At 43.4% G+C, this 144,179-nt stretch overlaps 1 protein-coding gene across 5 annotated transcripts; it reads left to right on the top strand.

Moving 5' to 3' along the window:
* Positions 1–56,003: 56,003 nt before the first annotated feature.
* Positions 56,004–134,787, top strand: FGFR3 (fibroblast growth factor receptor 3). Of its 5 annotated transcripts, none has more exons than XM_050947543.1 (18): positions 56,004–56,090; positions 57,163–57,420; positions 88,042–88,305; positions 96,116–96,169; positions 105,423–105,592; positions 110,695–110,818; positions 111,268–111,458; positions 117,795–117,939; positions 120,581–120,762; positions 121,715–121,860; positions 121,963–122,084; positions 123,567–123,677; positions 124,714–124,904; positions 126,213–126,335; positions 127,536–127,606; positions 129,073–129,210; positions 131,232–131,337; positions 131,642–134,787. In XM_050947543.1, exons 2-18 carry the CDS (start codon positions 57,240–57,242, stop codon positions 131,804–131,806), a joined length of 2,484 nt encoding a protein of 827 aa, XP_050803500.1. In that variant the 5' UTR covers positions 56,004–56,090; positions 57,163–57,239; the 3' UTR covers positions 131,807–134,787. The 5 variants fall into 5 exon arrangements, with proteins under 5 accessions (XP_050803500.1, XP_050803499.1, XP_050803498.1 ...); XM_050947542.1 differs by having other exon boundaries at positions 121,712–121,860; XM_050947541.1 differs by lacking the exon at positions 117,795–117,939 and adding an exon at positions 116,535–116,685.
* The last annotated feature ends 9,392 nt before the right edge of the window (positions 134,788–144,179 follow it).

The raw sequence follows: 144,179 nt of genomic DNA, 5'->3' as shown, positions 1-144,179 counted from the left end.
CCCCAATGAAGGTCAGGTAGGTAGAGTTGACACAGTTGCTGTCCTTTGAGGTAGTCTGATGATGGGTGAAGCTCTGGATTATAATCAAGTGGTGGCGGCTGAAGGGATGCAGTGAATCAGTGCATCACCCTGGCAACTCTTTGTCCAAAGCCAGTTCCACCCTCTATGGGGATTTCACTGGCTGCCTTGGCAATGGGCAGGTTGCAGTTTTTTTCCACTGCTAAGCCTACATCCTCCTCCCAAGCAGATTTCCCACTGCCAGGACTCTGCACCACAGGATCCAGTAGAAACTTGGCCAACTGTAGGCTGCATCCAAGCTGGATTGCTGCAGCTCAGGACTGTAGGCACAGGTAGCTTTAGGTCACCTTCATACCCCTCCAACCACAGGGCTACCTGGCTAATGTGAAACAGCCCAGCCTTAGGGCTGATGTGTTTTGTGCCATTTGCCAACAGCCTTCAAGGTTGACATTACAGCAACTGGGAATCGCAGGGGCAGAGGGACATCCCAGGTACATACCATATGCTAGGAGCCAGAAGAAGTAATGTAGGTGCCTTTGGTAGTTTTCCTAAGCAGGAGTTATCCTCCATTGGCCGAATCCACCAGGTTTACAGACACTTTGCCGGGACCCAATGCAGCCACAGTGTGGTGGAGAAGCTGGTCCTAAATTTCTAAAATGCTGCTGAAAGTGAGAAGCACTGTATTAGTGAAAGAGCCGCAAGTGACTTGTGTGGATGAATTTCTATAGAGAGTTTGCTCTTAATGTGTATGTCGTGTATTTTACCTCCCTTTCTGGGTGTATGTTACTGAACATGTCCCACTCTGTTGGCCTTCCCTAGCATCCCTTGAGAATCTCACTGTTCAGACATAGTGTGCTAATGGCACCACACTAAGGAGTTAATGCACTTTTCCCATGAGTGCAACGCCAAAGACGTGGAATATTTACTTTAATACAGTGCGCAAAACAATGCCACTTAGTCTTTCCCAACATATCAAGAAGTCCTTGCACAGCAACCTCTTTCTTCTTCAGTTCAAAGTGCTTTGGCACTTCAGCTGGAAAATCCTTTAAATCTACATTATATATGCCTTATTTAATCTTTTCGGGAGCACTGACAGCCAGTGCATGAAAAAGAGATTTTAGGCTGAAAGGAAAGCTCCTTAGTTCTGATCACTTCTTGGGGCAAAGTTGCAAATAAAATTAGAAACTAATGTGCAAAAAAAGAAAAAGTCACTTTTATGTGTCATTTTCTTATACCAAAATGGTTTTGGCTGACCAATTGCCAGCTGGATTAGAGAGGGGTTTAAGCCACAGAATTCAGATCCCAACCTGTAGTTTGAACACTCCAAAGTTGGGTGGTGTTTGGATGTGGGTTTGCCATTATAGATATCAAGGCCAGTTTCAAAGTTTGTAGGCAGGTTCGGGTGTGGATTTTGAGAATTCATGGGGTGATTGTCTCTCTAGGATGAGCCATTGGATTGTAAGCATTTTATACATAAAATGTTTGTAAAAGAGTAACTTGAGCCAAATTCATCCTTGGCATAACTGCATTAACATCAGTGGAACTAGATCCAAGAGCAGATAAACCCTTTGTGTTTTGCACAGAGCAAATATCAGGAGAGAAATGCAACAGGGAACTCATTTGTATAGAACTTGGATATAGTTTGCTGTCATGAAACTGCATTGATTACAGCTGCCCCTTGCAATTCAGTTGGTTCTAAGTTTTATCCTTAACTTACCAGTCAGACCAAATTCATTCCGAGGTTCACCAAGATTAATGAATCTTTCGAGGGCCAGTTAAGCAAACCTTGCTGATTTATGGCTTTGTAGCCAAAGCCTGGACAATTTGCCGTTCTGTATGGTTTCAGTGAAAACTAGGCAATACATGGCAGGTTCAACTGATTTTTTTCCTTCAGATTGAAACATGGGAGCGGGTGCAAAGCTCCATGGATGAGCACTAAGGAGAACATTTGCAAGGGACCCCTGTGAAGTGAAACACCTGAGCTTTGCACCGCACAAGCTTCTTTAGAAATATGATGAAAATCCCAAATCATTTCAATACACCAAAATGAGCAAATTGCAATTCTGACTGCTAATCAGACCCAGTCCTGCGGGGAGCTGAAACAGCACTGGAGAGTCTGTGCAGCCTCAGCTCCCACTGAAGCTGAGTGCATGCAGCAGTGTGCAGGATCATGCCCATTGTGAAGCTGTTCTATGACATCAATGATTTCACCATGGTCTGTATCCTGACATCCTTACTCGAGCAAAGTTTCCTTTGGACTAAATCCTGAATTAGATTTGACTCGGCTTTTACCGCTGGTAATCTATCCAAGTAGGAATCTTGGGATTTCACCCATTGATTTCAATGGCAGTTTATTTCATTAGGAGTTTTGCTCAAGTGCATGCTGAGAAAGAACTTCAAAACTTAACCTTAGAAGAGGTATCAAGTATCAGAGGGTAGCCGTGTTAGTCTGGATCTGTAAAAGCAGCAAAGAATCCTGTGGCACCTTATAGACTAACAGACGTTTTGGAGCATGAGCTTTCGTGGATGAATACCCACTTCCTGCCTCTGAGGAAGTGGGTATTCATCCACGAAAGCTCATGCTCCAAAACGTCTGTTAGTCTATAAGGTGCCACAGGATTCTTTGCTGCTTTTAGAAGAGGTAGTCGCTGTAATTCATGAACTAACAAAGCTGTGCAATGCTGATTAGACTGGAGTGCATCACAGTCTCATACTATTTATTTATTGGACAGCTTGACAAATGCTGATCATGATTTCCCCCTTCACAATCAAATGCCAAAATATAAAGGCATTTTCGCTTATTTGTCTACAGTGCTTGCATAGCAGACTAGTCCAAAAGCCCATTTGATGTTGTACAACCACTAGTCATATTACATTTTTTTTTTTGTCTTTAGAGAAAAAGGATGGTCTTGTGGCTAAGACACTGGCCTACATCTCATTCAGTTCTTGGCTCACCCACAGACTTCCTGGGTGACCTTGGGCAAGTTATTTAACCTCTCTGGGTATCAGTTCCCCATCTGTAAAATGGGGATAATACTTCCTGTCTGTTGTCTATTTAAACTGTAAGCTCTTGGGGGCAGAGACTGTCCCCCTGTATGCATATGTAACCCATGCTGTCCTGGTGTGGTGCTCCATCCCTCTCTGGTGGCACCTAGACTATCTAGAGATTAATGAATCTGCTCCAGCCTTCATTAAAATCCATGTGGCTTTTAACTCATGTAGTAGAGGTTCATACACTAGGTTTCAGAGGTCTCAGGATCAATCCCGCCCACTGACGACTGGGGTCTGTCAGCGTTACACATACATCTACTATGGGACCTGTTCTGAGTAGGTGAACTTGTGTGCTATTGTAATACAGATAACAATAATATTTTATAGGAAGCAACTTTCCCTGTGCTTTAACTAAAGGTCTGTTGAGTCTTCCCATTCCACAAGACTGGCAAACTACCAATGCATATAGTACCTCCTAAGTGAAGGAAGCAATATTCATTTTGAATCCTTTTTTTAAGAAAAAGCTTGTTGACAAATTGCTCTTTATCTGTACCACAAAGTTAATCAACACGTACAAGGTACGTGCAGAGTAATTCTAATTCTGCTATGCTGAAGACTGTGGCTATTAGTGGGGCACGCATTTTAATGTATTTCAGTAGTGCTTCATCCTGCTCCAAATGTCCCAGATAAGACACTCAACATCTAATTACTGGGAGGAAGGAATGGGGAAGAATTTAATGTGTTTCCAATATAATATGGTAATTTGTACTGTAACACCACGCAAGTTACAACATGTGGTTGATACCTGAGCAGAAGTTGGAGAGCAAATATCCACTCTGAATAGGCACAGACACCTGTGTACTAGAATTTCTATTTCCTACTAAAACAATTGAGCTAGAGTCTGACTCTGGGCACAGCCCTGAGCAAAGGCTGCTCTGTAGGCAGCTCCACCTTGGGAGTAGACCCAGGACAGATTGTGTCTGAGGCCATGTCTACACTAGCATTTATGCCAGCAAAACTTATGTAGTGGAGGGGTGCGAAAAAACACACCCCTTAGTGACATAAGTTTCACCAGCATAAGTGGAAGTGTGCACAGAACTATGTCAGTGGAGAGCTCTCTCCCAGTGGCATAAAGTGACTACATGAGTGATCTTACAGTGGCACAACTGCATTGGTACTAGTGCAGACATGGCCTTAGATATACACCTCTAAGTCACAGTTCCTCCCCTGCTTCCTCGGGGGGGGGAGCGGGGGAGTAATTGACTGCATGTCATTACTAGCAGCAAATTACTACCCAGACTGCACTAGGTTGACTGTGCTGCTCAGTGGGGAGTGGAGCCATGTCTCTGCCCATTCCTCACCTCACCCACCATGACCCACCTGCTCCAGAAAGGGAGTAAGCACATGAGTGGTCCCAGTTAGTACTGCATGTCTGGACCCAAAGTCTGGGTAGCCAGCATAGGGGTGTAAGAGGGAATTCTTTTTACTGTGTCTGAGTGTCAATCTAAACCTTAATAATAATAATAATAATAAGACTTTGTACTCTTCTATAGTACCTTCTATCCGAGGTTCTCAGAGCATGATACAACCATTAATAACCTAGCTAGTGCAAAAGGGCCACAGGGCAACAGTGAACCCAACTCAGAAGTTCTCTCTGTCTTAAGTACTTATTGCTGTAGCATCTGAATATCTCACAGTCCTTAATGTATTTTTCCTTTCCATAGATGGGAGAAGAAGTGACTTGCCCAAGGTCAAACAGTCAATCTGGGGAGGGAAGGAACCGAGCCTGGATCACCTGGGTTACATGTGAGCACTCGTAGAGTATCTTTCCCTCTAAGTCGGAAGAAATTTTGGATGAACACTCAAGTTTTATGGTGTTTGTCCAACTTGGGCCTGATTCTCCTATTACTTAAACCAGCTTTTCAGTTGTACAATTCTACTGATGTCTGAAGCTACTCCTGATTTGTACCAGTGTATGCAAGATGAGTCAACTGAAACAGGTGTAAACGATGAGTAACACTACAGAAATAATTGGAGCAGTACCCATGTCACTAGGCCTGGTTCTAGCACTGTAGCTCCAGTTACTTCAGTGGAATGACTCTCCTTTCCACTTTACATAGAGGTAAATCAGGAATCTCTGAACATGTTCGGTTAGATCCTCAGTCAATGTAAACTGGAGTAGTTCTGTTGGGGAGTCATGGCAACTCATCCAACCTGAGCATAGGGCCCTTTGAGGTTCAGCTACCACTGCTTGATCTCCATGCCTCCTGATTGCCTTTATTAAGGGTCTTTTCTGTGCCATATTAGAGGACGAAATCCCTTTAGGAGATAAATTGTTCCCTCTTGTTTCTGCTGTAGGCAGAGTAGTGTCTTTGTTGCCACTGTGCAAAGTAAACATTTTTTTTCTGTAGCTGAAAGCCCAGGGCCATTTGGGCAGGGCTTCCTCAGCTCCGTCTTGCTGAGGCATTTGCTTGAATGCTAGGAATTTAATTTGCCTCAGAGTTACACCCCATAAATGACTTTCAGTTAAATGTTTGAGCTCTTAGAGGTACAGTTTTTTTTAAAGACCCAACACCATTTAAAAAAAAACCTTTTAAAACAGCAAACAACTCAAAAGGCTGTGCACTTGGAATACAGTTTTTCAGTTCACTTTTATGATCATACCTGAATCTCTTGGTAAATCTAAGCAGGTGTACCCCACCTAGAATAGTGTTCTCCCCCATAACAAATGCCACAGCAAGCATTCGTGCCCTATGTTTATCAGAGAGAGAGGTTCCCAGACTCTGTGCTCCCACAGTGATTAGATTGTACTGTTGAACCAGTGGTGTTTGGACAGCTATGCCTTTAAATCATCAGAGACAGAAGACAAGCTCCAAGAGGAGAGTTAGCTATTCAGGCTGCATGGCGCTGATAAGAACAAGAGTATGGTTGATAAACCTGGAGAGACTGCATTCATGTCGCCATGAATTTCAAAATAGGATGACACTGAGGGTTCTTTCAATATTCTGGTCTTTGTCCCACTGGTGGAAATCCAGGCGTGCCAGTGGAGCTACCCCAGAATTACATTGTGGTAAATGGGATCAGAGTTGGAAACTTCATCTCTTTCGTTTAACCTCACTTGATCCCCACCACATACCCAAAGGTCAGTTTGAATTTAACTACAAGCTGGTTTCATTGCAATAAGGTTTAAACAATGTTTTGAGGCCATAATCAGTTCAAAGTCTGTAAGAAAGTTCCGACACAAGGGGTAACCAGAGGGTCTGCCTATTGGTGAAATAAAATGCAGCCTGCCAGGTCCTGCAGAATGGCCTGTGGCCACTCACCTCAAATACAGAAGGACAGACCACACCAAGTACAGCTGTCCGTATTCAACTGGATCAAAGCGGTCTTCACTCAGCTAAAAGTGCCTTTCTGGGACATGTAGTCTTTTGGGGCTGAAAGCAGTTGCAGTCTGTTCCATCAGATGAGTTAAAATCAGCCCTCAAGCTCCTGGCGAATTGTCAACGCAGCCCTTCATTGGATAAAGTTTGTAAACCCCACTTCTGGCACATTAATCTACTGTGTGCACATGTAAAGGTTTCCTAGGGTGTATTCCCAGGATCCGAGGATGAAGCATCTCCACTGATCTATGATGGAAGGATACTGAATTTGTACACGCTCTCCAGAAACAGTCTTCCTGTGTTCATCATGCAATGCAGCCTTGGGCCCATAATACAGACCTAGGATACAATGCATTGAGAAATGGACTCACTTGAGGCTGGGAGCTATGATCTTAATAGAATGGCTCCCTGGAGATGAGAAGAACAGTGTCTGGTTTTCCAGACTGAAATGAAAACTCACAGCCACCAGCCGTGCCTTTACGGCAGCAGAGAGCTGTTGACCCCTTGCTCTGGGGGTGTGTTTTTTCCCTTCTCTCCTTGACCTCCCAGTCTCTTGTGAAACGGCTCCTTTCCAGTTCACGCTGCCCAACCCTTATTTTCATTTAATCTGCATAAGACCCAATTTTCCATTACCTTGGGTCCCTGCATTGTCATTTGCACCAGCACAAACTGAGGAGTTGAAATGCTGCCATTCTGATTCAGCAGCATTTTACACTCCTTATGCACTGGGGGAACAGATGACACAAGGTGCAGGGCAATAGAGAATCAAGCCCTTACCCAGGATGGTGAAAATTACACCTCCCAAGTGCTTTGCCAACATGAGTCATGACCTCGCTGATCCTCTCAATTCTCCGGTAGGGCAGGTAATTATTATTAATTCCATTTAACAGAAAGGAAAACTGAGGCTGGGAGAAGAGAGAAGAGAAGTTACCTAAAATCACAAAGTACAACAGGGTTGGGATGCCTGACTCTGACTCAAATCCAATCCACTAGACAAAATTGCCTCTCAATGTACTGCACAATACTAGAGCATACTGTAGTGTCCCTACAGTGTTTATGGACTATTGCTAGAAAACAATATTGTATTTTTATAAGGGAAAAGAGTGCAGTTAATACACTGGCTAATTAAGAAAAACACCTTTTTAATATCTGTCTTTGTGACTCATCGTTGGAGAGCTGGCTGTTGCTGCTGGAGTGAAATTCTTTGCTGATTAGTCTTTAAGGGTTTCCCAGATAATTAAATAATGATTTCTCTCACCATTCATTCCAAGTGACATGAGAGCCTGGCAGAGCCAGCTAGCATGGAAACCTGGTATGTTTTCCCAAGCTGAATAGGAGCTCAGCTATCCCTTCCTTGGCTAATCCAGTGCTTAAGACCAAGCCGCAGACTCTCCGTACCAAGAAGTAAGCTGTGTCACCATTCACAGTGCTCCAGGGGTTAGTCAGGGTTTGCCAAATCCGATCTGAAAAACTCAAATGAATGAGGACAGGTTTTCAGATAAAGAAATATTGAAGTGAGGGTGAGGTGGGCCTGTGCAGAAAAATAAGGACTTTGGCCTTGAGCCTCTGAAAAAAATCAACCCTTTCCTGAGCTTTGTAAAGGCACAATTACATTTAAAATAAATCTGCATGCTTCTGTGCTTTCTGGTTTTGTCCAGGGCTGGTCCTATGCTGCCCCCGGTGCCTGGGAGGAGTTCACTGTGAGCATCTACAAAACTAACTTATTAGCTTCCTTCAAATCCCCCCCTCAAAACCGTCCTTTTTGCGATGCTTACAAAAAACATTTCATAGTGGTTTGGCAGAGACCACTGTCTATCATGCTGTCTGTCATGCTGACTAACATTGTCTCATTGTTTCTTTACATCACCAAAAGTAAGAGTAAAAGCAGGCCCTTACCGAAGCAGCATGGTCTAGTAGGACAGGTAGCCATGGGCAAGGAATCTAAACCCGAATGTTCAAACTTGGGTTCCTAAGTTAGAAACCATCATATCTATTAAATACTATAAGTAGCTTGGTTTTTCAGGGAGGCTACGTACACGCCATTACTGAAGTCAATGAGAGCAGCACATCGCTCAGTATTTCTGAAAAATCAGGCCATAACTTACATCCATATTTAGTCTCCTGAATAATCTGCGTGCCTGACTTTGGCACCCATCTTTGAAATGTTTGACCTTCACATCTTCTGTGCCTCAGTTTCCCAATAGGTAAAATGGAGATGATGATGAGCTACTGCTCAGAAGGGTTTTATGAGGTTTAATTAGGTAGGGCCACAAACATTACACAAGAATTACAACTGCCCCCCAAGTTTGGCATTCTTATATCCATTTAACCAAGGCATTCTTACATCCATTTAACAGAGAGGTGAAGTGAGTTACCCTAGGATAAGGCAAGTCGGTGGCAGAACGAGAAATAAAAGCCAGGAGTTCTGACCCTCCTTCCCCGGCTCTAAACACTAAACTAAATTTGTTCAAAATATGAGGCAATGTGGTGGGGGTGGGGTAGGAAGCTAGTTGATAGAAGGACGATTTGGCTCAGACCCCTCTCCTAATCTTCAGACCATGGAAGCAATGTGCTTTTCAAAACATTCCCTGAAAGGGGGTGGGGGAGAAGACATGTTTCTCCTATACAAAAACTGCATTCAGTAGCTTTTAGAAGGATGGCACTCAGCCTGACAAAAGCCAGGAAATTCAAAGCAAAGGGTAACACTCTGTCTTTAACTTACATTTTTATGCCTTTTATTCCTTTTTTCTCAACGGTGCAAATTGAGGACAGGGGGTCAAATCAATCCCTTGTGGAACTTCACTGAAGTCAATGAAGTTCCACCAGGAATGATTATGGCTCAGCATAACAGGCTTAAGATCAACATTTCTGGGCAGTTTTGAAGCCGAAGCCAGACCTTTCACTTTCTGAGCGCAGATTTCCTCCTTAGCCTTCATTCGTCGTGAGGGATGAGATGTTAACTTTAACAAACTGCGTCTCCTCAGTGTGTCGGGGTGGAATAATCTTCCCATAAGGATATTTACTAGAGTGCCTCACAATTCCTTCCTTCTGGAGAAGGGTTTGAGAGAAATGGAGGTGCTGGGAGATAGGAATCGAAAGGAGAGCCTTCATGAATTGATAACATTCCCTTTGATCTGAGAGGAATGAAATAAGACAGAACCTTTTCAGATAACCTGGGAAGAGAGAGCAAGCCAGAGCCCACAGGCTGTTTCAACAGGGGCATGGAGAAAGAGGGACCTTCAGTTAAACATAAATGCTGAGAAACACTCAGACTGAGGGTGCCCAGCCAGGAGATTTCTTACCTACTGACCTTTTTAGTCAGACAAGGTATTTTTTTCCATCTGTTGAAAACACAAATGCCTCCATTACAGTAACATTGAGGCTTTGACTGAAGTCTCAAAAACATCAGGAAGAAATTCAAAGCTAAGACTCAAACACTGCTCATAATTCACCATGCACAAAAGAACCCCAACCTGTTTACACGCTTTCTAAGAACCCTCTGAATTAGCTTGGAGCACATTTAAGAACCAGTTCAGTCTGAGCCAATTTATTGCTAATATAGAGTTGAAATAGCTCGACTAGTCCTGCTAGCCCACTACCGTGCCCTAGTGGCCTTTTGACATTTCCTAGAATCGATTGCTTCTGACATCTGTGCCAGGAGCTGTGGTATAGGTATCCAGAGTGAACTGCAATTGAAACGGTTTAGAACAGCACTGATGCGAGCATGAAACAAAAGCGTGAGGGTTCTAGCCAGCTGGGACACTCTGAATAGTATTTAAACCAGTTCTGTCCAAAGAATTCAACTGCAAACAATTTAGTGTAGATGCAGCCATTGTGCCTGTTGCAGTACGTATGTATTGTAACATTATTGTTCTGAGCTGTTTGAATTCAGGTTACACAGGAGGAAGATTAGAAAATGGTGACATATTAGGGCCCAGCCAATCCATTCTGATCTTACTTATACCAGTTGTAGACTGTACATTTAATTCAATGGAGTCACTCCTGACTGACACAGGTGTAAGTAACAGCAGTCAGTGGGGTAAGTAGCTTCAGCATATTCTCTTTTGTTTTTAAGCCAGATCTACACTATAGACTTTTGTTGGCAGAGCTGTGTCAGTTAGCGGTGTGAACCCTCATTGACATAGCTGTGCCAGCAAAAACCCCTAGTGTAGGTGCATTTCTACTGGCAAAACTCATTTTAGCTACTATAGTTTGTGTTACTTTGGGGGTGGGTGGGGGACAAACAGTGGCAGGAAGCGTGCAGTTTGGCAGGTATAACCGGTGTCCATACTAGGAGCACTTTGTTGCCAAAACAAACTGGTATAGCAATACAGGCAAAGCCTTCCACGTGTAGACCAGGCTGGCCTGAGCAAAGAAGGGTATGTTTCAGCAAAAAGAACTAGCAAATGAAATAAGCCTTTCTTTTAGGAGAAACTTCATTTAAAGGAATTGCATTGGTTTTCCAAAGAGGGCGTAAGGGTAAAAATTACTGTAGGTCAAATTGTGGGCTTCCCAAACCTGACTGTCTCTTTAAGTACATCAGGGAATGTCTTCAGGACTAGCAGCAAAGCAGCCAGCTTTTCAACAGTTAGTTCACCAAACACTGTTCTGGCATCATGACTGTCATTAGGCATGATCCATGGTGCCGTCTGCTATTAAGAGTGAATCTCCACTAATCTCATCTGGTAACGTTTATAAAGTAATGAAGCTCCTGCTGTCATGGGAACAATATTGTCTTCAGCCTGTTTTTAGTTTTTAACCACTGGAAATAATTATGGGCAAATCTCTTTGCATTAATAAAAGGAAAGACGGTGAGATGCAAGAAATAATTAACAGAGAGAACATACATTAATAACTTTTGATTTAAAGCCAGAATCATCCATGCTGTATGCTCTACATGTGTCAGATCATGCAGCTACAGCACCCATAAAGGACACAAAAGCAAAAGAGATCTCACACATCAAAATAATGTTGCCCTCAGTGCCATAAAAGTGTGGTGTCAAAAAGCCTAAAGATTTTACACTTAGTGTCAGTGCTTTATAGTCATTAGCCTAATTACCTTGGTGGTTTTACCACCTTTACACCACTAATTGGCCTAAAAGCCAAACAGAGACATCATTACTTTACACAAGCAAGCAATTATTGGGCTATAAATGCACCCAGGGTTTGTGTTCTCTTGGTGTGTAGGCAGTATTCCCAATGCTCTCTCACCACTTGCTGTCTGTGACAATAACATGGATTACAAATGCACTTGACTTTAGCTTTGCTTACAAAGAGGTTTCAAAGCTGCTGATTTGTTAGAGAAAATGGACATTAGTTACCTCCCGTAAACAGATTAAGAAAAATGGCATAAATCCAGGTTCATTTGATGTGCTGGTTTCTTAGTACCAGTGTAGCTTGGCTTGATTTTTGGAAGGGCTTGTGCTCCCTGGTGTATTTGCTTTCCTAGAAAGTGACAGTGTGCTGTATGTACCCAAAATGACATGTTTATAAGAAGCCTATAAGAAACATTTTTTTCCCAAGCAATTTGGTCTCCTCACAGGAAATATTAGCAACAATTAAGAGTCCTGCACTTAAGGACGGAAGAAACCCATGCACTGCTACAGACTAGGGACTGAATGGCTATAGGCAGCAGTTCTGCAGAGAGGGACCTAGGGGTTACAGTGGACGTGAAGCTGGATATGAGTTAACAGTGTGCCCTTGTTGCCAAGAAGGCTAACAGCATTTTGGGCTGTATAATAAGGGCATTGCCAGCAGATCAAGGAAGGTGAACATTCCCCCCTATTCAACACTGGTGAGGCCTCATCTGGAGTACTGTGTCCAGTTTTGGGCCCCATGCTACAAGAAGGATATGAAAAAATTGGAAAGAGTCCAGCGGAGGGCAACAAAAATGATTAGGAGCACATGACTTATGAGGAGAGGCTGAGGGAACTGGGATTGTTTAGTCTGCAGAAGAGAAAAATGAGGGGGGATTTGATAGCTGCTTTCAACTACCTGAAAGGGGGTTCCAAAGAGGATGGAGCTAGACTGTTCTTAGTGGTACCTGATGACAGAACAAGGAGTAATGGTCTCAAGCTGCAGTGGGGGAGGTTTAGGTTGGATATTAGGAAAAACTTTTTCTCTAGAAGGGTGGCGAAGCACTGGAATAGGTTACCTAGGGTGGTGGTGGAATCTCCTTACTTAGAGATTTTTAAGGTCAGGCTTGACAAAGCCTTGCTGGGTTGATTTAGTTGGGGATTGGTCCTGATTTGAGCAGGTCCCTTCCAACCCTGATATTTTATGATTCTATGAACTGCAAACAATTCTTATTTCCCTGAGTCCTGTGAAATAGATTCATAGTCTCCAAGTCTGCAAGAGACATTGTGATAATCTAATCTGATCTCCACTATAACACAGGCCATAGAATTTCCCCAAAATAATTCTGAGAGAATATATTTTAGAAAAACATCCAATCTTAGTTTAAAAATACAAGATACAAAAATACATCTGGTTCATCCCAAAGAGCAGTTTCTTCCAACATTGTACCTACCTACACTTTCACGCTAGCTATTTCGGCTGCAACTGTGCTGGTTTCAGGGCGGGCAGAGGGATAGCACAGTGAGCTACTAAGACTCAGATGGCAGAGGGCAGCCAGGAAGGGATGGTTCCGGTGCTTCCTACCTGCTCTCTGCCCCAATCCCAGGCACCATGGCAGCTGCTCCACCTTCCCCATGCATGTATACGTTTACATGGGGGCATTAGCCCCCACTAACCCTGTTCCACTACCACACATGTTTATAAACAAACACAAGTGATGTAGTTTGTTGCTTCTTGCACATCCATAAAGGTCAACTCTGTGATCCTTTTTCTTAGGCAGGATGGAACTTACAGAGATAAGTGCTCTCTATATGGGAAATTAGAGCTGACCCGAGAATGACAGTTCTATTTCACAGCAACTTCTGAGGTTTTGAAATGTATTTTCATTCCACTTTCAAAGTACATGGGATACGGGAGACCCAGACAAAGCAGGGACTTGAACCTAGGTCGCCCACAGGCCACACTCAGTCTCTTGTTCTCTTTCTGACCCAGAGAAACTTTTTCAATTATGTGTTAATTCAAATCAAAATATCTCCACAAAACATTTCTGTTTCAGTGGAACAGAGTATTTTGACAAAATTTCATTTGGGCAAAAATGTTCCAACCAGCTTTACCTGAAATCAGTAACTTAACAGGTACTAGAGGGGACTGAGGTAAGGACATCTCAGTCTTTTGCTCTCTGTTATTCTTATAATTATGCTTTCCTCTTTAAGATGCAGAAAAATATGTGAAAAGGTGGAGAGTGGAGGAGATAGAGGTCCCAGGCATAAATATTTGAATCTCCTGATGTTTGAGAATCTTCAGATCTGGGGCTTTGGTGTAAGCCTCATTCTGCTCTATGCTGGGGCTAAATAAATCCAAGAAATCTGAAACTACATACTCGTGTGGTATCCATCCATATTGCATCTGGTTTACTAAAGGCACAAAAGTGTGTGTGTATGCATTCACATGCATTTTGGAGATGTGTGAAATAAAAAATGTGAGCTCCTTCAAAATATTTGCAGACTAACTAAATTAGCATTATTATTATTTAATACTTATATTGCAGTCATGCCCAGCGTCCCCAGTCAGGCCTGGGAACTCATTGTGCTAGGGACTGTATAAACGCATACAAGGATGTGGTGCCTGCCCAACCAAGCTTGCAATCTAAGACATATTTTGGATGAGACATAAGACTAAGGTACCAGCCACTAGTGGTCATTGAGGAACTCACAGCAATTTTTTATAAGCATAGGAGATGGTGGGTGTTTATAAAGAGAAGGTTTATCCTGGACAAACCAGGGGATTATATTATACCCACTTAAAATTCATCACATAACTTCCATTAGACATGGTATTTTTCAATCCCAGTGCTAAACTGATGCATGGTATTATTGTGAGCCATTAGATAATTTGTGCTTTTCACTAGAGTTAGGGTATCTTAGTGATGAGTGAAGCAATCACTCTAAGCCACTATAACTCTTTTCTACCTCACATGATTATGAGTTCTGAGGCTTAATTATTCAATGGGAGTTTGAGTAAAATTAGCTTTGAAATCCTTGTTATCCATGTAGTGCCATTGATTTTCAGCAAACTCCCCATTGGTTTCATTTGAGGAATCCTAATTCACTTAAAAATTAATGGCACAATATGATCCATTATTATTCTCTTACATATGAAATCAAAGTCAAATATTCAGCACTTAGTAAATGGTTTCTGCAGTGTAACTCTGGATACTTTACTACTGTTTACTTTATTTAGATCCTTGTCTGTGCAGTTTCCAGAGTTAGCCAAGTACTTTTTAAAAAAAGTTTTGCAAATCCATTTAATATGTTCCTTAAAAAAGAATCAGAATTATTTTTAAAAACATTTTGTAAAGTACATCTGTAATATGCAACAGGATTGCCCCACCCCTAGGAAAGAGAAACTGCAAATCACTCTCTGAACAGTATCTTTTTAAAATAGCACTGAGAAAATAAAGTCAATTTCCAAGTCTAAGGAGAATTTACATGGGTTTTGGCATCAAAGGTTGATATGAGCATATCAGCCAGAGACTGTCAAGATATCTAAGAACCCGTGTATTAGTAGCACGATAACATTGTGTGGTTTACAGCTGTGGCAACAGCTGCATATTTTCGAAATTAACCTAGGCTAGGATTTATATAAACTATCCTTGATAAGATCTGACCAGAGTCCCTCTTTGAAAATGTGCTAAGATCATGTTCAGCTACAGTGGGTTTCCCTTTTACAACATCTCATATTCCAGAACACAGAATGAAATAAATCAAAATGAAAGTGACAGCAAAATATGCCTCTTGTGTGGTATTAGAAGGCTATATTTTATTGGCTGATGATTATTTTAAGAAATGGCACAAAAAACCGAAAACTTTAGCAAAGAAGGTAGAACAATAAAGATGTCAGGCAACTACTTGGGAGAGGGCTGGTATGTCTTGTCATGCTTGGACATGAACAGGAAAAAAAATGTCTTTATTACCCAGAATGGTAACCTTGAAGTGCAATGGCCGCCTGATCCTATAACTTTCCATTAGAAGAGGGCGCCCGCAATCCTACTGAGGCACAATAAGTAGATTATGAGACTCCTTTTGTTTTGCTAAGCAGCAGCTTTTCTTCACAGAGTATCACAAAGGTGTGTCCAGGCCTCCTGAATGGAGCCGCTGTGACTGATATGTCGATTTGTTCTGTAGAGCTGAAGAGAAGAATTGAAGAAGACAGCACTAATGTTCACTAGAGCAGTAGGGGGCGGGTGCCAGAGCAGCCTAAATTAGACTCATCAGTATTGAGGCTCTGCCCATTGTGTCCCGAGCTATAAAGCTGTCAGAGGCTAGCACATTTGAATGTTCTCCCATTCCTACAACTGGCACTTTCTCTGCTCTCAGCAGAGAACTAAGCCCCAAGGTCTTTTGTTTTCATGAGAAGCCAATTGCATCTAAATTTATACGGTCTTTTAAAGCTCGTGTATGAAAAATAATTTTGATTTGAAATTTAAAGTGGGATTTTTTTAATTACTAAAGAATCAAATAGTGAATTTTAATGTTCCTCCTCGAGGCTATTTTCTTTATACACAGACAGGAAGTCAGTCAAGGGACACAGCATAACAGTTATGGGGCTGTGGCCTCTTCGCCTGGCATATTCATTCACATCTACATACCTTATGAAAAGGGAATGTCATTAAAAATTAGAGCAGGGCTTAGAACCAGAATCAAGTACCCCGATGTTGAGGGAATGTTCAGATTGGTTCAGGCCCGTCACTGTTATAAATAGGCTTCAAATCAGCCTTCCTGCAGCCAGTCTAGTGCCACTGCCAGACAAACGGATGAATGCTGATAAAGTATTAGTGACAGGAGAACTACCTACAAGTCCAGGCAGAGGCTTTCAAAGCTGTCCAATGGATTGGGATACCCATTTCTCATTAATTTTTAATGACCACTGGGTATCTGTAGCCTTGAAACAGCTTTGAAGATCTCAGACATACAGTTCTGGGTCAGATAAGCACCTGAAAGCTTGCAGACTCTTCTGAAAATAATAAGCCTACACAACAGAGGTGTCAATTTCACAAGAGCACCCTATGGTGTGAGATGGCTGCTCCTTCCGGCTTCTGGCTGGGCCTCTCTCATGTTGCTTTGGCACTGCTGTGAACCTGGCAGCACAAAAATGAAAAACAAAGGAGTAACTGTACTTTTTTGACCCTCTGAAAAGCTCCACTTTGAGTTGGATTTGAGCTCCAGCTGCAGCTTCAGTTCTGGGGCTCTTGGTCCCGCTAGGTTTGTCTATCTCTTGTAGGTAGGCAAGGTAGAATCTGTTAGTAGTATCTCCCTGGTGTGCAGCTAACCACACTTATTCATGACTTTGCAACCTCCACTTTAGAGATCTCTGGGGTTAGCCACACTTTGGGCCCAGCCAGAAGCTTCACCTGGTGGACAAGGAAGTAATCTATTTGGTGAACATATACTAGTGCTCCACTATTTGCACTGGCTTCTTATTCACTTTAGGGTATAGTTCTGGGTGTTGCTATTGACCTTTACTGCTTTGGTCCTACCTCTCAGGCTCTGGCTTCGAGGCCGTCAGTCCTGGTGGTCAGAGCTGTAGTCAAGAACAGGTACAAGGGTCAAAGTCAGCTGCAGAGTCAGGACTTGGAAGAGGGCAGTACTGAAACTGAGGTATGGGGATGAGATCACAGTCCATGGACAAGCCAAATCAAGATCATAGCTGGAGTCCAGATGCAGGCCAAAGGTCAAAGCTGGATGGCAGTCAGTCCCAGGGTCAGGAGGCAAGTTCAGGGATGAAGAACAGTTAGAGTAGCATCTGGGAAAGGCTGAAGTGGGTTGGAACAAGACATGGACAAGAACAAGAACTGGATCAATCGAAATCTAGGGAGTCTGTAACACCCTGAGGCAGCAGGTGGGTCCCTGGCCAAATAGTTCTGTTGTACAAACTAAAATGGTGCTGCCCTTGTGGGGTCAGTGAAATACCTGTGGCTGGGGGTCATCTGACCCAGGCCCTGCCCTGGAATAGGTGCTGCAGTAGCTTGCCTGAGTGATGAGTCACTTCAGGCCTTACTGGAGGGGTGAAATATGGTATCTGAGTAAGCAGCCCTGATCTGGCTGCAGGTTTGTCTCTCACTGCCTCTCAGAGAAACTGTCTCTCTGACTATGCGCCAGTGCATCAGTTGAGGACAGCCAGTAAACTCTTAATTTAGGCAGTAAAGTACTTGAACACATGCCGAAGTCCTGTTGACGCCAATGGATGGATGCAACATATGTGTTCAAGTGCTTTGCTGAATAGGGGTGGGATTACTCACATGCATAAATGCTTTGCTGACTCTGTGTGTTACTGTCTAGGGGGTTTCATTGCCAATGTTTGATTGTCTAGTGGACCCTGGGCTCTGGAATTCTCTTATCCTGTTGGTCCAATAGAGGTAGTTTTCTAATCCTCAAGCCCTGCTGGGGCAAACCCTCTCTGTTTAGCTGGGCTAACAAGAGGAGAAGAGGAATATAAGACTTGTGGTTGTTACAACAGAATCTCTGGTACTATTGTTATTATTTATGTATATTACGATAGCACCCAGGAGGCCCAGTTACAGAGCACGACCCCATTGTGCTGGGCACTGTAAACATACAGAACAAAAAGGTGGTCCCTGTCCAAAAGGTCTCACAATCTAATTCTGTGTTAGTTTGGTATTGTCTTTACCTGCACACAAAGATGCAGCAACAGGAGTGGTTTTAAATCATTACAAAAGTTCTTCCATGTGCCTCTTCAGAAGGTGAAAAACCCATTTCACTGAAATGAGAGACTTTCCAGAAGGTTTTCTTCTTGCTCTCCAAAATCCTAGTCTCCCTTGTTTTTATTTTCCCCCTTCTCTTTCCAGCACTGCTCTCGCCTTTGCTCTAGGCCCTCTCCAGCAGGATGTGGAGAGCAGGTAGCTGCCTTCTGAAAGGGCAGCAATGAGTAACACTGTTTGCAGTCAGTGAGCAGCCTGTATGTCTTGGTAAACACCCCTTAGAACCTCAGCATTTGGACAACAATCTTTCTAAAATGTCTTTGCCTGATATTTTCCAAGGGTTCTAACAAAAAAGGTTGCAGGCTATTTCTGAGACCCGGTGTACACTAGGAAATTAGGCGGTGTAAATCCATTGCTCAGGGATATGAAAAGTTCACACCCCTGAGTGATGCTGTTAAACTGACCTAATCCCTGGTATAGATAGCGCTAGGTCGACAGGAGAATCCTAGCCACCGCCTCTCAGGGAGGTGGATTATCTATGCCAGCAGGAGAAGTCCTCCTGTCGGTGTAGGTAGTATCTTCATTGAAGCTCAACAGTACGCAGCTACCATTCAGGATTTGATTGAAGGAGCCTAGGTTATTAGGTCTGTCTGCACTTTACTCTTCCTTCTTTTCAAAACTCTTCTGAAAACCTGATTGCCCTCAGAAAAAGCATCACTGACTGTGATGTAGTTCTGAGCTTCACTGTAGTGTTACCTAAACTGTACAATAGGTTCAAAGAGTGCGTACGAAGCAAGGTATTGAGCCCCACCTGAGCAAATTAGGTCAGTGGGAGATACCCATGCACAGTGCCTTGTGAGATGAAGCCCTTTGTTCCTGGAAGTGACTTCAATGGAGACATATTCAGGCCTTCTGCATATTTATAGTTTCTAACCTTCTTCTGTAATGGTGGGCCTGATCCTGCAGTCCTCACTTGGATGACACCCCAGCTGAAGCCAGGATCCAAGGCCACACAATCGAGCCCTGTATTAGCTCTATGGAGCATATGGGGACGTATTTTGCTGAAAGATGCTATCTAAAATAAAACATGCTTATCCATTCATTTGTATTCACTTTCTTGGTAGTTAATTGGTGGAGGGCGGAAAAGTTTGGCTGTTAGAAAACAAACCCAAATCCCTATTGGTAGCAAGGAAAACCAGATCTAAAATAAGGCATAAAACTTGTCAATGAACAAGCTTTGCTATTTAATTCAATGGGAGCAGGCTAAAAATTGTGAAGTCCTGCTCCCAGAACACTGAATGCAGCCTTTATAAACGAAACTAAATTTAAAAATTGAGACATTTCGTTGTTTTATTTCTTTCCTTTTTACACTGGGGGTGGGGGTGGTTAATAGTGATCGTATTTCCTTCTTTTTCTGATATTTTTCTGTAAACAATAATTGGTTCCTTTGTGCCTGCATTCACACATTGGCAGTTGCATGCAGTGTTTTCTTAGAGGCGAAAAGAAAAAGAGAGTGATTTGTTTCAATGGGTTATTGTTGAGTGAATGCAAATGTCTGCTACCACTGGAGCAAATAGGAGCGGGGGATTAGGAGAGAGGAGTTGGTTGAGTGGCATAGGCCATCTGTCCTGGTCCTGAGAAAAGAGGATTCTCATTTGCAGTGTATGTTAATTAGTAAGCTGATTGGCTCAGCTGTCACCTCTGTAGAGTGAAAGCGCCCAGGCACAATTAAATGCATGTCCTTATATGTTTATCAAAGCACATGTTTTAGGCGGCACTGTTTGAGTTGTAATTTTGTCATCTTAGGTGCTGGGATGGTTCTTTGCTATTGTGCCTACAAAAATATTAAAGAATAAATAAATAAATAAAAGGAAAGGCCTTAATTAAGATGTGATCTGGACTGTTTGCTCAAGCGTCTCTGGCAATTGCAGGCTGCATTCTTTAATGCACTTGAAATTACTCATTTGCATTAATAGGCATTAGCTGAATTTATTTCCATGCAAATGTATTCCCTTGATGTTTCTGCACAAAGTGCTGGGCATGGAAATATCTGTATGGCAAGCTTGGGCTCCTACAGCGTCTCCATTCAAACAAAATGTCAATATCTACCCCTAAAAGGGCACTGTTAGTTAAAATAAAGCACTGGCTGGGTTTTGGTTTGTTTGTTTACTTTTCCCCTACCGTAACACATGCAAAACAACATCCCAGGAATGTTCCTCTGAGAGAAGGCAGCAAAGGAAGCTGTCTGCCTAGAAGCCCCAGGAAGCTATTTCCCATGGTGTCATTTTTTGGTGTATTTGTTTGCTCTGTTTCAGTCCTTGTGCATGCACAGTGCCCCCATCTCACACACACCCTTCTCTGTGGGTACATAGGGTCCTGTCTGCAGGTCCTCCTGCACAGGCCCTCCAGCACATCTGTATAGCAGCAGCTCACTGGGGTCTAAGCAGACAGGAGGTGGGGCAGATCTGGGCTGATGGAACCACCTCTGTCAGAGCCCCCAGCCATTGACCTTCGCGCAGAGGAGTGAAAGGGCTGCAAATCCAAACAGCCATGGAGTGCTTCTGCTGCTGCTCCATAGCCTAGAGTGGAGGAGTCCTCCCTACTGCCTCTTCAGAGAACACATAACACCCTGCTCAACTAGCTGGGATGGGTGCTGGGAAGAGGCATTGTCATGCAACGCCCACACTCAATGAGACCGGACTGGGCACGAGGCCGTGTCCAGAATTCCACTGCAGTATTTGAAAGAGGAAAGTCACAGGAATGAACACAGACTGTCCTTCCCAGTCCATCTTGTACTTTTGTGTCAGACTCCCAGAATATAAGAAAGGGAAAGAGAAATACTTGCCTACACAGCAGGAAAGATGGTATACAACCTGTGTATGTGAACACATGATGCCCTGTGAGCTAGGGAGGGGAAACACAGAGCACTTCAGGGATCACTTCACTGTCAAAATAAGGTTCCAAAACAAGAGCAAATAAAGTTAAGATACTGGGCCGTGATAACCAGAGGCGTTCCCGGGTTTCAGCAGCCGGAAGGGAGAGGACATAGTCTTCCCCTTGAATAGCTCTTCCTGGCTACGATAGAGAACACTTCCTGGACTCTGCATCCTCTCCTGGCAGCTGCTCCAGTCTGAGAGGCAGGAAGTTTCACATCTGGTCTCCTGCTTGCAGGGCCAGCTCCAGGGTTTTTGCCGCCCCAAGCAGCAAAAAGAAAAAAAAAAAGCCACGATCGCGATCTGCAGCTCTACCTCTGCTGCTTCAGTCTTCGGCGGCAATTCGGCAGCTGGTCCTTCGCTCCAAGAGGGAGTGAGGGACCCACTGCCGAATTGCCGCCGAAGACCCAGAAGTGCCGTGCCTCACTGTTGGCCGCCCCCGGCAGCTGCTTGCTGGGCTGGTGCCTGTAGCCCGCCCTGCCTGCTTGCTCCTAGTCATGTATCCTGCAACTGCAGCTTCCAATTTCAGAGTGCCCAAGGGCCACAACAGCTGTCCCGGGAGATGCGTACGCACCCCAAACCTGAGTGTCCTGGTCCCCTTTCCCACCAAATACCTTGTCACTTAAGGGAAAGTGCATTGAGCTGGGAGCCAGGAAGCCGCAATTCATGGGCTGACTGTATAATATTATGGCTATTTCCAGCCAATTGTATTGTTTTAAAACTAAAATATGATTTTAATACACAAACATATTAATATACATACAATACTGTATATGCTCATAAATACCTATCCATGTTATGTACAGTTTTCCAAATCATGCAGGATGTTATGGGGCAAAATGTACCAAATAAGTGTAAAATCTTCTATAAATTAGTAAAGCTAAAGGCTTTGCTAATCCTTTGGAGAGTTTATATCATATGTCACTAATTGAGAGCTCAGTGCAGAGCTAGTAAAAGAACAGCGTATGGTATTTGGGGCTAAATGGGGCTTATCTGGGGCACAGACCATCAACAGTATTCAAGCTTGGAGATGGAGCCCCTCTGTCTGATTAGCACACTGTACACAGGTCTGCTTCTAGGGCACTAGGGGCAGGCAATCAAGGTGGTCACCCTAGTTGGCAACTTCCAGTGGGTGCTGTACTATTGTACCACTTGGCTATTTTTTTTTCCTCAGCCCCTCAGGGGTGAGTGCCAAAAATGTTTTCTGTCCTGGCTGGCAAAAAGCCTAGGCCACACCTGATTGCATGATCTATTAACACTTGTCCAGAATCCATGAATTCGTAAATCATTAGAAAAAGGGACAGTGCTACTTTTGAGAATGACTTGGGTGTCACCTGCACTGTGGCGATAATTAACAAATCAAAAAAAAGTTAGGTCATTATTACTAATTGCACAATTACTTGATCTACCTCTGGCACTAACACAACACTAACACTGCCTTGTGTAGCCATTTACATGGTGCAAAGTGAGTGCGAATCGATACTATGAATGTCAATGGAGAATTTTGATTTACACTCACTTTATCCAAGTGTTAATGACTCCACAAGGCAGTGAAGAATCAAATCCCTCTATTTTGGCTGCACAACAATATCACAAAGAACAGCAACATCATTTTCCCAATACTTTCTCACCCTGCTATCTCTGAGAGACCATTCCAAAGAGTGAGACTGTCAAGTGGACACACACACATATACGGTCTTTTTCCTCAGAAACATTTGTTGGGTCATCTAAAGTATTCACCCCTCTTGGCTCCTATCTTACACAGCAGCTTCCAGTTCATTTGTCTGCAAATTGGGGATTCATAGTCACTTGCCTCCTTAGAGCATCCATAATTTGCCTTTGGGAAACATTGAAACAAAGCGGAACAGTTGCAAAAAATAAAAATAAAAGAGAGAGAAAAAACTCTCAAGTGCCTTGTTGAGAATCAAAGAGTTAAACTATCAAGGGAAGCTCATTTCATAGAAAATCTAGTGGAATTATTTTGAAAGCAAATTGCTGAGGTATTCCAAGAATGTTGATATCCAAAACTGTCATAATAGTTGACCCTCAGATACATAAATATTCATCCTATGGGCATAGTCATTGCAATAATATTAAATGTGAAAAGAAAAAGAAAACACTTGTTGTCTTTTGGAAAGAGGGGAGTGGTGTTTTACAGCAGGTATTCTCAGCAGAACATGCAGCACAGGGAAAGATTTAGAAAAAAGCTTCAAGTACTTCTAGTGAGGAGCCTTTCATCTCCAGCTCTGTAACCATTTAAAGATGAAAGTCCTAAAGTTTCACTGGGAGTGATGAAAAACATTCCCCGGGGCCTTGCTTAAAAGTTTTGCTGTGCTTAAGAGTTTCTCCTCATACCTAAATTTTAGGCAAAGAGCCAGATCTTGGCGGAGAGGCTCATCTGCACAGGTTAGGGTGTGTGCAAAAGTGGCTTAAAGCTCACATTTATACCACCCTGAACCTGATCCCCCTGCACCAAGTTAGAGCTGTAAATGGCCCCAAGAAACAAATCTGCTAAGGGTATGGCTAACTTGCAGCTGTACAGCGCTGGGAGTTACAGCTGTCTTTGTACAGCTGTGTAGGGAAAGCGCTGCAGTGTGGCCACACTGACAGCTACCTGTGCTGCAGTGTGGCCACATTTGCAGCATTTGCAGCGCTGTTGGGAGTGGCTGAACAGGCATTCTGGGATACCTCCGAATACTTCTGGAGGCCAATTACAGAGCTTTTGGTGGCCACACTGGCGGAGCAGCGCTGCATCACCAGCGCTGCAATCGTTATACCCCAGGCAGAGCAGGAGTACAGCCAGCGCTGCAGCCAGGGAGATACAGCGCTGTATGTGCCTTGCAAGTGTGGATGGTGAGTAAGTTGCAGCGCTGTAAACCCACCACCAGCACTGCAACTCTCCAGTGTAGCCAAGCCTGCGTGTCCCTGCTCTTCCAGCAGAGGGGAAGAGGCATAAGAGTCTCTAGGCTGTCTCTACACCATCACTCACATGGCCCTGCTCCTGCAATGAGCTGTATTCAGGTAAATCCCTTTGGAATCACTGCAGGATCAGAATGAGGTACTGTACATTACTGAGGGAATTATCTCCTTTGACTGTGGGGATCTGACAATTTTGCTATATGTGACAGAGAAGATCATTTTCAGTAACCAAAAGTCTGAGATTTGACCTTTGACCCTTTTGGCAGGGTGAACTCCTTTCACACTGGATGGGGAAGAGTTGACTCCTCACTGTGGGTAGAAGAAGCCATGCCCCCATGTCCCTACTGGGCATGCTCCAGGTGTAGCACCAGTATAACTGGGCTGACTGACGGAGAAGAAGGACACTCCTTGCCAGCTCCTGCCACTGGATCCGTGGACCGGGGAAGCCAGAGGCGCTGAGATCCAAGCATCAGGGTGTAGCCGTGTTAGTCTGTATCCACAAAAACAACAAGGAGTCCGGTGGCACCTTAGTCTTTAAGGTGCCACCAGAGATCCAAGCAGACATCCAGCTACCTGTGGACATCCCAGGGAGGCCTGAGCTACAGCGGATTACACCGGCCGAGGAACCCAGAGACCTCGAAGACACACAGACGGCCACCAACAGTATCACAGTAGGAAGTAGTCCCTGGGGGGGGGGGGGGGAACTAGCCATTGTCCCGATGATGGTCAGTGTGTTGTAGATAGATCCCCACTGACCCAGTGGCAGACACACTCGCCACTCACAGGGGCTGGGACCTGGTGGAGCAGGGAAGGCCCGGGTCCCCTTACCCTGGCCGTCACCCACCCCTTCTGGATGGTGGCCCACGTGCTCCAGTTGGCCCCTAGGCCATACAGCTCCACCCCAGAGGACAACCGTATTAACTCTGGCTGCTAGGCCATACTGCCCCGCTCAATAGGACAACTCTATTGACTCTGGCCACTAGGCCATACAGCCCTGCCCCCATAGGGCAATTATGTTGACTTTGGCTGCTAGGCCTTGCTGCCTTGTAAACCCAGGGAATCTCTACTGACTCTGGCCGCTAGGCCTTGCTGCCTGGCAAACCCAGGGTATTGCTATTGACTCTGGCCACTAGGCCTTACTGCCCTGCAGAGAAGGATTACCCCACTGGCGTAGGTTATGTGATACTACCACCTGACCCTGATGCCAATTTGAGACACATAGGCATTGAGCAATTGAGGCACTCAGAATCAGTGGCTACTTTGGCAAATGTTGGCTATTAAACTATGCAGTGGATTCTCACGAATAACAATTCTGTTCTCTGAAACCAGGATCAGTCAGTGTATGCTTCACAAACAGGGTAAAAAAGGAAGAAATTCATAGGATAATTTATTCAAAATGAATAATTCAGCCAGCAGTAGTGACTACTCCACAGATTGGGTCAAAAGTTGAGTGCTTGAATAAATGAATTCCCCTTTCACAAAAATAAAAAGCAGAAATTTCAATATTTATCATTTGCAGATACATAAATATCCCAGAACAACATTTTATAATGAAGGAGAACGTTCAAATTCTATTGATAAGAGGCATTAGAAAAGCAAATAATATCTGACTGGAGCATGTTTATGTATGAAAAGTGACTTTTCAAACAAACTGTCAACAGTGGGCTACGTTATAAGCCCATTAGGAAATAGAAATTCTGTAAATAACTTTCCTACCCCAGCAATTATTGAGCCTGGTGCCAGCAAATAAGCATCGTCTTGAAACACAAACTAAGCTGTTGTGAGTTCTGAGATACATGGTGAAAGCACAGATTCAAAGGTTAGTGATCCACAGCTGAGACCAGGGGAAGAGTCATTGAACTGGACAGAAAAGTGAAAGCTTTCAAAGACGTCTCAGTATCGCAAGCGTAGAGGAGTCATATCAGTATATGGATTTGGTATAAAATGTGTTCTAAAGTGAAGGCTTCTGAAGGCACTGGAGTGGGAGACTGGAGTCTTCTTTTCATCCAGATACAGCCCAGGCAGTGCTTCTGTAAGAGTCTGTCTCTCTGGGTATGTCTATTTCTCAGGGATCGATATATCGCATCTCATCTAGACGCGATATATCGATCCCCGAAAGCGCTCCCGTCGACTCCGGAACTCCACCAGTGCAAGCAGCGGTAGCGGAGTCGACTGGGGGAGCCGCAGACATTGATCCCGTGCTGTGAGGACAATAGGTAAATCGATCTAAGATACTTCGACTTCAGCTACTCTATTCACATAGCTGAAGTTGAGTATCTTAGATCGATCCCCACCCCCACCCCGTAGTGTAGACCAGCCCTCTAGCTTGGGTTTTATTAGACCTGGTAGAAAAATGGTAATAGAGGGAGGGGAAAATCACAGTTGGGGGGGGATTTTTTTGTGTGTTTTTGGAATTTAAAATATTCCAACCAGCTTTCATTTTTTTATATTGCACTCATGAGACCTGTGAGGTATTTGAGCAACTATCCCCACCAGCAGCCCTGCTTACAGAGACTGTAAAGTCTTTGGGGCAGGCACCATCGTTTGTTCAGTGTTCGTACAGCTCTGTCACAATGGGGTCCTGTTCCATCACTGGGGCTCCTAGGTGCTACTGCAATACAATCAATCAATCAATAATAGCCCTATGAACATGCCCCTTCCCTATTCTAAATGGACTACCACTAGGGCTGGGAAGGAAATGTGTCTCCATGACCGTTCCATCCTTAGCTAGTAAGCTGAGGCTGCACCAACAAAGCTGCCTATTAAGGCTAGTTATGCTGTGAGCTGCTTGTTTGGAAGGAACTGATGTGAGACCACCAAATCATCTCTCACTGCCCACCAAAGCACTGCCTGACAGCAGTGACTTTTGGTCACTACTGACCTGGTGCTAAATGAAAGCAGTAATTGAGCAGTCTGTATAGCCCACTGCACATGCTCTGGGCCATCCAGCTTCAATCAGGCTATGATTCATGTTTAACAAACCTACATTTTCAGTAGGATAAACTACCGAACTTGGAATAAGCAGAAATACCTAGGCAACCTTTTCATATTGTTTATATCACAGCCCCAGCTGAGACCAGGGCCAAACACATAGAAAGAAAGAGAGCTCTCTGCCCTGAAGATCTTATAGCTTGAACAGACAATGGGTGAGTGAAGGGAACTATCATAACCATTTTACACATGGGGAAATGAAACACAGGGAGACGTCTTCACTGCAGAGTTAATTCAGGCTCCATCCTCGGTGTTGCCTCTAACTCCCCTCCTAGCCACACCCCAAACTCTCTCAGCCAAGTTTAGCATTGCTTTAAAGCTGGGCCTGCTGTGGGTATAGGATGGACTAACCACTCAATCATTCATGGTCCTCCAATGTCCTCCAACAATTCCTCTCCTTGTGCCCAGAAGGACAGACAACTTCTCCTACAGTTCATTGGGAAAGATTCATAAAGTGGCTCAGCTTACTGCAGCACAAAGACCAGTTCTGGGTTTACAATGGTGCCATGGAGCTGGGCCCATGCTCAGAAGGGGCCCCAGCCTGTTCCGCTTGTGCCCCAAGACTCCTCCAGCCTGATGGCTTCCCATCATCCATCACTTGCTCCTCTCGGCCTGCCCACCAGCTGGCCAAGGGCTCCTCTCCACCCCCTGGCTCCACCCATCAGCTCCTCTCTGCCCCCTGGCCAGACCCCAGTGCACCTCTGGCTCCAGGGAGTCTCTGCTTCCCACCACCTATGGGGCCCCGCCGCCCACCTGTCTCCCTGGAGCTGAGCCACCTGGGACTGGTGCAGAAGCCTGGCCAGTCTCAGTCAGGTTTTTGGGGCTGGGGGGAGGAACAGTGGTGGGAGGGCTTGGCTGGGCCTCTTAAGCAAGTGAGACCTGAGGGAGCCCAGCCGGGGCTGGCCCTGGTCTGGCTGATCGCACCACTTCTGAGGGGCTGGAGCAATTACCTGCCCCGGGACAAGTCCTGGCTGTGCTGCTGGCTCCGCCTGGCAGACACAGACACCTCCCAGTAGGGCCAGTGAGTGTGGCCAGGAGGCAAGGCGTGGGGGAGTGGCTCTCTGAAGGGTCTGGACGGGTGCTGGGCTGTGAGGGGGTGGGGAAGATGTGTGTATTGGGGCACTAGGGAGTGGGGGTTCTGTGGGAGATGCTGGGCAGTTGGGACGCTGGGTAGGGGTAGTGTTGTGCAGGGTGCTGTGCATTTGTGAAGGAGGCCTGGGGGGCAATGGGCATAGCGGGTCCAGAAGGGTTCTTGCCATAGGGAGTTGTGGGGGGGGTGTTTGGGTTTGTGTTGGGCGGGGGGGCTGTGTGGCACAGCATGAGCCCGCTCCCGAGGGGAAGGAGCATGCTGGCAGCACAAGGCTGGGCAGGCTAGTGTGCATCTGGCAACTGCCGGTTCATAAATAGTGCCCTTGCACTGGGCTGGGCAGAGCGGGGCCACCCCTTCTAGGTCATGCCCCATTGCCTCTGGCTGGCCCCTCGCTCTGGGGACTGATCTCTCTGCTCCATAGGTGCCAACTCCATGGGTGCTCATCCCCTGCTCCACCTCCTCCTCCCACCCCTGAGCATGTCGTCTCCGCACTCCTCCACCTACCTCCCAGCACTTCCCGCCCAGCCTCCACCAAACAGCTGTTAGCACAGGCGTTAGCAAGCCCCGGGAAGGGGGAGGAGCGGGAACGTGGTATGTTTAGGGAAGAAGGAAGGGAAGAGGCAGCACCGGGACAGGGATTTCAGGAAGGAGTTGGGATGATGGCGGGGCAGGGGTGGTTCCTCGTGAAACGGGGGCAGAACGGAAGTTGAGTACCCATGGGAAACAGGGGAAGTCGGCCCCTATGCTCCGTGCCATGCACCATTGCCTCCATGGGAGCCCACAAATATGTTTGGAGCCAGGCCCACGAAAGGTTAATCCAGCCTTTTGTGGACAAAGATCCATGAGATATGCTCTCTGAAGTCTCTGAGGGCGTGCAGCACTAATGAGGAAAAGCAGCTCAGGGTGGCTACTCAGACCTGTACTAGGCTAACCAGGGTGTGGATCATATCCTAAGTACCCTGGCCAAGGTTACATCGGAAATCTATGGAAAGCCAAGAATTGAATTCCAATCTTCAGAGTTCTTGTCCACTTTCTATAGTCACAGATCTATTCTCCTAGATTGCCATCCCTTAGAAAAACAAGAAGGGTTCTTGTTTGGTTGTTTTTTTGCTAAAACAGTTTTTCTGATTGGCAATAATAATAAAGTATTGTGGACATAAGAGAGGCTAATGCTGGCCTTTCCTTGGGGAATTGATACAGGGGAAAAAGTGTGGTCTAATAACTATAGCAAGTGACTAGAGAGTCAGCGGGACTCTGATATAAGCAATTTAAAAAAGTGTTTGCTGTAAAAAAGTTTCCTTTCAGTTTTATAGCTTAACCCCCCAATAGGAGAAAGATTCCTAACTTCCAGCAAACAAGAATGCCTGATTTTAATGGGAATCAGCACCAAAATGAAGGGCTTGGTTTGTGAAATATATAATATAATCCCTCACCTATTAAAGACCTGTTTCTCCATTGCCCTGGTGCAAAGTGAGTGTAATATGCTACCAAAACAGAATTCACTACTCACTTATGTGAGTGCTAGTAATATACCCCCACTTGACACAGGTGTGTATGACTACTCAAGACTTAAGGCAAGGCAGAATTAAAGAGGCAGGATAGTCCTGCAGTTGAACAGTAGCCTAGGACTTGGGAAACCCAAGTTCTGATCCCTGTTATAAACCTCCTGTGTGACCGTCAGCAAGTCTCTATGTTTCAGTCCCCCATCTGTAAAATGAGGTGAATTGGATTTCCCTGCCTCACAAGAGCATTTTGAGAACAAATTAATTAAAGATTCTAAGGTGTTCAGATGCTATGGTAATAGAAGTCATATAAGTACTTAACACAGGCCTTATATATATTTTTTAAGTGCATGAGTTGTACATGACATTAGAGATGAACAGTAAAAACTTGGCAGCAAGTAAGGTGTGGCTCTGAACTGTCTGAGGTAATCTTAAACTGTTTGACTACTGCTGAATGCTTCAGTTACCATATCGCCTAATATTCCACAGATTGTCAAGGGGATGTTGCAGCTGCATAGTAGGATGTGAAATGCCAGCAATAAAAGGGTTATCTGGCCCTCTGGCCATTCCTACATGTTTTATATAGTGTAGCAATCTACTGAAATGTTTACTTTAAAAAAAAAAAAAAGGTACCTTTGGCTATGGCTACACTATGCATCTTTTAGCGACACAACTGTGCCGTCTGCTACAGCCATGCCACTAAAAGTTGTGCAGTGTAGTTGCTGTTTGTCTGCAGGAGAGAGCTCTCCCACCAACAAAAAACTTCCATCCCTCAGGAGCAGCAGCGGCTTTGTCACAGCCATCAGCTCCATTCTCCCCTCAGCTTCAAGGAGCCATTGTGTTGAATCATTTTGTTGCTTTGTTCAAAAGAAAATTCATATTTTCTGTTCTTTTATTTTTTTCCTGTTAATATTTTGGGTAAAAATAGCATGAGGGGCAGTAGAAGAGGAAGCAGGGAGATCAAGATCTGCTGAATGAGATGTCTGTTGGAAGGGAACATGGCAGCAAAAGGTATCCCTGAAGTAGCTACGTTAATTCATCTCGACTCTAGAACCTTGTGTTCATTCCTTTTAGGGGAGATGGATTCTACTCTCATTAATAGTGGGTGGCCACACAAAGGTCAATGGAGTTGCACCGGTGCAGCCCAGGTGGCAATAAGAGGAGAACTGGACCCAAGGAGTTGGGGCAGCTGTGCCCATGGGGCAATACCTGTTTGGAGAGGCAGTGACTTCGGTCCCCACAATGAGCCAGGTTTCCGCGAGTCATTTTAAACCAGCCTTAGTTAAGATATTGTTGAGCACACCCACTGTGCTGAGTTCTGCAGGCTGCTGGTCTCGCCTGTGAAGTGCTGGGTGTCCTCGGGTCTCATGGAGGTCAGCAGGGCTAAGGGTGCTCAGCACCTTGCGGGATTGAATCCATAGACATTTTGATACAATGGTACTTGATACAATGTTGTCTTAAGCAATTTTTAACCTTTCTTGGATCACTGGTTTCCAAGGCAGCTGCCCTGCCCTACATGTGGAACAGCTACCATTAACCACGTTTCAGAACAGATGTGGACAAACTGGATAAAGTCCAGAGAAGAACAGCAAAAATGAGTAAAGGTCTAGAAAACATGACCTATTAGGGAAGATTGAAAAAAATTGGCTTGTTTAGTCTGGAGAAGAGAAGACTTAGAGGGGACATGATAACAGTTTTCAAGTACTTAAGAGGTTGTTACAAGGAGGAGGGAGAAAAATTATTCTCCTTAACCTCTGAGGATAGTACAAGAAGCAATGGATTTAAATTGCAGCAAGGGTGGTTTAGGTTGGACATTAGGGAAAAACTTTCTAACTGTCAGGGTGGTTAAGTACTGGAATAAATTGCCCAGGGAGGTTGTGGAATCTCCATCATTGGGGATTTTTGAGAGCAGATTAGAAAAACACCTGTCAGGGATGGTCTCTAGATAATACTTAGTCCTGCCATGAGTGCAGGAATCTGGACTAGATGACCTCTTGAGGTCCCTTCCAGTCCTATAGTTCTATGGTCCATGCTAATGCCAGAACCGAGACAACATCCACTGTTTAAACAATGTTTTAGTGCTTCTCTCTAGAACATTCACTGTTCTTTGTGATGTGGTAGCACCCAAATGTGCACTGGGTGCTTCACAGAACCTGTGGAGAGACCCATCCCTGCTTTAGGGCTGGGGCCTGCACAGAGGGAAGGTGGGTAGTGCATCCCTTATTTATGGGCTCATGGTTTCTGGATCCAGTGCTCAAAGACTGAAAGTTGATGTAACTGGGTACCTGTGGATTCCTTTGGCATAAAGAGGGTACCTTGGTGGTGCTGACCAGTGTAGCTGCTCTGTGTTGTCCCCCTCCACTCCAGCCTGTCCCCCAGCATTGAGGCCACGTTGGGGAGGTGGCTGAGGGAAAGAGAGTGTGGCCTGGGGGGGTGTTGCAGCTGGGACCAACTTAGAATCACTCTGAGGCTGCTCCATGTTGTGCCAGGGGACAAACCAGTCCCAACCAAGCCCAGGATCAGAGGATATAAAGGTGGTATAAAGCCACCTGTGCATCTCATCCATCTCAGCTGCACCAGACACATCACAAGCACAGTCAAGCAGCTGGCCTCAAGGATCCCTCAGCAGATTCAATAAAGAAATGCAGAGAAACTGAAGAGACAAATATTATAGATTAAAGAGAACGACTATGTCTCCTGTAGGTAAGGTACTTGATGCAATGTAGGTATTACAGTGTGGGTCTGAAGGGAGGTCAGTCATGGCTGTGTTATCAGCTTAATGGGCTATCATCTTTGATAGCCAATATGAAAGGAATTGGTCTCTGACTGATGTCTTTCTGTAAGGTGTCCACATCATACAAACCATCACAACTAGCACCTTTTGTTGTCAGGCTCAGAAGAGAGAGGCAAAGGACTCAATGGTCATGGAAACTAGCCTGCTTGCTCTAACAAACCTATCACAAGGCATCAGCAAGGACCTGCAGCAGAAGCCCCACCACATGAGGAGTGGCCCAGGTGTATCTGCCACTAGATGGAGACATGGTTACAGATACTTGGCCAGCAAGGTACATCACCTCAAGATGTAGTCCTTCCTGCTGGGGGTTGAGGCACAGAGACCGTGTGAAGAAGTTTGCGCTGCTGCTTGCCTGTTTTGTAGACATCACTTTCCAAGGTGGGGTGAGTCAAATACTTTTTATGAGCATAAAAATCATTTCTTTTAAAAGAAAGGAGGAATAATGTACAGTCAGTGGATACGCTCACAGCAGTTCATTCCAGTCTGTGAGTGAAAGAGAAATGTGTCCATGACCATATCAATTTTGTCCCTTATCCTCCCTCTGCCAGAACCATGCTTCTTGCACTGCAGCTAATGCTGAGCTGCAAATAAGTCCTCCCGGGTCAGTTTCTGTTGTTTGCATGGAGGAAATGTATGTGGTGCCAGGTCGCTGCCTGGCTGCAAATAAAGGAGGAGTCCATACAGCAGCGGTCTTCTGCTGAAGGTGGGTAAATGGATGGGCCTGCTTGTGTACACAGATGACCCAGATTTTTGCAAGCAGCCAGCAAAATGTGACAGGCAAATATATCCAAACCAAAATAACTACAGCCAAGGGAGCGACTATGCCTAAGGAATTGTTCAGTGATACCAGCTAACTAATGATCTCACGGAGAGCATCATCCTTCTTACTGGAGCATCATCTGTTATTGCACTACTTACTTTAAGCTAATAAGAAACCTCCTTTCCCAGCTGAACTTGTGTGGGCCCAAAAATGCTGAGTGGGTAGATAGGAAGAACAGTACAGTACTCAACAGTAATATAGGAGGGAGAGGCCTGTTGAGGTTGGATGGGGAATTGCTGGTGAAACATGGAGACAAAATGTTTCTTGTTTCTTAATTATCTGCTGGGAGCCTGACGAGGGCTGTAGATATAGGGTGTCTATAGGTGGCCTTTGCAGCCTGCTCTGAAGGGAGGTAATTGGTTCACTTGTGCCCTTTGCATAAACACCTTAGGGTGGCTAAGGGGATTGAACAATGCTGCCTTGAGCTGCTTCGGCAGAGGGAAGGTTGGCGTGAGGATTTAATCCTTTGATTACTGGCGTGATAGACAAGACAAGGCTCAGTAGTGCAGCTCTAGCCACTAGCCCACACACACACTGCACCACCACAAGAACGGAAATCCTCATGACCGTGTTTTAATTATTTCCCCTTCTTGTGTGTGCCCAAGAATTAAACACATGGCAGAAAACATGCCTGTCAAGCCATGTATAAGACACAGGACAAGAGAATAAACCTGCATGGAAGTCCAAGGTGTTGGACTAGAACCCACCGCTTTGTTTCCTTGAAGTACCTGGGTGACTTTTGGATACATGTTTATCCTCCGTATGCAAATCTATAAGACCTTCTCAGCTGCGGCTCATTACAAAGGCACAGCCCATTTCTGCATGGAAACTGTAGCAAAAAATAAAATAGATCTCTGGATGTAAAACTTCTGACATCTTGAATTCATAAACTGAGCGACAGCATTCTTGTGCAGAGTCTGAGGGTGGCCTTTTCGGATCTACCCTCTTTCATACCAGATGAGTCTAACCTCAGCGTCAGGATGACTCCAGCAAGTATCATTATGCTAAAATGAAGAAAAGAACATAACTCAAGTCTTCACTATAAATTGCATAAATGAGGGAGGGGGCAGAGGGGAGCTAAGCCTGCTGCCATCAATCCCGGCTTAAGAAATGTCCATTGACTTTGTGAAGGGCTCCTCATTTCTTGGTCTATGAGGAAGTCTCCAGAGATGGTAATTCTGTGCTAGAGTCAGAGAGCTTTGCTCACAGAGAGATTTCCCAGTGAGTGAAATGCAAAACACAACACTTAAAATACATTATAGAAATAGAAGAATAAACCAACAAACCACCCTGTTCCACCTACTGTATTACCAGACCACCTCCATTTTGCACAGCACACCCAGAGCCTCTCTTGTCAAGAGCAAGCACTAAAGTCAGGCACAGTCTGAGTGGGCTGTCTTTTAGAATAGGGCTAGGGGGCACAGAGTCCCTAGTCCTCCAAGATACATACATCGCCTTCTCAAGAATGCAGTGGCAAAAAGTTCTTGTGCTCCTTCCAACCCCCCAAAGAGGGAGCATCTCCTTTTCTCTTCCATTTTAACTCAGCAGAAGGATAAGAACGGTCCTCTGCTTAAACAGCAGGTTGCCCTATATAGCAGATTTCCGTGGATATTCTGAATGCAGAACAACAAGGATTGTGTAAATGAATGCTTATCACCTTCATACAGAGTCACGTGAAAGAAAGAGATATGGTAAGAATGTCTGATTAAGCAGTTGTCAGAGAGGTGGCCATGTGGTTAAGGCACTGGGAGATTTCAGAGTTATTCCTTCCTCCGCTACAGACTTCCTGTGTGACCTTGGGCAAGGCATTTAATCTCTCTGTGCTTCTGAAAAATGGGGCTGACACTTAACCATGAATCCATCAATGTTGGTGGAGGTGTTCAAATACTGCGGAGGTGGTGCCACCTAAGCCATAGCAAGTAAGGACAATTTGCAGGAGTCACCTGAGAGAGTGCTTAAAGAAAAAGTGAATTTATCTAATATGCTCAGTGTGACAGTCCCTCATTATCATGTGGAGGGAAACTGCCCTGCTTTGATATAATCCTAAACAATGTGTACTCTCACAATAGGAGCAGTTTCCCTTCTTAGAGCTTATTTTGAAACTCCTCCAGACTACCCCAAATCATGCTTTTCAGCCAAGGCATCACCATTTCCCAGCAGCATTCAGTGTCCTCCCTAATGTGACCCAGTTTGGGTTCAGTAACAGTATGCACTTCCAGCTGGATAGTTCAGCTATCTCAAGCTGTGCTAGCACTTTTATTTCACTATAGTTTTTTAAACGATCGGTAAATAGAAGTGCAGGCAGCACAAGTCATTTTCTCACCTGAGCAGTAAGAGGGAAGGCACCAGCTGCATAAGATAAAAACACACAGAGCTATGGTTTGTGGGTTCCATCTACTGTCACCAGAGGGGTAACCATTTATTCTTAGTCTGTTCATCCCTTTGCTCCACCTTTCCTCATACAGTTTAGCTCTTCGCCTCATTCAAGGAGTAAATCATTCCACTTTTTTCAATTCTCTTATTCTTGTGAACTGCATTTTTATACTGGGTAGTTTGTTGCAAGCATAGGACTGAAATAATGGTTTATTGGCTGCAGCAATTGTCACTAGGTATTTGCCTTTATTTAACTTAAGTAAATTAGGACATTTTCCTAATACCATATGAACAGAGATTTTTATGGGGTGGGGGAGGGTGTATCTCCTTGAAATTAACTTTCTGACCTAAAGCCAGAAGTGTTTCAATCTGAAACAATCCCAGCAGTTATCAAGGGGCTTCCCCACTCCGTGGCATTCTCTTCATCATTTTGTACGGTGAGATTGTAATTTTCAATCTGTATTTTCTTCCAGAATAGAATTTATACTTGTCATAGCAACAGTCATCAGCACAGCTGTGCATTCCTCAGGAAAGATACGTTAGTTTGTTTTCTTTCCTTCCTAGCAAATTTATCTTGCTATCTTTTAGAAAAGAACGACTACTTTTAAACAGTTTTACTCAGAGAAAAGCTACAGCCATATTAGGATGCTGTTTTGTATGCCTCTATAGGCAAAGTTTCACACGTGGTTTTATCAGACATGGTTTTGCACAGGGGTTCTCAAATGGGAGGATGTGACCCCCCCCTCAAGAGGTCGCAAGGTTATTACATGAGGGGGAGGGTCATGAGCTGTCAGACTCCACCCCGAACCCCGCTTTGCTTCCAGCATTTATAATGGTGTTAAATATGTAAAAAAGTGTTTTTAATTTATTGGGGGGGGGGTCGCACACAGAGGCTTGCTGTGTGAAAGGGGTCGCCATTACAAAAGTTTGAGAACCACTGGTTTAGCACATGTGGCCTTATTGCAGAGCGGCAGTGTGCGTAAACTGTAATACAATTTTCAACAAGAAGATGGTAGCTGTCGTTCAAATGGGGTCAGGACTTGGGTTTCCAAGAAGCTCAAAGCCCAATATACTAGTAAACCTTAGGTAAGGTACAGAGTTCAGTATCATGTGCCACACTGGTAACTTTGTGGAAACCCAGAGGCTGTATCTAACCTCCATAAAATGGAGTCAATGGCAGATGGCACAATCTCCCATGAGGAGCTGGGGTCCTTGGATGCTGCTTGGCCCCAAAAGCCATCTTCCACTTGGATCAGATTGGGCAGTGCTTGTTGGGACTTACAGTTTCCATGGGCTGTGCTTCTGTACTGAAACAGAAGACAGCTGTGGTCCACACTATGGGTCACCTTTAGCCCACAGGTTGAATTCTGGCCACCCAGATTAGATGGAAAATTTACAAAGCTGGAGGCTTGGGGTCCTCAGAGAAATAATAATAAATATTGTTAGAAATTCTGGCAGCTCTAAAGGTGAATTTCTTTGTTGTGGTGCCTCACGCTGGCACAGCGGCTGACGAAAACTCTGTGCTCCCTCAGTAAAGGACCACCAACCAAGAAAACATATTGAACTATGAATGAAATTATTTTTCAGCTGTCTTAATTATACAATTGAGGCCTTCCATAGCTGTGAGGGTGAGCCTCGCCACCTGATATCCAATCTTCTTGATAAAAAAGATTGACACTTTTACAACAGTGAAATTGAAAAAAGCAATGTCTTGGGACCAGACTCAATAGACTTGCTCATGTTAATTAGCACCTTGCTCTGGAATTATTCCCATTAAAGTCAACAGAGCTTTTTGTGGAAGAAGGTGCTATTCAATTAAAGTTAAGGTGACACAACTGGGCCCTTAGTACTTACTTGGGTGTACCGTCACTTTGGCTTAAAACAGTGGTCCCCCAACTGCGGGGTGTGCTCCCTATAGGGGTGCAGGGGAGCGTTCATCAAACAATACTTAAGAGGGGGAAAAATTATGGGACTTAACGTAGAGGATGTGCAAAACACAGCCCAGCGTAGATAGGGATGGCAGAGCCTTGTTTGTGCCCTAAGTGAGGTCCGATGGCACAGGAAAAATTCAGATTGCTAAAGTCCTGCAAATAGGTAACTGGAGTCTCCAAAGGATTAAATGAAAGAATATGTCACTTTTCAACTTGGTTTAAAGAGGCCAACCTATTTGAATTTCTTATTCATGAAGCCACTACCATATCTCAAAACATTCAAAACGAAATGACTGATGTTCAATCTACTTTTTGAAAAAGGGCAGTTTGAAAGTGTCTTCACTAGATGCTAATTTCCTAACGATTCAGAAAGTTGAAGTCTAGGCTGTGAGAAACGAATGGAATGCAGTGGCCACTCTTTCCAGCTTGCCAAGTGCCTTAGGCCCCACCCTGGATTTCAGTGGGGCTCTCCAAAGGGTTCAGGGGTCTGCCCATGAGTTCAGGGCAGGACTGGAGCCTTCAGTCATTAAGACATATATCCCTGGTATGCATGATATTCCCGAAAGCTGGGGTGCTTTTCAGAGTGAGGACTATCTTTACTCTCACATTCTTGATCTTATGTGAATTACAAATACTGTATTTGTGCAGCCTGACTGGCTGCCTCAGGGAGTATTTGTGCAATTAGAAAGACTGTCAGATATGCAGATGTCTGTTATCTGCAAAGATATCACCTGCAGAAAAATACTGAGCCTGGAATCTCAAGCCTTTGCATTATGGAAGAGATCGCGTGCCCCAAGTATGCATTGTTTTCACTATACGTGTGCATTTTGTACTTTGCAAGTTCTGTCTTTGATAGAAGCATTATCGAAATGTTGCCAGTTTAAATTCCATAGAACAGATCCTCAGCCGGGGAAAGTCAGTGTAGTTCCACTGAGGTCAATGAAGCTATACTGAAATATGCCAGCTGAGAATCTGGCCCTGTCTTTTATGCAGTTCAAGTACTGGTGATAAATGAAGGTCATTTAAAATGCCATTATCAGTTTTACTGGAAGCAGGCTGATTGCGAAAAGAGAATTTGCAATGCTGACAAATTCTAGTAGAATACAACAGTAACTGAAACCAGCAGGCCAAATCCTCCCCTTACTTAAAAATCCTGTGCAACCCCAGTGAAGTTATATGAGGGAAGTATAGACTGATAGAATTTGACCCACAGTCACTGCTTTTATGGTGCATGAGAATGATTCATGTTCACAAAGTATAAAGAGATCCAGCTTTCTATATGTATATTAGCTATATGGTTTGCCAGATTCCTGGACAGAGTACATATGTTTCCCATACTGGAGGACAAGGACATTGCATTAGGACAGCGTCTCATTTGTGTTGTTTTGTCATCATGTTGTAATGACTCTGGAAACAGTACTCATCTTCCTCTTAAAATCTTCTGTGCCATGTTAAACAGTGGCCACATTCCATCCATCACAGAGGTGGCTGCATTGTAGTGATGGGTGGAAATTATTTCCTGTAAAGAAAATGTAAGTATAGATTAGTTTCCTCTCTACTGTCTGCCTCTGCCGATCCCACCCCCACTGTCTTTGTACCCTTCCCTTCTTCCAAAGATACCAGACCCTGCTCTCTCCCACAGCCCATGACTTCTCAAATCCTCTGATCTGAAATTAAAAAGAAAGTTGGTACATGCCACACTAAGTTGCGGCAGAGATCTAAAATCATTGTTAAGGCGAAAAGATGATAAATGAGAACTGAAAATTAACTTAACAGTTGGAGGTGGACCATGGTCCAGCATCACCCATCCAGCATTTTAAAGTTTCTGCCTGAATACATGGACACTTAGATGAGATAGAGGTCCCGTTTATAATGTAGACTTAGACTCGACAGAGCCTTGTTCTTAGGATTTTGGCCTCCTGGGGAACTGAAATTATAATACAGAACACGGAAAACACACTCAAAATAACACTGGAGCCACCTACCTACTCTGAAAATCTCAGCCAGGTTTTCTTGGCTTTCTTAACCAGATCCCAGATTCCCTTATTCAAAGGTGATCTTGAGACACTTCAATATTACCACCTTACAATTTTACACCCTCTATTGCTAGTGCGGTTAAATAAAAGATGCATAAAACAGAGTAGATAACACCTCCTGGAATCAAATTATTTTTTCCAGCTTATGTGACATTTTATGGCCTGGATTTTTAGTTGGTAGCCAGTGCCTCTTGTCTAGTATCAGACAGTTCCAAAAGAGTGTGTGGGTCACATTCTGAATATACAGTACATACAGAGAGAGCCTGGGACATTTTTGAGACAGGTAGGGAGACAGCTATGGAATAAAAGAACTAGTATCAATACAAATGACTATTGTACACAATAATAATACTTTATAATATTTTTCATCTCCAATGATGCATACAGCATCTTTGCCATATTAACAGTGAAAGTTCCAAGCCTTTTTGAGTTTTTTCCCCAATATGATTCTGTTCTGGCTTTTGAATATATTTCTCCATAAAAATTTCACTGACTCAGTTCAATTTGGTTCATGGATCTTTTAAAGTTTTCCAACATCATCAAACATAAAATAAACATTCATGATGTGAAAGGCTGCTTGATTTTTCAGGTTTTCCCTGTCCATTCACAGGAAGAAGCATGTATTTACCATTTCTGTGCGTGCCTACTGTGAGGGCTAGGCTGCAAACAGAATGACACTCACTCTTACTAAGTATCAACAATTTCTCAAGCTTTACTGGTTGTCTGTCAGAAGCTGAACGCCTCATTGGACAGAATATCTCACATAGATGTTGCAAACAAACTAGGCAGCAATTTCTCAAGAAAAAAAAAATCCTTCTTTTGTAGATAGATGTGCAGTATGGTAATGCTATGATATTCTGAACTGATTTACATGCTTCTAGCTCCACATTGATTTGAGAGCTGGTCGACATGCCAGGGAGCAGGAAGAAAACAAGGAAAAGAAAAGACCGTAATGAGCAAAGAATTTGAAAGATAAATTATTATTGTTGCCCTTTTTGGCCAAGCAGTGGCCAAAATTTGGGGCCTTGCAGTGTGGTCTCCATTTGGATGAGAAATTGGTGACATGGAGCCAGGATATGTTCTTAGTGTAATGTGTTTATTTACACCGTGGGCACACGTCCTATTTCCCTCCACAGTGGTAGGAACAAAACAACACACGACACAGCTCTCTTTGTACAGAAGCCTCAGACCAGCTACTGCTGACGTCTCTAAAGAGCAAGGTCTCTTGCTTCTTTCTCTCCAGAGACCCACACAGACTCACAGCAAAAGGCAGAATCCTCTCTGCTAACTGCTGACACAATAATTTTGTCCCAACCTTCAGCCTCTGGGTTTGAAATGCAGGAAATCCTGTTAGCTCCACATTCCCCTCTCAGTTGACTGGTCTTGCCAGGTGGATCCAGACATCGGCACTGTCCTTTGTCTGCAGCTGTCTTTCCTATGCAATGGAGCTTCACACACCCACTTTAATGAAGCCTTTAATGAAGTTCTTCTTCACACAGTGCACAGTCAACTTGTGGAACTCCTTACCTGAGGAGGTTGTGAAGGCTGGGACTATAACATTGTTTAAAAGGGAACTGGATAAATTCATGGTGGCTAAGTCCATAAATGGCTATTAGCCAGGAAGGGTAAAGAATGGTGTTCCTAGCCTCTGTTCATCAGAGGATGGAGATGGATGGCAGGAGAGAGATCACTTGACCATTTCCTGTTAGCTTCACTCCCTCTGGAGCATCTGGCATTGGCCACTGTCGGTAGACAGATACTGGGCTAGATGGACCTTTGGTCTGACCCGGTACAGCCGTTCTTATGTTCTTTGCTTCGGAGACCCCTAAAAGCGGGTCATTAACACCTCTTTCATAATATTATTATTTGTATATGTAGAATCTAGAGTATCCAACTGAGCTCATAGCCTCATTGTGCTAGGTCTTGTACAAACATGTAGCAAGAGCCATTTGATGCCTAGAAGAACTTACAGTCTAAAAACAGGTTTCAGAGTTGTAGCCATGTTAGTCTGTATCAGTAAAAAGAACAAGGAGACCTTGTGGCACCTTAGAGACTGCATCCAGTGAAGTGGGTTTTAGCCCACGAAAGCTTATGCCTAAATAAATTTGTTAATCTAAAAACAGACAAAGAATCAGAGAGATACAAAGAGGGAAAGTGAATTGTACAGGTCTGCAGTCAGTGGCATATCAGGGAACAGAACTTAGGTCTAATTCACAGACCAGTGATCCACCCAAGTGAAAGTTACATCTGCCCATGGCCAGCATTTAAGGCACCTTTAAGATTTCCAAGGTGACTAGTACTGGTTGGGGCTGACATTTTCAAAAGGTCTTACCAGATTTACCCAGTGTACTGGCCTGAAATTAAAAGAAAAAAAGGAGGTGGAAAGGAATGTTAGCTCATCTAGCAAATGCAAGGTTTATTCCCAACAATATATATTTCCCAATGCTTTTGCCAGGTCCATTGTAAATGACTTAACAATGGGGCTTCCTTCCCCCAGAGTCTAATAGAGCTCACCCTTGGCACGGTTCAAGAAATGGCTTCTGTGTAGAGTCTCTCCCTCCAGAGGCCCGCACAGACTCACAGCAAGCTGCAGACTCCCTGCTAACTGCCTGAAAAATAATTTTATACTAGTCTTCAGCTTTTGGAAATGCCAACAACCCTGTTAGCTCCACACTTTCCTGTGGGCTGTGTGGTCTTAACCAGGTCCCTCTGTCCTTTACTATCATCCTTGGAGACAAAGCAAACTCTTATCTGTGAAGAGCAGCAACCCCAAAGCTTTGGATCCTGAGAGCTGGATCACGTAACATTTCTCATTCTGAAAGGATAATCAACAAGAGGGAATCCCTTTCCTTGGGAATACTCCCAGTCTTAGAGTATGTCTACAATGCAATTAAAAACCCCAGGCTGGCCCATGCCAGCTGACTCAGGCTTGTGGGGCTTGGGTCAAGGGGCGGTTTAATTGCAGTGTAGACATTCAGGCTCGGGCTGGAACCTTGGCCCTAGGACCCTGCAAAGTAGGAGGATCCCAGAGCTCAGGCTGCAGCCTGAACCTGAATATCTACACTGCAATTAAACACCCATTAGCCTGTGCCCTGGGAGCCCAAGTCAGAGTCAGCTGGGTGTCTAACTGCAGTGTAGACATACCTGTAGAGTCCAGCTGTTATGAGAAGTTTTCTAGGCATTTTGCCTGTTTTAAGAACAAAAAATGTCCATTTTTCAAAAAGGTTGTGGTTCGGAACACATCAGAGCTACATGGACAACTGCCCTTTCCCACCGTCATCTTTCATTTCACAGCCACTTGCAAGTCTGTTTACTCATTGCATACTGTGCTATAACTTGAGCAATAAATTGCATTCATAGGAAAGATGTTAGAGTATCTAAATATGTCTTGGAATGTATGGAAATACCTGTCAAAACACGACTCTCATATCATTGTTAATTCTACTAACATCCTAACATTTCCCTTGTTGATTAACTGGCTCTGCGTAACGCCTTACCTGCCTCCGATCCAATTTCTTATGTAACTACAGCTTTCAGCGCCACAAATATTTTTTCTCTTAATGATGAATGAAATGATTTATGCCACAATTACTATGTAGAGGCCTTTCAGTGCTGCACCAAGCCAAACATCCAGGACCACAGATTGCTTTTTTTGTTTCATTTGATCTGGACATACAATATGCTTCATCGACAGAATTACATAGAAGCCACTTCTGCAAATGTTCAGGAGCATCGAAGAATTAATATACCCTGGTATGACAGTCCTGTATTCGGTGTCATGATGAGAGCAGAGGACTGAGAGCCAGTTAACCTCTCTGTGCCTCAGACTAAGCACGTGTAAAGTATGGGTAATACCTATCTGACAGAATTGTGATGGAACATTCTTCATTTCTGTTTGTGAAGTACTTGGAGACCATCATCAGAGAAGTGCTTGATAACTGCAAAATTGCTAGAAACAAACATGGGATCTGTAAAGCCCTCACTTTTTGTTTCATAATACAGAGCCAAAAAAAATCCCTTCATGATAATTTGATTTAAAAAATGGCTTGTGTATTTAATATACTAATGTGTCTAGGATTCATGGTAGAATCCACATGCCTATTTTCACAGCAGTATATTCCAAGCAGGGTTTATACTGTGCTTCTAGTCAAAATTAAACTGCCACAAGAATTGCCAAGGAGATACACATACAAATCAGCCACTAGACGAAGCAGGGACAGAATCAGACACTGTACTGTATCGACTCTGTCTTGTGGGAATACACTATCAGTATTAAAGTGGCATTAAGAATGACTGATTTGTCCCAGCGTTCAAGTCCTATCATAAAGTAAGACAAAGTGCCACTGAGGAGAAAAGCTCTGCTGGAAGCAGTAGAAATAACATCCTCATCTTGAGTAAAATTCTTCAGTCATTAATAGATTAAAGATCTCAAATAGTTATTAATTATTGTTTTAATTAAATGGCCAGTGTAAGAACTTTAATAATAACTAATATGCTTCCCCCTCCCAATCAACCCACACTGTGGAGGGAAGCAGTTCCCCTGAAAATCCACAGTAAGGTGATTCCAAGGGAGAAACGGGTTAAGCAGAGTGTTCCCCTTGTAATTTACATAGCGATCTTCCCTTTCTTAGCAAAATATCTGAATATCCAAGGAGCTTGTGGATACAGTAAACAGGGTGAAAGGTTGGAGCAGAAGCCAATGAGCAGTTGCACTAAGCAGCATGACCACAGAAGAGCTGCCGGTAAGTTAAGGCTGCACAAACTGCCACTGTATGTGCTGTGACTGCCACACACAGTCACCAAATAGGTGTCAGTCAGCACTAATGGCAGCACAGCCACTACCCCTTCAATGCTGCCCGGGTAGGGTTGGGAGATGGGAGCCTGGATCTCCATAACTCCCCAGTCTGCCACTGATGATCTGGATAATCCTGCCACTATCAGTTCTCCGCTAGTTCTGTGGATTGGGGCAGAAAATGCTTAGACTCCACCCACTTTTATACTAGCAAGGAGCATATGTGGGATACTGAGGATGACTTACTGATGAAGATTTCAAACTGTGTCGACAGAGTCTGTGCATGGCCTCAAACCTCATCCAAGCGAGGTCCACCTCTCCAATACATCAGAAGGCTGCTTGAATCAATGCCTGAACTGGTCCACAAAGCCGCTACCCTCTCCTCATTTAAATCCCCACTGAAGACCCACTTCTTCTGCGTCACCTACATACAGGAAGTGAGGTGGATGAGTGGTCTGCTTGCTTTCTCCCCACTTACTGTGCAAAAAAGGGGTCCAATTCTGGGAGGGGCGGTGACGGTGGATCTGGAGCTAGAGATCGTTGGGGAGGAAAAGAGTTTGAGAGGAAAAGGGAGGGCTCAATTGCTGAGTTTATCTTAGAGCAACAAACAGCCAACTAATCAACTGTGGACCTATAACCTACCTGATCAATTTGCTTGCATGTTGCATCCCTTTCCCTCTCCTTTAGCTAGCTTTTCAGACTGCATGCTCTTTGGGGCAGAGACTGCACCTCCCCCTGTATTTGAAAAAATGCCTAGGGCATTTAGGGCTCTACCTCTGCTGTCATGGTATAATTCCCCACTCTGAACCTTAGCGTCCAAAATATGGGGTACCAGCATGAATTCCTCTAAGCTCAATTACCAGCTTAGAACCTGTAGCGCTGCCACCAACCAGGAATTCCAGTGCATGGTACACTCTGGTCCCCCCAAAACCTTGCCCAGGGACCCCCAAGACCCAGACCCTCTGGGTCTTAACACAAGGAAAGTAAACCCTTTCCCTCACCATTGCCTCTCCCAGGCTTCCCTCCCTGGGTTACCCTGAAAGATCACTGTGATTCAAACTCCTTGAATCTTAAAACAGAGAGGAAAATGCACCTTCCCCTCTCCTTCTCTCTTCCCCTCCCAGATTCTCTCTGAGAGAGACAGTAATCCTAACACAGAGACAAATTAGCCTCTCTCTCCCCCTTCCCTCCTTTCTCTCCACCAATTTCTTGGTGAATCCAGACCCAGTCCCCTGGGGTCTCACACCAGAATAAAAAAAAAATCAGATTCTTAATCAAGAAACTTTTAATTAAAGAGCGAAAAACAGTAAAAATTATCTTTGTAAATTTAAGATGGAATATGTTACAGGGTCTTTCAGCTATAGACACTGGGAATACCCTCCCAGCCTAAGTATTCAAGTACAAATTAAAATCCTTTCAGCAAAATATAAATTTGAACTCCTTCCAGCCAAATACACATTTGAACTCCTTCCAACCAAATACACATTTGCAAATAAAGAAAACAAACATAAGCCTAACTCGCTTTATCTACCTAGTTCTCACTATTCTGAACTTATAAGAGCCTGTATCGGAGAGATTGGAGAGAAACAGGACCGGCGCTAGGAGTTTGAGCACCCTAGGCGGATGGCAATTTCGCCGCCCCGCGTGCTGGTCCCGCAGTGGTGCCTGTGGAGGGTCTGGTGCTCCGTGGCTCCGGTGGAGCTGCCGCAGTTGTGCCTGCGGGAGGTCCACCGGAGCCACGGAGCACCGGACCCTCCGCAGGCACCACTGCAGCCCCCTCCGGCAAAACGGCGCCCACCATTTATTCTGGTGCACTAGGCGATTGCCTAGGCTGCCTAAATGGTAGCGCCGGCCCTGGAGAGAAACCTGGTTGCACGTCTGGTCCCTCTGAGCCCCCAGAGTGAACAACAACCAAAAACTAACAGCACACACAAAAACTTCCCTCCCTCAAGATTTGAAAGTATCCTGTCCCCTGATTGGTCCTCTGGTCAGGTGACAGCCAGGCTCACTGGACTTGTTAACCCTTTCCAGGCAAAAGAGACATGAAGTACTTCTGTTCTATTAACCCTTACTTATCTGTTTATGATATCTGCATTCATAATTAATGATAATTAGATGCAGCTTTGTAGTCTTGCATCTGGGACTGCACTTCCATGCTCATGAGCAGGGCAGCAGCAATCTCCTCTGAATTGTGGTTTAGATCTCCTTTACATCAGGCAACAGTGCAAATCTGGAGGCACTCCTGACTTCGGTGGAATTATCTAAGTGTGGCCACTGGGCTCCCAGCAAATGGACAACATTGACCTTGGTTTAGGAAAGTTCAGCAGGTCCTACTACAATGCTGCATTACTCTCACAGTGATAGGTGTACATAAATAGTCTGCCATTTCAAAAAAATATCCCTTGCCCCCAAGAAGTAATTCTGTCTCTATGGCTATCCAAGGGAAATGTGGTGATCAAGGCTCATTTGAAATGAATATACACTGTGCGTGGTGTATATTTGAAAGGTCTATCTGGCAGAAGTTGTATCTTTACCTTCTTATTCCCCAAGCCTAGAAGAAGGAGATAATTTTCTTCTAAGGGATTGTTTCATTCCCAGGCCTCTGGTAGCAGAAACTGGTAGGATCTGTGCTGGAGGTGGAAAGTATCCTACAGCCATGCTCTCTAAGGGTCCAGAGCCAGCCAATGGCAGTGGAGGAGGTGACATGGCCAGCATCCACAGGAGATATGTTGAAGTAGGATTACCTCAGAATCCAGTTCCAAATCTTTGTTTTTCAAACCCTCCAGAGGTTTTTTCCAGCCTTGTGTCTCTCTTCTTCTCCTCCCCATTTCCTCCAATCACCCAGCACTCCCCTTCTCTCTGCCCTTTCATACTGTCTCACTGCTGCAAGAGCCACCTCCCATGCAGCTGCTGCAGAAGAGCCTTCCTGTGTCTCTCCAGCTCACTAACCCCTTATCCTTCTACAAAGCTCATCTCAAAACTAGGGCTGTCAAACAACTAAAAAAATTAATCATGATTAATTGTGCTGTTAAACAATAATAGAATACCATTTATTTAAATATATTGGGGCCTTTTCTACATTTTCAAATATATTAATTTCAGTTACAACACAGAATGCAAAATGTACAGTGCTCACTTTATATTTATTTTTATTACAAATATTTGCACAGTAAAAAACAAAATAAATAGTATTTTTCAATTCACCTAAGACAAGTACTGTAATGCAATCTTTTTATCATGAAAGTTGAACTTAGAAATATAGAATTATGTACAAAAAAGCTGCATTCAAAAATAAAGCAATGTAAAACTTTAGCGCCTACAAGTCCACTCAGTCCTACTTCTTGTTCAGCCAATTGCTCAGAAAAACAAGTTTGTTTACATTTACAGGAGATAATGCTGCTCGCTTCTTGTTTACGTCAGCTGAAAGTGAGAACAGGCATTCACATGGCACTGTTGTAGCCAAAGTCACAAGATTTTTAAGTGCCAGATGTGCTAAAGATTCATATGCCCCTTCATGCTTCAACTACCATTCCAGAGGACATGCATCCATGCCGATGATGGGTTCTGCTCAATAATGACCAAAAGCAGTGCAGACCGATGCATGCTCATTTTCATCATTGGCATCAGATGCCACCAGCAGAAGATTGATTTTCTTTTTTGGTGGTTTAGGTTCTATACTTTCTGCATCTGAGTATTGCTCTTTAAGACTTCTGAAAGCATGCTCTACACCTCGTCTCTCTCAGATTTTGGAAGGCACTTCAGATACTTAAACCTTGGGTTGAGTGCAGTAACTAACTTTAGAAAGCTCAGATTGGTACCTTCTTTGTGTTTTGTGAAATCTGTAGTGAAAGCATTCTGAAAATGAACATGTGCTGTGTCATCATCCGAGACTGCTATAACATGAAATATATGGCAGAATGCAGGTAAAACAGAGCAGAAGACATACAATTCTCCCACAAGGAGTTCAGTCACAAATTTAATTAATGTGTTATTTTTTTTAACGAGCGTCATCAGCATGGAAGCATGTCCTCTGGAATGGTGGTCGAAGCATGAAGAGGCATAGGAATGTTTAGCATATCTGGTAAATACCTTGCCAGGCAAATGCCTGTTCTCACTTTCAGGTAAAAAAGAAGTGGGCAGCATTGTCTCCAGTAAACAAACTTGTTTGTCTTAGAGATTGACTGAACAAGAAGTAGGACTGAGTGGATTTGTAGACTCTAAGTTTTACATTGTTTTGTTTTTGAGTGCAGTTATGTAACAAAAAAATCGACATTTGTTAAGTTGCATTCTCGCAATAAAGAGATTGCACTACAATACTTGTATGAGGTGAACTCAAAAATACTATGTCTTTTGTTTATCATTTTTACAGTGCAAATATTTGTAACCAAAATAATAATATAGAGTGAGCACTGAACTCTTTGCATTCTGTGTTGTAACTGAAATCAATATATTTGAAAATGTAGAAAAACATCCAAAGTATTTTATAAATTTGAGTTGGTATTTTATTGCTTAACAGTGTGATTAAAATTGTGATTAATTTTTTTGAGTTAATCACTTAAGTTAACTGCAATTAATGGAGAGCCCTACTCAAAACTCCCTTATTTAGGCTTCTGACTTTCCCTCTGTTCATCTGCCCTTATTTATTACACAGTTTGGGCTGTGTGAAATAACTTTTATAAGACAAAGTTGCATTCTCACAACCTTTCAAAGTTCCATGCTTTTCATTTGCAAGCACAGAGGAAATCTTAGCACAGTGGTTTAGCCTTATGTGATGTTTACCCTGACAATCATTTGGGCTCTTACTCTTAATAAGTATCTGCTTGGAATCTCAGTCTTTCAAACTGATGAATTCAATAAAAAATGGTTTAGCCATTTTCACATCCATAATTGATACAAATGGATGCTGACATGATCTGTGGCAAACTTACTCCAGTATGCATTTCTATTATGCTAATTCTCTCCAACACGTCAATTCTAAAAGTTAGGAAACCTTGACCTCTTCTCAAAAGGCTGATGAAGATCTGATTTTTGAACCAATATTTTAGCCCAGGCTGATATTTAGCTAATGACTTTTTATCACCCTGGAGAAATAACTTGTTACTGTATTATATAGGTATGGTATTCAGTGCATCCAAGCCTTCCAGTTATGACAAGATTTATTTTGGCCAAATTCATTGTATATACATAACCGGATGTGATACTGAGGTTTATGTAGCTGTGCCTCTGTATAATCCTGAAGCACCTGCTTCAATGCATTAAAATTTTCATTAATAGTTAACCTGTTTCAATGTTTTGCTCATCCTCCATATTGATTCACACTTGTTTTCTGTATAATAAGGAGACTAAAAATGAAAATGTGATGATCCACTGAATAGGCTATTATATGACAGATATTATATGATAGGATACTAACCACTGTGCTACCTGGACACATTTTACAAGGCTTAAGTTAGGTCCATAAACATTCCAGGTAAGAAGAACAAATCACCATATTCCTCTGCTGTCCACAGCTTTTCATCTGACTATCCAACTAAGAACCCAGGAATTAATAGTTTAATTGATTAAAAAGACCTGAGCAGACAGGCATCTTGCATCTTTCTCTTTATGTGACCAGGTTCATACTTAAGCATATTTCTGCAGAGAGTAATTCTAGACCTGTGGGCCCATCACTGAGAAAGCCCTGCCTCTGCCCGCCATGAGCATCATCCTGGGGCATCAGGTTCAAAGGACAGGTCTTGCAGTGATTCCGAAATAGTAAAGCAGTCCCTAAGGTAACATGGGCCTAGCACTTTCTTTATGCCAACTGGTAATTTGAATTTCACTCAACTGGCAAGCAGCACAGAGAGCTCTTCAGCCCAACTCCCCCCTCTCAGAAGATAGGCAGCTGCATGTCAAGCTAGCTAGTGTTTCCAGATGACTTTCAATGACAGTCACAGATGCAGCCTGTTGCTATAGTCCAACCAATAAGTTATAAAGATGTGGATGAAAATTGCATCTAACAAGATAAGGGGCAATGTCTTTGCAAAAAGAAAAATTTTCTTCTGAGAACTAAAGCAACTTGGGAGTCAAGGAGCCATGTTGTATCTAGTAAGAACTTCAGACTATTTGATGACAATTCGGCAGATGCTCTCAACTGAGGGAACAGTTATAGAGTTCACCAAGTCCTCAAAGCCCTTCCAACTGCCAATCAGTATCACCTCTACCTTGCCTGAGTTGAATTGCAGTCAGATGTCTTTCCAAATAGATCCCAGTTTTCACCAGACATTGAGTAGCCAGGAGATGACAAGGAGATGCACAGCAGAGTGACACTGGTGTAGTTATGACACTGCTGCAACCCCTATCATCTCACAATCTTATCTAGCAACTTCACATAGATGTTGAACAGAAGAGGTGACAGGATTGAGGATTGCTGAGAGCAGTCAGGAATGGGAAGAAATTACCCACCACCACCCTCTGGGAAAGGAATGAGCAGAACCACTTGAAGGCTATTCTATCCACTGTAACAAGTGTCAGCAAACACTTTGTGACTGACTGCGTTAATGGCTGCTGAAAAATTGAGAAGCGTGTTCTATCAGTAAGGACAGCCAGCATCCATCCCTTGCCTTCTGAACCCTGCTCAAATGGGATATAAAGAGCTTTAGGACATTAGATGTTTGGGAAGCTAGCCAGTCAGCATCTGCTAAATGACTTTTCTTGATAAGGGGTAGTTGGAGAATGAGAGGTAGTTGGCCAAGATGCTCATGCTTAGAGCTGATTTCTTTAGTGGCTGCCTGACTATAACTTGTTTCAGAGCTGTCAACAGATTGCCCGCAAGAGGAGGCATTGACAGTTTCTTCCAGGACAGGGTCCAGGCATATTAATATGGTGTTAGAACAAAACATTAATAGGATCTGATGCTGAGAACATTGCAACATACTTATGTCACGTATTCCCAAGAACAAATGCAGTCCTTGCTCTAGATAGAGCATCTTAAAGGGACTTGATTTTCATCACAGACAACTGTGGATATTAAAGGGCATTAAGAATACTAATATAATCCAGTATATATTTCTTTGTTAAATGTAGCAATAAATTAAGATGAAAGGTACACTCAGTATATCTGTCTGGGGATAGGTATGTCTTATGGCATAATGACTTCAAAATAAATTCAGAGAGTGTTGTATAGTGTTTGCATGTGCATATAAATTAACTTTATAGTAAGAATGTGACCAAGATACAATTCAGAATCTTAGTTCTTAGCTGCATACACTTCATCTAGGAAGCTGTTACAGTTGCCACCACAGAACGCAGTGAGGCAGTTTCCAAAAATCTGTGCTTAAGTGGATCTGTGTTCCACCATTTCAACTGAATGTACTGGGGCAGGGGTTGATAAAAGGGATACCTAAAAATATTCTGATCTAGGGAAAACTACAAACTGTGAAGGTCTTTTTATAGGACTATCTCAATACCATTTTGATTTCCTGTTGCAAAGAGCTCCCAAAGCACTTAGTTTTCCTCCATATTAAAAACAGTTCAAAACCATTCAAGTGTTGGGTTTATATGATTGCACGTTCAGATCTTTACATATCTCAGGTAGCATAAGAGGCAATCTCTCAATTCACTATGTTTGGATCAGATGTTCTATTGTCTAGCCACAACTCTTGCCCCAAGACTCTGTTAATAACCCCTTTCAGGGTTTAACTTGATCCAACATTTCAATGATTCAAGGTCACGGTAGCATTTGGCTTCATCTGATGTGACAGCATGATCCAGTGTACTGCACACAGACCTAGGAGCAAGGAATTCTTTGTGCTACCTCTAGCTGCCTCATGTGGATTTAGGAAATTCACTGAACCTCTCTGGCTCAATGTCCTCGTGTACCCTGGACAATAATAATTACTATGAGGGATAATTAATTGTGTTACTGCTCTCTGTGTAGTACCAAATTCTGTACACTAATGATACGTAAATGAGTCCGAATTTGGCTCAATGTCGTCAAAAAGACCAGGGCCTGGACATCTTCAAAATGACCATGAGATCACAATGTGTCCCTTTTTGTGCTATGTTAATTTATTATCATTGTAATTATTTTTTATTTATTGATTTTCTGGCACCAATAACTTAACATGTGTGAGTGACACCATCTAACAAATTTGACACACTAGTAAATGATCTTTGGGCCTGTACAATAACCCTATTTTATTAATGTGTCTGATTCTCATGCTCCCCTCCCCCTGTGTTGTTTTCAGTTAAAATTCATGTTCTCACATGAGAGGGCTGCTGAGATCTGTGGTTTCCTTGCCCCAGACCAGAGGTCTCAAACTCAAATGACCATGAGGGCCATATGAGGACTAGTACATTGGCCCGGGGGCCGCATTACTGACACATCCCCCGCCGCCGCCCTCGGCCCTGCCCCCACTCCATCCCTTCCATGAGGCCCTGCCCTGCCTCTTCCCACCCCTTCCCCAAAATCCCCACCCCAACTCCACCCCCTCCCTGCCTCCAGGGGGTGCAGGAGGGGTGTGAGGAGTGGCAGAGGGTACAGGGTGCAGGAGAGGTGTGGCGGGGGCTCAGGGCAGGGAGTTGGGGTGTGGGGTGCAGATGGGATGAAGGGTGCAGCAAGAGGTATGGGGTGCAGGAGGGGTGTGGCAGGGGTCTCAGGGCAAAGAGTTGGGACATGGGGTGCAGGAGGGATGAGGGGTGCAGCAGGGGGTACGGGGTGGAGGGGTGCGGCAGGGGTCTCAGGGCAGGGAGTTGGGGTGTGGGGTACAGGAGGGGTGAGGGGTGCGGCACGGGGTCAGGGCAGGGGATCGGGGTGCAGGAGGGGGAGCAGGGCAGGAAGTTCCGCTGCGTGTTTGAGACCCCTGCCCTAGACCCATATCAGTTTTTCCTGACACAATACGACAGTATTGAGATATCCACATCTCTGTGACTGATAAAGGTATCATGACAGAATCTGATCTCAGTTACAACAGTGCAATCTCAGAGAGTAATTCTGCTGCAGTCAAGAGTGACTCCAGACTGGCAAAGAAATCTAAACGTGGATATCATCTTTAATTTGGTTTGCTACAAGGAAATCTCAAAGCAGCCAAGTGCCAAAACATTTGCTTTAAGATTTTTACAATTTTGACAATGGCCTGTATCTATTTGCTCTACAAGGTTAACTATTACGCCCACTTGCTTTATTGGATCCCCCAAGAGCTTTCTCAGCTGATGTGGATAATATCGTCATCTCCGTAGCTCAGGGATTTACTATGTCAAGAGGATTAAGACAAAACTATGACTTATTCCCAGCACAAAACAATTTGAATCACCTCTTAGCTGTAATTGATGCATGACAGTGAGTCAGTTGTGGTATATCTGTAGGTATATTACAGCGCCTGAGATGATTATGGTATATTTGTAAGATTTTAAACCAATTTTAATCTCTCACACATGGTGAAGAGGGTGGTCTGCTGAGGAGCCTGGCTTCATTCTGGGGGAGCTGATTATGCTGTGAAGAATCTGACTTTATTTTAGGAGAGGGTGGAGTACCTGAAAACTATGGTTTTCTGGAGGCTGTGTTTCTGATGCTACAATGTTCAGAAGTAACCTAGCAAAATGCTTGCGTCTCTTTTAAAAACTGTAACCCTTTAAGAGTTAGAAGACTGGACTTCGGGCTGGAAGGAAGTGTTCAAAGACTCTATTTTAAAGACACCTCCTATTAAAAAGTTAATAATAATAATTAATAAATCAGTGTAGCTCAGGGGTTCTCAAACTGGGAGTCGGGACCCCTCAGGGGGTCACGAGGTTATTACATGGGGATCGAGAGCTGTCAGCCCCTACCCCAGACCCCACTTTGCATCCAGCATTAAAATATATTTAACACCATTATAAAAGTGTTTTTAATTTGTAAGCAGGGGTCGCACTCAGAGGCTTGCTAAGTGAAAGAGGTCACCAGTACAAAAGTTTGAGAATCACTGGTGTAGCTGATGCCCGCCCACAGTTTAGGAAGTTATGGTACAAGTGATATGATCCACAAATATTTCTTTAGTGAAGATAACAAGAAAAAAAAGTATGGGATAAGATGATAGACTGTCCCAGTTAAATAATAATAATTAACCATAAATAATGAAAAATAGCACTTATGTAGCCTTTACTGTCTGAAAGCACCATATAAATACTAAATAATGAACTCTCATAATACCTTTTGTGCATAGTGAGACTGTAACAGCCTTTGAAAGGATGTTTTCTGTCATTTTATAAATATATATAACTAATGAGACAGCAGAAGGAATCACTCAGACCCAAATATTTCTCTTCTCCTTCCCAACCCTCCTCCACCCCACTCAGCAGATGACCTCAAAGGCCTTTTCCAGCTTGGATTCCTATAACTCCATGAAGCCATATGATGTAGGCAAAATAGCAAGAATAACAGGAATCAGGGAGGAGAAACTGCCTCTAATCCAGTGGTTCTCAGCCAGGGGTACGTGTACCCTGGGGGTATGCAGAGGTCTTCCAGGGGATACATCAACTCATCTAGATATTTGCCTAGTTTAACAACATGCTACATAAAAAGCATCAGCGGAGTCAGTGCAAACTAAAATTTCATACAAACAATGACTAGTTTATACTGCTCTATATACTATACTCTGAATTGTAATTACAATATATTCCAATTGATTTATAATTAAACGGTAAAAATGAGAAAGTAAGCAATTTTTCAGTAATAGTGTGCGGTGACACTTTTGTATTGTTATGTCTGATTTTGTAAGCACATAGTATTTAAGTGAGGTGTAACTTCGGGGTACAAAAGATCAATCAGACTCCTGAAAGGGATACAGTAGTTGAGAAAGGGTGAGAGCCACGGCTCTAGCCTATCACCCCTGGCAGTGCAGGACCGTTCCCTGTAGCATATTGTGCAGGGCTATGTCCCTTCCAGTTTCAGGGGTTCCCAGAGATGCGGCACTCTGCTGTCACTGAGAGGGAATTTAACCGTCTAGCTTTCTGCTCCATGTTTCCACGCCAACTTGTCCAGGGGCATTGGGATCTGGGTTCTGGTCCAGCACATGCTCCAGGACTGGAATGGGGGTCCAGACGCAAACTGGGGCAGAGGAGGAATCTGGAGTCAGAGTCTTGCCCAGTGCTTAATTTATGCCAGGGCTGATCCCTGGCACCTGTGGGCCTAGCGGGTCAGAGCCCCCGGCACCTGTGGGCCTGGCAGGTCGGAGCCCTGGCACCTCCGGGCCTGGCGGGTCAGAGCCCCGGCACCTCTGGACTTGCTGCCTCAGTTATGAATGAAAAAAGCTGCTTGCTCCCCAGCACCTCCAGCATTACAGCTGAAGCCCTGGTCCTGCCTCGAACCCCTCCGCCAGGCCGCCGCCCGCTGGTAAATCACTCGCCCGGCTCTGACTGCCGCGGCCTCACGTGCCCGGCCGCAGGGAGCCAGGCAGCGCGCGGCAGCACCAGGGCCGGGCTGCGGGCTCGGGGCCGCCGGGCTGGCGCGGAGGGGAGGAGCCGCCCCCTTCCCGGGGTTTGGGGCGTGGGGAGGAGCCGCCCCACCCCCGGACTGGGAGCCAGGCGGGCGGAGGCGGGCTCAGCGCGGCGGCGGCTCCTCTGCGAGCGGCTGGGCGGCTGGCTCAGAAGCGCTGGGGCTGCGGGAGGGAAGACGCTGCAGTGGCGGCGGCGGCGGCTCCTCGCGCGGGTCCCTCCATGAGCAGGCGGTGCCGAGGCAGGGAGCGCCGGGGGCTGCCGCGGAACTCGGGCAGGTAGGTGACCCGCGAGCAGCCGGGCTCGGGCTGCAGCGAGAGCGCGGGGCACAGTCCCTGCCCGCTGGAGAGGGCAGCCTCAGCCCGGCGCCCTGCGTCGGGGGGCAGCTCCGCTCCCTCTGGGCTCCCATGGCCGGCTCGTTCTCGCTTTGGGGGGGCCTGCATTGCAGCCGGCAGGGGGTGCTGGCAGGGACCCCTCCAGCCCCTTGCACTGCAAGCGGCTGCAGCCCTGGGGATCCCCTGGGGAAGACACCGGGGCAGCTTTGCAGAGATGAGGAAGCGCATCGCTGTGCCTGGCAGGGGGTTGCTCGGTTCTTGCCTTTGACTTGCGAGGTTGTTTTTCAAAGGGAATGAAAAAAACTTTCCCAGGGACCTGCGAACTCGCAGCGCCTCTGTGTCTCCTCGCCGCTCCTGGTTGTGCTTGTTCTGCGGCGAGAGATGCACGCCGAGCCAGCTACTTACAATGTAGCCTTTCCAGAGACCGTCCGGAACGGGAGGGATGGGGATGGGGATGGAGGTTTCATTTGCAGAGAATAGCTTGATTGGGTTATATTTACCCTTTTTTTTTAATTGGGCCTCAAAAATGGAAAGCTGGTAAACAGAGAAAGTCAGCAGATTGCAACTTTTGTGCATTGAAATAAAAGTAGAGACGCAGATTGTTTCCTTTAAAAGAAAAGGACAGACTGCAGCGTTGGTACACACACAAAAGTCTAAGGTCGTTTTTACACACCCCTAAAAAGCAAATGAGCTGGTGTTTGTAAGTGGAGTACATCTTGGGTACACAACGCAGATGAACGGTGGTGGTGGTTTTTCAATAGATTGCTCCTTTAGTACATGGTAAAGCAGATAAGTGAAGTAGCTTTTATGTGGATTGCAAACTCTTGTACTGTAGACTGAAAAGCTGTTAATCGGGTGGTATTTTACTAACAATTCTGCAACTTCTGCGCTTAAACAAGAAGCAGCTGCAGATAGCAACTCTTTCGCGTGAAAGAGAAATTCTGCTGCTTTACTTCTGCGGTGCTGCTCCGTGATACTCACAGGTCTGTGCGCGTGTCTTTCACTCTTGTGGCAGAGCATTGGTTGTGGTGGAGCAGCAGTGATCCCCATCGCAGCCGGGACCCCGCGGAAGGGACAGCATGCGGCCGGAGGATGTCTGAGGCTGGCTGGGGCAGTTTTCATGCTACTCTGCTTTCTCCGAGCGTTGCCAGAGGAATGATTGCTGCGTGGGGTGCCTTCTTTTGCTTTTACCTGGTGGTGACTGTCAGCAGCCTCCCAGAAGCCAGGCTGCCCATCTCGGACCTAGAAGACAGGATCACTCGAAAACCAACAGGTAAGGGCAGCTGTATAGGATGCTGGGTGCTGTGAATGTTGGTACAGTTGGGTTTGCTCTTGCAGTCTTTCAGGGGAGGGGGAATGGGGACAAATCTCCAAAGAATCCTTGTTCCTTTGCCAGCTTACTCCACCAGCAGTCATGAGAAATGCACAAGACTGATGTGTCTGACGCACCTTCCACCTCCTTGTGTGATTGCAATCCTGGTGTTCTCCCAGGCAAACTAAATGTAAATGTTAAAGCAGCAGGAGGAACAGTCCTGTTGAGTGCTTCTGAGCTGCACAGCTTTGCAGGTGCATTGTTTTGGCAACACAGTTCCGAAGTGTAGCCCCAGAATTAAGAATGGTTGTTGGTGATTTGTTTTTCTGACCACATTCATCTGCATGGGCACGCCAACTGAGAACTGGTGTTTTTACTATATTAATTGATATCCTGAGGCTCTTTAAGAGGTAAAAATAAAGATACACCTACAACTGCAGTAAGTGCCACCCAGACCAGGCAACCCCCTGTCTTAAGTGGTTATTTTAATTGTTCACAGGGTTTCCAGTAACACTGAATTTGTCTTTCAGTTGACAGCCAGTTTTTTTGGTGTTTTTTGGGTGGTTGCTAAAGTTCATTGTGACAAAGGTGGGCCATACATAAAGTGAATATATGTCATCCTCAGTAGAGTGATGGAGGGTTAGACTGTAATTAGTTATAATCTTTATTTATAAAGAGCCATGTATATTAAAATTCTGGTTAGTAAGAAATATAAGCACCTTTTAAACATACATAGAATGACTATCATGTTTTAAATATTAGAGTCCAAGGTCAGGATTTAAACTTCAGTTACAAATAGTGTACAAATCCACTCTTCAAACATGCCCTCCTGAGCTATTTGTCTTGTGAAATGTGTCCCATGCACTTTGTAGTGTTTGCTTTGTAGTCGGATTTTTGCTTACAAAGACTAGTAGAATAGTGAGCAAAAATAATTATTAAAAGTGATCTCCTTTACTAAGCAGGTTTGTTTCGCTTGCTAGCTGGAGTCACCACATGTACTGCTGTTACAGATTTGGTTCATGTCAAAATTACTAATCAGAGCTTGGAAAAGCAAAGCTACTTACTTACATGGACACCATACCTCTCATCCTGTATTAATTTAAAATCTCTCTCTATAGTTGTGTGTGTAAGTACACTTCGCAGGGATAAAAGCAGAGTCATCATAGTTGTTTTTTTTTTTTATTTAAGTCGTGAAATAATGTGTGCTGAATTGTGAACATATTGAGAGGGAGAAAGAAAATGTTTATGGGAATCCAGTAACTCTCCTCCTCAAGTGAAACATGAATGTAATCAGTGAGCAAAGTTAACATACAGGACAAAAGCTGTTTTAAAAATATACGGAATGTTTAAAATTGGTGTCGCTCTGATATGCCTCAGCTGCTACCTGAGTCTGTTTATTTTTCAAAGGCCTTTAATGGAAGGTAGTCTCTCTCTCTCGCTCTCTTTTTTGAAAGTTCCATGCAGCAAACAGAAAGTTTCCATTGTTCAGGAAAGGATTTGAAGCATGTTGGCCAAAAAAAGTGACAGGGGAATAAATGTGCTTCGTGGAGGCTGGGAGGTGGGGGGCTTTACTTCCATACCCCTTTTGGTTAAAGCTATAAATCACACTGGGGGTTGGTTTTGTTTTCAAGAAAGTACTAATAAAACACCAGATTCTTAGTGTAACTCATTTGGCTCATTTTTCACAGCCAAAATAATTGATTTATGGGACAACATCTCAGCTACTTTGTCAAAGCAGCTGAATATGGTGTTTAAGAGGAAATAAGAGCAGCTTGTGCTAGTGAGCTTATCAGGAGTTCACTGAATTTAGTAGTCCAGTTTTTCCCGGGTTTCAGTCTTTTTATTTTATTTTTTGGCCCGTTAGAGCCAAATTCTGTTCTCAGTAACACCAGGGTAAGTCGAGTGCCCCCACTGCCTCCTTTGGAGTATGTCTGGATTTACACCCGTCAACTGAGATCACAATTTGGAGCCAATGGCACAGTTTTACCATGGTAATGTTATTCCGTTCTTTAAAGTGCCCAGCCTTGCACTTTAAGTTAATAGGATGACATTTGAAATATAGCAAATGATGCACAATCAGTATCTTCCAGCATGTTGCTAGAATGTAAGTGGTTAAAGAAAACGGTCCTAAGCTGATGTGTCTAAGAGCTAAGTTACACTGTGGAATTTCCAAAGTTGTTGGTGGAAATTCTACATACAAGTTTATTTTTACCATCGTAGCTTTTCAAAGTAATGACACACTTCTGATCCTGCTGAAATCAATACCAAAACACCTATACAACTTCAGATGGGGCTGGATTAGGCCCCAGCTGAGTGCTTCTAATGTAGAGCATATTTTAAAATATTTCTCTGTTGGTCTCTGGAAAATAGGGGTGTTTTTGACATACATTATGTTGATGTGCAAAATGTAACTGCAGCAGAGCTGATTTTGGGGGAAACAGGTGCATGTGCAAAAGCCACTAAAATGAGACACGTATCAGAGTGTTAGCCGTGTTAGTCTGGATCTGTAAAAGCAGCAAAAAGTTCTGTGGCCACCTTGTAGACTAACAAATGTATTGGAGCATGAGCTTTTGTGGGCCAATACCCACTTCGTCGGATGCATGTAAAATGAGGCAGAGTTTTCTGACAGATACAAAATATGGAGTAAGAATTTTTGGTTGGCTTGTAATGATGTTTAATTGGCTGGTCACTCAAGGGTAAGGAACCTATTTTGAACGTACAGGGCACCCTTATTTTGGAAAAAGGATTCTGCGAAAGAAACCGTATAAAGAATATAAACAGTTGGAGCCAAGTAAAAACGCATTTTACTTTTCAATCTTTAAATTGAATGGCAAAAAGCAAATTCTTTCTCCTAGTCAAATGGATCATGGGTATTGGCTCATTACTGAAGGTTGTTGTTCACTTACTTTTGCATTTACAGTCTAAAGCCTTATTTTCCATAAAGGGGCTTGGAAGGATTTTTCCCTAGTGATCTAATTCTCCACACGAGGCTGTGAAGGCTGTAACAGCTACTGCTTTGTGCCTATGCTCAGCTACATAAAACACACATTGAAGGGAGGCATTCTGGAGGTATGTGTATGTTTGCTAATATGAATACTAGCTATTAGTGGAGGTGGAGGGGTGCAAGTTTTAACATCTCCACAGGGAGGTGTTCTGCTGTTGGCAGGAAGAAGGCAGATGGCGGGGTTGTTGCTGAATAGAATCCAAACCGAAAACACTAGGGGCCTCATCTAGGCTGAGTTTCTCTTCTCTCCTTTTCTCGGGCTGCTGCAGGAAGAACAATGTCAATTTTTTTTTTTTATGAATGAAAGTAGAGAGGCAAGACAGAATTGAATGTGTGTGTCATTCACTGGCTATGGCAGAGATGATTAGGGAGGTCAGTGAACTCCTTTGCTGCCTTGAGCATGCGGTCACTCTATTCAGCAGCCACAGAATAGACATCAATATAAAAAAAGCCCTTCCAATTTGCATTAGTATTCGGATAAAGATATTACTTCGTACGATTTGTGAATGTCAAGTAATGCTAGCTGCGTTGTTAGGGAGCAGATTGATAGAAATAGCAAAATTTCACTTTAAATACTTCTGCTGGCTGTCCTGCCTCAGTTGTGCCTGAGATATAATTGACACACACACATCATATTACAAAGGGAAATTTCTCTACATGTTAGATCTCTATTCATCTGAGTAGCACTTTGAGCTAGAAAAAGTTTGCGTGTGTGTGAGAGATTATTGCATAAAAATAGAGAAAGTGAAAAAGTTGTCGAATCTGTCAGTGGAGCTGAAGTCTTTAGTGTGGTAGAATTGTTGCATTTGATCAAGTCCTTGCCAACAGTTAGTGAAAGTTAACTGTACTGCTCCAAGTAGTCACTTTTCCAAGCCAGAAAAAAAAAGTGCCATTTTCCTTTGAACTTACCATTGATATTTGAATATTAATAGTCCCCTGCAACTTCTCCAATTTGAAATACTGATGGCATACTTGTCTTGTTATTGTCTTCAAACAGCTAATACCAAGTTTGTTTTCCTGTATCCTTCCCAGCCTCAGACTAGCTGAGGATACATGGTCTAGGACATAATTATCTAGGCTGATGGTCATTTTGTTTTATTGTGACTGTTTCAGAGTCCACCATGAAATTTAACTGCATTAGTGTGAGTTTTAATGGACATGCATAATTCCTATAGTGATGGTCAGTTTTTACACATTCTCTTAAAGTTATTTTTAAAGGAACTATAAAACAGATGACAGATATGTCGCACATAAATTAGTGTCATTGTCTACTTTGTAATCGAGACCTAAAATTCTTTATAACGTGCTGTTTTGAAGAATATATCTAATCATGCTTCTTCAGCTAAATAGATTCATTTACTCCTTTTGCGATAGTAACAATTAAAAAAACTTAAATGTATATGTTAAGACTAGCATATTTCACTGAATCATAAATTAACAGGGCATTGGCAACAGATGATGAGAGTTACTGCTGTTTTGCACCATATCCTTTAAAAAGCAAAGAGTGAGTTGGCAAATCTATTGAGTGCAGAGTATTAACAGACTTGACGCGAGACTTGTACACGTCAGTGTTTCTGTGTCTGTCTAGATTTAGCAGGAGCCTGGATTAAGCCTGTGGTTTTTTTTTTTTGTTGTTTTTTTTTTTGGTTTGAGTTGTTTTTTGTTTAAGCCTTCATTAACAAATAGTAAATGAGGATGCTAACAAGCTGGGAAATCTAAAATTTGTGAAGAGAAGTGTCAATCTGCATAGTAGCTGATGCAATTAAAATGAGCCTGCTTGCCCATTATAATAACTTCCATGGGTCCATCTCTCAAAATTTCATGCTGATTCAGGAAAATATCCCTATTCAGGAAGGGTGCCTTAAGCATGTGCTTAACTTTAAGTTCATGCTTAAGTACCATTGAAGTCAGTGGCACTTAAACATGTGTTTAAGTAATTTTCTGAACAGGAAATTTCCAAATCGGTGCTCTTTCTCTTTGGGGTCCAGTCCTGCAGTCCATTCTTGGATGAAACTTCCATTCAAATTAATGGGAGCTTAGTCTCTGTACATACTGTAACACTAAGCTCTTCTTTCTCTATCCAATGAATGAATAGAATTTGGGCGTAAAAATGTGATATTAGAAAACACTACATTCTTTTTCCCCATCACAGAACTTAATGCATGTATCTGCTACTTCAGATACAGAACCTAAAAATAAACAGAAGTGCCCCAGTTCTCTCTGTTTCTAACAGTTATGAAGATTTCACTATTATTAACTCCTTTAAAAATGTACTGAACCTCTCATATGTCTAAAGGTACATACAGCTAACTAGGAAACAGTTCAGAATTGGAGACATTAACTGAACAGTATTTTGAGATAAGGTAAAAGCAAGACCCTCTAAAGTCCATTTCTGTGACAGTCATTTTAATCTACAGTATTGAATGTTGTGTAGATCTTATCAAAAGCCCCAGAGACATCTTAAAATGGGGAGCAAAGCTATCTATCCTTGATGTTGTAGCGTAGCTGTTGACACCTTTAATATAAATGGTGAGAGTGCCATAGGGATACAAACATGTTTCTGCTCTGAGGCATTACTGGCATAAGCCGGGTTAGAGCTGACAATCATGTACCAAATTCAGAATTTTTGACAAATTTAGTTGGAATTTCAAATCCAAAATCCAGGATAGATTTTTCCCAAAAATTTTCGACCAGGTAGAGTTAAGTGTGGTTCCGCTGAGTTTACTGGAATTATACCAAAGTGAAAACAGTTTGAGATGGGAATCGGACTCTGGATATCTTGAGGAGGCAGGTATCCAGGCAAAGCAATCTGATTGTGGCTGTAAATCTTTCAAAGATTTATGCGGGTGTTTTGTTTTTTGCATGTGACTAGTGCCTACTGCAGTCATGTTTTTGTAGGATCAGGGCCCAGCCTGCTTATTGTTTTACACAGTATAATTACATTGATCCTCTGCTGATTGGGTAACCAGTACTATAAAATGTAGAATATGCTAATCCTGGAAAAAGTTACTACCACAAAATGGGATAAAAATGACCGATGTCTGGCAGCGTGACTACTCTCTCTCAGCTAGGCTGAATCCAATAGCCAGGCAGTTTATTTAAACCTTATTGATCTGTAGTATTCCTTGTTTCTTGACTCCATGAAGTACCCGTAACAAGCATTTGCCAATGGAAAGAAAAACTGTAACTGATCCTTTGTCAGTGTTCTGTGAATGTGTTTGTATAGCTTTCCACACTGTTCTGTTTCCTTTTTCTATGACTCTCTCTTTCAGAAAAACCCAAAAAACCCACTCACAAATAAATCTGTACCCTAAAGCTGTTCAGTAGCTGTGTCAGGTGGAACTTTTTCAGCCTCCCCTTTTTCATTTCTTTTTAATACTGTTTAGTTTATAAACCTTAGTCTCCTTCTTGCACTAGGCTGAATGCCAAAGAGGAAGACAACTTCATAAAAATTCGACATACTCCCTTTCTGCAGTTTATTGGACTGCAATTCAGCAAATCCATTCACAGTGTGTGTGTAAATGTGTGCTTCAACCTGAGCCCAAGTGAAAACTCTTATACAAGCGATATCTATGCTGCAGACATGTAAAGTATCCAAAGACTGCAAGCCTCTACACTGCAAAAAGAGCCTTAGATCTTTTGCACCTTGAATGTGCACTTTTCCTCATGCATATCTGAGCTCTGTTTCTTGTGCAAGCTGTACTGTGAGTGTGTGTGTATGCTTATCACTTTAATTTTCACTCCTGTCTGTTGGTTGTATATCTGGGGCCCTTAGAAAAACCCTGGTGTATAATTTTGTCTGAGTTATAACTATCTCCACTGCTCTCCTCTTTCTGATGCACTTTCAGCTTATAGTTAGCAAATGATGTGGACATTCAGGCTGTTGTGCTGTGTGTTTGTGAAGAAGGGGCTTCATTGTTGCTGAGAATGTGATATTCATTATGTGCTGCCCTCTAAAGAACACAAACTCTTTGGCTTGAATAACCAGGAAGTTTCTGTAATATCAAAAACAAACAAGAATTCTGAGATAAGACCCGAGTAAAACCTTGGGTAAACTTGGTAGTTAAAATGTGAAAGGTAATCAGTTGTAAACCTGCCCTGTCCTCCTGATAAACTATCTAAAGGAGTATTATAACACTGAGGAGTACTGAGCCTAGCCAGGCGTTGTATTTGCTGTGAGACTCAAGTTGCATAATATAGCAAAACCCCAACTTCAAGAATCAAAACATTTTAAAATAGAAAACTCTTTTCCACTGGAAACGCTGGTTTAGTTTCAGAAGAACTGGATTAATATGAAAGTTAGGGGACTATATTTGCTACAGTGCAGCAGCTATAATGAAATTCAAAATTTTTTTTGGTTGCTTTGGTTTCAAAAAATAAAATGGAGGGAAAGCTATAGAATTTGTTAAAGACAGTATAATTATTTAGATGTTGCTTTAAATCTTGGACCTGCATTGTAGAGGGTTTTTTCAAGTATTAGTGTAAAGAAGGGTCTCAGTCCTGGTTGACCAAGGGAATGGGAATTTTCCAGTTGATTCCATTTGGAGCAGATCTGTGTCCCAGGATCTACACCTTTAACTCAATGTAAAGTTTCACAAATTTTAGTTCATATGGGTGTTGCAAGGTAATGCTTGCTAAAAGACACTATGAAATATAGCATAGTGTAGTTTGCACTGGTGAACACTTTATTGATGTTAAAATCTCAGGTTGACATATGGCAGCTTGTCTTTATTTTCTCTTTCTTTCACCAGAGGAAGCTAGGTGTGACAGCAATTTCAGCAACTCAAATTTGAGACTCTTAGGAGGAGAATCAAATTTTGGCCTTTCATGACATTGTGCAGTGATAAATGGGAATTTGGGGTCAGAAGAATAGATTTTGGTCTCTTGTTGCTTGATAATCAGTTTCAACATATTTTATGCTTCTGGCCAAAAGCTGACTGCTTAGTAATGTGCATTTGTGTTCTAAGACTAGGGACCAGTCTACACACAGTTTTTGAGCACAATGATTTACTGAAATCAGCACAACTTTTGTGTGTGTACCCCAGCCATTAAGCCAGGGAGTTTGGTCCAGTATTCTGTGGTAATAGAGCAAATGATGATAAATGTCAGAGTTTCAGGCTTGTCTACACTTAAAATGCTACAGCTGCAGTGCTGCAGTTGTGCCGCCGAAGCGTTTCAGTGTAGACACTCGCTACAGTGACGCAAGGGTTGACTAGGTGGACCAGAAGAATTCTTCCATCGACCTAGCACTGTCTACATCAGGGATAAGATCAGTGGATTTTTCACACCCCTAGTCAGGAACTCTTCAGTATAGACCAGCCCTAAGAGTTTTGAGTTGAGCCAACAGGCAGTCAGGGAGCTGTTAAAATGCTAGGTCGTGTTATTGGGCCAAGACCTGAGGGCCTTACTCAGTTTATTTGATTCCTCATTCAAGTAAGTCATTGAGGTCAGTGGGGAATTTCCTGAGCAGGAACCAAATTCGAACTGAGGACCTGAAAACGCACAGGAGCGACCTCAGGAGGAGAAAACCTCCACATACACACACAGCTCCCCTCACAGAGCCCCACCTGAGTTCTGTTAAGGAGCAGGGTTTCCATTCCCCCTCCGCCCTTCCAGGCTTCCCCAGTCAGCGGCTGCTCCTGAGTGCTTTTAAAGGGGAGATTCTAACTGTGGGAGGATGGACCAGAGCACAGCAGAGTAATTCAGCCTAAGGATATGTTGTTACATTTCTGCTCTGAGGTCCACAGATGCTGGAGGGATAATGTACATCCCTTCTGGACCACTTACTTTTTCCCGTGTTTGGACCTGCACACAACGAGCCTGGGGAAAGAGGAAATGCTGCTGTGGAGATTGCCAACAGCCCCCCCCACCCCCACACACCCTTTTTCATGCAGAAAGGGGATTCCAGCATGTAGATCTCCCTGTGCAGATCTATGGGACAAGGCTGGTCCCAAAGTAAGGGCCTCAGGATTTGGCTGGTTGTGAAGTCTCTACAGCTCTGTCAGAGGCAAGTTTTGTCAGCTTGTTCCATGAGTTGTTTTTTTTTTGAAGCTTTCTGTATTGCCGGCTTGTAGTCCTGCTTGGTAAAAACATAAATGAGGACCTGATTCTGTGACCATTGAATTCTGCATCAGAAAACGTCCATTGACTTTCAAAGAGAACAGGCTCAAGCTTTGAACAGATTACAGTATGAGCAGCTATTTAACATAAGTGGGGATCTCTTGGAAAGGATTCTAATGATCCAAACATTGTACCAAGCAGAAAAAAATTAGTTTATAATACTAGTCAGCTGTATGTTGTGCATGCGTTTTGTTTTGGGTTTTTTGTGCCTTTTTTATACTGCCTGCTTTTAGTGTTTGGTTGATTCTTGGGCCTCCATAAACTCTCATTTCTCCAGAAATGTGCCTTAATATCAGGAAAAAATTCTTGTGATTTGCCAGTGGCTGTATTTGTTCTGTGAATCTTGTTTATTTTTATAATTCTTATCTAGATTTGACACAGCCCCCATAACTACTTGCAGTCTGAATCTGCTGAAGCAAAATCTTCTGACAAAACAACAAATATTGTTTTGATCTACAGTAACTCTTGGCTTTTTGAAGTCTGTGAGAGAGCGGATCAGAGGAATGTCAGTCACTGTCATATTAGCAAGATTCTCATGTCAGTGTGTTTCCATCATATCAATGTCGCATGGCATTAGTACCCTCTTCTGTGATTTGAAGTTAGCACAATACAACAGAGAAAGTGTTAATAATCCACCACAGGGGTCTGTAATTGAGGTGGGGCTCAGACTGCTCTCTGGCAGTCCACATACTGGAAGGCAAGAGGCCAGCCTCACCAGAACTTGGAGTGTGAAAAATACTGTAGCAATTTGCATAGGAACAGAAGATCAGTGAATGTGGTGGCACTCTGTGCCTCCTGCTAGAATACACTGTGGTACAATGGAGAAGCTCTGGTACATTGCGTACCCTCTAAGGAGAGTTCCCCAGAGTCTAACAGACAAACAGGCTGATGGGGTATCAAAGAGAGTTTTCTGAAAAGTGTTTTTTTTGTGGTGTGTTGTTTTAGGTTTTTTTTGGTTTGGAGTATGAGACTCAAGTATTAGAAATCCTCTCCCCGCGTATCTTTTAACCATTTATTTGGGGATTGCAGTAGTCCTGAAGTAAGTGGTAATCTGATTTTTATGAACTTCTGTAAATAGCTCACTATATAGCAAATGTGTTGTTACTAACCGGTACTTGTATCTGTAAAGAATCAGCACACTGGCTCAAAGCAATTTACCTCCTGAGATTGAGTCAAGAGTATGAACGGGAAGGTAAAAGGCCAATAGCAATTGAAAGGCAAGGGAGTTAAAATAGGGTGCAAAGATAAGACGAATGTGCACCTAAAGGATTTGTCTTTATGACCCTGTCTCTAATTAAAATAATAACTGGAATTAGGCACAGCGCTATCCACTTTCTACCTGTGTGATTTGTGTCTGTAAGAATAAAGGTTTATATGTGTGTGGGAGGTGGGGAGGTTAGAAGAAAAGATTTTAATCTTCCTTTGGTAGCTGGTGTTTCTGCTTTAGAACTGGTAAAAACCATATTTCTCTCTGCCTTGGAATACACATGCTTGTTGACAGTAAACAGCTGTCCTTTAGCACTTCATGAAAGAAGAATAAAGTTTTTAAGAAAAATTCCCCAGTTGATTAAAATAGTAATGTTAATAGACTGAGGCTGGGGATTAATGACTAATTGGGAGGAGTTGATAGCTCAAGGTGCATAAAGTAGCTGATAAAAACGGTGTTAAAAAAAAAAAAGAGCTTGCTATTGAGCATGATTAGGGCTAGGAGAACACTTACTGTACAAAGTGAATGCAATATTTTTTGCCAGTTTGTTATGCATGAGCACACAGTTCTTCCTCCTCCCTCTCCCACTCCCTCCAGACAGTAGCTTTTCATGAAAGGTGTTTTTACTGAAAACTCAGAAAGCCTCTTTCGTGCAAAATGTGGTGGAGATGGTTCCCTGGAGGCCTGGAGAAATGAGCCGCAGGGATGGAAGCCCAGAACTCCCACTAACAGGCCTAATAGCACTTCACACTACAGATAGCACTTGGGCCTCATATCACACCATATGTGTCATTAGTCTCCTTTTGCAGAGGTAGAATCCGAAGGTCAGAGAGGGAAAGGAGCAAATTTGCTGTGATTGCAAAAAAGTTCTGTAAAAATTAGCAAATGTTGTTCACCACCCCTTCAAAAAAAAATTGCTACAAATATATCACTCAGCTTGTCCTGAGAAAATGGTGAGTCATGGCTGAATGTGACGTGGTCATTCCAGGTCAGTGCTAAAACATCAGTATCAGAATTTTCATTAAGTGCCTGACTTTAGGCACTTGAAATCTATAACTAAGCACCAAATTAAGTAGCTGGATTTTTTTTCCAAAGTTTCTCAGCATCCACAGATCCACTTGGCTTGGAGTTAGAGGCCTATATTTAGTAATAATAATATTTAGGGCTTTTCATCAGTAGATCTCCAGACACTTTACAAAGGAGATCAGTATCGTTATCACCATTCTGCAGATGGGAAAACTGAGGCACAGAGAAGGGAGCAATCCAGAGCCAGGAGTAGATCCCAGATCTTCTGAGTCTTGGTCACACTGAGACCTCTAGAGTTGAATATCTTGACCATGGTTTACCTTTGCAGGTACTGCATAAAATCCCTTTACAATTTTCTCTTCTTCTAAGTAAATTGGCTACAGTCTCAGCTGAGCTTGCCCATCTTCAGTCAGTTGTTGCTCAAAGGCAGCTCATTGGGAAGAGAGCAGTTTCAGAATCTAGCAACTGATGCTCACAGACTCTCTTGGGTGGGGAAGAGCAGAATTACCATACTGAGCAGGGGCCTCAACTGTGCCTCCATTCAGCTCTTTAGCTATTCACTGGTCAAATGCATTTCAGGGAGGGGAGCACTTACAAGGCTGCCTCTTCCTTCCCCCCCCCCGTTGCTGCTGCAATCATTACCAGATGGAAGGGGGGGAGGGCATGTCAAGTGGATGGGGCAGCAGAAGGAGATGGGGACTCCAGAAAGACCAAAGATGGGAGGAGGATTGTATTTCCGTTTCTTTTGGCTACTGGTTCAATTAAATAACACCATTATTTGGATCCGAAGCCAAAAGAAACCCAGCCATAAAACCTCTGTCCCCAAAAATATTTTGAAATCTTCCCCCTGCTGAACCACATGCACACACAACCCAGACAAAAATGAAAATAAGTCCCTGGATGTGTTTATTGATTTGTACTATGACTTCAACATGTGTATTATTTAGTAAAGAAATAAATTAGTCTTTGACTCACTTTTATTTATAGTTGTGGGGGTAGATGTGGGTCTTAAGAAGGAAAGAGAAGGTCGTGGGCTATTTGATCAACTCAGGTTCTTCATGGGTGGGTGGGAAACCACAGAGTAGATTGTTGTATATGAAGCAGATGGCTTGTTGAGGTTGGTGTCAGTGCCTGGATAAAGGGATTGGGGTTGATATAGTAGTTTGGTGTTCTGGAGAAGGGATATTTAGGTCAAGATCCATACGTTATTTAGGCTCCAGTTTTCCATTGATTTCAAATACTTTTGTGCATCTGGGTCTTTGTGATTAAGGCCACTGAAGTGAGGCTTAGGAGCCTCGGGTTCTGTTCTCAGCTGTCGGCACAGTTTGCTTGTGTGACCTTAGGCAAGTCATTTGATCTCTCTGTGGCTCAGTTCCCCGTCTGTAAAAGGGGGATAATGCATCTTTTCGGTTACCTTTTGTTACCTTGTTTGTTTGGACTGAAAGCAGCTGGGGGCAGGGACTGTTTTGTGCTATGCGTTTGTAGAGTGCCTAGCACAATGGGCTCTGATCTGGGTTGAGGCTTCTGGCCGTACCATAATACTAAATAATGCATTGAACTATCTATCTGAAATTATACCATGTGATCCAGTACTTCAATGTGACAGAAACACAAATCCTCCTTACAAGGAGCCATTTAGAGTAGGATAATACCGAAGATGGAATGTGTTAATCCTGGCAAAAATGTCTGAAACATTTTTTTTTACTTTATTCTCAAAAATGTGTAAATATTTAATTTACTGTTCATTGGAGGGGAGGGAATCCTACTGTAGAATTAAACAAGTCCCAACACTCTTGTACAGGAATTAATTTGCCAACCTACTGCTTGAGTGTAGCTACTTTTGGGGTGAAAAAGCAGCAACTGTTTAACAATGCAGAGCAATACCACACGATAGTTAAGGACAGAAAGTGAAGAAGAATGCTCTATCCATACAGAATTGGAGAAAACGAGGTAGGCAGAATTTCATTAATGGTTTAACCAGACTACAGTTTGGCAACTGAGGCTAACACATAGCTCTGCCAAAGAGCCGTTCCACATGTTCAAGACCACAGGTGGTCAGGACCTTAGTTTTATATCTCATCTGAAAGACAGCATCTCCAGCAGCATAGAAATGCACCATTGGTTCAGAAAGGATTTGTAAGGCCACCTGCTGAACCATTAACGCTATTCCCTGCACTCCCGTAGGTTTTCCCAGCCAGGTTCTGAGAAGACTCAACATGTCTCAGCCTGGAGATATGACCAAATCACAACCCAGTATGTTATTTTAAGCCGTTGGAAACCCAGCAGTAATCCTCAATATGATCAGAAACTGCCATTTCAGTGATTCAAGTAGGAAAGCAAATATGAAAAGAATCAATTTGTTTGTCCTGGGCAAAACGTCCATTCTTGCTACTGTTGTGTTGTGTGCAGGTTGGATTCCACACCACAAGTGATTGCATCTAAGTCCCCATATATGGTACAAATACAGTTGTCAGGGAACATGGTGACAACACAGTTGTCCCCCAACCGGGCTATGACACAGTTATTGGTTTTGATCCTGTACTTACTGAGGTCAATGGTAAAGCTACAGTTGATTTCAGAAGTGCAGGATCAGGCCCCAGAGTTGTAGCATGGCTAGGACCTAACTATATCCCGGTAGCTGTGTCAGTCTTTGACCATCTAAAGCTTTAGCTTAGTTAAATCACTTCCACTCTGCACACATTGATTATGCTGAAACTGTGTCCTCGGTTGTATTTGTAGTGTGAGTGAGAAATAAGTGGCGGCATATGTGAATCATTGGTGAAAGCTTTGGAGACAGTAGTGATATCTAAAAACGCAGTATACCTATCCATGAGACAAAGCCTGCTGGGTTTTTTTTTCAAGTTTTGTTTTTTGTTTTTTTGTTTTGCTCTGATAAATCCCCTTTTGCTTAATCTCTCTGTTCCTCAGTGGCCTATCATTAAAAAATGGACAACAATACTTCCTTCTCCCACCTTTTGTCTTGTCTATAAGATTGTAGGTTTTAGGGGGGCAAGGACTGTCACTTACTGTGTGTATGTACAATGAGGCCATGATCTCTTGTTGGGACCGTTTATGTGCTGTGCCAGTATAAATAATCTGTCCATTCCTAATTGAATGGGGAGGGGAAAGAGGTTCTCTGAGAGCTCATTCTCTGTGAGAGCTGTCACACAGGAGTGTTTTTTAAAACTAGCAATTTTGGGGGAGTGGGCAGAGAGGTTTGGTGATGTAGAGAAAGGTTTGAAAAACTTTGGTGTGGGAAGGAAAGAGAGAGCTGTCAAAATCAGGAGATCACATAGGGTAAGCAGGTGACTGAAAGTGGCAAGGGACCTTTACCTAAGGAAGTTAGTAAATATATTCAGAAGTTATAAAACAATGTACAAATGTCTGTAGATCACAGAAGCAAAACAGACTTCTATTTTACTCCAGGATACAGGAAATGACCAGTCTCGGAAAGTGCATTCTCCTTACAGAATTATTAAGGGAGTTTGGAACAGAAGTGTTAAATTGAATCTGGCATTTCTGTAGCCGAATCTGTTCCAGAATTTTGGACTGATTTGTGAAAGAGGATGATTTGGTAATGTTAAAATTTGTTTTTTTTTGTTTTTTTGAGGGGTGGGAACAGAGACATGCATGACTTCCTTGAACTCTCTCTTAATTTATTATATGTTGTTAGAAACCCATTGTAATAGATACAGTTACACAAGACCATTAAAAGATCAATTCTGTTGAACTTGATGCCCTGCTGCTGGAAATGATCAAATGTTGCATTTGATCGGATTTGTGTGTGTGTATGTTATTTTTAAGCCAACAAGTTCTGATAATTTAGGGTTTGTTTTCCACATCTATTTTGAATAACTTCATGGACTTAATAAAAATAAAGAACTAACTGTATTTCCTGCTAAAGAAGTGAAACAGACATTACCATGGCATTTGAGTGCAGCAAGGTGAAAACAGAAATTTGTGTAGACAGAAAAGATCAAACAAGCTGAAAAATCTAGAGGCCAATTTAACAGAATATTTAATTTGGAGCTTTAGTGATTATTATTTTTTTTTTTTTTTGAGAGAGAGAGAGAGAGAGAGAGAGAGAGACACATTCTGAACACCCACTTTTTATATACAATGTCAGAAAGCTTCACTTTTTAAAGCTATGGGGTGAGAGCGAAGTTTTGCAGTAGATGGAATGTTGCAGCCTCTGTGCTATATGTGCTTTTAAAACCCATCTCCATGGTTTTTGGCGTAGTTTAAAATGGATAAAACTCAGTAAAACCCCACAGAAAGGGAAATTGGAGACTACAGACAAGCTTTTCAAACTGGGAAGCCTGGCACCTAAATCCACCCTTTGCACTGAAATAACTGGTGTGGTTTTGAAAGCTGTTGAGCAAACACAGCTTCCATTGAATTTAGTGGATTCAGCACCTTTATAAAATCAGGCTACTAATTTTAAATTGGGATTTAGATGCCTAGCCTTGAGGAGTTTGATAGCCTTGAGGAGTTTGATATACTAAGGATACAATGAAAATACACCAAATTTATGTATTTTATTTTATTTTGACACTATTAAATATAACTAGTAGAAAGGAGTCTAAGCCCTGAAGACACTTGCTCTGAGCTCATCCTTAAGAATAAGGAACTATGGAAGGGGCCCATTTTATTTCATTACAGGAAGATAATTTTTTAATGAAAGACAATTTTTTTGTTTTGTTCTGTTTTACTTTCAAAATATGATCCGTGGTATACATAAAAATAAGCGCCAGAAACCTTTACCATCTCCTAATATGTGTTGTGAGAGTTTTTTAAAGTGTGTTTTTTAAAATTACTGAACTAAAGGCAATTGATAGTTTCATAATTACAAACACTAAATCCTAATCTCCACGTAGAAGAGTTTCCCTCTTTATATGGAGGAGAAGGTAGAAAGGAAACAGGACCAGGAGTTTTGAGGTGTAATGCTTATTAAAGTTTTAGTGAGTGGGAAAATTCAGTCAATAAATGCTGTTTAATGCACTGAAACTGGTGTTAGCATTCAGTAGCTGCACTGGAAAGTAGTTTTCATTTTGAAACTAGGACACTCGTAGTTGGAATGACAATTAATGCTGAGTGAATATGATCCCAGTTGGAGGCTCATTTTTGAATAGAATGAAAACTCCCCCACCCCTAAACATTGGCTCCAGAGTGTAGTAGCTTCCGTTTTTAATTAGCAGGCCAGGCAAAATTTAGCTCATTGTGTCTTTCTCCTCCTTTGGCCCACTGGATAGCTTGGATTTCTCCATCTTGTTGTCAGGAGGCTGTTCTTTTTATTTTGCTTCGTTTTTGGTGCAGGGGGCTTTCAGGATGCTTAGGATTAAACTCATTGTTCTGGGGTATTTACAGCCAGCTGCCTGCATTAAATGAAGATTAGAGGAGCACACATTAAAAGTGCAAGGAAACTCAGAGGAACTGGGATTTGGTATCTGCATAGCTGTGAATTGAGGGGGAAAGGTTGGGGCTTTATGGTAGATTTTTCTGATGCCATGTGATCTCGAAGCAGACTCCATAAAGCATCACTAATAAATGCCCAGGCTGGTCCTGGCTGGGAGTGAAAAAGAAACTGTTGCAGTTCTCTGAATCTTTGCTGTTTCAGTAACTGCCTCAGAAACAAAACTTAAATCTAAACTCCTCCATTCAGACCTGCTGAACTTTGCACTGTTTAAATGTTTGTCTCATGACACATCCAAAGCACTCACATGTAGACATTAACTAATTGTCAAAACACCTCTCTGAGGTAGGTAAGTCTCAGTATGCGGGAGATTAACTGTTTTGGAAGGAGGTGGAGGAATTAAGGGAGGGAACGCAATAAAAATATCCCCAAACAGCCTTTAAATCTTTGCAATATTTGCCTTCATAATGATGATGTACGTGTTTGAAAGATTTTATAGCGAAGTTTTAAAAAAATCTTGCATTTCCCTCCCTCTCCCACGCCTCTTGTACTACTTGTTCGCTTAATTGCCTGAATCTTATTGCAAGCTTCCCAAGAGCCTAGCCAGTACCCTTCGCAACAGCCCAGCTATGTGGGCTGGTCCGGCAAGGGGAGTAAGGATGTTGTGGTTATGCTCAAGGTTTGGATGCTGGGATGCTGAGATTCTGTCACACCTCAGCAACAGGGTTCCTTAGTGACCTTTGACAAGTATTATGTCCTGCTCCCATAAAGATCAGTGACAAGACATCCATTAACTCCAATGGGAACAGGATCCAGTCCTTAACCACTCTGTGCCCTAATTTCCCTACCTGCATGGTGCGTTTAATATTTACCTACTTCGTAGGGATATTGAGAAACTGAACCTGGCAATTGTTGTAAGGCCTTCTGAGATCCTTGGGTATAAGGAGCGCAAATCAAAATAATAAGGATACATGCAACTTTGTGTTGGCAGTCTCCTTTCCCCTTATGCTTAAAACGTCGTGAGGGCAGGAGGCTGGTTGCTGCTTTTTCTTGTATTTATGCAGTTCAGCCTGCCTGTCAGTAGCTTCTCTCAGGTGCAGCAGGATATTTAGTCTTGTTCCTCCTTGTCTCTTTGCCAGTCTAGCTTCCCCCCCATAAATGTCTCAGAACTTGAGGAGAGACTCAGAATGTGCTAAGCATGTGTTGCCACCAGCTGTTAGCCAACTTTGGAATGTATTAAAATGCAGCCTGAAACATGGCGCAGAGAGTTTAAAAAGGTAGCTCTCTATTGCGTCATCTTTAATAGGGAGCTTCAATCCATGAGGGCTTCAGGTCCCAGCGTGTAGAGCTCCATCTTGATCCAGCAGTCTTCTTCTGCATCTAGACAGTGCATTGCATTCTGGGACTTGTAGATTCCATGGGCTGTTTTGAGCAACTATTTCTGCTGTCTCGATTCAGGTAAAATGTTTGCAAACACAAAATCCCATGTGTTTGCAGCATCCTGTGTGTGTTAATTAATAAGTCAAGGATACTTCAAACCTGTTTTTAGAAAATGCTTCTAAATCATAATTGGAATAATATCAAGGTTGGTCTTTGTCGTTTTCATTTAAGTTCTGTTTAAGGATCCCCACATTGTGAAACAAATGCAAATGCTTTTGAGCTATATAGTGCACCAGATTTTAAGAAGAACTCCGCAGTCACTGTGGCCCACTGCTTTTAAGAGAAAAACACAGAGCCCAAATCCTGCCCTCAATTCTGGACGTGCAATAGCCATCGAAGGCCTGCGTCTAAGGGTAGATTTTAAATATTCCCAATTTGTTAGATGTATCTCGTTTAGTATAATGAGACATGTTTGTCTTGCTACCTTATGAGAAAGGAGAGTAAATCTGAGCCAGAGTATGTCTGTAACTATTTTATATGTGTTATTTTATTTCTTCTTCTGACTCGGTATCTCAATTAGGTGATTTAAGAAAACACTCCATTAAAAACAAAATACTGTAGAATCCCGATGAATCCTATTTTCTACTTGGTTGATGAAACAGAAAACTAATTGCTAGTAGTAAATCCATTCAAACGAGGATAGGAGGGAGGGAGAAAAGTTAATATTACTCCTTGAATGCCATTTAATCTCTGAAACCTTTCATGCAGATGTAAATTAGGATTTGCACAACAGAGAGTCAACAGTGGCTCAATAGATGAGGCGGATTTGTAACATCTGCTTTTCCATCCTAGAAGTCCTTCAAAGTCAGTATGACTGTATCCAGTCCAAACACTACTGATTTTTTTCCATCAATCCAAGTTTATAAAGAAAACAATATACAAACGAAACAAAATCTGCTTATCATTTTTAATTAAGTCTTTACTAAGAGGACTAACATTTTTCTAAATACAGTTGTGGTCATATGATGGCAGTTAATCTGTTTCCTTTGTTTTAGTAAAAGAACATTAACTTCTTAGGAGGAAACCTAGGCCAGTAACAGTTCCAGAATATGGAGGCTCCCATTGTGATAAACTGTTTTATACTGCAGTGGTTCTCACTATTATTTTGAAATGCATTTAAAGCTTTTTAAAAACAAAAAGCCACAAACTACTGCTGAAAGATGAAATTGCTTCTTCAGAAGGCTAAGGTCACCTGTTTGCAAACTTGGTTTCCTAGAGTCAGGCCCCTCGCTTGCTGTTTAGGCACCTATACGTCTGACCTGATTTTTTCAACAATGTGGAGCACCCAGGAGTTCCCGTTGACTTCAGTCAGGCAGCTGGGTGCCCATTGCTTGTGTGAATCAGGCCACTTCAGTGTTCTACTTAGATGCCTGTGATTTTCAGGAATGTTGGGCAACCCCAATCCCTATTCTTGTTGCCTGTGAAAATCAGACCACATACCTGGATTTAGGTGAATAACTTAGGCAGCCAGTTTTGTGAATTTTGGCCTTTTGTCATTTCAAGAATTTGTCTTCTTTCCTCTGATCTCAGTCTTGTTTTTAAAGGTTTAAAATAGACTGCAGAATAGTACTGAGAGGTGGCACCCCTTTTGTTATTAAAGAAGCAGAGTTTTTTTGCCCTAGTAGTTTCTGAACGCCTGAACAATTACTGATCATTGTTTCTTCCAAAGAAGCTAATGCAAACACCTACCTAGTGAAACATCCCAGATGGCATTGTTATCTGAAAGGAAAGACACTGTTTTTCTTGGGCATCACTGGTTACAGCCTGACACTGTGGAAAAATGATCCATGAAGGTCGAGAACTGTGCATTTGACTTTTTTCCTCCATTTGTCAAAGATCTTACACAGAAAGCAACAAAATTGGTTTTGCCTGACAACACTGATTATTTGATTCCTAACACATGTTGGCAAATTTATGTAGCCATTATATTAAGTCTGTAATGGCATTTTCAACAAGGCACCACTGCTTCATTGGCATTATAATATCAAATTTATGTAATGTGATCTCTGCAAAGCAGTATAAATATCTCAGGGCAGTGATAGTCTATCTGAGCCACAGGAGCAGAGAGCATTGAGCAAAAGGACTGGAGTTGTTGGCATCACAGCAGCCAGAAGCAGAGAGAGGAGATTTTGCATTATGTAAAGTTGGAGAGCGCTGCAGAATAATTTCATCATGATAGCCTGACATTGTTTGGTGACATTTCATCAACATTTGATGTTTGCTGCCCTGGATCAACTCCCCCACTCATTGCAAGGGTCATTCCCTTGACCTTCTCTTTTACTGACAAGATGTGCTTTATAAACAAGCAATCCCACAATCTTAATTGTAACCCGTTGCTCTCCCTTCCACCTCCCCTCTGTTTCTGTGTTACCATTTTTAATGGGATGTCTAGATATAGATTGGGAGCTGCTTGGTGCAGGATCTGTTTCTTCTCTGTGTTCTGTGACATGCCTAACACACTTCACTCACCCACCAAGAAACATAATCATTCAGTATCTCCACGCTAACATGGAAATGCAGTGTTCACGTCGCTCTGTATCTCTGATGAGAACCTTTGATGTCCTTGCTTTGGGGAGTGTGGCTAGATCTTAACATACGCAGGTAGTGAGGGGGTTTATAGTAGAAGGAGGAAGAAAGAATAGCAGGAGCACAATCAGGTAGCACAAGAGTTTACCTGGTTCTGTTCTGTCCGACTCTGATTTTGATGCTTCTGTAACTTCCTTGACTTCATGGAGTCACTCCTGACTTCCTCTGTTGGGAGATTGGAATTGGAATCTGGACCCATGGACTCAGTGCTCAGCTGTGTCTGTTAGCTTCTGCCCTTAGCTGGGTGGGGAGAGAGTCAGAGCTATTTGAGACTTCCTGATCCTGGAACTTGCCAGAGCTGCTCTAAATTTTTTCAGTAGAGTTATGGCCCTCGCGGGACCAGCTGCCAGCTGGGGATGGCTAGAACATGGTGGTTCATTTGGCCACATTCCTTTCCTGGAACTGCCCTATATGCAGGGGAAGGCAGAGGATCTGGCTATATCAGCTCTATGTCACCACCTGGCAAAGTCTGCTGTGACGCAGAGGGCTGAGTGGGCCTCAGAGCTCTGTTCTCATTGCTCCACAGAGTCATCTGTATAATTTTGAGCTCAATTCCCGTGGAGTGATCATAAATTAACTTTAACAGGGGAACATACCTTGCATAGTTTGTATTCTAGGTGAAAGGTGGTTGGAACAGATTAGCTCCCCTGCAGGTAGCAGGGTGTGTTCTTCACAATACTGAATTAATCAAACACTTTGATAAGATTGCGGAGTGACTATCTTTTTGTGTGGGGCTCCATGTGCAGCATGAAATACGTGCACCTTAAATAGAAAGAAGGTGCAGATGACAACGGGACTGATAATTCCATAATGTGACTTGACTTCAGTGGAGTTTCAGCAGGAATAAATTAAGTTCAACCTATGTAGCTTTCCCCCCAAGACATAAATAGCTTTCAGTCAGTATAATGAGAAAAACCACAGGAAATGGTAAAACTCAGCATGCCTTCTATTCAGAATTGTTTTTAACCTTTGTCTTCTAGAACAAAAATTTCCTCCAACCTTTGATTCACAAGTAGATGTTTGAATGAGGGAAGCAAAGATGCTTGAAGTGAAGGTTGAAAGTGTGCCCTATGGTATCTGGATATTTTGCCACATAGAAGTTATATATTGAGTCAGTGAGTGCTGTGGAAATATAATTATGACCCCTATTAACCCTTGTATGGAAGTCACCTACAAGAAGGGAAGTCAGATATTAAGTCTGATGGAATAAACTGATTACCCAACAAAGTAAGGATGGTCTGGTGGGTAAGAAACTGGGCTGAGATGCAAGGGATCTGTCTTCTACTCCCATCTCTCCCACAGGCTTCCTGTATGACCCTGGGGAAATTATTTAATCTCTCTATGCCTTAGTTTCTTTGCCTGTAAAATAGGGATAATGCTTCTTTACCTCACAGGGATGTGATGAGGTTAAATTCATTGCTAGTTTTGGGGTGATGAGATTCTGTGAAGATATGGGCCATCTAAGTATATACGAGCACATTTCCTTCCATCTAGCTTCACGCTATTGGCCAAGTACTATATGGGTGTAATCATCTTCCTCTAGAAACAGGACCCCACACGCAATAGGCAGATGGTCTGATGCAGTATTTTACTCCCATGTTCCTACCTAATATGCTGTCACAACAGATTTGTCATGATAAAATATAGTTGCTGAATTATGTAGTACAGAGTTTCTGTCTGTAGAATTAAAATGAAGTAAGGGATAGATATAGTGTTATTACCGCTGTGCTTATTTAAAATCTTGCATGTTACCTGCCCAGTTTTCAAAGAGTAGAATATCTATTGGAAAGTAAAATAGCAGAATCACCTAGTCCCTTGTTACTTAGGAACTGTAAAATGATCCTGTAAAACATGGTTGTCGGGTTCAGAGGTTTATAGACTCATAGACTCATAGACTCTAGGACTGGAAGGGACCTCGAGAGGTCATCGAGTCCAGTCCCCTGCCCTCATGGCAGGATCAAATACTGTCTAGACCATCCCTGATAGACATTTATCTAACCTACTCTTAAATATCTCCAGAGATGGAGATTCCACAACTTCCCTAGGCAATCTATTCCAGTGTTTAACTACCCTGACAGTTAGGAACTTTTTCCTAATGTCCAACCTAAATCTCCCTTGCTGCAGTTTAAGCCCATTGTTTCTTGTTCTATCATTGGAGGCTAAGGTGAACAAGTTTTCTCCCTCCTCCTGATGACACCCTTTTAGATACCTGAAAACTGCTATCATGTCCCCTCTCAGTCTTCTCTTTTCCAAACTAAACAAACCCAATTCCTTCAGCCTTCCTTCATAGGTTATGTTCTCAAGACCTTTAATCATTCTTGTTGCTCTTCTCTGGACCCTCTCCAATTTCTCCACATCTTTCTTGAAATGCGGTGCCCAGAACTGGACACAATACTCCAGTTGAGGCCTAACCAGCGCAGAGTAAAGCGGAAGAATGACTTCTCGTGTCTTGTTTACAACACACCTGTTAATGCATCCCAGAATCATGTTTGCTTTTTTTGCAACAGTATGACACTGTTGACTCATATTAAGCTTGTAGTCCACTACGACCCCTAGATCTCTTTCTGCCATACTCCTTCCTAGACAGTCTCTTCCCATTCTGTATGTGTGAAACTGATTGTTCCTTCCTAAGTGGAGCACTTTGCATTTATCTTTATTGAACTTCATCCTGTTTACCTCAGACCATTTCTCCAACTTGTCCAGATCATTTTGAATTTTGACCCTGTCCTCCAAAGCAGTTGCAATCCCTCCCAGTTTGGTATCGTCCGCAAACTTAATAAGCGTACTTTCTATGCCAACATCTAAATCGTTGATGAAGATATTGAACAGAACCGGTCCCAAAACAGAACCCTGCGGAACCCCACTTGTTATACCTTTCCAGCAGGATTGGGAGCCATTAACAACTACTTTTTGAGTACGGTTATCCAGCCAGTTATGCACCCACCTTATAGTAGCTCCATCTAAATTGTACTTTCCTAGCTTATCTATAAGAATATCATGAGAGACAGTATCAAATGCCTTACTGAAGTCTAGGTATATCACATCCACCGCTTCTCCGTTATCCACAAGGCTCGTTATCCTATCAAAGAACGCTATGAGATTAGTTTGACACGATTTGTTCTTTACAAATCCATGCTAGCTATTCCCTATCACCTTACCACCTTCCAAGTGTTTGCAGATGATTTCTTTGATTACCTGCTCCATTATCTTCCCTGGCACAGAAGTTAAACTGTAGTTTCCTGGGTTGTTTTTATTTCCCTTTTTATAGATGGGCACTATATTTGCCCCCTTCCAGTCTTCTGGAATCTCCCCCGTCTCCCATGATTTCCCAAAGATAATAGCTAGAGGCTCAGATACCTCTTCCATTAACTCCTTGAGTATTCTAGGATGCATTTCATCAGGCCCTGGTGACTTGCAGGCATCTAACTTTTCTAAGTGATGTTTTACTTGCTCTTTCCTTATTTTCTCTTCTAAACCTACCCTCTTCCCGTAAGCATTCACTATACTAGACATTCCTTCAGACTTCTCAGTGAAGACTGAAACAAAGAAGTCATTAAGCATCTCTGCCATTTCCAAGTCTCCCGTTACTGTTTCCCCCTCCTCATTGAGCAGTGGGCCTACCCTGTCCTTAGTCTTCCTCTTGCTTCTAATGTATTGATAAAAAGTCTTCTTGTTTCCCTTTATTCCCATAGCTAGTTTGAGTTCATTTTGTGCCTTTGCTTTTCTAATCTTGCCTCTGCATTCCTGTGTTATTTGCCTATATTCATCCTTCGTGATCTGACCTAGTTTCCATTTTTTATATGACGCCTTTTTATTTTGTAGGTCACGCAAGATCTCAAGGGTAAGCCAAGGTGGTCTTTTGCCACATTTTCTATCTTTCCTAACCATTGGAATAACTTGCTTTTGGGCCCTTAATAGCGTCCCTTTGAAAAACTGCCAACTTTCCTCAGTTGTTTTTCCTCTCAGTCTTAATTCCCATGGGACCTTGCCTATCAGCTCTCTGAGCTTACCAAAATCCGCCTTCCTGAAATCCATTGTCTCTATTCTGCTGTACTCCCTTCTACCCTTCCTTAGAATTGCAAATTCTATGATTTCATGATCACTTTCACCCAAGCTTCCTTCTACTTTCAAATTCTCAACAAGTTCCTCCCTATTTGTTAAAATCAAGTCTAGAACAGCTTCCACCCTAGTAGCTTTTTCAACTTTCTGCAATAAAAAGTTGTCTGCAATGCAGTCCAGGAACTTATTGGATCGTCTGTGCCCCGCGGTGTTATTTTCCCAACATATATCTGGATAGTTGAAGTCCCCCATCACCACCAAATCTTGGGCTTTGGATGATTTTGTTAGTTGTTTGAAAAAAGCCTCATCCACCTCTTCCGCCTGATTAGGTGGCCTGTAGTAGACTCCCAGCACGACATCACCTGTGTTTTTTACCCCTTTTAGCCTAACCCAGAGACTCTCCACCCTTCCGTCTCCTATGTCCATCTCCACCTCAGTCCAAGTGTGTACATTTTTAATATATAAGGCAACACCTCCTCCCTTTTTCCCCTGTCTATCCTTCCTGAGCAAACTATACTCATCCACACCAACATTCCAGTCGTGTGTATTATCCCACCAAGTTTCAGTAATGCCAATAATGTCATAGTTGTATTTATTTATTAGCACTTCCAGTTCTTCCTGCTTATTACCCATACTTCTTGCATTTGTATAAAGGCATCTAAGATACTGGTTTGATCTTGCCTCCCAGCTTTGCCCTGACCCTCCTTCCTCTCTGCCATTATAGCCCGTGCTCCCTCCTGTTTCCAACCCATCTCCCAGGTCTTGTTCCCCACTTACCTGTGGGCTTTGCTCACCTGTCCCCGTCACTCTGAGAGTCATAGCGTTTAAGGCCAGAAGAGATCACCAGATCATCTATTCAGTGTGACGTCCTGTATATCATAGGCCACCAACACCTCCCGGCACCCGCACACTAAACCCAGCTGTGCCTCATCTGTGAAATACTTCCAGTCTCCCACGCTTGTGTTTTCTCATTTCAGGTATAAGCTCTTTGTGGCAGGGATTGTCTCACTGTGTCAGGCTGCAGTCACTATTGGTTATATGATTATTTTGACAGTTCCCAAAGTTGTGCTGGGCAGGCACTTCATAGGAGAGAAGACCAAGGAAAGTGCCTACAGTGGCATGTAGCCGATCTGCGACTGCCAGTAGTAAATATCTCTGACGATGGACACTAGATGGGGAAGCCTCTGAGGGTATGGCTACACTTTCAGCTGTACAGCACTGCCGTGGGAGCGCTCCCGCGGCAGCACTTTGAAGTGTGAGTGTGGTCGCAGTGCCCGCGCTGGGGGGCAGTGCTGCAGGTACTCCACCTCCCCGTGGGGATTAGCTTGCAGCGCTGGGAGCCGCGCTCCCAGCGCTGGGGCAGTGTTTACACTGGCGCTTTGCAGCGCTGTAACTTGCTGCTCTCAGGGGTGTGTTTTTTCACACTCCTGAGCGAGAAAGTTGCAGCGCTGTAAAGCGCGAGTGTAGCCAAGGCCTGAGTTACTACAGATAATTCTTTGCCAAGTGTCTGTCTGGTGGTGTTGTCCACATGCTCAGGGTGTCACTGATGACCATATTTGGTGTCAGGGAAAGGTACTTTCACCCAGGTCAGATTGACAGAGACTACCCGGGGAAGGGCTTGGTTTCGCCTTCCTTGGCAGCATGGGGCACGACTCGCTTGCAGGTTTAAACTACTGTAAATGGTGGATTCTCTGCAACTTGAAGTCTTTAAAACAACTCAGCCAGAGATTAGGGGTCAAATGCTGGAGTGGGTGGGTGAGGTTCTGTGGCCTGTCCAGGACATCGGATTAGATGATCATGATTCTCTCTTCTGGCCTTAAAGTCTGAGTCTATAAGCAAAGTAGAAAAGAAGCCTAGAAAAACAGACCTGTCTATTTTCCTTTGTCCATGTGGATTAAAATGTGTATAGACACATTGTGTATAGGTAGACAGATAGATATAGCTAAGTAACTCAGTTGAGATCCAGTCGAGCAGCATTGTATGGGGAAGGGCAAGGTATCATCCTAACAACCCTCATCAAAACAAAGCTGTCAGAAATGACAGATTGACAGTGCTGTGGCCAAAGCAGAGACCTCAGACCCCAGCTGTTGCCAGTCTAGAGCGTAGAGTAAATGTGTCCTTTATTACAGTAACCTCAAAATGACTTTTGTAAAAAGAGTTTGTCATGAAACAGTTTCATTATCACTTTAAAAGGTAGGCTTATTTTTAAATGGCTATTCCATTCAGTGCAGTTTGTATTTGTCTGGGCTTGTTCCTGTTTGGTGAATTTATGATATAAAAGCCAAAATATACAAGTCTTGATCACTTGGCAAACAACTTGGGTAAAACCATGTATTTTATATGGATGAATTGTGCAGCTGCATGGGGTTTGTTTTCTAATGGATTAAATTAGAAAGAACTTCCATCAAGGTCAATAGACAAAGAACAGTACTCAGGCTTGCAAGTGTGAAGCTATATGTGGGGTCCTTACATTGCAGGCCAGAAGTTAGTGCTATTGAAGTAATACTCAAGTTGCGCAAACCAGCACAACCAAGGAAATTCATAGTTAAAATGGAAAAGCCATCTTTAACTGGCTAGCAGTGTTCCTTGTCTCAGCTGTGTTCTTCCCAGGGATTCCCAGGTCTGGTGACAGTGAGGAGTTTTCCCACAAAACTGTTGTTCAGTGGGAAACTGGGTTTTTGACAAAATGAAATTTTTCATGCAATATATGTAGTTTCTGCAGAAACTTAGTTTTTTCATCAAAATACCGAACACTTGAGAACTGAAACATTTCGGTTTGTGAATGTTGCTGCAGTGCCTCTTGGGGATTCTCGTTTGGTTGCCTCATGTTCACATTTTCCTCTGTGGGCCAGGCTTCCAGCCAGATGACTATGAGGGGCTATGGCCAATGACTCTCATGATGTACCATCTTCCGCTCCAAGAGTGGAGATGATGGTGCATCATGGATATGTAGTCGGAGCACGAAGCCTATAAAGAAAATGGGAACATGGGGCACCTGACCTACAACTTCCATAAAACAACTGAGCAGCACATACAAATTTAAGTTTATGGCGAAAATATTTTGGTATTCCAATTTCCGCTGAACATAAAAAAAATCCAGGGGAGGCCAATTTTTTGACCAGCTGAAATCATAACACTTAATTGCCACAGGACAATAACCTAAAGATACAGGCCCAGATCTTCAACTACTGTCAACTGGTTTAGCTGCATTGAGTACACCAGCTGAGGATCTGATCCACTGATGTCCAATTACAAATCCAGACCTGAACTTCCTCAGATCTGGACAAGGATCTGAAGCTGAGCCAAATTTAAGGTGTATTTGAATCATAGGTTTGGACCCATCTTCTTTGAATGATGGAGGGTGAAATCCTGCTTCCATTGAAGTCAGTGGGAGTGTTTGCATTTGACATCAGCGGGGCCAGGGTTTCACCTTGAGGTTCAGTGGCAGTTTACTAATTCTTCTCATTAATTGGTGTAAACTGGGAGTAATAACTCTGTTTGAAGGAAATAGTTACACCAGTGTAAAATCAATGCCAGTGCAAAATCAGCCCCTGGAGTTGCAGTCTCAATGTGTACGTATAACTGTGTGATGGAAGTTAAACAGCTTACCTATTAGAAACATCTAGGCTTTAAACTTCTTTTCTTTTGTCCCCATCTCATAAAATTAAATGCCACAGCATTCTACTACAGTAACTGCCCAATATGCTGCAGCGTTGTTGCTACAAGCTCTTGTGTTTTGGAACATCATGATTGAATATAGATGCCTCGAGCTTTGTGTCCAGCTTTAGGTTTATTTCGTCTGTGCAGCTCCTGACTGGCTGGATAGATCAAATTTTGCTCCATTTTGAACGCAGTGGCTATTTCAGAGCTACTGAATGAGTTGGTTAACTTTAAAAACTCCTCCTGCCCCTTGTGCTCTGTCCAACCTTCTCTCCTGGTGTCTCCTTCACCCATTCTCTGTGCACCATCACACCACCTCATATTTCTGAAACACAGTATCCATTAAGGTCCATGTATTCCATGAAGCATGCCAGCGGTACTAATCGTATGCGAGGGTATGTGTGTTCTACATTTGTAAAGAATGACCACGGTAAGGGCCAAATCCTTAGTCACATGAGTGTCCCCATTGAAATCTGGGCAGTGACTCTCAGGGGTCTAGGGTTTGGACTCTGGACCATGAGCCCTTCAAGTCAGGGACTTATTTGTTTGCCCCAGCCCACCCAGCATGCAGCAGCATATGTGGTTCTGACTCCACATAAGAATATAGCCTCACTGACCTGCATTTTATAGGCTGTCCCACATTTTGGCCATTTTTCTGGCTTTTTCCTGCCTCAAGAAGGAGTGGAGACAGCCTCTCTAGCCCTGCCAGAAACCAAGCTGTACAATGACGCTGTGTGTGCATGATTGCGATTCTAGTGATTTTTATTTATTTTATTTTTTTGCCTTCCTGCTTGCTGGGGGATCAGGAGGAGGGCAGCACTTAATTCTGACAAACAACAGGAATGGGAAGCTCTGGGACAAGGAGAACAGCAGGAGTAGAACTTAGATAACTTATTTTGGAGATGCCCCCATGTTTCCACTTCCCAGAGGGGAATAGACGCATAGTGGTTTATAAAGTGTTTTGAAGTGGAAGACCATACATTAGCATAAGGGATGAAGTCTTGCCCCTCCTGCAGAGCTTTGATATTGACTTCACTAGGGCCAGGATTTCACCCTAGATATTAACTTTGGGTTATCCATTTGACATAAGATACACAAAGAAGGGAGCAAAAATCATCCTCCCTCATTTACTATTTCTCTTTTCTTTAAAAAAAACCAAATGAAAAAAACAAAAAACCGCCTGAATTTAAAATTGGCCAAAATAACATGTTGTTTAATTGAAGAACAAGAAAGCAAGCCCCAGGCCTGTTACCTAAGGTAGTGAGCTTCAGCTAACAGAAAACGTCTGTAGCTGAATTACAAACCTCAAAAAGACAGAAGGCTTTGTAGTGGCAATGCTGACACAACTGCCAAAAAACAAAACAAAACAAAAAACAAACCCAAAAGGCCCAGTCCTGCCTAGTCCTGCTTCAGTCCTGTTGACCTTTGGCATATTGTGATGTGAGGCTCTAGGGTACAAGTTGTAAACCTGGTGGCGGTAATTCAGAACCATTTATTTCACTGACAGCACCTACTGTTTTCATACTGCAACTTTGCTTGGATTTCATTCACTTCATTGACCCTACTCACAGTGAGTAAAGCAAGCAGGAAATGGTGCCAAGTCAGTACCTCTAAGTGAGCTATTATTAAAGTACTGGCAGCCCTCAACACATTTGAGTTACGACAAACAGCACTTGGGACGTTTATAAATTGTCATCGTGTTTCGACTTTACGATGTTGGTTTTGACTTTACAATGCTTGATCCAACGTTGTTCCTATGGGAAATTCGCGTTATGACATTTTCGACTTAAGACACAATTTTCAGGAACCAATTGTGTGGTAAGTCCGAGGACTGCCTGTACTTGGTCTAAACAGCACCTGTACGCTGCTGAATGATGTTATCTGACTAACGTTAAGTATTGCTTGTCACCAATGAAGGAATTTCTGCAGTTTTCATCTCTTGGCTCCTATGTGCATGAGATTAGCAAGGCTATAGCTGCCATGGCTGCTGTCATCAGTCATGCCAGGCTCTTGGATCAGTGTTTGATACCTGCTTTATTTAGTTATTTATTTTCTTCTCCATCACAGAATATCTGGGGAGTGAGACTGCCTTTCTGGAGGAATTGGTGTTTGGAAGTGGAGATACTATTGAACTTTCCTGTAACACCCAGGGCTCTTCTATGTCAGTTTTCTGGTTCAAAGATGGCATTGGGATTGCAGCGACCAACAGAACTCATATTGGACAAAAACTGTTGAAGATCATTAATGTGTCATATGACGACTCTGGGCTATACAGTTGCAAGCCACGGCATTCCAGTGAGGTTCTGGGTAACTTTACAGTCAGAGTAACAGGTGAGTGCTGTAATGCACATTTTTTTTGTGTTTTGTTTTATTCTTGCGTCTACAGATGGCCAACACAGCTGGTGTTCTGCGGGCTTCTACATGAACTCTCAATTTTTAGCAGAGTCAAAGTAGGCAAAAGTAGAAACCATTTTTCTGTAATGAGTGTTAGATTCTAGAGATTCATATCATGGAAGCTTTGGAAATGCTGTTATACAAATTAAAACCAAAATCCCCTTGAATGCTTATAGATATTTAATTCACAGTACTTGGTGTAAAGTACCTTAAATGATACACACCCCTTTGAGGTATTTTGTGGATGTGTAAACTGAGGATCACTGAGGTTAAGTGACTTGTTTTCAGGGTCACAAGTCTAGTTAGTGGCAAAGTCAGAAATAGAACTCAGGAGTCCTGGCTACTAATCCCCAGTTCTAGTGGATAGACAGTACTTCCTCCCTAACCACATGACGTAATTTGCAGATTCATTTTAGAAATATCATTTTTGTACACAAACCATTTGGGAATCTGGTACTTAATCTTAGGACATTAAATTTATTACTACATCCTTCTTGCGCTAATGTTGGCACACAGGGTGGAAACACAGACTTTCACAGATTCTAAAGTCATAAGGGACATTGAGATAATCTAATCTTACCTCTTGTATAGTACAGGCCATAGAACTTCCCCAAAATAATTCCAAGAGCAGATCTTTTAGAAAAACATCCAATCTTGATTCTGAAAATTGCCAGTGATGGAGAATCCACCACAACCCTCGGTAAATTGTTCCAGCGGTTAATTACTCTCACTGTTAAAAATGTACATCTGATTCCGTCTGGCCCCTTTCATCCCTCTGTCATTAACTGCTGCTTCCATCTGCTCTGTGGTGTTTTGCCCTTCCCGCTAAGGGTTCTTCATAACATTTCTCTTGGGCACCCTCATTTCCTCACACCAGTTGGTTTCCACTTGACAGCTTTATGTGGAGTCTGTGTGTTGACATCCAGAGTACATGCCCCCAATATGTGCAGTGTCCACTTCTCATTCTAGTAGAAATGGACTCCTGGTTTTCAGTGGCATTAAATGGAACATATCAAAACTTTCAAACAAATATGTATCAATGAAACAGCTACTGTCATTTGCCTGACCTTTTTAGCATGATTAAGATAATTAGGGCTAGATGACCATAAACTGCTCCAAACATAGATTACTGAACTCCAGGGTGCCAGAATGTCTCAGTTTCTGACAAGTAATTAGTAGATAATTAGCTAAGAACACTCATCATTATTTAAAACTGCTGGACAGGTGGTTGGATAAACATCAATGTCATTAGTTGATAATAATGCTGATTAAATAGGTTTAGGCAATGGTTCTCAAACTTTTGTACTGGTGACCTCTTTTCATATAGCAAGCCTCTGGGTGTGACCACCGTATAAATTAAAAACACATTTTGTACGGTAACATCTCGTGACCCCCCATGAAATAACCTCACGACCCTCTGGGGGTCATGACCCCCAGTTTGAGAACTCCTGGATTAATGCCTGATTTTCAAAGTATCTACTGATTTTTGGAGTCACCTAGGTTCAAGGTGCCCATATCTCCATTTACTTCCTTTGGAGTTGGAGTGCTAAGCATTTCAGTAAACTAGACCCTGGGCCCAGATCCTCCAAGGTATTTAGGTGCCTAAAATACCTTTTGAGGAGATTGGCCTGGGTGTCTCAAATTGGACACACACAAATGGAGGCACTCACTTTTGAAAATTTGTCCCTAACCTTTTATTCTTCCTCCTGCACCTGAAGTAATAACCAAACAGATGTAGTCTGTAGACACACCCTCAGGCCCATCACAGGGGGTTCAAAGCTGGAACATTTTACAAATAATGAAATCTAAATTGTTTAAGGAAAAAAGACATGTTCAATGAATCTTGACAAACATCTGATTTTAATTGAACATTATTGGAGATCACTGTGAACATTTCAGGGTCATATCAATTAAATGGTTAAAGAAGTATTTGACCTGAAAGATTTTCTTTAACTAGGTGTGATTATTGGGAATAGGGAACTTCAGGTGGTTAGAAATGTTTGTATCTTTTTTTTTTTAAAGTGACAGTTAAAATGCTTTTGAGTTCAAGGGGCAACAGAGGCAGGAAAGGGCAGCTGGCTATACACTCAAGTGAAACAGCTGTCAGACCAAAAAGTGGTAAAGTGAGAAATTGTTTTTAATAGTGGAAAGACTGATAATCTTGTGCTTTTAAAAGTTTAAGCCCCTGTGTTTTTCTTGTTGGCTAATAATAGCTAATAACAGCTTGAGAGCAAGTGAGTAACCTGAACCACCATTCTGCCAGCATTATGCATCTTTGATTCTGTTAGCTCAGTGTCATTACAACCAAAGTGCTGCTAATGTGGGAGTTTCAGTTTTAGCTGTCAGCCATGTTTGTTTTAAACTTTGAAGCCTTTGCATTGGATGGCACTAGTGGCGCCTGTTATATTCGCTTATGTTTCTTCATAATTATTAGTGATTGCTTAGCGTTCAACTCCAAAAGTGAGACTGTAATATGAGAGTGGGGTTTACATTCCTGCATTTTAAAAGTAACACCAGGGTTAGTTAGAATTCCTTAGATATCTAAATATTTGTTCGCTAAGATTATGTGCCATAATTACTCGGAGTTACACTGGTGTTGGTAGTAACAAACTGGAGTTTACTCTGTAACTCAGCAAAAGTAGATCCTTTAAATTTATAGACATGCATATTAAAATTTCCATTTAATAAGTGGTACTGGTACCTAATGTCTCTTTGAGAGAGAGCTTCCTTCTTAATTATGCTTCCAGGCCCTTGTTAGACTTACTCAGGAGGACAAAATTACTATGTTAATGTCCATCCCTTTTGGGGTAACAAAGTTCAACAAACAGTTCCTAGATCTGGTGTCAGGTCTCTGGCCCCTGACCTTGCTCATACCGCTTTGCCAGTGGTGGGTAGGGGAACCCAGGCACTCCTCTGTACACTGGGTTCCAGCCCAGGGACTCAGTAACTGTCAGCCATGGTTTACGTAGTTCCCTTGCCAGTGTTTCCCTGGGCTTCTTCCTACCCAGCCTCTCTCAGCCTTTCTTACCCACAACTTCCCTGGGTTGACACTTCTTTCAGGGCTAGGATCCCAGGGTTTATTCTCCCCTCCCCTCCAGGTTTCTTCCACTGTTCCTAGAGAGAGGGATTGCGCACTCTCTCCATGCCGTTCTCTTCTGCCTTTAATTTCCTGGCTTTGTACTAAGCAGCTTTCTCCTGCTCAGCTGGGCTTCGTGATCAGTTAAGCCTAGTTTTCCCTCCAGGTACTGTAACTGGCCTCTCAGGTCCATATTAACCCTTTCTGGGCCTGTGTGAGGCGCACACCCTCCATCACAAGGAGTAAAATGAATCAACTTTTTCATTAAGGTTGTTTGGAAATCAGGTTCCAAGTTATTGCCTTGTACAGTAAAGGTTAATTAAAGAATAGATTTGTGTATGAATAGACTTAGAACCTTTTAAGGTTTGTCTTTTAAAACACAGGACCCTGGGTGTGGGTGGGATTAACTTCACTAGTTAAGAAGGGATATCCCCATTTCCCTCCTGCAAACATTAACCCTTACATCCGTCTTAAAAATAAAAAATCTTCAGAATTGATCCTGCATGCCAGTTATTGACACTCCAGTCTGCAATCCTCCCATGCACAGAACTGCCCTTAGAGCTGATGGGTGAGTGGAGTCCTGGCAGGACAGGATCTCTGGTTACTTGCTGTTTTCTCACAGTACCAAAATGCAGCTTTTGAAAACCCCAGGTCAAGATTTTCTAAAATGGGTGCCTAATGCTAAGGTCCTGTGACATATTTAGGCATCGACACAAGTGACCTGGTTTTTCAAAAGTAATGTGTGCCCAGCAGCTCCCACTGAATTCAGTTCCAGTCCACTTCTTTAGGCACCTGAATATGAACTTAGTCTCCTAACTTTGGACACCCATTTTAAAAACGTTGATTCTAGTCTTTCTGAACAGACTCAGCATTGTGAGTAAGATGAGACAGACCTTTTCTTTCTGTAGGTGATAACACTTACCCTGACAGGAAAGGAAAACACCACCCACAAAATCTGTTTGATTTCTTGTCAAAGTATAGTATTTAATTAAAAATGTGCTCCCTCCCGCCCCAGTTAAGACTGGTGTATTTTAAAGCATATAAATATCATTATAATCATGTATGCCAAAATAAGCATTCCCAAACTCATGCTTTCAAGATGCAAGATCAGGAAGGATTTTACCACTTCTACCTCCCCTGTACAGCAGTGCACATTTGGTCATGTTCTTGCCTTCATCAGGGTCTGTAGCAGATGTTGTCAAAGGACCCAAGATGTTCAGCAAAGTACTCAAGCACATGCAAAACTTTCACCAAATCCCATGAGATTTTAGTGGGATTTAAATCCTGGGGCTTAGACACATGCTGAAAGTTGTGCACGTGCTTAAATGAATCTAGGCCAAAGACAGGTTGTTTCTATACAGTGAATATTTCTGCAGGTCTCTCCAAATTTTGTAGAAAAGTAATACCTTTATTAGCTTTCTCGCTGTATTTATCAGTCAGCTGGATAGAAGATGATGCAGAAATTGCAAGAGCTCATCTTGGAACAAAGGATATTCTGCCTGACTTTGGCTAAATTGTATGCATTACATTTCTGGCCACATATTGAACATTCATAGAATTTCCTACTGCCTAAGGGCTTGTCTACATCAGAAAGTTGCAGCGCTGGTGAGGGAGTTACAGCGCTGCAACTTAGGAGGTGTACACATCTGCAGGGCACCACCAGCGCTGCAACTCCCTGTTTGCAGCGCTGGCCGTACTCCCGTTTTGTCTCGGGTGTAGAGGATCCAGCGCTGGTGATCCAGCGCTGGTAATCAAATATAGACACTTACCAGCGCTTTTCTTGACCTCCGTGGAATAAGCAGGTATCCCAGCATACCTGAGGAAGCCTCTGGTAATCAAGCTGGTCTCCTTCCCCGGTTTGCTCTCGCGTTCCCCGAACCCCGAGCAAGCAGGTCTCCTTCCCTGAGGTTTGCTGGGTGGTTCCGGGAACGCGAGAGCAAACCGGGAAAGGAGACCAGCTTCGCCGCGGTTTGCTCTCACGTTCCCCGAACCCCGAGCAAGCAGGTCTCCTTCCCTGAGGTTTGCTGGGTGGTTCCGGGAACGCGAGAGCAAACCGGGAAAGGAGACCAGCTTCGCCGCGGTTTGCTCTCGCGTTTCCCGGAACCACCCTGCAAACCGCAGGGAAGGAGACCTGCTTGTTCGGGGAACGCGAGAGCAAACCGCGGCGAAGCTGGTCTCCTTTCCCGGGTTTGCTCTCGCGTTCCCCGAACCACCCAGCAAACCGCAGGGAAGGAGACCTGCTTGTTCGGGGGTTCGGGGAACGAGAGAGCAAACCGGGAAAGGAGACCAGCTTCGCCGCGGTTTGCTCTCGCGTTCCCCGAACCTCCCTTGAAGCCGCCCAACAGCGCTGCAGTGTGGCCACATCTAACACCACTTGCAGCGCTGGTTGCTGTAAGTGTGGCCACTCTGCAGCGCTGGCCCTATACAGCTGTACTAATACAGCTGTAACAACCAGCGCTGCAAAATTTTAGATGTAGACATGGCCTAAAAATCTACTGCCAGTTTCTTTTACAGCTGTATCAAAATGTAAAAGCAGCTGCATAATATTATGCCTTTTTTATATTTACTAGAGATTATTTAAAGTAAGAGGCAATGCATAATGCTACATCTTACAAACAGGCTTCAGGGTATAATTTTATTGATTGGTGGTTTCTAAACAAACAGTAGCCACTCAGGAAAAAAGAACTAACAACCTTTGTAGACAGCTCAATAAATGCGAACATGGTGTTAGAATAGTGTGAAATGACAAGGGTGAATACAGAAAATAATATAAAGACATTACATATTAGTGATATGCACTCACGTGGCATATGCTGTTTTGGTCTCAAAAAGAATATATCCCATTGCAGAAAGGATGTAACCAAAAAAAAAGAGATCCAGAGAAGGGTAGTGTCTAGAAGCATGGAGCACCTTGGATATGAGGAGAGACTTTGAAAGATTGGGATTGTGTAGCTTAGAGAGGAGCTAACGAGAGTTAGTCCATCATTGTTATTGGGGGGGTGGGGGCGGTTACACCTGAAATATCTGATCCTGGCCATTATTGGATGTGGGGTATTGGAGTAGCGGACAATTGGTTGGATCTGGTATGACCATCTCAGTGTTAGTCAGCTGTGTGATTGGGGGAGTGAGAAGATGAAGTGCCTCATTGGGCCTCAGACCTGCAAGGTGCAGTGGGAGCAGTGGATCCCTTACATGATACCACCCAGAGGCGGCGCATGACTTCACGTTCCCCCACCCCCCCGCCCCAATTTCTGCCTTCCATTTGGCCCTGCTCCCTGAACTGCTGATGTAGCAGGGCAGAGCCCACCCACTCCCAAGCCATGTCTAGCCCCCCACCCCAAGAGTTACACGTCGTCTCTGATCCCACTTGGCACCCAGACACTTCAAAGCCCTTCTGCATGGTCAGGACTTTGTGGCTCCCGGAGGCAGAGCCAGGGAGCAGCTGCTTTGCATGACATGCACTGTTTGGAACCAGGGAATTGTTCCATCAGAAATCTACAGAGCTGTTGTAGCTGCAGAAGATTGACATGTGCTTCCTCTGGGAGGGTTTTGTCCAGTACATCCATATAGATTGGACGCCCTGGCCATGACCCTAGCTTCCCCTCAAATCCTCCCTGTGTTTCTCCAGAGCAGCACGAAACAGGCAAGAGATGCAGATCAGCTGTGCCCACTGCCCCTCTATCGAATACTGCAGTTCAGCTGCTCGTGCCTGTAGGAGCGTCATGACCTGGCCATTGCAAATGTGTGTGCTGAGTCTCCAGAGATGAAAACACTAACAACTCCACTGGCAGGCAGAGCTGCACTTATGTAAAGTACCTACTTTCCTAGGCTGGGTCTGCAGTACATACATACTTCAGTATGAAAAATCCCCATTCAAGCACTGTACTTTTGCTGACCTTAGCGCCCCCCCCCCATGTAGACAGTGCTGTGTCGGCAGGAGAGTTTCTCCTGCCAGCTCTCATGGAGGTGGATTTATTAAGCTGACATGAGAGCTCCCGTCCACTTTAAGTGCTTTCACCAAATGTGCTACAGTGGCGCAGCTGCAAATTTGTAGTGTAGACCTGACCCCGTCTCCTGATTGTCACAACTGCAGCATAGTCGCCTTCATTACAGCGTGACAAATGGGAGGGTTTCCCTGTCCTCCTATCTCAAGTATTTTCCCCTTCATAGTACTGTGTTCCCAAGAGTATTACTAGAAAGACCTGCTCTGGAGAACAGGCGAGAAGAGTCTATGTCAGAAAAATATGGGTGAGGAAGAAGAAATGAAAAGGAAATAAAATTCTAATTAAATCACTCTTGTGATTTCACCATTGCACTAGTTCACTAGTCATCGTAGGCCTTCAAAGACTTAACACACATGCTTAATGTAATGCACCATTCATGATCCCATAGCAATGTGGAGTCAGTGGGACTACTCACAGTGTGTAATGTTATGCATGTTGGTAAGTCTTTGCAAGATGAGGGCTTCCGAGTCTTTCAATCTAGACAGGAGCTGAGGTGAAGGTGCACAATTTCACGTATGGAAGCTGCCTCTTGAAAGTCTGCTCCATAGTGGTTAAAAATGACTGAGTTTGATCTACTGTTTCTTGTAGTGGTATCAAGAAAATGAAATATTGTCATACCAGTAGTAGTAGCACAAGAAGTGACTTTTTTTTTTCCTTCCCTTTCTAGATTCTCCATCATCTGGTGATGATGAAGATGATGATGATGAGTCTGAAGACACAGGTAATGGCTTATTGCTGAATGCATAGTCTCTTTCTTTAAAAATATCATTCATGCTGTTTCCACTCAAGAAGGTGTTTGTGTTCATTGATTACAATATAGGACATACAACATATTATTATAATTATTATTCAAAACAGAAGATTTCCAGAATGTATACGGGGAACTGTGCGGCCTGGTGGATAAGACACAATCATGCACTCAGGAGGCCTGAGCTCTTGTCCTGTCTGTGCTGTGGACTCGCCTGGTGACCTTGGACAAGAGACAAAACAGCTCTCTGCCTCAGTTTCCTTGTCTGTAAAACAGGAATGCGTTACCTACCTTCTGAAGTGCCCTCAGAAGGTATCTTACCTCATTCAAAATTAAAGGTGATAGCCTGTAGCAAAATTAAAGGTGATAGCCTGTGGCATTGGAAATAAGAATTCCCCTAGATTTGGTACCTAGCCACCATAATGATGTGTGCTCTAGAGTCTAGAAGTTCATACATGATGGCAGGGCAGATATTTATTATAAGATCTTTATATTTATGCTCAAATAAAAGGGTGATGATGACCTTCTAAAAATCTAGATAGATTTGACCTGTCGCTTTAGCTTCTTAAATTATAGTATTAAACCTGTCCTTGTATTTAAATTCAGGCAAACTCATTCTACCTGCATGTTTTATTTCAGTGTAGCTATACTGATTTTACACCAATGGAGTATCTGTATTTTGTTTAGCCAGTTTAATGCTTTTTCTTTACTAGCTAGCTTGCTGAGGGAGGGAGCAGCCATAGGCAAGATACATTGATGCCCTAGGCAAGAACAACTCCATTTGATCTGCACCCTCTGATACTCATGGTGAAATCAGCCCCGAATCTGAGCCTCACATTGTTTTCCTTTTCCAGTGAGGCTCTTTCAACCCTCGTGCTTGGTACTTTGAGTGTAATATCATTAGTCTGGATCATTACATGCTTCAGAGGCGTTAGTGTTGGGTTTTTTTAATGCACTTTATATTTCTGCAAGACACAAAGTGTGTGTGTGTGTGTGTGTGTGTGTGTGTGTGTGTGTGTGTGAGAGAGAGAGAGAGAAAGAGAATAAATATATGTCTAGTATTTGAACTTCAAATCAGCTATGTACCTTGGCAGAAATTCAGCATGACTGGAACATTTCTCCTACCCACAGCATTAGGTCTCTAGGACTCTGTAAAACAGGTCTGCCACTGTAATAAATTTGTACCAGAGTGTCTTGCAAGAAGTGAACAGTAATTGGGAGTTATGGTGCCAGCGAGCCATCGGCAGCAGTTAGCGGTTTTCTGATACCTGCTCGTTAGCAGCCTGCTCTTACAAGGTGACCAGCACCTCCTGACAAACACGCAGCACCTTTAATGCCTTAAACCGAGTGGAAATGAAGCAAGTAGTCAGCACTACTCAGGATTTGGCCCTGACTTAGAGAAATACCTGATTTAACACAATTTGTAGTTCTTTGCTGGTTTATATGTAGATTTTTTTTTAAAATGCAGTTTATAGTAAACTGCTTCATCTCTTAGCACCGAGTGTCACAAAACATGGGCTGTGTGGTGTTACAAAAGGACACATTTTTCTTAAATAAAAAAGAAAAACCCCAGGTGTTCTGCCACATGTATTTATAGCTTATATTCTGGGTCTCCTTGACTTTGAGGGCTTCTTTTTTTAGAGCAGAAGGTAACCACTAGGTTTACACAAAGGTCTTGCTATGAAGAGCTGGATTCTCTTTGGCTGTACAATGGTCAATTAGGCCAGTGTGCCAAAACAGAAAGCTGTGAAATCATGTGGCCTGTGGCAATGTGAAAGTGCTTTTTCCACCAGATGTAGTCGGACCCTCCAGTTAATCTTTGTCCAGTGTTCCTGAGTTTATTGCATAAATGGGAGCCATGTCGTCAATCCTTTTGCTGCTGTATGGGAGGCTTTGACACATGACCATCTGTGGTACATTAATTCTAAGTGCCAAAGATGGAACAGATCTGTTTGATCATCTAGGTCTCCCCCTAACTCCCAGGGCAGTGCATTCTGAGTTCTTCATCCCAGGGCCTTGTGTGTAATCCTGACCCCACACTTCCTGCTGGCAAAAAGCAGTTAGCAGTAGGTACGTGCCAGCGAAAACCATGATGACTATTAGCGGAAACCTTCTGAATGTGCATGTGTGAAAAGAGGACAGGCTGAGAGGGATGTCTGTTCTTCTTTCTCCCTCCAACCCCTCATTGACTCATGCAGTCAGAGCGGGAGCAGGGGTCAGTACAGAGGCCCAGTGCTTCCTCACAAATGGTCTCATGCCTCTTGCAGAGATCTGGAGAACTGCATGGATCACAAGGGACCCATACGATGTAAGAGCCAAGTCCCTTGCCTTTCCCCAGGAACCTGCCCCACAGAAGAGTCCTCCATGGGCAGGGCTGGCTCCAGTTTTCTGCTGCCCCAAGTGCCGCCCCCCCCACTCCTCCCAAAAAATTGCGGCAGCGCGATCGCGCCACTCCACTCTTCGGCGGCAGGTCCTTCACTCCGAGAGGTACTGAGGGACCCACTGCCGAATTGCCGCCGAAGACCCGGATATGCCACCTCAATAATGGGCGGAGTGCCCCCCCCCTTGGTATTGGCTACCGCAAGCACCTGCTTCCTTAGCTAGTGCCTGGAGGCAGCCCTGTCCATGGGAACCTGGGAAAGCTGCTTCCTCCCCAACTCTCAGGTTTTCCCCTCAGGAGAGAGAATGTCATGATCCTTAGTTCTCAGTCCACGATTTTATCGGGAGTCTCGCAATACGTGGAGTTTTTCTTAAAGCTCCAGTTCCAGGAGTCATGTGATAATGTGAGACTCTCAGCTTATTTCATTCTGGTTTTGGTTTTTAAACTATGTTTCTAGCTCTTGTGGCTGCAGTGAAAAGCTTGAAAATGTGACCCCCCCCCCAAGGTTTCCAAGATCAGAAGGGAAATATAAGACCTATCCGACCCCAAGTGTGTTCTTTTTTTGAATGTTGTGGTTTTTAAGCCTATCTCCTGATTTTATGGAGCCTGACTTGTGATTTTTGAATGATTGGGGCTGGCAGTATCGAAGCTGGAAAACAAAGTAAAGACTCTCCTAAATGGGACACATACATGATGCAGAAACCCTGTAGAACATTGAAGCATCTGCATGGAGTTCTCTGCTACTTTCATCTTCCTTTAATCCTCTGCTCCTAACAGTAAAATTGGAGGTGATCCCTCCTTAAAAAACAAAAAACACACGAGAATAGCTTCTGTAACTTCAAATCACACCCAGCTTTGCTGCAGCCAAGTTACAAATTGCAATCTGTGCTTGCAGCATCTAAATTATCTTACAGCTGTTTATTCTGATTCTAAAACGAAAACAAAACTCTTCTTTCAGACCCTCCTCCATTATCCCTCCAATTTTATCTATTTATTCAGAGTCCCTGCTAGCTAGCCGGAGCACCTTCAAAGAACCAATGTAATCTCCAATTAAATCTGACTGTGTACTCAGAGGCGTCAGATGGGGAAATTACACAATTAGACTTGATTCTGTCTGGTGCAGAATTTCATGGCAGTACCTAATTGTTAAATGAGCACTCAGCTACATTAATTATTCCAAGTATCGCTCCTCTTTTTTTAATTGGTCATTCAGATAGAATGGGTGGCCAGAATCTTGGACAAATAAAGTGGATCATTAGGCTTAGTATGTGACTGTGGGAAAGGATCTAGATAATATTTGCTGTTCCATTTTTCACACCAGTTAATGTAGATTTACTGCTTATAGTTAATTTAGAGGGTATTTATTCAAAATTTCACTTTTGCCCTCAGTGGTTTGTGATCCAAGCACTCACAGAGGTTTGTGATTTGCATTTCAGAGGAAATTTAGCATTTTCTCCCAGACAAATAAAAAACCATCTACGTGCAAGTTAAACTAAAAGCACTGATGTTCTGTCCACTTCCCTGGATGGCAAGAATGAACACACCTTAAATGGGACACTGCCATAGATATTTATTCTCAGGCCAAGCCTGACGCTGGTTGTGACCAAATTGCACAGGGGTGGGACTTCAGCACGGGAGATCCCAAGATTTTAGAGGTCCTTTTGTGAATGTGCGGTCATGTGGAATAGGACTCCAGTGAAGGAGGTAGGTCATGGAATAGAGCAATTAGTTTAATCACCGTGGGCCTGATCCAGCTGGTGCCCACTGCACTCCTTCCTCTGCCTTGCGAGCTGTAAGGACCCAATCCTGCTCCCCACAGTGTCCAGCAATAAAATGTCCTCAGGTTTCGGTGGCAGTATTTGTTGCCAGTGATTGATGCAACCTGAACTTCTCTCATTAAATTCAAATGCGTCTTTTAGTGAATTTTAATCTGACTAAAGTTCCTTTTGCTTTTGGAAGTTTAAATCTCAACCTTGGTGTGCCCTGCTCCCTCCAGACTTGGGAAGATAGAAATGGGGAGGGTGTGGGGTCTAGCACATATGACGTATAACGTGGCACGGAGCAGTCATCATGAAGCATCCCCACATGTTTGTGGCTTTGTGAGTCATGCGGCCAAAGCTCCCAGCACCTATGAACTGTGGCTGCCTTATTACACCTCCATGCCCAGAGGAGGGTCACTGCCTGAGTTATTTTATGGCATTTGAAACCTCTCTCATGTTCATTTGCTGTGAACCCAAGTTTGCTGCCTCTGTGATTTCCAAAGAACATGTTAACTGTACAATTCCTACGTTTCCTTCTATTGTTGTTGCTTATTGCTACAAATGCTTTAATCCGGTTGTAGCTACACAGTTCTGATCCCCGTGGGCTCAGGGCCTTAACCTGTCTACTCAGCATAATAATGTTAAAAACTAGGTGAAATGGGGGTGGTTTTGCTGCTAGGTCCAGATTCTGACTTCTGAGATGCACAAGCAGCTCCCACTGGAGTCAGCGAGAGCTGTTCAAGCATATATGAGGGGAGAATCAGGCCCTTAATATTTAGTCTTCATGATTACAGTTGTTGAAAGGTTGTTGAAGTATTTGGGTCCATGTGGTCTGCAGTCTGGTTGATGAAGTGTTGAAACAAATTAGAGCTGAGAGCAGTGCAAACAATACCGCTGTTCTCCGCGAATAAAGAGATGTGCACTCCTGAGCCTACAGTTTCCACCTCCTTTCTCACAGCCTGGTGGCTTTCCAGCGAGGCAAGTCAGCTACAATGAAGTGGAACTTGTGTCTCATGTTTGCAGATGCTAAAAATGCCTGCTGGCTGGGGCAGATGTAGGCCTTGGCTACACTGGTGCTTTACAGCGCTGCAACTTTCTCGCTCAGGGGTGTGAAAAAAACACCCCCCTGAGCACTGCAAGATACAGCGCTGTAAAGCGCCACTGTAAACAGTGCCGCAGCGCTGGGAGTGCGGCTCCCAGCTCTGCAAGCTAAACCCCACCAGGATGTGGAGTAAGTGCAGCGCTGGGAGGCCTCTCTCCCAGCACTGGCGCTGTGACCACGCTTGCACTTCAAAGCGCTGCCGTGGCAGTGCTTTGAAGTTTCAAGTGTAGCCATACCCATAGCCTACACTACAAGAACTTGCTTGCCAGTTAATTCCTTGGGCCCTGGCATCAGCTAACCTAAGGCACACGTTTTTAACAGTGAGAGTAACTAGCCATTGGAACAATTTACCAAGGGTCATGGTGGATTCTCCATCACTGACCATTTTTAAACCAAGTTAGGATGTCTTTCTAAAAGATCTGCTTTTATTTTGGGGAAGTTCTGTGGCCTGTGTTATACAGAAGGTCAGACTGGATGATCACAATGGTCCCTTCTGGCCTTCGAAAGCTGTGCCCAGTGGGAGAAAATAGGGAATGGAGATCAGATAGTGAGAACTCTTAGCGAGGTGCATTTCACTTCAGTGAACTATGCTCTGAGCAACTGAAAATCTAATCTCAGCACTCAGTCACTGTGTCAAAATCTGCTCATGGTTACAATGATGTAAATTCAGAGTAACCACCCCTGTGATTTTAATGGAAGTACTCCAGATTATAACCATAATCTGTATAGTACTTCACAGCTGGGGGCTGAGGGAGTTAGACGTTCTTAAGTCAGTGAGATTCAGGCACTTGACTCCTTTAGGTACCTTTTGAAAATCCCAGCCTGCGTGTTGTCAACATTAAAGATGAGCTTCTTGTCACATTTGAGTCCATGAAGTTCACCTTACAAGCTTGATTGTGTCCAGCTCTGCATGGATTCAGTGTGTGTTCTGGACTCAGTGCAAGAACCCAATGAGGTTAGCACCTCTCCAAGGGGGTAGGGAGGGCTGGCATGTCCATTCCTGCTGTGCTTCCTTGAAATCTGGGGGGCATAATGCTAGCACAGTGTCTTCAGCAGCTTTCCTCTGTGGTGATGCCCTGAGCACAAGGCTGTGGAGAAAAAGTGCTCACTAATTAATGCCATCCCTTACTTTCTCCTTTTGGGCAAAGCTATGCAGGTTAGATGATACAAGTGCCCAAGGAATTTGCAAGCAAGTTCTTGTAGCTCAGACTAGATAAGCTGCAGCACCCATATCAGGAAAATATAACTTAATGCCCCCCGGTGTTGGTGTGCTGTTATAGACAGGACAGCTCGGGCTCTATGATGTAAGATCAGCCCTGTTTTTGTGTTTTTGGATACAAGTAGAAACATGAAGAGCTAAACCTATGTAGGTCTCAGTTTGTTTTGGGGAGGAATAAGCTGGCAACTTAACAGAGGAAAAAATAACTCTCAGTGCTAGGTATAGGCCCCAGGGGACTCTATAGCATTTAAAAGTTTTTTCCTGGAATTAAAATTAAATACTGAATTAAGAGCCAGCAAGAGGGGAGGATTTTCCATGTTAGACATGGACAGTTTTAGCCTCAAAATCATCCAACCAGTTTAATTCAGGTATGTTTGTTAAATGTGTTGAGACTCCTCAGGGGAAATGCAAAGTGTAATTGTTGCACCAGAAGTTTACCTGGCTAATAAAAGTGGCACTTTCTGGATGTACTTTTTGGACCCATGCCTATGATACAAAGGTATAGACACAGATAATTAGTGACTTCAGTGGAGCTGTAACACTTTACAGCAGCTGAGGGTCTCGCCCATTAAGTCAAGTTTTCCAGGACTAAGCCAAGCATGAAGTTATAGAGATTACAGTCTGGGCACACCTAGTTCCATGAGAAGATACAAAACTGGGCAAAGGCCCAGAATTATCAAGGGCTTCAATAGAAATGGAAACCTAAGTAGCAGCATTTCTCAGAGCTGACACACGCACAGTAGGTAGTTTCTAATCCTTTGGACGGTAGCTGCGATTTACTATTGACCCATGGCCGGCCTGTCGCAGCAAGTCTTGATTACGCATCATAGCTGAGAAAAATAAATGAGAGTAACATTGGCGCCCTCCTACTGGTTGAGAATTGACGCCATTCTTTTATTGTGCTGCTGTCTGTAACACGTCAGTGGAGAGGAAACATTGCCTGGGAGGCAGTTTGGGACTGTAATAATCTCTCCCACAAGGGGATGTACGAAGTACAGTGAAGCTACATCCATGCTACTCTTTTTTTGCCAGCTAAGGTTTTCTGCTGGTCTATGTATCTTTATGGTCCTCAGCCCTGTAGTGTCTGGGTGCCTCTCAAAAGTCAGTGATGTTCCCCTCCACACCTTGCATTTTACAGATGGGGAAACCGAGGCACAGAGCGATGAAGTGATTTACCCAAGCTGCACAGTCAAGTTGTGACAGAGCCTGGAATTTAACTCCATGGTTGGAGCCCTAATGTAGAGAGATCTCTAGGCAGCCATTGGCATGTTACTCCCATGTTGTCAAACCCTGCTCAGAGCATTTTTAGGCTTGTCTGTGTCTAAACTGCAGACAGGGCTTTGTCAGTGCTAATGCTCCCACCCAGGTGTCTGCACTTGTGTTAGCAAGGAAGGAAAAATTGAGGAAAAAAAAGTCTTAATGGAGACAAGGCTTTAAAAAAAGGGAGAGGGAAGAAGATTCAAAAATCCCGTTGACTTTCAATGTCACTGAAATTCACTATGGTCAGCAGAAAGATATTGGAATAGTGAAAACACTTAATTTTCAATGGGACCTAGGAGATTTGGCATATGAAACATAGGCTCCTAAGCCACTTTGGTGCTTTTGAGAATGTTGGCAAGGAGGTTCTCTTGCCTGTTAGGCCACGTGAGGGGTTTAAAGGCCTTGCTGTGCTCAAACACCATTCTCACAGGTATCCCCTGTCTTTGCATAAACTGGTTCGCATGCCCTGCATCTCCAGGGCTGGTGTACTGCTGCTGGACACTTCATTTCGACTTAAATGATGTATCGTCTTAGCTGCCAGCCTTGCCGCCTTCTCCCAACCACTGCAAGCCATTAGGGACAAATTCTGTGTGCCTGTGTCTCCCCTTGATTTCACTGGGAGCCGTATGATTCAAAGGGCAGAACATAGCCCACAGGGTGACATGAAAAACACCCAGAAATACAACCCTGTAATGTTTCCTTAAGCAGAAATCACACTTTGGGAAACTTTTTGTGCCCCCCTTCCCCATACACACAGTGTAATACATTTTCTGCCACTGTCTTAATATGTGTATATGTAATGCATATGTGTAATGGTTGTGGCAATGCCAAGAAACATTGCTGTCTACTTAAGGCAGATTATAGAAGTATCTTGTGTTAGCAGTAGTATTTAAAACTTGTTCAAAGGTAATATGAATCCTTAAAGCTAAAACCACTTGTAGTTTAAGAAAGTAAACATGATAAACCGCTTTGGAATTTTGGTTTTTGTCTTTTTTTTTTTTTTTTTTTTTTTGCATGGGGGTGGGGTACATTCCCCTTCACTTAGAGGCAAACTCTTCCAGTGCTTTCTGCTAACATTACTTTCCCTTGGCTCATTGCTGGACCATCATCACTCTTTCATGGTTCCAACACCTTACTGCCACCCACAGTTCTTGGCTGGCATTCTGTTGAAGTTACATGTATGCGTTTGTAGAGTCTGAGGGCCAGATTCTGACCCTAGTCTGGAATAACTCCACTGGTTGGTTGCAGTGGAGTTACTCCAGATTTACACTGGTGTTACCAAGAGCAGAACCTGATCGCAAACAAGTCTTAAATGCAACCACTCTGTCTGCATATATGAGAATTATTTGACTGGAAAGTATTTCAGTATAATTCATCTCAACTACAGCAGGGAGCAGTTGAGATACCACTCCATGTATGCTGAAGCCTCTCAGAAAGCAGCTGCTCCACCTCATGTTATGTTCTGCAGAAATAAGCCTATTTGTTTTGTGTCTTCCACTTCTCAGGTGCTCCTTATTGGACCCGTTCAGAAAGGATGGAGAAGAAGCTGCTAGCTGTGCCAGCAGCAAATACCGTCCGCTTCCGTTGCCCTGCAGCAGGCAACCCCACCCCATCCATATACTGGCTGAAAAATGGCAAAGAATTCAAGGGAGAACACCGAATTGGGGGCATCAAAGTAAGGCATTGTGGGTCTAATCTTGACCGTGCTGTGTTTTAATCTCGTTGATCTATTATTGATGGACCAATCAGAGCTAGCATTCACTGAGCAATCTTGAGAGGGGCAAATGAGCATGAGGTCCCTGGCTTTACATGGTAAATATTTCCATGACCATTAGGGCTTATGACATTTTTCTGCTCAAGATGTTTTTTTCTAAAATATGTATAAATTGCGTATCCCTCAGTACTGCTCATCATCTTGGCAGCTTTGTCATAAGCGAGAGAGAAGAATATCCGTGTATGTCATCATGAACCACAGTGACTGGGCCAGAGTGGGGATATTTTCGATACTCATACTAATTGTTCAAATAATGGTTAAAACTAGCTGCTGCCCATTTTGGTGGAATTCCAACACGGAGCATTTGCTCGTGTTGCTAGTCTTTTTAAAAGTAACCTAATAAAAACAGATCCGGTGTATTGCTGTGCTGGCTGCAATAACTAGATGCAATAAGGTACAAAGAGACAGGTTTCTATCCAAGTTACAAAAGTGTAAACCCAGAGTGATAACACTGAAATCAGTGAAGTGACTCCTGACTTACCCGTGTAACAGATCAGAATCTAATCTGAGCTCTTAAGCATACTTCAGACATGTAACACGAGCCCTGCAGAAATACTGGGACTCTGTTGTGTTTGGGAGTCATTAACATTCTTGTGATGTAAATGATTGACCTGCGGTGAAATGATGTAAGCCCCTTTGCCTTGGGTAATGCTGAAGAGGGATAGGTTGGCAGTGTGGTTTCGAAGGTATTGCAACCGTGATGTCTACAAACAGAGCCCACAGACACCGAAAACCAGTAAATAAATGCCTAACTAGGTGACTTATCTGACCAGCAATTTCTGCACCACCTTGTGATTGTACATCAAAATAAGGCAGTAACTTAGCAGGAAAATCAGTTGCTCTTGATTTTCCCCCTCCCCCCCATACTATACCAAATGCCTTCCCATTTACTATTTTGGGCAACAGAATAGCTGGTGGGATGGTTATAAACAGAGCAGAGTCACACAGAAGCTTCCTAATCAGCACATTGTGGTTTGTTGACAAGGTTGAGGGCGCACAGGCAGTTCCAGTTCTTTGGAGAAGTTAAGGCAAGAGGAGAACAGGGAGGTAACTCCTCTCTGCAACTGATCTGATAATAGATAACATTTCCAAGTCACCCCGTACAACACAAACATTTTGTACTAATTACATGCTGTACGGATCATCATGAGCTGCTTTCAGGCTTGAATGTGCAGTTTTAACAAAAATGTGTGACGACAGCTGCACTAAATTATGCTCGCAGAATTAACCCTAAAGTTAAAAGTAATTCCACTTCCCGCTTCTCTGTGGTTTGAATCTACCCTCGAGTTCAGATAGAAAAGTTTCATCCTCTGCATCACAGTAACGTCTCTTGCACCACAGCGCTTTATTTTCTCTCCCAGGCACCTTCCAGCAGTAAGGAAATGTTTAAAAAGCTATCAGAGGCAGTGTGGAGCCTGTTAAAGCCCCATTGGTTTAATCCAACTCTCAGTCTAGACCAGGGGTCGGCAACCTTTCAGAAGTGATGTGCCGAGTCTTCATTTATTCACTCTAACTTAAGGTTTCACGTGTCAGTAATACATATTAACATTTTTAGAAGGTCTCTTTCTATAAGTCTATAATATGTAACTAAACTATTGTTGTATGTAAAGTAAATAAGGCTTTTAAAATGTTTAAGAAGCTTGATTTAAAATTAAATTAAAATGCAGAGCCCCCCAGACCGGTGGCCAGGACCCAGGCAGTGTGAGTGCCACTGAAAATCAGCTTATGTGCCACCTTCGGCACACGTGCCATAGGGTGCCTACACCAGGTCCAGACACACACACACTCTCTCTCTCTCTCTCTCTCTCCATCTCTAGACACAGAAACACCCCTTTGTTTCTCTCTTCCTTGCTCCCTACCCTTGTAGAGCTTAGATAGAGACCCTCGTCTCTTGTAAATATGCCAGCTTATATCAGGTGAGGATCTGTGCCAGAAAGAAAGTAAAAAAAATAAATCAGTTCAGTGTATCGTTTATTGAAGATTTAAACTCTGCAGATACCATTGAGTTCCCATCCCAGGATTTAGGCCCGGTGAAAGTGAATGGCCAGATCCACAGCTGGTGGAGGTTGGACAGTTTACACCAGCTGAGGATCAAGCCCAGTGGATTAACCTACAAAGGATAGAATCACAAATAAACATTTCCTCTTTCTCTTTTTCTCCAGAGTTCAGAATAGTTTAGTAAATGGGATTTAGATACCACCTAATGTGCATCAAAATTCAAAAGAGAGGAAAAGAAGACTTCCAAACACAGATGAAATAAATTCTATACAGTTCATCCTTAAATGGCAGAGGAGTGAAATTCATATGACTTATCACATGAAATTTCCCAAAGAGAATTAATAGTTAAATCCTTGCTGGAATCTATAATATTGTAAGCCTGTGTGTGTTAAATGACCCTAGAAGGGAATAGGGGGCTGGAAGAGGGAGATTGAGGATTATCCCTTCCCCAGACCATTGCACCAGCTTGCATACCAGTCTAGCAACCATGGGCTGAGTTTCTAAGTGTGTCTGCAAATGTTTATCTCACAAGAAGCCAAGAATGAGAGCACCAAATAAACCAGAGGGATTTCCAGTATCTCACTGATTTGATTAAAGTCTGCAAAGAGTTACTTTGTGTTTCTAATGGTTTATCAAATACAGCAACTGCCCAAACTTGGGAACGTCCTTCTTGTGATCCCTTGGGTCTGGACTCAGCTTTCGACTAAAACTTTGCCTCATTTGTTTTTTAAAAACCTTTCCAGACACTTTCTGTGTCACAGGAACACAGCTCAGAGCCACAGTTTGAATCTCTATTCAGATCCCACTTCCCCAGAACTCAAGTCCCGTACAATGAGGTGATGGACACTTTGTCTAGAATAGGCAAGACACATGGTTGGGTGTTTGGATCTAGGTTTATGACACAGCTCTGCCACATGCTTCCTATCTAGAGCCAAGCTTTACCGGAGTTCAGATCCTAGATGCTACCATGATGGATGCTTTACAAATGCCTAGGAGAGAAGGATTAAAAGGGGTGTGCAGATGCAAGGCTATGATACAAATCACTATAGAGATAGGTCATTAACAGGTTTAGATGGAGATCCCCCTACCCCCAAGTGCAGGCATCAAGTCTGGTCCAATTTCACCTGTAAATTACATGACAAAATGCCCAGTGGAATATCCAGGAGGAGTATCATTAAAGAGATGGGTCAGTAATGAGATGCTCTAATCATGGTGAAATTCTGGTCCGGATTCAGCCCTCAGATGCACGAGTGCATTGGATATCAGGGTGCAGAATTGGACCCATAATCCTCAGCAGCCAAAACCTTTCCGTCTTTCTATTACGTATACATTTAAATACAGTGACATGCTTTGTTGTCAACACTTAGAAACAAGGTTAGGAAAATGGGCCAGTCAACACTGTTACTTGTACAGATGCTGAGATACAAAAGATTGGAGGAAAGTCTAGCTTTATGGCAAGACTGTGACTTCCTCCATTAAAACCAAGCCATGGTTGCTTCATAGCCCTTACACCCAATGCCTAGTGCAGTAACACTGCTTTTGACAGTGCAATTGTGCTCTGATCCCTTTAAAACAAGGCATGAGGATCCAGATAACAACTAGTGAAAGATGATTACAGCAGCCCCATTTGAATTCACCTGCAGTAGCTAAAAGTGTCGACAATTGATGACACACTAATTTTCTGTAGTGTGCAGAACTGGCATCACTGATGCCTGTTGATTCTATGTACCAAGAATCCGCTCCAATACACATTAATAAAATATTGTTGACAGCTGTTTGGGAGCAGATGGCTTCTAATTTAACGTCCAGAGGCGTGGACAGGTTAACTGACTCTGCTCACGGGGATTATGCATACTGAGCACGTTTGTGTATGTGCATGAATCACTTTGAGTCTTGACTGCTCACAATTGCTTTCTACATCGGTTCGAGATTTTCAGTGCTTCCCACATATATGATCTCACTTAACTGAGAGTTGGCTAGTGAGTTGTGCAAGGACACCAGCATTCATTTTCAACTCGGTAACTGATGGGCCCCTGCGGCCTTGGCCAAGTCACTTAAAGTGGACACCATTGGTCTGAAATCCAATCAGTTAAAAAAAGGACACGGAGTTTCATGTACAACACTCGAGCCAGGGTCACCCTGACAGTTTTGTGCTTCACACTCATGGTTTTCCTATGGTTTTTAATCGTGTCTCTCACCTGTTACCCAATGGAAGGCGTATCCAATGAGAAAGGGAACCAGATAACTATATGAAGGAAATAGTGAGGCTGACTGTACATTAAGTGCTGCCTAATACCCTGAGTAAACAAACTGTAAAATATAGAATTTTTTTTCTCCCTGGTCTCTTTCAGTTCTACTGATCGGTGGGTGAGTGTTACTTGTAACACAAGTAGGTTAAAGATCTGCCAAAAACACCCAAAGGTGTGGTTCTTTAAGCTGATGGGTTCCATTTAACCTCTCTGGCCCTCAGTTGACTGGAGTATGTGATGCTATCTTATTTAATGTCTTTGAAGCACTTCCAATCCCTCTGATGAAAGGCACAACATAGAAGTGCAGCTAACAATTATTTGTGTGACCTTAGCACCAATGAACTCTAGTTGTAGACCCAGCCCTCATAGTGCTAGGTGCTGTACAAACGTAGAACAAAAAGATGGTCCATGCCCCAATGGGCTTACGGCCCATTATCTATATTATGGGAGCACCTACAGCCCCAGACAGGATCAGAGCCTGTTATACAGCCCTCTGCACAGTTGAGTCGCTGGGCTTGATTCTCACATAAGGACCATTGTACACGAGGCAAGCAGCGTAAATTGTCCTTAAAGTGGTCAGAACTTATATTTACAGACGTGCTGCAGCCCCACCACACTGGCAGAGTGGGAGTGAAAGACGCCTGGGAATAAACAAAAATGAGGCCCATTGTGTTTTGCCATTTGTTCACTGATTATAATGGTCCAATGAAATGTGATGCCTTATGGATGACTGGGGTTTGTTTTTCCTCCCTCTAGTTACGGCATCAGCAGTGGAGCCTAGTGATGGAGAGCGTGGTTCCGTCAGACCGAGGGAACTACACGTGCGTTGTAGAGAACAAATATGGCAGCATTAGACACACTTACCAGCTAGATGTGTTAGGTAAGATTTGTCTACTTCCTCTTAACTTCTGATATGCCGTTGTCTTCAAGAGACTGCTTGATGGTTTATGTGCAGTGATGATTTTCAGCTTAATCATATACCCCGTCCCCTGAAGTGAATGACACAGGTCCATAATCTAGCTGGCCCTCATTCTCAACGAGCGTTCAAGGAGTGAATGTGCTATGCTGGAGGTGATTCTTCCTGTTCAGGACTGAGGGCAGTTGATTGTTGATTGGGGCAGTGGCTGGGAAGGCTATGCTGCAGCTCCCCAGGTGTACCCCGTTCTGTGGGAGAGCAGAGAGCTGTGTTCTTTGTTCTTGTTCATCCAGTGCCTTTCATGAGCCCGAGTACAAGCTCCTATGCAGACACTGGCAGTGGCGTCGAAAGCTACAGACAGGCATGTTCAGTGGGGAGAGAGGTTAAAAACGGGTTCCCCTTTTTCATTTCAGAAAGGTCACCTCACCGGCCTATCCTCCAGGCAGGACTGCCTGCCAACCAGACTGTTGTGGTAGGGAGTGATGTTGAATTCCACTGCAAGGTGTACAGTGATGCCCAGCCTCACATCCAGTGGCTGAAACACGTGGAAGTCAATGGCAGTAAATATGGCTCCAACGGGACTCCATATGTCACCGTGCTCAAGGTTGGTAGACACTGTTTGCTTTTGCATACAAGGGAGGAATAACGCCTCCTCTTCGGTGGTCTCACTATCTCAGGGATGCCATCTGAACTGCTTAGATATTACAAGGATTCCCAGAAATGTTACCTTCCTGGATCCCTGCTTTGTCCAATGCTAATTCAGCATTGCCAGAAAGTTATAGATCTTCGTGTTGATCCAGAAGGGTGTGCTCTGTACTTCCATGGCAGTGAATGTGCAGACTCCTCAGTTAGCCACAGGTTAGAGGTGCCTGTTCAAAACAACCACTCTCAAAGTTTGAAGGCATAAAATGAACGAGGCCTTCTGAAAATGTACATCCACAGAGTAAGATCCTGACTCCATTGAAGTCGGTGGGGATTTTGCTATTGACTTCAGTGGGGACAAGATTTCACTCATAATGGGCGAAGTAGATGAGATGGTTTTTATGCTCAGCTCTATTCATTTGCTGTATTACTAATATAGGTAAGGCATCTTTCTTGTGTGTTTAAAAATGTGATGCCAAATCCAGTCTTTAGTGACCTCTGTGCAAAAACCAAAGTTTGGCCCGTGGTTTATACCTTGACAGTTTCACTTTTAATTTAATCTGTGCATTTCAAAAAAAAGAGAGAGAAAAGTAAAAAGCAGTTGTGTTCGAAGCCTTGCTCTGTTAGGAACTCCATTTTCTGCCTTTTTAGGATCATGTTTTTGCAGCTAGATGAGGCTTTGGTACCTAACTGATGAGAGACAACAATGATATCTAGTGTCATGTTAGATTAATTATAGCTAAGTATTGCCTCAGACTGTCAGGACGTGTACAGTCATCTGCCCTATCGCAGTCAGAGTTACAGTGATTACCAACTACTATGCTAGTCAAGTATCAGAGGGGTAGCCGTGTTAGTCTGGATCTGTAAAAGCAGCAAAGAGTCCTGTGGCACCTTATAGACTAGCAGACATTTTGGAGCATGAGCTTTCGTGGGTGCTGTTCATTGGTGAAATGTATAGCTGGTGCTGTGGGGAAGAGGAGACATACAGTGAGCTCAGAGCTGTGGACTGGGGTGAATGCAGCACTGTGCAGGTGACATCATTATTTGGCAATTTGTTAAACCGCCCACAAGTATGTAGATGAGGGGGCAAATAAATGCCATTAAGGATAGCATTTTCCAAAATGACTTACAGGCTGAAAGGAACCCAACTTTCATTAAAACTCAATGGGATTTATGCTCTGAAACTCCTTTGTCACTTATGAACATGATCTTAGGCTGCTTAGTTTCTTGAGTGCATCTGAAAATTTTGCCCTAATTGTTTAGAACCGGGAAAGATACATATTAGAGGGAATGGTTTTCCTTCCCCTTGTTCCTCTCAAAAAATAAGTCTCTCCCTGTAGCTATGCAGCGCTCACACTGAGAGTTCAGTCCAAAGATTAGGTGTTCTCATTCGTGATGAGAAGTAAACTTTATTTAGATATTCATAAACAAAGTCGAAAATGGAATTCTAAAACACAACAGAGTCCCCCCCACCAGCAGCATCAGCAGTTCAACACCACAGGTCCTAGGGGGGAAAGCCTTGTTTAAATCACATCATCTGTGCGTTCCAAGTTTCCCTTATATAATTGTTCCGGTGTTTATAGGGGAAGGATAATGAGAGTATTCTGGGCAGATGGGATACCTTTTTTAGATATCTTTAAGTGGCACACAGAGCCAGAACATTTAGCTGTAAAAGTTCCTTTTAACAGTAAAATATCACAAATATGTCATTTAAAGGAATGTCCCCCCATTTTTTTCTGGAAGCAGGATAGGAAAGTGTCCTGAAACAGCTCTGCCACTGTTTGAGCCCAAACTGAAACTGTCAGAGCTTATCTGATTATGTTCACTAGCCTAGATAAATACCCTGGACAAGAAAATGGTTGTGAGAGTCATAACACTTTTGGGGACTGTGTCGTAATGAATGAGATGCTTTCAGGTGAAATTTGGCCTAAAATGGATGGAACTCCCCCCATATTTACATAAGTGTGTATGTACACATATACCCCTACTTTTAACAGTGTGTGCACCCTAAATAACACAACATGGTGCTGGTGCCTGAGAACAAGGACGTGACCATGAGCCTGATTCTCTTCTCACTGCTCATACCAAGGACATTAAAGCAGTTTCTCCTCATCCAAGCCCAGATTCAGGAAAGCATCCCCTAGTTGGCAAAGCACTGAAGTCTCATGGTAGCCTAAAGCTAAGCATGTGCTAAGTGCTCTGCTGCATAAGAATGAACTTGAGCATGTGCTTAAGTGTTTTCTTGAATGGGGCTTTCCAGTGTTGTGAGAGAATATGACCCAGCGCCGGCAAACAAAACTTAAAACTGACTGGTCCATTTTCCTGAGCAAATGCAGAAAGAAAACAGTGTAAACCATGAAAAGTGTTTCCTTTAAAAACTCTTTGCAGTTAGCTGAGATGCTTTATGTAAGTCCATTTTTAAAATTCACAGGGCTCAATGGAGTTACTCCAGATTTGCAGTTGTATCTGAGAACGTAATTTGGCCTTTGATTGTCAACCCGACGATGTCCCTTTTACATAGTAGATCCAGCATATTGTCAGTTTCAAGGCACACTTTTTTTTTTCTACATGTGAAGTTAAAGAATGGTCAGACTGTATGTACCGTCCTATAACTCAGCCAGTTAAATGATAAATGGAAGCCAGAGACCCTGGAAATCATTACCCAGATTGAACTAACACACTGGGAGAAATGGTTGGAGACTGTTCGTTTGTTTTTCATTATTTGGCATCACAAGTTGATAAAACTTTTTGTTGTTCTGGCTGTGCATAAAGATTTGCTTAAAATATGCCTATATTAATTTCCCATTGATTTCACAGCAAAGTACCAAGTGCTGTGTTACATGCCACTCAGTATAGTCTCATGTGGTCCTTACAGAATAAAGTGCTCCTACCTCTGGAAGTTCACAGAGTTGTGCAAACAGCAGATAGTGTCACAAACCCAGGATCCTACTCTGCTGTGGCAAAGAATTATACATGTAAATAGTGTTTAAAAATTAAACACTGAGCAACCGAGGTGCTAGATTATTAGAACTGCCAAATGCCTTCTCCTCTCTGGACAGAGTGAGCTATGCCTTGCTAAAGGTGTGAGCCTAGGCAGGCATTTGGAAACAGAGGTTTGATTTTATTTTTATTTAATGGAAACAGCACACTTATCCTTGCTACTTCTGATTAATTGTCACTGCATCTGGGTGTGTTAATGCTGGTTTATGGCATCGGGGATCAGAGTGTTTCCATTTCAGGACGCATCCTTGTGCTCAAATACTGTGCCTGGGTTTGGGTTTGTCATTCTCACCTTCGTATGGTTTATTATTTTTAAAACGCTAAAGATAAGGTAACTAAAGTGCTAATGTGTTGGAGCTGAATTGCCCCTCCCCTTTGGAGCTTTCCCCACATAATTATAGAGCAGGGTTTGTTCTGCCCCTAGGGGAGGAGACAGTGGCTCCGATCTCAGTCCCTAGCAGTGCAGCTGTAATGGAGTCATGCTACCAAGATCTCCCATGGCCATGGTTGCCTTAAAAGGGATTCCTGATTATAAGTCCCTCCAGTGCAATCTACACAGGATTGGAGGGACATGATGCACTTCCATGAGGCTGCCCAGTCTCCTGACCCCGGGCAAGTCCCTAGTCCAGCGGAGGGGCTTCTGTGGAGTCCAGAATATGGGTTGGATGGCATGCTGAAAGCAGCTGAGGCCCCTTTCATGCAGGAGGGAAGGAAGAGCTGCATGTCAAGATTTCCCCCTGCATGTGGATCTGGGGGAGCACAATCTCTCCTGATCATTAAATTTAATGCTGCACTTTAATCCGTTCTGAAATTGCTTGACAAAACCAAACTGCCATCTGGATCAGTTACCACAAAGCTGGGCCTAATCCTGCGAACAAAAAGAATTCTGTAGAACACAGGAGGAATTAGCAGGATGCACGGAGGAATGTTCTCCATGTGCCAGTCAGGGGGATTGAAAATGCCTCATTCCAGTCTCCAACAAGGGATGGTGTTACCCCAGGAAAAACTGTACCCTCTCCATCAATACACAGAGAGTTTAGTTATAAATAATGAAGCAGCAGCAAGGAAACTTTCTCACTAATCGATTTAAAGACAAGTTGAAACAAACTTTGCAAAGTGTGAATATCAGCAGTGAGATTGGGCCTGAAACTGTAAAGTTCCTATCAGAATTTGAACCCTAGGCTCATCTGGGATTATGGAGCTGATCCTGCAGTCCTTTTCGCAAGTCAGAGCTGCAGAATCAGACCCTAACATTGTGGCTGTAGATTGGGCCAGGCAGGGGAATAACAAAGCACTATACTTCATGTTATCTCCCAGGCTTGAAAGGAGTATTTTTCTAAGCTTTCAGGCATGTATTGAGGCCGTCCAACAGGGTTGCACAGTTTCAGACAAAAGAAAAACAACTGTTTAGAAACAAACCTATGTGCCATTGCAGCAGTTTGGAAGACGAGAAATAAAACCCCATTTAATGGTCTGAAGTTGGACTGATTTATATGCACCACTTTATTTAGTAAAGAAGAGTCTCCTATGTGCAGTGGAAAAAGTTACAGCTAATTTCTGAAAGGCAAAGTCAGCAGTAGGCTTCAGACTGCCACTGCTTATATTTTGTCTCCAAATTCTATTTTGGAATCCTGATAATTGAAACAGTATTTGCTGAGTTCGGTTGTAAACACAAATCTCCATGTAAGCCCTTTTCCTGCTGCTTCTGTCTACAGAGTTATTAAGAAACCATAGAATCTTTGGCTTTCTGGCTGCCATTAGATGCAGAACAGGGTAATTATCTTTTTAAAAGAGCGATTCTGTATGCCTTTTAATTGGAGAAGCACCAGTAAAAGGAGAGGAGTGAACGCGTGCAGTGTTAGTGGGCCAGATCCAGGTCACCTTGCTCACTCAAGTCTTCAGTAGCTCTCCTCGTGCGAGTAAGGTGAGCAGAAATTAAAGTATAAAACGGTCATGCTCAATCAGTCCTAAGCTAACATAGCTTCGATGGAGGTATTGTTTGGTTTACTGAAGTTCAGGTTTCTGTCTGTTCCTGCAGTCTTGGATCAGTAAAAACGCTGAAGCCGATGCTAACCTAAATCTGTTCAATGTGACAGAACAAGATGAAGGAGAATATCTGTGTAGAGCCAACAATTTCGTAGGCATAGCTGAAAAACCATTTTGGCTCCACATTCGCAAACCAAAACCAGGTAAACTATAGACTCTGTCCCAAGGCCCTAGCAACTGCAAGAATGAGCTTTAACATTTTAAGAAGCTAGTGATTAAAATGACTATTCATTTTGTATTAAACCCTGTCAACTGATGCTGAATGGCTTTACCTTATTTCCTTGCTAATTAGTTTGAAAGAATTAAATGCCTATACATCAATTGCAATGGAAAAATTCCCACAATAAAATGACTGTCAGCTTTTTCTGCTCGTATTCCTTTCTCTTCCTAACAGCTGAATGCTGATAACAGGATTGCACGCTAATGACCTTTGATGTTCGAAGCTCTAAGAAATCAAATTCACTTGAAGATTTTGCCCATATTAGTAAAGGCAGTAAACAGACTTTTTCCTTCTCAATAGTTATTCACAATTGACATCGGTATTAGATCATGCAGACAAACGCATAAGCAGAGAATAGCAGAGTCCAGTCAGTCCCTGGTTTAACTCTGTTGTTTTACACTCCAGAAGAATTTTGCCTATGTCTTGAAAATTTTCAACTAATTACAAAGTGAGAGGCTAGTCAGCCAGTCTATCTCCCTGATAATGTAGGAATGTTCCCTGAAGGATGCTTTCTAATGATGATCCAGAATTACATTATAGCATCAAGAGCTGTATTATTAATAGATAAGCTTTTGGTGTTAAAATTGATATTAAAAATAATGTCCTTCTGATGAACATATTTCTGTATTAAGTCAACATTTATCTAGTCAGCACTTTACCCTTTCCTCTCTACATCTCTTCTTTCTCTTCTCCTTACAAGCTCTGTTTTTGTTCCCACACTCACCCTGCTAACCAACAGTCAGTCCTATTGTGGGGGCAATTTTTCCTTTTGATGCTTTTGCTTGCATGCTTCATTAGTGGGACAGAGTAAGAGCCTGGTGAAGGGAACCTTTTGCTTTTACTACAGGTTGCAAACGGGAATGAATAAATAAATGAGGAAGATGGGCCACTGAAAACAAACAAGCAAAAAAAATCTTCATCTGCTTTTTAAATTTGCCTGTAAATCCGTGTGGTGTCCTCAAACTTGCTGGGAATGTGGCTTATCCTCTGTTTTTCCTCTTTCTATATATGTGTATTTTTTTTCCCCTGTAGACGGCAGGTGTTAACACAACGGATAAGGAGCTAGAAATACTGTACTTGCGAAATGTTACTTTTGAGGATGCAGGGGAATATACTTGTCTCGCTGGGAATTCTATTGGGTTTTCACATCATTCTGCTTGGCTGACGGTTCTACCAGGTATTTCCTTCTGCGCTGTCCCTTTTCTTTCCTCTTGGTGATGCTTCAGTGTTTAATTTAGAAATGCCAAGTTTCCACAAACTCTACATTACATGGAGCAGTGAATTTTGATCTTTAGTCGACTTCTCTGCAGAAAGAACTCTCTCCTCTTCAGTTTGCTGTGCAGATCTCTAATGCATACTGCAGTTGCATGGTAAAAACTGACGTGCTTCATGTGTCATCTCGGGCTCACAGAGCACTTCAGAGATAATGACGTGAACATCTCAAGTTCCCTTTGATTTAGGCATGTAGTATTATTCCTACTTTAAGATAATTTCTCTACCTGCTCATCTATAAATGGAAGGTCACAGCAAGAGTCACTTGCTGTGGTACAGAACCCAGGAGTCCTGGCTTCCAGGCACTGCTGGGCTGATTTTCTGTATGAAAATGAAGGCTGAGATGACCCCATCTTGTACTCATTTCTTGTGCAAGAGTTACATTGACATAGGACAAGTTCAGAACATGCAATAGAGAGATCTGCACTGCTGATAAGAGAGAGACTGCACTGTCCCACATCCTGAAAGCTGGCCTTGTGTTAAAAGGCATGAACTCGTGTGCGGGCTGGGCTGCTTGGGGAAGGTACAGTCCTTACTCAAGCAGCATTTCCCCTGAAGCTGATGGGAGTTGTCCCAGAACAATTGCAGAAGCAGACCCAAATTCAGCCTTTTCTTTTTATGTAATATTCATTTTTAATAATCCATTGAATAGGCAAAAAATAAATTATATTCTCTCAAATTCCCTGGTTACAAAACACGTTTTGATCCTCCCTACCACCATCACTGTTGCTAGCCCTTGCAAACAGACGTGCCCCAGAACATTTTTCTGAACCAGAAACTTTGGCATTTCTAAACCCTGATGTTAACTGAATTGGTGATTTTTTTCATTATAATTGCCTTTGTTAGGGGTCAGAGTGTCTCCTCAAAGACAAGTGGGATCTGCCGGTTCTTCTCTCTAAAATGGCTGGTGTCTGATTCTGTTTCCGCTTCTGCCATCCACTTGATTAAAAAACGTTTCTGTTGGTTTAAGTTCGGAGGTTTACATTATTATAAGAATCTGCCTAGATCGTATCATCAAATTGTTGCATTGGTTTTAAAATGTATGAACTCATAACATATTTAAAAAAAAAAAAAAAACCAGCTAAAGTGGAACTTTATAGTGAACTCAGATGCAAGGAAGCTCCAGGTATAGCAAACTGGAATGGGGGGTCCAGACTGCACCAGCCGTTAGGGAGCTGCAGATTGTAGTCAGTCTGCGGTGACCCTTCCACTTTCAGTAAAGGGAGAAAAACCCTGATCAGAGCCTTTGGAGCTGTGATCAAACGCAGCAGAACAAGCCCAATAGTATTTCATGGCATCCATACTCCTGGCCCTGATCCTGCGAGTTCCCTCAACTGCTTCTGACTTCACCGGGGGTTAGCAGGGCTTTGCACAAAGGTTCTCTGCTCATCTGGTAAGCTGGCTCACAGCCATGTAGCTTGCTGCACAGTGCGTATGTGTGTGTACAAGCCATGACCTGTTTGAGTGGAACCCCCATTTTTTGCATTGCTACATTCCTTCACGGACACAGTCCAAAGTCTGATAAAGTCAGTGGAAAGACTCACATTGAAATAACTAGGCTTTAGGGTAGAGCTTGAGTGGTTCCATATCCCCTTTGCCCATAAAGGAATAGAGTTCCCCAGGAGTTTTCTTCACTACTTTCAAGTCACGTGCATCCGGCTTGCCCAGCTCCACAGTTAGCCCAGAGTGAAGTGACTGTGAAAGGGAACAGAGTGATTTCACTATAAGGAGTTCCACTGCTGATTAAAGATTCATTGGGCATCCTCTTTCTGTTAGTATGTTGTTGGTTTTGCTTTGACCCCTTGTAAATTCAGAAGTGCTGGACTGAATGGAGCAGGTGGGGAATCATTCTTGATTTGTGCTTTGCTTGAGTAGGAGTTGCAGGATTGAGCTCTGAGTGCATACTGCTAATTATGTTACAGCCATCAAAAAGATTGGGCTCATGACTATTCGGTGGGCCTAAGGGAAGTTCTGACCTTCTGGAATCCTGGGGTGGGATTTTTGCAAAAATAATTGGGATAATCGCTCCTTCCTTTAGTTGTCCAAACAAAATATTTACATTATGCATTAGAATGTATAATTAAGCCTAGTTTCCCATTTATCTTCACCCAAGTATCACGTTTTTAACCTCCCCATACTTTGGAGACAGGCGTGATTCAGGTGGGATAAACTGAAATCTTAGTTTGAGTTGCCATGTTAATCCCTTGTCTGGGGCACGTCTGTTGCCAACATTGGGGTCAAAACTGATGAGTGAAGTAGAGGAAGGGCCCAATCCTGCATTGTTTGCAAAAGCAAAACACCCAGGGTAGGCATTCACAGTTCTGGGTTTGGGAGGGCTACTGGGTCAAGTCCAATGGGGTTACACATATACAAAGATGTGTCCAACCTAGGCCTGATCCAACTCCCACTGAAGTCAATGGGAAGATTCCCATTGGTGACAGTGAGCTTTCGCTCAGGCCCTATCCGAATTTCTCGCGCTGCATGTGTATATGTTGGCTGCCGTCGCCTGTCCTCGCTGCTCACTTCTGTCTCTTGTTACTCTACAGAGCTAGTGGAGGTGGATGATTCTGGCTCCGTTTATGCTGGCATCCTCAGCTATGGGACTGGCTTCGTTCTCTTCATCCTGGTGGTTGTCATCGTGATTATCTGTAGGATGAAAATGCCCAACAAAAAAGCCATGAACACCCCCACTGTACAGAAAGTCTCCAAATTTCCTCTCAAAAGACAGGTAACAGAAAGTAGATACAAGATTCCTATCCCCCATTTGGCCCCAGCCTATCTTTACATTTTCCTTCTATGTTAAGAACCTGACCTGTGTTTTTTACACAGGCAAAAATCCCATTAATGTCAGCGAGGCCTTCGCCTGAATAAAAGTCAGGCCCTGTGACTCAGTTTGTTTCACTTACTCATTTACTTTCTTTTTTTTCAGTGAAAATGTAGTGTGTGGCAGGTAACTCTCTCTTTTTAGTTTACAATTGTTTGTCAGAGGCCAGGAATTCCACAGAGATCTGTGCTCACCTAGGACTAGTAAAACAGACCCTTAAAGCCACATGTAACATCACCCCAGGGAAAATGGACCTCCCAGAGACTAGTCTACCATCCTGCACCCCTAGCCAGCATGAAGAGGAGGAGTAGGAGAAGAAGTGTATTGTTGGACCTGTTCCCACTGAAGTCACTAGCAAAACTTCCACAGATGACTGAGAGTCCAGGATTGGGCCTTTCTGCTAGGGACAGTGACGGGGCACAGTCATGCATCAGTAATGGGCACTGCAGAGCAGTAAACGTAGGAATTAAAAAGGACTGCAAACCCTACTGATTCAGCCTCTCTGGCTATAAACCACCTATTGGCTTTTACAGGGCTGACTCTACAGACACAAACACACTCCATGTGTATGGGCCAGAACTTTAGCTGGTATAAACTGATGTAGCTGGTGTAAATCAATAGAGTACTGGCTTCTGGTTTACACTGGCTGAGGATCTGGCTCTGCATGCCTAGATAGATACACTCCCGTAATACGAGACTGATCTTTTTAATGTCCAGGTTACAATTTATTGTAAGTCTTCAATAAACAAAGATTAGTTCAAACTGATTTTCTTGGCTGATTCCTTTTCAAGTATGTCTGCATGTATCTGACACAGAGGCAGTTGGCAATAACATTTTATTTGCTCTATTCAAGCAGGTGTCATTGGAGTCAAATTCTTCTATGAACTCCAATACCCCACTGGTCAGAATCACCCGCCTCTCATCCAGCGATGGGCCAATGCTGGCGAACGTCTCGGAGCTCGAACTGCCTGCTGATCCCAAGTGGGAATTAGCGAGATCTCGGTCAGTCAAACCCACAAGCTGAATATATGTGTCGTTCTTCTGTCTTCATTCCACTTGTCAGTATGGTCACATTAATTCATTTGTTTGTGTCTGTCGCTTCAGCCTGACTCTGGGGAAACCTCTGGGTGAAGGCTGTTTTGGTCAAGTGGTGATGGCAGAAGCGATTGGGATCGATAAGGACAAACCAAACAAGGCCATCACTGTAGCTGTCAAGATGTTAAAAGGTACAGAGAGCAGCACCATGAAGGAATGGCAGGAGGTGGAGGTGTTAGGTCGTTGGCATTTATCTTGGTTTGGGGATTGTTTTTTATTTTAAACATATGACTACATAAGAAGAGCAAACCTAAGGCCAAATTCTCCCTTTGATTTCCGCAGCTAATGCTTGTTTCCACAGATTCCAGTTAGGGTGGGTCACAGGAAGTGGGTGAGTCACAGGAAGTGATGCATGTTACCTTAAGGATGGCTAAGTGGCTATAGCACTGGACTTGGCCACAGGAGACCTGGGTTCAGTTCCTAGTCCAGCCACAAATTTCCTGTATGACATTGGACAAGTCACTTTATCTACCCTTCATCAGAACACGCTGCCTTTAAAATAGAGATAATACTTCCCTATCTCACAGGGGTATTGAGTATAAAATCCATTCAGGATTGTAAAGTGCTCAACTACTTGGGTGATGAGGGTCATATAAGCACTTCAGTAGATCTTCATATTAAATTGAACCCTGGCCAAGCTCCGTGAGATTACATCTGAACAGTTTAAGAAGAGGCAAAACAATGAGGTTGTTTGGGCTCCTCCAGATTCTCCTGTTTTCCCTGCCCAAAGCATAGAATCTGCAGTAACTTGACTAGCTTTCCCTCCCATGCTGTGGAAAACACCTGGAGGCAAGTGGCATGGCTAAGCCAAAGCAAGAAGTGCTGAGGTTCTGCGCAGGATTAATACTAACACCAACTGAAACTTTTTTTTTTCCAAATGAAAAATTTTTCCATGAGAAAGGGGTTTGACAAAACCTCCTCAGCCAATTTTGATGAAACTTTTTGATGGGGAAAGTTTCAACATTGCCAAATTGAAACATTTTGATGGTTTGTGTTTTGGGTTGATTTTGAAAACTGAAAAAAAATTGGTTTTCCAATTTATTCTGGAGGCTTTTACCCCACTTTACCATACTTTGTAACTGTTTTTCTAACTTGAGAAAGTTGGAAACAGTAAAAGGTATGAAAATTGTTTTTCACCCATTTTATCACATCTTTTATCCGCCCCTGATTCTTTTCCAGTACGAAAAAATGGCGGAAAGTTTGTTTGTACGTACATAAAAAGGTGGGGGTAGAGTGGAGGTGAAGCCCCCAAAATCCTAAAACTGAAATCGACAACCCAATTTTTTTTTTCGGTTTCTAAACATCAAAACAAAACACGATGTTTTATTTCTGTATCAACATTTTTCAGAAACTTTGTTTGGCAACAAGTTTTGATGTTTCAAGTTTTCACCCCGATTTGGGACAAAAGCAAATATTAACATTTCCCACAGGATGAGGATTTCATTTCCTGACCCGCTCTCAGAAATGGTCAGATGGCCAGCCACCATTCACTGAGTGTATAACCTATTGTATAGTCGTAATGCACTCTAGTTATTCTTTTACTTTCTAGACTGCAAGACATGCCTATTCTCCTCCTAACAGTTTTCATCTGTTTTCTCCCCCATCTTCTCCAGATGACGCTACTGACAAGGATCTTTCTGACCTGGTGTCTGAAATGGAAATGATGAAGATGATTGGGAAACACAAAAATATCATTAACCTCCTAGGCGCCTGCACGCAGGATGGTATGTTTCAGAGAAAGCCATATGCTACCATCGTCCTTAATGATTTCAGTGGTAAACAGTCCCATCCTGCTCTGTGGTGCACATCGTACTAGCGCAGCCTTATGTACACACAGTTGCATTTCCGTACCTCTACTGCAGGTTCCTGGCCGAGCAAGCATAGGGATTTCCCCCCTCTAATGTAATATTGTGCTCCTGGAGCTGCTTATTCAGGCTGTGTAGAGGCCAGGAGGATTTTATCCTTTCCTCGTGCATCTGAATTGGCCACAAGATGAATTGTGTGCACAGACATAACTAACTGTGCTTGGCTCAGTGAGAAGTTGGGTGGCTTTTAGATATTGGAGCAAATATATAGTGTTAGGAAAGTCTCTGCTTGTTACTGATACTGGTTTTTATTTTGTTTTTCAAATGCTTTCCCTTATTGTCCTTCTCCTTTTGAGGGGAAAAATGGAGCTGGAAGCAGAGAAATGGGTGGTTTGACTGTCATCTATTAGTATTTACTCACTGAATGCCCAAAATATGCTGGGCAAGACTCGTGATTAGAGCATTGGCTTTGAGTCCCAACTCTGTGGGTTTAGGCAAGTCACATAATACCCTCTATGTCTAAGCCTCCCCAGCCATCAAACAGAAAGGATAATGCTCACCCACAGGGCAGTTAGGCGGGTGAGTTAATGTTTGTGAATGGCTCTGAAGAGATGTTTGTCAGAGGCCGCTTGGCTAGGGAATCTGACTGCAGTAGGGAAGTTCACAGATGGGGAACTGAGGCACACAGACAACGTGACTTGCCCAGGGTCACACAGGAACTTTGTGGCAGAGCAGGGGCTTGAATTTAAGTGTCCTAGACTAATGTTCTAACCACTGGCCCAGCCTTCCTCTTTAATGTCACATTTGCTGCCGACTTGGCATGTGACTTTGTGTAACGTCACCTCACCACCTCATTCCCTTTCTGTAAAATGAGGCTAGTGATGCTCACTCTGTTTTGCAAGGCGCCTTGTAATTATGATATAACAGCCAGATTGTGACTGTTTTTTGTTGGCAGGCCCACTTTATGTTCTAGTAGAATATGCTTCAAAAGGGAACTTGCGGGAATATCTCAGGGCTCGTCGGCCGCCCGGCATGGACTATTCATTCGACACCTGCAAGCTGCCAGAAGAGCAGTTAACATTTAAAGATTTAGTCTCATGCGCCTACCAGGTGGCCCGTGGCATGGAATATTTGGCATCTCGGAAAGTGAGTTGAGAGACTTAGTTTGTTGTTATTTATCACATACATAAACATATGTGTCGTGCCACAGATGTGCAAAGTGCATTGCAGGCAAATAAATGACTGGGTTCTGCCTTTAAGAGCCTACAAGTACAGGAGTTATCTTTTTCAGTAAGAAATGAATTGCTACTTGCAAAGAGAACTAGAAGTCCAGTGGTGTATGATCACATCTATTTATGAGCAACTTAGCTGGGTGCTCCTTTGCTGTAATCAACAATCCATCAGTAAGCGTGTGAACAGTGTGGCAATACATGAACACTGCAGAGGGCAGATCTCAGTTGTGTGTTTTCAGTGAGCAAATATAAAGGTCACACAACAGAAACATCTAAATGCAGAGGTAATTGACTTTCAGATGTCCGATCCTCAGTAAATCTCAGCCACTATCCAAGGGCGGCCACGGTCAGATTTAGAGCTTTGCTGTGCTGCATGCTGCATCTTGATGGTGTCAGCATGACAACAAAATTGAAAGTCACTTTGAGAGAGAATCTCATCTCAGACAATAGAATCAGAAGCCTCTGTGGCCCCTTTTCGGTAATGTTGAAAGTGCAGAGCATCAAGGCCGAGGCGGAGACCCAGCCTATGACAAACATTTGTTTGTTAAAAGAGCAATATCTCTGCTAAGTTACCAGGTGAATGTAGACTCCCTTGGAGTTAGCCCAGTGAAGGATTTGGCCCATTCATAACAAGACCTGACACTTGCGTAGAGCTATCCAGGGGTTCCAAAAGCGCTTTACAAACATTGGAGCTGACATTATTATCACACTTGCTTCACTGGAATTACTCCTGATTTACACTGATGTAAACAATTGGACAATCAGGTCCATTTTACAGATGGGGAAACTGGGACATTAGATTATACACAGTGAATCACTTGTAGAGCAGGGAATCAAATCTTAGTGTCTTGATTCCCATTGCCTTACTGTAAGTAAATCATTAGCCCACACTCTCTTCCCTGGTGTTGGCAGCTTGGTGTACAGCTCTGGGATCTGGCCGATCTCCTGTGGAGGAGAAGGGGCCGGTCTCCAGTCCAAGTGTCCTGTCCTGAGAGAGCAGATGAAGAAGCACTACTGCCTCGCCACTGGAGGCGAGCCTGTATGGTAGATGTTGCTAAGAAGCAGTTTGTCTGAGACTGATTGTGGCCACGATGACCTAAGGGGCGAAGAATTAAATGGTGCAGCTTTATTGGCTTTCGAGTAAATGAAATGGCACTTCATAAGCCATGAATCGTAAGCAGCTTAACGAGCCCATATTTATCTCTATGCTCACCTTTCGCAGTGCATTCATCGAGACTTGGCAGCCAGGAACGTGTTAGTCACTGAAGACAATGTGATGAAAATAGCCGATTTTGGCCTAGCCAGAGATGTTCACAACATCGACTATTACAAGAAAACAACCAATGTGAGTATGGAGCTGCCAAGTGCCTGGGAGGTCCCATCGGTGGAGGAGTCAGCAGCACATGCCCTTGGTCCACACTTTCTTTTTAAACAAATTACTGCATTGAGAAAAACAGTTTGGACCTGATCCAGCAGTTGGTAGCAGACAGGCAAGCCCCCTGCACCCACAAGGAGTCCTGTCGAGCTCAGCGTAATGCTGCCCAGACACAGCAGTCCATCTGTGCACTGTCAGTTTCAGGATTGGTGTCTTCATGGCATTTTCTTACACAGTTATTTCTAGTAGTGATGGGATCCGTGACATCAAGGTGGCATCTATGCATCGTGAGCTTTGACAATGTGAATCTCACTTTATACTGAAGAAGAAAAGCCACCTTGGTTGTTCCTATTCATTGCAGCTGTGGTTATATTGACCCTGCACTGCTCATATTCAGAGCTTTCCAGTACCCCTCACTTCAAGGGACATAACTAGTTCTAGTGCTAGAGTTACCTGCATTTTACACGCATCCCTCGCTCTTACAGCTGAAAAGTATTTGCATCAGATACAAAGAATCCTAAGGCTGAGGCTCTAGAAGGAGTTATTTACGCTACAGGAATGAATCCTGCAGCATTTTAAGTTTCCTTGGGAATCATTTTCATGTGACCTTTGTTTCAGGTCCGTGTCCCACGTTGCATTCCCCTGTCAGGGTGAGAGGGACAGTCCTGCTGAAATGACAAAAACATCCCATTTGATTTCAGCAGGATCATAGTGAAGCCATGGGTGGATTCACTCTGTGCATTTCCCTCTATAGTTCAGCCTGAGCAGCATTTTTGCGTTGAGTGAAATAGTCTCTTCAAGCCAGCAACGCCTGTGTGCGTCAGTCCCACTCTGTTTTAAAAAGGAACAGTCCCACAGCTGCCTTTGTACACTATGAATGCTATTTTTCAGGCAGAGATTTAGATGCCTCGATATATTAAACCTGCCTTGGCAGTGAAATGCAGCATGCAAGAGGGAGGGTGTTTATAACACAGATAGTCAGTGAAGACCGGGGATCAAATGTTATAATCTGTTTACATGTGGCCGCTACTGCCTACACAGTGATCAGGGAAGCAGATGTGGTTGCTAATGAAAACGTTTCAAACTGGATTAGAATAGAAGATTCAGATGGTGCCGTTGTGGCTGAGTGAATATGCTGATGGAACATTCCCTTTGTCTTCCTAATTACAGGGTCGGCTGCCTGTGAAATGGATGGCTCCAGAGGCATTGTTTGACCGGGTCTACACTCACCAGAGCGATGTGTAAGCATTACCCACATTTAAAAAAAAAATTAAAATAAAAGCAAAACAAAATACCCGAGGATCATAAAGACAAATGCACTGCTAAGCACAAATGGGACTTTGAACTCTGGGCCCAGTGCTGGTGAAGACTGATCGCAAAAAACCAAGCTCTCCGCTCGACAATAAGCTTTGTAATTGACTCTGAAATACAGTTCTGTACATTGCTCTGCCCTCAGATAACAGATTTCATCCAAAGATCTCCAAGCTCTTGAGCTAAGCCTCCTAGTACCTCTATAAACATAAGCAAGTGATTCATACTCAGTTTGTAGATGAACAGACTGAATCGCGGAAAGTCTTGATCTTGCAGTCTTTGCTCAAGCAGAATTACCATTGACTTCGATCTGGACCATCACACTTAGCTACAGTAGGAGGTTCAGGCCCTACCTGACTTGTTCAGAGTTACTGGAGCTGGTCAGACAATAGTTCATTACATACATTATCTGATTAATTTTGCTATTTTGGGGTCAACTAATTTATTATACAAAACCATGTTTACTTTAACCTAGCTAGCTTTAATGGCTGCATGCTGTAAAAAAAACAACATAACTGGAATGCAGAGCAGAACAGGCTGTTAAACTATTCCGGGTCACGGCTGAACTCAGGACTATGCACTTCAATTTATATGAAAGCTGAAATCGCCCAGCTAAGCATGAGCGCTATTTTATTTTTCAATAGTGGGCTCCTTGTGCCCGTTTAGCAGAAAATCTGTGGGACTGCCAAATACAGCTGTTTCTCTGCTGAGCTTCAGACAAATTTGTATTCTCTCTTTCTATAAATTTCGCATGCTGTAGCTTCCATGATCTGAAATCACAGTTTCAGCACGTAGGTAATGCTGCAATGGATGCATCAGTTTACCTAAATTAGAGAGAGCGAGATGGAGAGACAGATAATCTCTGTTTTAAAAAAGAAAATGAAAGAGGCAAAAGGTATTTTGAAAAAAAAGGACTTTTAAATGTAGCGCAGCTGCAGTGCTAGGACATGTAACATTAGACCTCTGCAGATTTTTGTAGGGGATGTTTCTTCCAGTCTGGCCAGCAAAATAAGGGTTGTAACAAGCAAGTTTTGATATCAGCTTGCACAGTGGCCTGTGGTTCCTAGCCTGTGATTCAGTGAAGCTGTGCATGAATAATTTGATTTGTTCCATTCAGTGGAGCTGGTGGAAGACCTAACAAAGAGCCAGGGGTAATAAATGACCTGTCACCTATCTGATTAAATGCTCATTTCAGTTTCAGACATGGTGCCTAGGATTTCTTTGCTATTGAGTTGGATCAGCAGAGATCTCCAAGTAACTAGTAAAAATGGCCTAGGCAATTAGTCATGCTATTGATGGCTGCGTTAGCTATGCATGGCTGCACCGAAATAAAGCAAAAAAACAAACAAACTAAAAAAACCTCATTGAATTTTAAACATCTTTCTTTGGTTCCCAGCTGGTCTTTTGGAGTGCTGCTATGGGAGATCTTTACGTTGGGTGGGTCTCCATATCCGGGAATTCCAGTTGAGGAACTCTTCAAACTCTTAAAAGAAGGCCATCGGATGGACAAGCCAGCAAATTGCACTCATGACCTGTAAGTGAGTGCATGGGAGGGAATATCCTTACGGCTTCATTTCTAGAAACCTTGACTGATGCATGAGTTTATTTTCCTTCTTAATTCAGTTTCTCCAGTCCCCTTTCCGGTGTGTGTGTATAAATATCACTGCCTATTCCTTTGTCTGACCCCCACTTGCTACTATTTAGCTGGTCCTGCTGTGCGATTGTCTGGCTGGCTCCAGATAGACTTAACCAAGCCTGATGCATTTAGACTCATTATGTCACTGACAAACAAAATATGCAGCTACGCTTGCTATGCTTGGTCGATTCATGTCAACCCTTTTCCCAGCTCCAGTCTATGGATTTGCCTAGTGAGGTTCAGGTATAAGCAGACTAAGCAATTCTTAGGGCCCTGAGCAGTATGTGTTGTGGGTGGGTGGGGAGGGAGGATAGTCCTGCTTAGAGCCCTCAATGAGCTAGCACCGCCTGTGGTGACTTACCCTTTGAATACAGCTTTTCCTGCCTGATGTATTTGTCTGATTGCGGCATTATACCAGAAACAAGGGTTTATATTTCATGGGACCCCTGTAATAAGAAATTTAGAGAGATGGCTCTTCAGAGCCTCTTTCTGTTCAACACACAGTTGCCTACTTATAAAGGGGGCCAAATTCTGTCTTTTGGTAGAGTTAAGTGAGTTGTAAGTCAGCAGAGGGCTTGGCCCACCCAGATGACAGTGACAAGTAGTAATAGGGACATAAGCTCTTCTGTCCGGTCCCAGCACGTTGGTCACTGTGCAGATGAGAAACACGTTCTCTGGCCCTGAGACCATTGCTAGGAGGCTGGTTCTGAGCCTCAGAAAACGGCATCATTACGTTTAGTTTCCTTCCTTCTTGTTTCAGCTTCAGTAACGCCCTAAACAAATGTGAATTAAGTAACATTTAATTGCCCATGTCTAACTCCAGTCCGTACGCTGGGACTGAGGCAGGGCAAATCACTATTCAGTGAGTGTCATGCTAGCAATGCTCAATTTTAAGCCTGTTGTCTTGCCATTCCCTGCTGTTGTCTTTTACCTCTTCCCTGGTCCAGTTGGACAAACCTGTTGTAGGCAAAGCTTTCCCTGCTATATGTTGGATTTAAAAGCAGACCAGTCTGTGTGAAATTGGTATGTGCTCTTGTTTCATAAGTGCTGCATCTCTGTGGGAGGATGCCCTCTCCTGTAAACATCATTGGTTACTGCTCAAGGGGGAGGGCGCATGGTAAGACCAACAGGGCATGATAATTGTCCTCTTGCTCCCAACAAAGTGACAGGGCAAGAGCCAGGCCTTATCATTGTTTACTATGCAAACCGGATTTCCGACTGGGACATTAGGGGTTTCTGTTTGGATAATCCAAAGGCTTCCTCTTCAAATGTGATCATGTATGGCCAGCTTTGTGATTTCCAGGTTGCCCACATTACTGTAAAGGGATGTCAAAGAAATCGAAGTGTGAATTTCCTCCTCCTCATTTTTCCTTTGGGGCCTCCAGTCCTGCTGCCAAGCCCATGAATGCTGGTGCTACATAGAGCTCCAAGCCATTGGCAGCCTTAGGCCTATGCTCCCGATGCCATTGCCAAGGACCATGTGATAGACAGCTACAGTAATAAAGCTTCTGCCTTTCTCAGTACTCTGTAACCTGGGCTTTCCCTCACTCTCCACACCCAGTTTCCAAACCTGTCTCTCTTGGGCACCAGCACTGCGGGTTCCTAAGGCACCCTGCTAGAGGGGTTTCTCTAGGGGATCCCCTTTCTTTACTTTACTTCTGCTGCAGGCATACCAGCTGGGTTGTGTTATGCCTGCAGCAGTGCACTGTCTGGTGGCCATGTTGAGGCTGGGCAGTGGGTTCAGGCACAGAAGGAGCTGCATGTCTCACTTTGCTTAGGGCAATGCAAAGGAGCAAGGGCTGGCTCTGCCTCAACTGTTGCGTAGGCCAAAGCCTGGCTGTGCTGGGACATGTACATCTGCACACATGCTCTTCTCTTCCCCCACCGGGATCACAGGTCTTATTCTTTGTTCTCCTCAGGTACATGATCATGAGAGAGTGCTGGCATGCAGTCCCATCGCAACGGCCAACCTTTAAGCAGCTAGTGGAAGACCTGGATAGGGTCCTTACTGTAACATCAACTGATGTAAGTGTTTCTCTGGCTAAAGATCAGCCCTGAGCAGAGATGGGCCTGAACTAGAACCCTGCAGTTGATCTCTCTTGAGCTTTGGAGGTGGTTTTGAAATTCAGACCTGGCCCCTACCTTTATAACAGGTTAAGCCAAAATCCAGATCCCAAAACCCTCATGCTTCAGGGGTGTTCAAAACCCAGAGCTGGTATTCCCAGATCTAATCCTAATGTTTGTGGTAACTGAAGAGCATTGCAGCATCATTAGCTATCTTTTCTCCCCCACCCTTGACCATGTAACCATGTGACTTTTCTCCTTGCAGGAGTATCTTGACCTCTCCGTGCCATTCGAGCAGTATTCTCCTGCCTGCCAGGAGACACAAAGCACCTGCTCTTCAGGAGACGATTCCGTGTTTGCCCATGACCTTCTGCCAGATGAGCCATGTCTTCCCAAACACCAACAGTGCAATGGTGTCATCAGGACATGATGACTCCAAAACCACAGACGGACCGTGGAAAAAAAACTCACGAATGTAGGCTTGGAGGACGCCAAGGACAAACAGTAGTGAAGGATCTTTGAATGAAACTGCTTGCTAATTCAAGACTTTTGTTGTTGTTGAGCCGTAGAAGGGTTGTGGGGGTTTGGAGTTTTTTTTTTGTTTTTTTCCCCCATTTTGCTGTATAAGAAGTCAAAAAGCACTGTTTGGCCTGAAGGACCTAATCTCTTGCCAAGATGATTATTTTATATATATATATATTTTTTTTCCAAAAAAGAAAAAAAAAAAAGGTTAAATCTAGGGGTGCTGACCTCTGGACCTCCGGTAACGTATTACCGAGTGTCAGAGTTGCCATTCTGTGCCTGCAAAACAAAGAGGAAAAAAAAAAAACTTTTATTTTCTGGGGAGGAGAAGTGTAAAGAATGTAGAAATTCTTTGCTTATGCAATCTGTACATGAACCTTTTTGTGAAGCTGAAAAGCCCCATTGCCTGCAGGGATTAATATATTTATATAAATAGCTGTATTTTTCTTGGCTGGGTTTTTCTGTAGTCGCTTGATCGTTACCCAGCTACTTAGAATTTTTTTTTCTTTCCAAAAAAAAGAAAAAAGATTTTTTTTTTTTTTTTGGCATAGTCAAAATCTCAAAGGAGTTAATGGTTTGGTGACAAACAGCGGTTTGACTGTAATAGATCATAACCCACTCCTGCATTAGCGCTGTGGGTGACTGGTGTATAGAGAAGAGTCAGAACATTCCAAACGGAAGGGCAAATGCATGAAGGTCATTGTAACCTGTTCAGAGGGAGGAAAGCATTGAAGTGGTGGGTATAAAGGTACCACATGTCTCCAGGGAATTGTTAAATAATTAAATCACAAGCAGAATTAGTCTCTGATCTTGCAACTTCTTTCCCATGGGTAGACTGTCCATCCAGAGCCCCATTGTCTTTAGGGGGGCATCATGTGAATGCAGTATTTTGCCAGTGTGCTGGATGCTGCAGGATCAGGTTCTAAGAATGTAAAACTCACACTCTTGAGATGGAGTTCTGAGTTTTTGGTTTTTGCCTTTAAAGCCCAAGAGAAGCAGCTGTTTCGGTACTTCTCCCCTTTAAAGCTAGCAAGTTGTCTCCATCCATACACAGTGACTTGGAGAGAGAAATTACGGGTACCTGTAGGCAAGAGCCTTTAACTTATATCAAAAAGGTTTATTCCAGAGAATTGTGTACATATCTATAAATATATACTGTATATATATATATAAAAGAATGTATAATACTAATGCAACGTAAAGCAGTACTGAGAGGGAAATCTCTCAAAATAAGAGCATTGCAATCTAGGATATACTGATCTGGGCAAAAGATTTTGTTTTTATATCTTCACAGTTTTGTTTTAAAAATTGTATCTTAACATGTATATTTGTAAATTTATTTATAGAAATTAACATATCTGTTCATTGGTTGAAATAGCATAGCATTACTGTAAACTTTAAAATTTACTGCGTTAAGTTCTTTAACTTATTAAATATGGAGAAAAATATATTAATCAAGTTTTTCTTTTGTGTTTACGGGAAATATTGAGAGAATGTATAGATGTACAGTCCTTTAACAAATTACATTTAATGTTATAAATATATTCATTTTAAAAAAAATTAGTTTATCCTGGATTGCAGTGAGCAAAGGTAAGTTTATTTTGCAATACATCATCAGTGGTTAAATCCAAACAAATAACAGAGAGATGATTTTTACATATTTCAAAAACTAAGGCCAAGAATTCTTCCATCAGTTTAACCACTGTGCATTAAGGGGGTGTGGGTGTTTATTTTTCTATTTTTGAATGAAGGTATTCTTTGTGGATGATCTTAAAAACAAGTATGCAGCAAAGCTAAAAGTTGATTTTGAATGATGCAGATTATTTATTTTTTTTTCTCCTTGCCGGTATCATTGCATTTTTGGATTTAAGAAATAACACACTGGCAAAACAGTAAGAGGAGCCACATTCTTTATAGGGGAAGTACAATGATTGTATATCACTTTTAAGTCTAACACATGCTAAAAATGCCAATAATGTCTAATTTGCTGGACTTAAATTTGTATGCTATTTATGTGCCTCTGTGCCAAAGCACACTAAATAAACAGGGGAACTTTAGTATGCAACAGGAAGACATGGGGAGGTATTTTTATGAGAAGATTTTAATTCTTTTACTAACACAAAGAAGCAAATATATAATTACATGGTTGTTTTGATTTATTTTTTTTTCCCCTGTGCGTACAACATATCTGATTCAGAATAACAGGCTGACAGCATCTCACATTAGTATTATTTTTTAGCAACACAAGGCTCTTCTCATAAAAGTAATAATTTATAGTTTGAGGTTAAGTCAGTGGCAGTTCTTGAGAGAGTAGATTTCTATAGATTTTTTTTTTTAATTAAAAAGAAATTTTGGTATTTTCTTACAAATGTGTGCTAATTGTACATTCCAAGTACCTAAAGCATTAGGTTTCCCTTTAAAATGTACAAATTTGTGCATGATTTCAAATGTTATTAGATATTATAAATATATATATAATTTATTGAGGTTTTTACAAGATGTATCTGTAGACTTGTTGACTTTAACATTTCTTATACAATGCTTATATAGTTTTATAGCCTGGACTGTTATCTTTTAAAGCTTTTCTAAAAAAAAAATTAAAATTCCGATTTTGTTACGTTTTATACTGTTGATGTTACAATCCACAGATTTGCATAGTGTGAAAAAAAATTTTGTTGGTGAGCAACTTTATTCAATTTATTTTAATACTGTATTTCTTTTCCTGACAGCTGCAACTGTCAGAGGTGTGAAATGAACACTAAATAAACCTATTCTGCTTTTGTTAACATGAAAAAAAGTTTTTACCCAAAAATACAAATAAATGAGTTGTTGAATTTGTTTTTCCAGTTTTAATGGGCCTGTTCAACAATAAATCTGTTATCAAGTGTGTCTTTAGTGATTGTCACGGTAAAGAGATATTGTATGGTGCTGCATTGTAATATTTATTTATAGGCCCAGTCTCCACCCAGATTTTGTGCAGATTACAGCTATTGTGGTTAGAGGAGCAATTTTTACCAATATCAGTTATTCCACCACAAGCTCTGGTCTACATGCAGCTATAATGGCATACAGGTACCGTATACTACTAAAATGTTTATTCCCCTTCCTGTACTGGTATAAGCACCTTTACAGCAATGTAACTTCATCCACAGTGGAGGAGGGCGTGTGGGAAGGCTGTTCATCTTTTGGATGGAGATAAATCCTAGCTTTACTGAGGTCAACAAGAGTTTTGGCATTAACATCAGTAGGGCCAGGATTTCCCCTAGATGAGTAATATTTACTCCACTGGGTCAGTGAGGCTACAGTGATATAAGATACTCTTCACTGTGAATGAAAATATCATTCTGGTCAGTGGAGAATATTTGGATTTGTCATTGTTGTCATGGGCCCAACCCTGTTTTCCTTACCCAAGCAAAAATTGCATTGATTGTAATGGCAGTTGGCTTTAATGTGGACTGCAGGGTTGGTGTGGTTTGTATTAAGTTTCATGAAAAAACTCAAGTATTCATGCAAGGTCCTGAGTGGCCTCAGCTCCCATTGAGTGAGAGGTGAGGGCAGTCAGACCTAGGTCTTCAAAGGTATTAATGCCTAATTGCCACTGATTTCAGTGGGAGTTAGGGTGCCTTTAAAGATCAAGGCCTCAGTACCTTGCAGGAGCAGGCCCTGCTACAGTGAGTCCTGCTGCCCTCCCGTGAAGGGCTGGGAGCCAGAGTGGGCCCAGCGATTTGCTTTGTGTTGAGGTGTGAGTTCGGTTTTTGCATTAAGTTGCCCCGGTGAGATTTAAAGCAGCCCACCTATGTATGAGAAGCGTGGGCTGGACTTTAACTGTAATATCACAGCACTAGAACACCTAGGGTTCAGCTGTGCAACTAACCAGACCTACGGCGCGCTAGGCCTCCAAAGCCTTGTGTCCGTATTTAACTTCATTTACAGGCCATGTGTATGCGAAGGAAAAGGTGTATTTTTAACATACGTTACATTCCTAGCATAGACCAGGCAGCTGTAATTTTAGCACTTTAGCCGATCAATGGAAATGCCACGGGTAGCCCAGCCAATGAACATAAGGCCATACTGTGTCAAGTTCATCCCATCCGTTAGTCTCTGCAGAACTGGTGATGAACATTACAGACCTTAGCTGCAAACACAAGGGGTAAATAGGAAATGTGATTTCTGGGTTTTTAGCTTTTCCGTTGCATTTCAGGGAACACACACTTTGGCATTCTGTGACTCGTATTGATAGCAGAGTGGCTTATTTTTCATGCTTTGGAGGCAGATTTTGATGACATGGAGCAGTGCCTTGTATGTCTAAGTTACAGACCTCACAGCAGCACAGCTGTCCTGTGTAGCTGCTCTAGGCTGATGGGGGAGAGCACTCTCCTGCCGGCATAATTAAACCACTCCCAACAAGCAGCAATAGCGGTGGGAGACACTATATAGAGCTGTCCACATCCACACTTTTGTCAGTGAAAGTTATGTTGGTCAGGGGGTGTTTTTTCACACCCCTTGACTGACACAAGTGGTAACGCAAACCAAAGCCTTAACGGACAGTGGCCCAGCTGACTCCAGTGGGACGAGTTAGGCACTACAACTAAGGGTATTAGAATTGATCCTTAATTTTTATATTCCTGCTTCCTTGCCAGTAGGATTGTGTATTCTCAGGCAGAGCTGCAGTCGCATCTGAACAAAGCTTTTTGTTTCGAACCCAAGTCATTTGCTGAGCATACCATCTGTGGTGAGTGAATTAGTAAATGTCTGCAGCAGAACATGAAGACTGTCAGGGCTTCGTTTTCTCTGCTTATCGGAGCTGTAGCAAAGAGAGCTCAAACCTACAGGTGTGTCTACCTTTGCCTAGAGGGTACCAAGACTATACATGCTTGATGACTGTGTAGCCATGTGTGTTTAACTGAGTGTCCTGAAACATTTCAGCTATTTGTCAGGACACGTTGTGCTAACGTCTGCTATTCTAGGCTACAGCTTTAGCCTTAGATGTTAGGGTTGAAAAGAAGCCCTGATAGCATCTTGAAGGCCATCCCTGAATCGTTGCAGATTTCTGCAAAATCCTTGTTTCTTTGTCAAATTTTGCCTCGACCATCTGCCAGCATGGAGATGGCATGAGCTCCCAGGCAGGTTATGTCACTGCCCAAGTGATCGCTGCTGCTTTGAATCCTACCCAGGTTACTAGGGACTAGAAGCTGTTACCAGCTGCTGGCCAGTTTGAAAGGGAGGAGGGGGTTCTGAATCCACTCCAGAGGATAGGTGTCTATATCACAAAGAACCATGATCGCAACCATTGCTTCCTCCACCTTCCTCTCCTCCCTCTGACTGGAGAGGCGTTAACAGGCCACTTCACCTTGACTGGTCCCTTGAAATATGTGTCAACTACTTACACGCTAAAGAATCTCTTCAAATCTTTTACTTAGCAGTGATACTCTGACTTGGGGCACATCTTTACTGACATGGGTAAAGTGCTGCTACAGCAGCGCTTTAGTGTGGTTGCGGTGCAGCGCTGGGCTCTAAAAAAACCACCTCTACAAGGAGACTAGCTCCCAGCGCTGGTGCACTATCTACACCGGCATGTTACAGCACTGAAACTGACAGAACTTGGGGGGGGGGGGTGGAAGGGGGAGGTGCTGCTTTTTCACACCCCAAAGTTGCAGTGATGTAAATTGCAAGTGTAGACAAGCCCTTAATTTCTCAGCCCAGAAGAAGAGCTCTGTAAGCTCCAGAGTTTCACTCTCACTGACAGAAGTTGGTCCAATAAAGGATATCACCTCATGCATCTTGTGTCTCTGATAACCTAGGAGCAACATGGCTACACCAATGCTGCATGATGACAACTGGCACTCATTATTGAACAGCTCTTGCAGAGAGGCTGAGATGAAACCAATGTGATTCCTGATCCTCATCTCACTTACATTGGTTTTTACACCAGTGGTTTGTCTATACACCTATACACTTACTGTGCTGTAGCCAAGATTTGAATCTGTTGCATGAAGTGTAAAACAGTCTGTCCAAGATGCTCCCCTCTGACCTATGGAAGATTCTGCGTTTGGGAGATGACATCTAACACCAGCAGAAATAATTTCCCTTGATTTCTCCCCTCCCTCCATCAAAATGAAGCAAAAAGGAATGTTTAAAAGTGTATGTAACCCAACTATCTACAAAAGTTGGTCTGGTAGTGAGCATTCCTTAGGTAACTATTGTCTGTAAAATAAATACCCCTTCTGCAAAAGGACTGGCAGTAAGCCTACCTTTACTGACACAAAAATTCTGTAGACACTGACAGAAAGCCTGGGAAAAAACTCATGGAGACTCAGCCCTCTGGCCAGACTTCCAACCTGAGTAGGGAAATGTTGTGAAATGTGCTTGCCCTCTTGGGTTTTATGATGTCAGTCTTCCTTTACTTACCTTTCATTAGCAGCACTATTAACTTTGTGGAGTTGGGTTTTAATATTTTACTGTTAATTGCCCTACAATATTGCCAATTCTTAGTTGAGGATCAATATTTCTCTTTGTTTTACTTTCAAAATGCTTATGTTCTTCAAACAATCAAGGAACATTGCCAGCACATATTGGCCATTGTTACTTATGTACCCTGAGCTCTCTGAAACTGGACACCCTCCTCTTATACGAATACTAGTGATTTTCAACCTAAAACTATTCACCTTCCGTCTTTAGCACCTATTCCCCCTAGCATATTAACAGAACATATGTTTTGTATGAAGATAACTATGCTAAGGAGGCCTTGAGATGGCTACTGCTTTCAAAGAACCTTACAGTCTTTTAAGATTTGATGCTATGAAAAGCTAAGTTGGATTTGACAAAGAAGTGGAGGCTGCAGGCCTGCACGGGTAGAGGCAACTGTTATACTGAGAAATGTTGGCATTTTGGTTCTAAATGCTCCAATAACTATGTGGGGAAAACCAGACCCTCACTACACTCGAATGAACTCGCACAGGAAAATGATACAACAAAACACACCCTGTCACCGGTGGGTGAACACTTTTCACAAAGCGATCACTGGATCTGACCTATCAGTTCTCCTCCCCAAAGGAAACCTGCATAATTTCAAAAGCCTGGGAGCTTAAATTAAAAACTTTCCTAGACATTCAAATTATGGTCAGCACTGGATTTATGGTTTCTTACAATAATTCTGTAACCCACTAACCACCACTTTTTGTCCTATGGCTACAGGGCTGTTAACGAGGCACATCACCTTGAATGGTCCCGTAGAATACTTAGGCCTTGGCTACACTGGCGCTTTACAGCGCTGCAACTTTCTCACTCAGGGGTGTGAAAAAACACCCCCCTGAGCGCAGCAAGTTACAGCGCTGCAAAGCGCCAGTGTAAACAGTGCCCCAGCGCTGGAAGCGGGGAGGTGGAGTATCTGCAGCACTGGCAGAGCTCTCTCCCAGTGCAGGCACCATGACCACACTCGCACTTCAAAGCGCTGCCGCGGGAGTGCTCCCGTGGCAGCGCTTTGGAGTTTCTAGTGTAGCCAAACCCTTGTACTAAACTAGCTGGTCGATCTTGTATTTAGCTGTGACACGCGGACTACATTTCCCACACCTGAAGAAGAGTTCGGTGTAGCTCAGAAGCTCTACTCTCTCACTAACATAAGTTTGGCTAATGAAAGATATTACCTCAGCCTCCTTGTCCCGCTAACATTTCCCTGCCCAGTGCTAGGTGAAGTTCTTGAAAGAGTCCACTTCTAAGACTGTACTCTCACATGTGGGCATGGGGGTCTAGGCTGACCTTGCTTAGTATGTAACTCCTGTAAGTGGAAGAGTGTGGCGTGATGCCAGCATCATGAGCATAGGAGACAGAGGCAAGATCTTTTGAACTCAGCACTGGTGCCATGTGAGAAGGTGCTAGTGCCACAACACTACTAAAGGGAAAACAGGAAGCACTCCCCAGGGTTTAATCAATGGGAAGACAGAAAGCTACAGCCAGCAGCAGCCAGCTTCTAAAAAATGCTATTTTAGGGCTCCAGCAGTGCCAGCTCCCAAAAGACATGCTGGGAATAAAGTTCCCCTAAGAAGGCAAAGCTGGGGAAGAGTTTGTTGGCAGCAGGACCTCACCAAGAAATATTCTTCTCAGAGGATGTTCTTTGCTGTGCATGATCACCACTGTAGTGCATTCGCCTACTGACACTTGCTGTGACCATTGCGTAACTCAGTTTCCCAGGCTATAAAAAAGTCAATCACCATCATTGAGGAAATGCCATGACATCCAATATATGTGGCATGTCAGCTAGAGTAAGTGTCACTCTCTGCACCAATGAACATACTATCTAAGGGTATGTCTACACTTACCGGGGATCAGTCCATTGGGGATCGATTTAGTGGGTCTAGTGAAGACCCGCTAAATTGATCACAGATTGCTCTCCCGTGGACTCCAGGACTTCCCTGGAACAAGAAGTCTGCCGTAAGTCGACAGGAGAGTGTCTCCTTTCGACCCAGCACAGTGTAGCTGCTGCAATAAGTTGACCTAAGTTACGTCAACTCCAGTTACATTATTCACATAGCTGGAGTTGCGTAACTTAGGTCGACTTAGACCTGTAGAGTAGACCAGGCCTGAGACGGAGCAGATGATTAAACTGGCATCAGAATGCACAATAACGATTTGGATCATGAGGCGGTGAAAAGGAACTGGAGACAGGATTGGTGCGCCTCGCCTTTTATCTCCTCGGGTGAAACCATGATGCAATACAGGGGCACATGCACGGATTGGCAAGTGACACCACTTTCAAAAAGCTCTGGCTCTGGGCTCATGGCACATACTCATAACCCTTAGTGGCATACAGTAGGGACCATCACTCGAAGAACCAGGCAAGAGAATGTTTTCACCCCTCTTAGCCACAAGGCTGAGGAGGACACCTTCAGGACACAATGATCTCAGTGACTCCAGGCAACCTTTCCAAAACAAGGTCACAATTTATTAGTCACCTGACGCACAGATTGTGAAAGTCCTTTGCTAATTTAAGAGAGGCAAAAATTAAGACAGTTCAGCTTGGCCAGCTCCAGGCCAGAGCTCCCTTGAGCCATGCTGTCATCGAAGACATCACGGCTATCCGTGGCTATGTCCCTTTTTCCTTAGTTCCAGGAGAGGGCTGCTGACTCTCTTCCATCAGCCACCCCCCTCCCCAATCAATCCCTGCTGAGAGAACAGCTTCCACCTGCTGGAGAGTCCCATGGATACTTGTCAGCTGTTTGGTCTTTGTGTCTCATATTGTCTTGGTGGATTCTCCATTGATATGCCTGGGTTTCAGCCAATCTTTTTCCAGCCCATTCATTCCACCAACGACTTGACAATACCACATGCCTCCTGCTGAACCTTAAGAGCAGCTTTTTAACCATTTTGCTCCTATTGGGTAGCAATGCAAAGAACAGAGAGAAACAGAGGCACACATAGCTATCACAAAAATATTACATGTATTACTAGGCAACAGATCTAAAACAAACAAAAGGAAGTATTTCTTCACACAATGAACAGTCAACCTGTGGAACTCTTTGCCAGAGGATGTTATGAAGGCCAAGCCTATAACAGGGTTCAAAAAAGAACTAGATAAATTCATGGAGGATAGGTCCATCAATGGCTATTAGCCAGGATGGAGTCCCTAGCTTCTACTTGCCAGAAGCTGGGAATGGGCAACAGGGGATGAATCACTTGATGATTACCTGTTCTGTTCATTCCATCTGAAGCACCTGGCATTGGCCATTGTGGAAGACAGGATACTGGGCTAGATGGACCTTCGGTTTGACCCAGTATGACAATTCTTATGTAAGTTGTTGACACCCTAAAGGGGTCTCGACCCAAGATCTGTGAATCCAACCCATGACCCTTCTGGCTTGTGAAAGAGAGTCATGACTGAAATAGCCAACACCTTATTCAGGGAAAGACTCGTCCCTTCCTTCTTCATAGACCTTAAGTTAAGAGGGGGGGGGCATCATAATCAGCTAGTCCAGGTCTCAACCAGGGTTACACATGCCCTGGGGGACTCAGAGGTAGGGCCGCCCAGAGGATTCAGGAGGCTTGGGGCAAAGCAATTTTGGGGGCTCCTTCCATAAAAATAAGTCGCAACACTATAGTGTGTATTTGGAAATGTAAAAAATAACCAGTGAAATACATTCAACAATTAATTTTTAATAATTTGAAAATACACCTCGACCCTGCTATAACACTGTCCTGGGGAGCCAAAAAGTCTTGCCACGTTATAGGTGAAACCGCATTATATCAAATGTGCTTTGATCCACTGGAGTGTGCAGCCCCTCCCGCCACCAAGGAGCACTCCTTTACCGCATTATATCTGAATTCATGTTATATCAGGTTGCGTTATATTGGAGTATAAAACATTTAAAACATTACATGCGTTAATGGTATGTATACATTTGAAATTACATAATGGGCTGTTGCTGGATGATGGTGATGGTTGGTGCCAATGGGCTGTCACTGCCTGGGGATGGTGCTGCTGTTGCCCAGGGCTAGGTGGGGAGCTGGGCGCTGGGTCAGGGGGTGCCCACTTCACAGGGGCTGGGCTCAGAGCTGGGGGTCAGGGCTGGGGTGGGGGTCAAGGGGTGCCTGGCTCAGAGGGGCTGAGCTCAGAGCTGGAGGTCACAGCTGTGGGGGGATGGGGTTGGGAGTTGCCCAGCTCAGAGGGGCTGAGCTCAGAGCTGGGGGTCAGAGCTGGGGTGGGAGTCAGGAGGGTGCCCAGCTCAGAGAGGCTGGGCTCAGATCTGGGGGTCATGGCTGTGGGGGGATGGGGTTGCCCAGCTCAGAGGGGCTGGCTCAGAACTGGGGGTCAGGGCTGGGGGAAGGTCAGGAGGGTGTCCAGCTCCGAGGGGCTGGGATCAGTGCTGGGGGTCAGGGCTTGAGGGGGGGGTCAGGAGGGTGTCCGGCTCAGAGGGGCTGGGCTCAGAGCTGGGGGTCAGGGCTGTAGGGGGGTTAGGAGGGTGTCCGACTCAGAGGGGCCGGGCGTCTGGCTCAGAGGGGCTTACCATGCTGCTTACTCCCACCTCCCCCCTCTCCCAGAGCCTCAGCGCACGCTGCGTCCAGAAGCTGTCCTGGCCCCTGGACAGCACTGCAGCGGTCTGGCTCCGTCAAGACCTGAGCTCGCAGCCCCGCCCCCTTACCATGCTGCTCCAAGTGGGAGGAGCTTAGGCCCTGCCCAAACCACGCCAGTTTAGCTCTGTCCAGGGCCGCTCCTGGACACGGCGAACTGAGGCGCCGGGGGATGGTGGAAGGTGGAATTGCGGGGGAGCCTCCAACATTCTCGTGGGGTCCCCTGCTCGGCCCAGGGCCTGAGGCAAATTGCCCCACTTGCCCCACACTATGGGCGGCCCTGCTCAGAGGTCTTCCAGGGGGCACATCAACTCATCTAGATATTTGCCCAGTTTTACCACAGGCTGCATACCATAAGAACAAAAGAACGGCCGTACTGGATCAGACCAAACGTCCATCTAGCCCAGTATCCTGTCTACTGACAGTGGTCAATGCCAGGTGCCCCAGAGGGAGTGAACCTAACAGGTAATGATCAAGTGATCTCTCTCCTGCCGTCCATCACCACCCTCCGACAAACAGAGGCTAGGGACACCATTCCTTACCCATACTGGCTAATAGCCATTAATGGACTTAACCTCCATGAATTTATCCAGCTCTCTTTTAAATGCTGTTATAGTCCTAGCTTTCACCACCTCCTTAGGCAACGAATTCCACAGGTTGATTGTGTGCTGTGTGAAGAAGAACTTCCTTTTATTTTTGGTGGCCCCTAGTTCTTGTATTATGGGAATAAGTAAATAACTTTTCCTTATCTACTTTCTCCACATCACTCATGATTTTATATATCTCTATCATATCCCCCTTTAGTCTCCTCTTTTCCAAGCTGAAGAGTCCTAGCCGCTTTAATCTCTCCTCATATGGGACCCGTTCCAAACCCCTAATCATTTTAGTTGCCCTTCTCTGAACCTTTTCTAGTGCCAATATATCTTTTTGAGATAAGGAAACCACATCTGTACACAGTATTCGAGATGTGGGCGTACCATGGATTTATGTAAGGGCAATAATATATTCTCAGTCTTATTCTCTATCCCCTTTTTAATGATTCCTAACATCCTGTTTGCTTTTTTGACCACCTCTGCACACTGCGTAGAGGTCTTCAGAGAACTATCCACGATGACTCCAAGATTAATTATAGCTAAATTAGCCCCCATCATATTGTATGTATAGTTGGAGTTATTTTTTCCAATGTGCATTACTTTACATTTATCCACATTAAATTTCAT

Source organism: Gopherus flavomarginatus, chromosome 3 (assembly GCF_025201925.1).
Source record: "Gopherus flavomarginatus isolate rGopFla2 chromosome 3, rGopFla2.mat.asm, whole genome shotgun sequence".
Lineage (NCBI taxonomy): Eukaryota > Metazoa > Chordata > Testudines > Testudinidae > Gopherus > Gopherus flavomarginatus.
Note: the sequence above shows the minus strand (reverse complement) of the source record. Positions and strands in the feature narration are given on the sequence as shown.

Coding starts and splice junctions, on each gene's coding strand:
- FGFR3 (XM_050947540.1), top strand. CDS start 57,240: ATGTCTGAGGCTGGCTGGGGCAGTTTTCATGCTACTCTGCTTTCTCCG. Junction 111,459..116,534: donor CATATGTCACCGTGCTCAAG/GTTGGTAGACAC, acceptor CTGTTCCTGCAG/TCTTGGATCAGTAAAAACGC. Junction 120,763..121,711: donor AATTTCCTCTCAAAAGACAG/GTAACAGAAAGT, acceptor GCTCTATTCAAG/CAGGTGTCATTGGAGTCAAA.